General features: G+C 43.2%; 1 protein-coding gene and 1 non-coding gene across 11 annotated transcripts; both read left to right on the top strand.

Moving 5' to 3' along the window:
• Window positions 1-961: 961 nt before the first annotated feature.
• Window positions 962-104,073, top strand: CNOT1 (CCR4-NOT transcription complex subunit 1). Of its 10 annotated transcripts, none has more exons than XM_070760596.1 (49): window positions 962-1,032; window positions 8,443-8,714; window positions 13,227-13,334; window positions 15,555-15,653; window positions 22,904-22,972; window positions 23,661-23,715; window positions 26,887-27,090; window positions 28,190-28,358; window positions 30,289-30,415; window positions 31,646-31,756; window positions 33,911-34,081; window positions 34,639-34,766; window positions 35,720-35,960; window positions 36,919-37,038; window positions 39,847-39,969; window positions 40,190-40,341; window positions 43,542-43,692; window positions 45,126-45,330; window positions 46,122-46,265; window positions 47,629-47,753; window positions 48,200-48,486; window positions 56,823-56,901; window positions 57,720-57,950; window positions 59,681-59,821; window positions 61,140-61,319; window positions 63,440-63,556; window positions 63,686-63,796; window positions 64,395-64,472; window positions 65,189-65,366; window positions 66,406-66,536; window positions 66,633-66,929; window positions 69,298-69,438; window positions 69,519-69,623; window positions 70,760-70,879; window positions 74,597-74,788; window positions 76,869-77,011; window positions 81,895-82,003; window positions 82,094-82,263; window positions 84,318-84,549; window positions 87,605-87,853; window positions 88,239-88,402; window positions 90,936-91,053; window positions 94,193-94,294; window positions 95,496-95,669; window positions 99,974-100,123; window positions 100,492-100,672; window positions 102,422-102,554; window positions 102,836-102,970; window positions 103,049-104,073. In XM_070760596.1, the coding sequence occupies exons 2-49, from the start codon at window positions 8,613-8,615 to the stop codon at window positions 103,125-103,127; spliced, it is 7,131 nt and encodes a 2,376-aa protein (XP_070616697.1). In that variant the 5' UTR covers window positions 962-1,032; window positions 8,443-8,612; the 3' UTR covers window positions 103,128-104,073. The 10 variants fall into 10 exon arrangements, with proteins under 10 accessions (XP_070616697.1, XP_070616692.1, XP_070616696.1 ...); XM_070760591.1 differs by having other exon boundaries at window positions 84,318-84,570; XM_070760595.1 differs by lacking the exon at window positions 962-1,032 and adding an exon at window positions 1,435-1,587.
• Window positions 43,817-43,950, top strand: LOC139172702 (small nucleolar RNA SNORA50). The gene has a single exon (XR_011559921.1). It is a non-coding gene; the product is annotated as a small nucleolar RNA SNORA50 (small nucleolar RNA).
• Window positions 104,074-111,108: the final 7,035 nt, after the last annotated feature.

Below are 111,108 nucleotides of genomic sequence, written 5' to 3'. Positions count from 1 at the left end.
CCCCTCAAAGTGGTTTACAGTCTCAGCAAATTGCCTCCAAGAATCTGGGTCTTCATTTTACGGACCTCTAAAGAATGGAAGGTGCAATCCACCTCGAACCGGGTGAGATTTGAACTGCCAGCAGCAGGCAGAATTTGGCAATTCTAATGCAGCTTATTTGGTTTGGACTGATGTGTTGTAGGAATCAGTTACAATACAAATACTGTACACATAATCCCTAACTTACAATTCATTTAGTGGCGTTCAAAGTCACAATAAGTACTAAGCAGGTTTATGACCATCTTACAACTGTTGCATTATCCCGTAGTCACGTGATCAACCTTTGGCAACTGATTCATACTTATGACAGTTGCAGTGTCCGACCACCTTTGTGACCTTATGAGAAGCAAAATCATCAGGGAAGCCAGAGTCACTTAACGACTGTTAATAATATAAGAGCTGAAATAATTCTGCTTAATAACCATGGCCAGAATTGTCACAAAATGGAGCAAAGTTTTGGGCTCCATTGTAGTCGTAAATCGAGGACTCTCTGAGGTGAAGATTGGCACAGGGTGGGTTGTAAAGTGTGACATCACGTGACCGTGTTCTTTGGCGGCGGCCAGGGAGGCGGCGAGCTCGGCCCTTTTGGCTCTGAAAGCGGGAAAGGGGCATAAGCGCACTAAAGTACCTTCCGTCCACTGTCCTATAGTCTCTCCTATATCTCGTATTCTCTACTATATCCTCTATAACCTTCATTGTGTATTATTGTGTATTGGATAAATAAATAAATAAATAAAATAAAATACACCGCCCCGGGCCGCCTTCCCTCCGGTCTCGTCAGCTCGCCTCCTTCTCCGCATGATGGCGCTGGACAAGGCCGGCGCGGCCCCGGAAATGCTCCGCCGCCGCTTCCACGCCAGAGCCGCTCGCCGGAAATACCCTCCGCCCCGCCTCCCCGCCAGTCAATAAAAGGCCCCACCCGACCTCGCTGCCTCCTGTCGTCACTCCGCTCGCCCCGCCCACCTTGCCGAAACCAGGCACCAGGCAAACCAGGCAAGTGAGACCCCATCCTCCCGGCCCGCTTCCGCCAGTTGCGCACGCGCGTCTGCCTTCGCGACTGATGCGCTCGCCTCCTAGCGCCCCGCTGCGATTGGCCTCGCCAGGCTCCGTACTTAAACCATCCAATCGCAGCCGTACCCCAATTCCGCAAGGTCTTCTGAGTTTAATCGTCCCCGCCCACTTTCCGTCCCCGTCAACTTCATGGGGGCATCTTTGCGTCCCTCCGTCGACGGGAGTGCAAAGGCGAACTCGGGGTGTCCTTCTAGGGATTGGGTAGAAAAGGGGAGGCGGACTCCAGCACCCGCCGGGACGGATCTCTGATTGGTCGAAGTTGTTTCCGCGCAGGCGGATTGAGCCTCAGGTGGGGGTCCCTCCTCCTTTCTTTGCGTTCTGCGCAGAGGAAGACGGGAAGAGAAAGGCCGCGACGTGAGCGCGCGGCCCCGGTCGCCATTTTGTTTGGGGACCAGCTCGAGAGGCGAGCAGGGAGAACGCGAGCGACTAGTCCGGTGCCTGGTCTGGCCCGAGACCTCTCGCCCCGAACCCCCCGAGGTGAGCTCCGCGCCTGCGCCCCAGGCTGGAAAGCGGCGGAATTTCCAACACGCCAGGAGACGCGAGCGGTCTGCCGCCCCCCTCGGACGCCTGCCCGACGCAGCCGAGCGGGGAGGCCTCTGCGGCGGCTCTTCTTTCGGCTGCCGAGAGGTGGGTGGTTTCCCGCGGCGGCGGGCCAGTCGCAGTTCCCCTGGGCTGCGGCGGCTGCTCTTCTCCCGGGTAGCACGTGGCACGCGGTCTGGGGCTCCCGGGGGCGGCCGCCACCTCAGGCCTCGAGCGGTTGGGCGGAGGCGGCTGGCGGGGCCGCTCTTTCGGAGGGACAGGATTCCTCCTCCCGGGCGTTCCCTGCAAGTTCAGCCCTTGGCCGCGTCCGTCCGAGCGCCTCGACCCCCTCCCGTTCCGGGTGCTCGAGGCGCGTCTCTTCCGTGGAGGGGGGTAGTATTGAACTTGAGGGGAACTTCGGCAAGTGAACATAGGAGGCCTTTTGCTCCCGTGAACTTGCCAAGGCTGTAAGACGAACGGCAGGGTGAACAAGAACCGGTTCCAGGCTGGGCCCTGCAACTGCTGCTAGTTTTCTTGATTGAACGAGATGTTTGTTGTAGGATTCTAGCAATGATATTATTGTAGAGTTTATGGAAATGGATAAGAGCCAGTTTGGTCTACTAGTGCAGTGTTTCTCAACCTGGGCAACCTGAAGATATTTGGACCTCAACTCCCAGAATTGGAGTTGAAGTCCAGATATCTTCAAGTTGCCCAGATTGGGAAACATTGTACTAGTGGTTACCTTGCAAAGCAAGAGAGACAGACTCTGAGTTACAATCCCGCGTTAGCCACGATAGCTAAGTGGGTCATTTTGGGCAAGTCGCAGCCAAACTCAAAAATAGGAGGAAGGTTGTTGGATATGTTCTTCGCTTTATTTGTAAAATAAATAAATGCAGGGTACAAATAAGAAAAATAAGGTGTAAATTGGGAAGCTGCTGATTCATATCCGAGCCCTGGTATAATTTCTTTGGTAATAAGTCTTGGTAATAAATATGGTGGAAGCATTTTTACATTTGTTTTAATGTCTTTTGCCCCATCTATCCTGGTTTGTAACTTAAATCATGTTCTTTCATTAAAAGGATATGTGATTGTGGTCTGGATTGTCAGTAATAAGCATTCCTTCAATTATTATAATGCTCTCTAGGGCAGCTTAGTTAATTAGGCCCATAGAATTGGTTTGTTAGTTTGCCTATAAGGGTCATCCTGAAGGGACAGCTCTTCTGCTGTCTAACTTGTTTCTTAATGAAACTGTTGGGAGATGTGTGGAACTTAGTGATGAGGTGCCTCTTAACTATGATTATAACAACTAACAATTTTTCCTGTCCAATTGTAAGGACTTTATTGTAGGATAAATTCAGCATTAAGCTATAATTAGAAGTAAGCTATAATTAGAATAGAACAGAATAGAATTCTTTATTGTCCAAGTGTGATTGGACTTTGTCTTTGGTGTATATGGTCTCAGAGACAACTAAGCTAGAAGTTGTATCGGTTGTTGGGAAACCAAGTTTAGTAATTATGCTTTGGCTTATTCTGTATGGTGTCACATTTCTAGGTACTGGGAGGGAATGCATTTTCACTACAGTACTTTGTTTAATGTTTTAGCTTTCACTACCTCTGGCAACAGTTGCACATTTCTTTACTTACAATAGGGTTTAGACTGCTGAAATATACTCTGCACAGAAAGATGGTTCCAGAGGTTCCTTTGGTGCTATGCTTAAATGTTAGACTTCTAACTAATGTCCCATATTAAAATATCTGACATTATGAATGTGATAGGTTGCAAAATAGAATTAGAGTGAACATTTTTGCTGCAATGTTACCTTTCCTTGTAAATGCTTAATGCAACATCTTTACATCACCATTGCTATGTAATTGGTATTCCTATTGTAATTTTAAATGAATCCCTTTCTTTGTTAGGTATGATTTGGCATTAATAAGAATGTACTTCTCAAGAGCAGGTAACTCAACTCATCTCATAGGAAGGTTGCCTGGGATTCATAATCTTTCAGGTATTTTTTGTGATGTCATTTGCAGCAGACCAACCTAATTGTAAGTGATATGAAGATTCTATAGGGTACATGATGAAGATAATTTAAAAAATTGATAGGTCAGTCTAAGCCTCCTGCTTGAGCAGGGTGGTTGGACTAAAGTACCTCCAATGTCCCATCGAGCTCTGTTATTCTGTGAGGCTTCCAGTATATATACCATATTTTTTGGAAGGTAAGACCCCCCCCCCCAAAAAAAAAAAGAAGAAGAGAGAGTGGAAATGTCAGTGTGGCAAATGCAGCCATTTTTGTTCCGAAGCCCGGCCACCCCACCTGCAGAGAGCTCTTAGGTGCTGGGGATGGCAAAAATGTCTCAATTGTTGTGGAAAAAACTGGTGAAAAAAAAGCAATTTTTCACAAAAACTGGACTATTTTTGCCAGCACCCAGGAGTGGACTGCAGGCTTCCCAGGCCCTTTGCCTACCCAATTTTAATGAAAAAAATGAGCAAAAATGGGGCTATTTTTGCCTTCTAGCATGACTGGAGGAGGAATTCTGGGAAGTCCACTAGTCTTAAAACTGCCGAGTTTGAAGACCCCTGGGTTAGGGATTAGGGGTGCAAGGGCCTTCAAACTTGGCAAGTTTAAGACTTGTGGACTTCAACTCCCATTCCTGAGCTAGCATGACTGGAGAAGGAATTCTGGGGAGTTGAAATCCACTAGTCTTAAAGCTGTCAAGTTTGAAGTTTGTAAAAAGTGTTTGTAAAATGTATTCACTACACTGCTAGTTTATTGAATAATATAATAATTACACCATTTGGTTCAGAATACTTTTTTCTTTGTTTTCCACCTCTGAAATCTATACTTTGGAGTGTCTTGTACTCTGAATAATGTGGAAATTTTTCTCATGGATAGCAACTTCATGTCATTAGTGTTTTTTGTTCATCTGTTCAGTTTGAAAGTAGACTTGGAATTTTTATGTGGAATTTCAGTGTTCCAAATGTGCCATTTATCAATATTTATATGAAGCCCATTAGATCTAAAACATCAGTATCTTAGATTTTTTACTACAGAAAAGGACTAAGGATTAGTAGCATCTTTTTCAAAGTCCTGATATGCCTTTGAATATAAAATATCTCAATTTGAATCCCTAGCAGCTCTAGATAGGGTTGGAAAAATTATTTAATTAAAGCTGTGGAAACCAGCTACTAGTTAACATGACACCAATCTAGATACCCAGAGCCCAAATCAACATAAGGAATGTTCTGGGTGTTCCCTTGAGTTTTTAGAAGATGTGGTTCCCTTGTATCAAAGCTGCTCTTTTTAAAAATGTTGCTGAATCTGTTTCATCATGGTATTTCTAAGCATGTTGAATAATTCTAATTCTTTATGCTTTCTGCCAATTAAGACAAATATTAAACTGAAATCTTTGAAACATGAAAGCAACGACCATATTTTTGGAGTATAAGACACACCTTTTTTTACCCCCCCCCCAAAAAGAGGGTGAAAACCTGGATACATCTTACGCACCAAATGTAGCCCACCCCCACTCTTTGGTTTCTGCCTGCCCGCAATTTACCTCCTTGCAGCAAACAGTAGCAGATCTTAATTAGCATAAGCCATGATTATAATCTGCCTCCCAGCACTCAGCTGATTGATTGAAGATGCTGGTGCTAAAATGAAAGTGAAACTAAAGCTGCAGGGAGGCAAATTGCTGTAGGGAGAGGCAAAGACAGAATTTTATTTTCTTATCCTAATCAGACTGCTGATTGTTGGGTTTTTTTGCTGCAAGGAGTTAAGTCATTAACTATAAATGCCTTTAGAATGTTCAAATTATTAAACTTATTTTTTAAAGCCTGCTTTATTATTGTACTAGACAACTTAATAAAATGAAGAAACTTTTAAAAATAAATACTTGATCTGAAGAGACCTAGTGCCAGCGTTCCCCGTAAGCTGCGCGCGTGCGCACGCGCGTGCCCCAAAATAACCCCCCCCGCGCATCCTTTTCCACGGGCGCGCGCTCCCCATCCCCCTGCCAGCCCGCGGGGGGTTGCGGGGGCATGGAGGCGCCGGCAGTAGAAGGGAAGGGAGCCGCGGCCGCCCCTGCCTCCCCACGGTGCTTCCGGCCCCCTCGTGCCCCTGGCCTCTCGACGCTGCCCCCCACCCGGCTGATCCACCCCTCTCCTCCTCCGCCGCCTCCTGCCTTGGGATGCGACTTCTTCCGTGGCAGTGGCTGCGGCTTCTTCTGCGCTGCCAGCTAGGGGGCTGCAAGAGAGGGCTTTCTCCGCGCGCTTGGGGAATGCCCGCCCCGCCCCTCTCGCAGCCCCTTCGCTGGGAGCGCTTTCGTCCCGGACCTTTCAGCAAGGGGGCTGCAGTAGAGGCAGGGCAGGCGTTCCCGAAGCGCTCAGAGAAAGCGCTCTCGCAGCCCCCTTGCTGACAGAGATAGAGAGAGGGGGAGAGAGAAAGTAATTGAGAAAGAGAGAGAGAGAGAAAGGGGGGAGAGATAGCAAGAGAGAGAAGAGAAAGAAAGCAAGAGATAGAGAGAAAGAAAGAAAGAGGGGGAGAGAGATAGAAAAAGAGGGAGAGAGAAAGTGAGAAAAAGAGAGAGAGAGCAAGAGGGGGAGAGAGAAAGAGAGAGAAATGACTCTTGATTAAAAGCATATGGTAAAAAGCACCCAAATAATAACAGAGAAAAAAAACCCCAGCCTTTTGTGTGTGTGTGTGAACTCTTGAACCATTTCCAATAGCTCACCTGTTATTGGAAATGGTTCAAGAGTTCACACACACACCCAAGGGGGGAGGAGACAGGGATGGAAAAAGAGAAGATAGTAATAATAGTAATAGATTTTGGTTGTGTTTTATTATTAATTTCTTTTAATAAAAAAGAAGGGAATTTTTTATTTATTTATTTATACTTCTGTGCCGCCCAGTCCAAAGGGACTGCCGCTCAGACACTATACTTTTCCGGCCACACCGAAAAAAAATTAAAGGGAACATTGCGCTAGTGCTATTGTATTTTCTTTTAAATAGCAGAGTATTTCCAGAAAGCCACATCAAATTTAAAGATCTGTAAAAGTATAATCTGAAACGTAACAATGTCCTGTTTTAATATTAAGGTAATGCAGCTGAGTTAGACCCTGACTCAGTCATGTTTGGAGTAGTTCTATTTAAATAATTGGGAGGCCTTATTTATTTATTAGTTAAACTTTTCTGACATTTATATACTGTCATAATATACATTTCTCCAATTCTTTGCTATTTCTATGGATCAGGCACACATGCACAGAAATACACCGCAAACAATGTACATCATCTGTACTGTTTACTGCAAGGAGGCAAATTGCTGGGGAGCAGAGGCATATTTTTTTCCTTCTTGTTTTCCTCCCCAAAAGCTAGGTGCATCTTATACGTCAGAGCATCTTATACTCTGAAAAATACGATACTTTGGGTAATATGTGCAAGAAAACAAGCGCAGAATACTAGAGAATACCCCTCAAAAGTAGAAGTCCAGGAAAATCAGAAATCTGTGTTTTTGGTACTGTTGCCCTTCAAGGAAAACCACTGGAACAGAGAGAGAATTTTGAGAGACAAACCGACTTGCTAGGAATTCATTTTAAATCTGTTATTTCACATCCAGACCTTTGCAGGTTGTGGGATGATGCCCCAATCTTTCTGGATCCCATTGGGGAATCTGGGTGACATTCAGTGAAACGTGCTCTGTAGAGGTTGTGGGTGTTGGTTGTTTCCAAACAAAACAGGGACTTCACTATCCAAAACATCCCATGGAATAGTAATTTGTTGCAATAGAAATGCAAAAAAGAGAAGAAATAATGCTGTTCATTATTACAGAAATTATAGAATTCATTGTAGAAATAATGAAGTGAGAGAAGTGATGTATAAAGCACAAAAAAATGTTATTGAATACAAATCTATGCCCACATTCAGGCACATTTTATGGTGATAGTAAATCAAAAAACTATCAGGATCTGCCAGTGAAAAAATGGTCACTTGAAAACAGCCAGGAATCAAGTTCCAGATTGTCGGGAAACTCATCAGGCACCCTCTGAAAATTGTCCATTAGGCGCTTCTTGGACCTGGAAGTGATCTGACCATGGCAATGGGATACTTATAGTAGCTCCCACATCAACTGTTCCAAAGTAATGGCAAGGTTCAAGTATTTGAAGTATTAAGTATTATTTATTAGACTTGTATGCCGCTCCGGGTCCTCGGAGAAGGGCAGCATACAAGTCTAATAGATAATAATAATTTCCATGTAGATACGTTGGGTCTGAGATCACTTGAAAAAAGCTTGTGCAGGTCACGAACCTCTTGGGCCAACTAACCAGCATGATGGTTGAAGTCCCCAATCCCCAAAAGCGGGGGTAGGTGTCTCTACCACCAGGTCCCTCTATTAGGTGCAGAAGCCCAGACTCATTCATTTAACAAAGAATGGTGAGTAAGTCCACCCCATTCTGAAAAAACCCTTGGGGACTAGTTTGCAGGCTGTGTATTAACCGTATCTGAAATCATCTTTGCTGTGAGTTGACTCAGAATTCATGTATTTAGCATGACAATACATCATTTTATTGCTTGATTAATAGAATGTTCAGTGAATGAACAACGAAATACTGTATAAAAATTGCCCTCATATTTTAGGAAGCTTCTGTGCATAGAAAATTACATTATGGATTGAGTGTTCAAATATGCTTTCTCTCAGGTTTGGTCTTCGTCTTTGTATGTTAAGCTTAAACTTTGCAGCTCATACCATTTTTCAGAATGTAGTAGTATTATTTATTAATGCTAATGTACAAATGTCTGCTTTATTTTTCAGGTGCCATGTTTCAAGACATAGTGGGAGAATTGGGAAAGAAGAAGTAAAGATACAACATAACTTGAGATACAGGCTAAGTGGAAAAAAATTAACCTGTCTCTGAGGTGACTAAAGGGGAATAATGGTGATTTTGCGCCGGGCTCGGCCGCCTGCTTCCGCCCCAACCAGCAATGAATCTTGACTCGCTCTCGCTGGCCTTGTCTCAAATCAGCTACCTGGTGGACAATTTAACTAAGAAAAACTACCGAGCCAGCCAGCAGGAAATACAACATGTAAGTGGGGAGTGTTGTACTACTTTGAAATTGTGATAAGAAGATTAGCTTATTCTTAGCTTATTTTGTATCACTGCTTTTCAAACAACTTGAATTTATTTTTATAACAAACATGGGTCTTGTAATCTATTTGGTGAAAGCTGTGTTTTATCTGGTGACATCAACAGTTTGCTGTTTCCAGATTAGTATCCATGCTAGATGGCTTGGACTAAGTTCATTTACCACTTATTAAAATTCCTGTGCTTAATTTTGTTTTCTGTCAGAAGTGTCAAGAGTGCTGAGTCAGAGTTCAGTCAGTGCCAATAAATGTTTTGCTCCAGTTTTTTCTCAGAGTAAGAGTAGTGGTTTAGATCCACCCTGTGCTTTTTGGCCAGTCTGTCTTTTCGGATGTTTTCCATGTTTGATTGAATTGCTATCACAAATACCTTTGATATTTCTGAATTAGGATGATGACAAAAATGTTCCCTGGAATATATTGCTCCTCTAAAAATCCATGTCTCCCCTAGTTGGCTAAGGCCTCTTAGGATATAACGTGGATGCATCGTAGTGGTGGTTAAATCCTCTTTGAGAGATGGTTCCATTGTCTCTTAAGGAGCCTCCTCCCCTAACAGTACAGGTCAGTTTATACTGAATTTCCAAGATTTACCTTTGGGGTAAGGTGGAGAGGTTGATGGTATAGTAGCTTCAAAGAACTGTGGAAGAAGTGGATTATCTGGACACTTTTCAGTCAGGATTCAGGCCCAGGTATAAGATGACAGTGATGACTTTCTCAAATGCTCTCTGGCAAGAGCAGGACAGGGCAAGTCTTGACCTTGACCTCTCAGCAGCTTTCAATACCATCAGTTATAGTGTCCTTCTGGACTGGCTTGGGGGGGTTGATGACAGTGTTATGCTGTTTTCCTTCCTTTTCGGCCAGTTCCTGTTGCTAATAATAGGGGAAGGGAGGTCCAATTTTTGTGGCTTGTCATTTGTGGCCTATATGAAGGTGAGATTATCCATGGGATTAAAGGAAGGTACAAACCAGGGGTCCTCAAACTTTTTAAGTGGGGCCAATTCACAGTCCCTTAGACTGTTGGGGGGGCAGACCAGCTGGGTGGGCATGGGTAAGTCATCATGTGACTGGGTGGACGTGGCCAATTTAGCAGTCCATTAAACAGTACACAGTAGCCCCTCCCTTTTCTATTTTTAATACTGCATGAAGTTATTGTTCTAGGTTTTTTGTAATCTGGGGTGATGGAGAAAGGTTGGCAATGCCTGGGGAGGAAAAGACATGCTTTCCACAGGTCTCCTGGCAATATTTAAAGGGCCAGCTAATGTCATTGGTGTTGGGAGATTCATTGATGAGGTGATAGTGACTGGATGTGCGATGTTCACTGGTAAATTGACAGGTGTGTTAATGGAGAACTCATTGGGCTGGAGATGTTAACCGTGCTCAGAACATTGGCTGGGCTTCTCCTATTCATTGCAGCAGCCACAATATGAGGATCTGGTCCTTCGGTACTCTCCCCCTCCCCCAATTCTCAGCAGCTGCACTGCTTTGTCTGGGAAAGCAGCCTCAGACCCAGGGCATCCTTTTGCAGCCCCTTTGCAGGTCCCCTACTTGTTCTGCCTCCCAGGCTGACGGCCTCTTCCCTGCCTCACCCGTCTCCAGGACTTGTGCCAGGGTGGCCAGACCCAGCATGCTGGTGGCGCCAATGATTTTCTTGCAGGCTGCGGCAGCCAGGCCTCTGGCTGTGTGGCTTCCCTTCATGCCACTCCAGGCCAGGGCCAAAGCAAGCCCTTCCGCTTGGAGCTCTCCCAGGGACGCAGAGCCAGCAGAAGGTGGCGTTTCACCGCTTCGGTTCTCCTGGCAGACAGAGCAACTGTGAGCTGCAGCCAAAGCCAGTCATTTGGGATTGAAGCCCATCTCCTCAGCTGGCATGCCTGCCTCCCTTCCCCCAGGTCTTGGAAGAGCCTCTCGACGGTCCTGGCTGCCCGAGGGAAGTGCCGGGTGGCCTTTTCGAAAGGGGTGGAAGCGGTTTATGCAAGCTGCAGGATACAGCTTGAGCCTCCTCGGTTGGGATGCCACCCTGGGAATTGCTGCCTGGCCTGGCCCGGATGTTTGGAAAAACAAGGCACTGCGGAAAAGGGAGAGGAGGAGGAGGGTCCTTACCCGGAGGCCAGCGGACAGATAAAAGCTGCAAGGCTCTGTCGTAGTTCTTTCGGGCGTGCTGTTCTTGCGCAGCTCTCTGGTCCCTCCCCAAGCTGGCCCAGAAGCTCAACACATTGCTCCCGTCCTTGGCCTCCTCCCGCCCGGCTTCTTTACATGAGCACAGGCTGCTGGTTGGAGTGAGGGGAACTGCAGTGCTGGGTTCCGCTGGTCACGAGTGCCAAGGCATAGCTTGAATTGAAAGAAGAAGCTGTGCAGCTGTGGCAGAAAGAGCTGGAGCAACGCATGGCAGCTTGGATGAGAAGGTGTGAGTGAGGCGACGGCTGCTCTCACCGGTAACTGAGCCCACCACGCCAGTTTGCACCGTACTCCAATTGGCATGGTGGGCTCAATTACCAGCAAGAGCAGCCGGGGGTTGCTCCGGTTCTTTCCATCATGCAGCCTTTTCTTCCAAGTCTAGCTATGCTTTGGCACTCAGCCGTGGGAACCCAGCACTACGGTTCCCCTCGCTCCAGCCAGTAGCCTCTGCTCGCATCAAGAAGCTGGTGGCTGGGTAGAAGGAGACCAAGGATGGGCGGAAGGTGATGCGCCATTTCTGGGCCAGTCTGGCTGGTGGATGGGAAAGCAGGTGGCCCTCAGGAAGCGTGCTACACTGGGCAACACATCCTCCGGTTGTGGGGCCTGAGGCGGAGGGGAGGGCAAGCATGCAACAGGTGCCTCGAGCCCCCCCCCCCCCCCCCGAAGCCAAGAGGCAGGTCCGAAAGGGGGCTCACGCTTTCCAACCACAGCCCCACCCCCTGAGGCAGCGGGTTTGGGGTGGACTTCCTTCCTCTGCTGTTGTCCTAAACAGTCCCAGCCTGCGCTTGGCTGAAGGTTGCAGGCCAGCAGGGGAAGCCAGCTGGCAGAGGGGCAATGCAGTCGGCGCATCCTTGTGCTCTCTGGCTGCTGGTAGCCGTAGCAAGCGATGCCCAGCAGCTGCGGTGAGGTGTGAGATGTGTGCTGGGGGTGGTGAGCGGCAGCAGCTCGCTTTCCTTTCTGCCACCAGCCTCGGGAGAAAGGGAAGAACAGGCAGGGATCGGGGATTGTGGCCAGCCTGGAAAGCAGAGCCTGAAAGGCAGCTGAGTCTCACCGTGTCCAGCCCCTTCCTGCAAGAGGGCCTTTGACCTAGCGTAGCAATCCTGAAGCAGACTTCCCTCCTCCACTGTTGGCCTTGTCCTACAGTTGCAGCGCATAGGGTTCTCCCCACTGCTCGCCGCGGCTGCCCACAAAAGTAAGGCCAATGCTCAGCCGAAGGGCAGGGGCCAGTGGGTGGGCAAGACAGCCCTGAAGTGCCCTGGTATAAACAGTGCTAACGATACCCAGATAGACATCTCTGTCCTGGGCGGAATGGGACTTTTCGCCGCCTCTGCTGTGCCACGCCTGGTTGGTCCCAGTGTTCCGCCCCCAGAAATTGGGCGCTGCCTTCTAAGGTTTCCATTAATAGCATGTGAGTAAACATCATACTTTTAGGCTGATTTTTGAAGCCTTATTTGAAAAGAAACCATCACAAAACCAACATATATGATAGAAAAAAACTTGCTCTTTCTAATGAAATAACAATGAAGATGATTAAAGGTGAGAAAACAGAGCTACAAGGCATTAAAGATGCCCAAAATTTGGAGCAAAAATTTTTGCTGTCATTTTTAAACTAAAATAACTCCAACAGTACTTACAAGTGGCTGCTAAAACTTGGAATAATGGACAAGTAACTTTTAAGCAAGTGTGCCAAAGGGCCTTTTGAAAGCTTTACTACTTTGCAAGTTATTGGATCTACAAAATGGCTAAAAATTTGTCACACCACGTTTTTCCTCAACTTTGACCTCAGGTCACACAGCAACCAGTAGTCTAAGAGGCTTGAAACTTTTTCAGTAGGTTTGGCCTTAAATATTGTGCTGATCCACAAGTTTCCCCCTTATATTACTTTGTCTTTTGGTTGTTGTTTTTTCTTCCTATTTTAAAAGTTTTTGAGTGGCAAAGTCATGTCAGTGGGACAGGTGGTATATAAATGTAGGAAATAAATTCCAAATGCCTCTGACAGAACTCCTGGAAAGATCCTTCTTGAGGACACTAATTAAGAGACTGTTGCAGACTTCAGGAGCCTCTATTGCCTTAGCAATTTTTCCCCTCTTGGAAAAGACACACCACCTTGAGCAGTTTCCCCCCAGATGTATTGGGGGAGCCCTTTCCTGGTGGGCTAAATGGTCCTGCAGATATGTAGCTGCCTAACGAAAGCTTCGATCTTGGCTTCTATTTTATCTGGAGGCCATGTCTATATGTTTCAGCCTGGCTCTTGAGGTAATTGGGGTTTATTTTCTGCATCTTAGATTGTGAACCGGCACGGACCTGAAGCAGACAGGCATTTGCTACGCTGTCTCTTTTCTCATGTGGATTTCAGTGGCGATGGTAAAAGTAGCGGGAAAGATTTCCACCAGGTAAGTAAGGTGAAGTGAAGAATTTTCTGTTATTGTTCTTTTTATGTTTGCCTTGAAGTTTGCCTGCTACACTATTCGCCGCATGGCGTTTCCCTTGAATACCACTGAGACACTTCAGCCAGAACATTGTGACGCAGGCCACAAAGGGCATGCTTTAGTGTGCCCATATAACACTGTTACAAGCTGCATTGGTTGCCATTTGCTTTTTCAATGTGCTGATCTTTACCTGTAAAGTCCTACATTGCATAGTGCCCAGCTACATGAGGAATCGCCTCTCTCCCATAACATCGGTCTGGCCAACTTCTTCTAGCAGGATAGGTGCACTGTTGATTCCTTCAGTGAAGCCATGTCTCCTCTCAGGACTATGATCACACCTCCCCTCTGGAATGAGATTGTTTTTCTCCTCCCGCTGCTCTATGATGTTTTTCACCCAGGAGATTGGCAGGGGGCTGGGAAATCCCTCTGTCAAGATTATGAGATGCTATTTATTGTCTTGATTGTATTATAATTTTGTTGATTGCTGTGTGTTCCCCAATGTTACTGAGGATTGGGCAGTAAGCAAGCTCAATAATTCAGGCAGTCCTTGCTTAATGATTATTTATTCAGCAAGTTTTGAAAATGAAAATTGCAACAATGCTAAACAAATGGAAGTTAGGACTGGCCCTGGAAGTTACAGCTGCCTCCATAGTCACATTCAGGCTCTTGGCAGTCCACCCACATTTATAATTGTAGTATGCACTTCAACTGCACATGCACACGCCCTCTATCATTTTGGCTGCTTTATACTCTGCCACTAAAAGCTTGTTAATGGCCAGCAGCTATCTTGGCCAGGTGAGCCATTGCTAAGCTGTGCAGCATTCCTGTGATGTTTTGCTTAACAACCGCTTACTTTGCAAGGGAAGTTCCAATGTTAGTTAGGTCCCTTCCCAAGACTTCCTGTATACATTCACATACCTAGCCATTTGGAGGAAAATCAAGTGACCCTTCCTGAGAAGTTTTCAAAGTGGAATTCCTACCAAAAAGGTCTATGACCTCACTTCTTTATTCTCTGCTTTAGCAAATCATAAAGACTCCGGAAAACTAAAAACAGAGAAGGAACGTTTTAGGCTTTGCTACATCTGTCAAAGTTGTCTCAAACAAGTCACTTAAACTTTTTCTCTTGGGGTTGCATCTCACTTTTTAAAATGTATAGAGGATTCCAGAAGTGCCTTATGTTTATTGATTGAGCACATTAAAGTTAAAAATGATGCATTGTAGAATATTTATTGAATTATGTAAATATAAGTTAATTACATTAGAAATTAGCATAAATAAAATATTATTCATGATAAAACTCTTATTTTCTTAGCAAAAATAATGTGACCGTGTTTTAATTTTTTGCAAATATTTCTAACTACCTGGTAAATAATTTTGAGTTTAGAGACACTTGAGAGGTTTTTGGGGAGACACCCCCCCCCCCCCAATCTTCAGACTATATTGTAAGAAAATCTGGTTTAAAGTAACAAGATACAGCTTTAGCTTTTTTCACTAATAGCTTTGAATCAAATTCTTGTTCTAAAGGCATATTTTAATATAATAGTTCTTTAAGTTTTAGGACAACTTTTTACCTGTTTTTTTTAAATAAAAATAGTTATTCATATATTTGGGGAACCATTCTCTTTAAGTACATATCATGAAAATATATTACAGTGTACATATCCAGTAATAACTATGAATTACATCTATGTTTTCATCTTTGAGAAAGATAACCAAACAAACTATTAGCTATCAAGTCTCTTCCACAATCTTCCTTTCACAAGAGCCTAAAGACTTAGCTCTGCCAATTGGCCTGGGGACCCTAGGGAGGAGGACCACACTGGAGTTGGCTACTAGATTGATGGCAAACCTCACCTTCCCCCTTGCTCCCCCATCTTTCATTTTCATATCTCTATTCTCAATGTTCTTTTCCATTGTTTATTGTATCATTTGCTTCTTTGCTACTGTCATCTTTTACACTTCTTTTCATTTCTGTTTTTATTGTAACCTGCCTGAAATAGCCGTACTCTAAGCAAGCTTACAGCAGGTTGGTAGTAAATCAGTTTAACAAATAAATAAATATAAAATTATTTCTTATGCATTCAATAGCAAAATGGGTAAAAGTGGTAGCCATATGATGTTTTATAATTATATTGTCAGGTTCAGGGAAAACACCTTTTATATGACCATCTCCTTTCTTTCCAGACTCAGTTTCTGATCCAGGAGTGTGCATCTTTGATTACAAAGCCAAACTTCATTTCAACACTGTCCTATGCGATTGAAAATCCATTGCATTATCAAAAGGTTTGTATAAACAAGTCATAATTCGTTACACTGTTCAGCCAGTGGTGCATAGTTTATGAATGAAAACATGAATTTTTAGCCCTTTAAGAATGTTTGAAGATTGTGGGATATTGAATCCTTAATTTGTGTACAGTGATCCCTCGAGTTTCGCGAGGGTTCCGTTCCAAGACCCCTCGCGAAACTCGATTTTTCGCGATATAGCGGTGCGGAAGTAAAAACACCATCTGCGCATGTGCGGCCATTTTTTCATGGCCGCACATGCGCAGATGGTGAAGTTTGCGTGTGGGCGGTGGGGAAGACCAAGGGAAGGTTACTTCAGCCGCCCAACAGCTGATCTGCTCGGTAGCGCGGCAGCAGCGAGGAGCCGAAGATGGGGTTTCCCCTTTGCCTGGGCAACGGGGAAACCTCATCTTCGGCTCCTCGCTGCTGCCGCGCTACCGAGCAGATCAGCTGTTGGGCGGCCGAAGGAACGTTCCCTGGGTCTTCCCCGCCGCCTCGGATCCTCGCTGATGCCCGCCCGCCGTTTGCCGCTCGCCCCGTTCGGCGGCCGCACATCCCGTTCGCCCGCCGCTCGCCCCGTTCGCCCGCCGCTCGCCCCGTTCGCCCGCCGCTCGCCCCGTTCGCCCGCCGCTCCCCTCGTTCTCCCCCCATTCCCCTCGTTCGCCCGCCGCTCCCCTCGTTCGCCCCCCACTCGCCTCGTTCGCCCGCCGCTCGCCTCGTTCGCCCGCCGCTATCGAACTTGCTATCGAGCCTGCTAATGAAATCCAACCCGCAGCGGCCCTTTCCCTCTCCAGGCTGCGGGAGGGGTCCGGAGAACAATGCCTGGCGCCGCGCTCCCGGCTGGGCTTTTTTCCCCCATTTCCCCTCGGGTGGAATTTCAGACCCTCCGCCGGTTGGATTTCATTAGCAGGCTCGATAGCAAGTTCTTCCTCCCTTTAGAAAGCCCCGCAGCCTCCTCCGCCCGGCGAGGCCGCCAGCGAGGACCCGCAAAGCCGCCGCCGCCGCAGCGAGGCCAAGCCGCCCGCTCCCACGGCACGGGCTCCCAACACAGCGCCGCTCAGCCCGCCCTCGGCGATGCCTCCGCGGATCTGCAAACCCAGCCGAGCGATGCCTCTGGTCTGGGCGAAGGCAGTGGGCAGTCCCCGCCGCAGCAGTCCCCGCGGGCACCGCGCGCCAAGGGCCGGCCAGGCCGCCGGCCAACAAAGGGGCTCCCTCGCCTCCCTCGGGCAGGTTTACAAAGGCAGCGCGGCAACTTGGAGCCCGGCATGCCCCGCAGCCCTCGCCTCGCCCGCCCCCGCCTGGCCGGCGCTCCGGCTACCCCCGGCTGAGGAAGAACCGAGTAGCCCCCGCCCTCCCCCGCCTGGCTCCCTTCAGCCCCCCGGGGCCAAGCGGGCGGGGGGCGGGCGGGACTTCGCCTGTCTCCGCCGCCAGCATCGCCCCTCCGGCGGGCCGGCCTCCCCCGCCCGCCTCTGCTGCAGCCGCCGCCGCCTCCCCGACTGGCACAAAAGGGCCCCGCCCGCCCCGCCCCGAACCTTACCTTGCGAGTTTTTGGCTGCGGGGGGAGAAGTAGGATTTTCCTAACTCCCTCCCCCTGCAGCCAAAAACTCAAAGCCTGTATCCTGCCGCCCGGTTTACCCAGGACACGAGCGGCGAAGTGACTTGGAGGAATGGAAAGTCCAAACCGCCCGGTTTCAGTGGGGTTTCCCCGTTGCCCAGGGATTCCTTCGCCCGAACGGAGGTGGCTGTGGTGTGTTCAGGAATCCCTGGGCAACGGGGAAACCCCACTGAAACCGGGCGGGTTAAGCCTCCTTCGGCGACTGCGGAACTGCTTGCTGTCAACTTTGCACTGGGCAAAGAACTCTTCACCTCCCGCCAGGCACGGACGAAAGGCGTGGAAGTCTATTGTAGCAGCTGCTACAGCGGAGACATTTGGGGGGGGGGGGAGGCAGGAGGCAGGAGATCCGGCCCTTCACTTGCCCTCCCAGCAAAAGGCAAAGCCGCGCAGCTCCCCAGCCGCCAAAGGAGGCTTAACCCCACCCCTCTGTCCCACCCATCGCCCGTGGCCGGCAGAAAAGCGGGGATAGGCAGGAGGAGGTTATGCCGACCACGGGCGATGAGTGGGACAGAGGGGTGGGGTTAAGCCTCCTTTGGCGGCTGGGGAGCTGCGCGGCTTTGCCTTTTGCTGGGAGGGCAAGTGAAGGGCCGGATCTCCATTCCTCCAAGTCACTTCGCCGCTCGTGTCCTGGGTAAACCGGGCGGCAGGATACAGGCTTTGAGTTTTTGGCTGCAGGGGGAGGGAGTTAGGAAAATCCTACTTCTCCCCCCGCAGCCAAAAACTCGCAAGGTAAGGTTCGGGGCGGGGCGGGCGGGGCCCTTTTGTGCCAGTCGGGGAGGCGGCGGCGGCTGCAGCAGAGGCGGGCGGGGGAGGCCGGCCCGCCGGAGGGGCGATGCTGGCGGCGGAGACAGGCGAAGTCCCGCCCGCCCCCCGCCCGCTTGGCCCCGGGGGGCTGAAGGGAGCCGGGCGGGGGAGGGCGGGGGCTACTCGGTTCTTCCTCAGCCGGGGGTAGCCGGAGCGCCGGCCAGGCGGGGGCGGGCGAGGCGAGGGCTGCGGGGCGTGCCGGGCTCCAAGTTGCCGCGCTGGAGGCGAGGGAGCCCCTTTGTTGGCCGGCGGCCTGGCCGGCCCTTGGCGCGCGGTGCCCGCGGGGACTGCTGCGGCGGGGCCTGCCCACTGCCTTCGCCCAGACCAGAGGCGTCGCTCGGCTGGGTTTGCAGATCCGCGGAGGCATCGCCGAGGGCGGGCTGAGCGGCGCTGTGTTGGGAGCCCGTGCCGTGGGAGCGGGCGGCTTGGCCTCGCTGCGGCGGCGGCGGCTTTGCGGGTCCTCGCTGGCGGCCTCGCCGGGCGGAGGAGGCTGCGGGGCTTTCTAAAGGGAGGAAGAACTTGCTATCGAGCCTGCTAATGAAATCCAACCGGCGGAGGGTCTGAAATTCCACCCGAGGGGAAATGGGGGGAAAAAGCCCAGCCGGGAGCGCGGCGCCAGGCATTGTTCTCCGGACCCCTCCCGCAGCCTGGAGAGGGAAAGGGCCGCTGCGGGTTGGATTTCATTAGCAGGCTCGATAGCAAGTTCGATAGCGGCGGGCGAACGAAGCGAGCGGCGGGCGAACGAGGGGAGTGGGGGGCGAACGAGGGGAGCGGCGGGCGAACGAGGGGAGTGGGGGGCGAACGAGGGGAGCGGCGGGCGAATGAGGGGAGTGGGGGGCGAACGGGACGTGCGGCCGCCGAACGGGGCGAGCGGCAAACGGCGGGCGGGCATCAGCGAGGATCCGAGGCGGCGGGGAAGACCCAGGGAACGTTCCTTCGGCCGCCTAGCAGTTGATCTGCTCGGCAGCGCAGCACCAGCGAGGAGCCGAAGATCTTCGGCTCCTCGCTGCTGCTGCGCTGCCGAGCAGATCAGCTGCTAGGCGGGCCGCTCGAGAGCAAGAGGGGGAGAGAAAGAGAGAGAAGGAAAGAAAGAGATGAGAGAGGGAGGAAGAGAGTGTGAGAGAGGAAGAAGCAACATAGAGAGAGAGAAAGAAAGATGAGAAAGGAAGGAAGAGAGTGACCTGATCGGGTGGGGAAAATCGCGATATAGTGTTCGCGAAGATCGAGATGGTAACAATTGCTGAAAAATCGCGATATAGCGTTTTCGCGAAGATCGAGATCGCGAAACTCGAGGGATCACTGTATATCAGACTCAAGAAGCAAAGAATTAAAGTATAAAAATTAAACAAACATAAAAATGTAGCTAGGAGAAGCAACTTTAAAACAGATTACAGGAGATGCTCCCATCTTAAGAGTGGTATGTCACAGTGGTCTGTCTGTGCAATATCAACTTAATAGATAGACTCTAAGCTAAAACTATTTTAGTTAATCAGCATCCTAGGAAAGTCATGTTAATCTATAGTAACCAAAGGTCAAGAGGAAAGTAGCAGTAATTTTTCTGACCAACACATTTTATTAAAAGACATGAGGTTTTTGTATGGTGCAACTCACTTCATCAGAGGTAAAAGGTAGTTGGTTTGACATGGGATTTATATTGGGAGTTGGGGAGAAGAAAGGAGGGGAAAATTCAGCCAACCTCAGAAAGTTGTAACAGACACAGTGAGTTTTTAGCATATTTCAGGTGTTGATTAATAAGTTACTTCTCATCCAACTTGCACATAATATGTATCTGCATAACCGGCTTGCTTTTACCTCACATTCCCTCCACCTCATCCAATCTAAATTTTAGCTCAGTCCATTTATTATGCATATCGAAGACTTTTAATTAAAGGTGTTGGTTGGAAATATTAATCAACAATGAGGTTACAGAGACTTAATTGGATGAAATAGGAAGGAGAATCATTTACCGCCTTCTACCACACAAATCCCAGCGGCCGATAACGTCCTACAGAGTTGGCCTTCTCCGGGTCCCGTCGACTAAACAATGTCGTTTGGCGGGCCCCAGGGGAAGAGCCTTCTCTGTGGCGGCCCCGGACCTCTGGAATCAACTCCCCCCAGAGATTAGAACTGCCCCCACTCTCCTTGTCTTTCGCAAATTACTTAAGACCCACCTGTATCGCCAGGCATGGGGGAACTGAGACACCTCCCCCAGGCTTTTATATTTCATGTTTGGTATGTGTGTGCTGCATGGTTTTAAATGATGGGGTTTTATATGTTTTTAATATTAGATTTGTTTCATTGTAATATTGTTTTATTATTGTTGTGAGCCGCCCTGAGTCTTCGGAGAGGGGCGGCATACAAATCTAATAAATAATAATAATAATAATAATAATAATAATAATAATTATTATTATTATTAAGATATTCTTGATAAATATGAGCTTTATTTCTCGTTAGGGGTTGCTCAGTGTCTTTATATAAATTTTGAATAACTGGGAGGGGGAGCAAACTGAAAACCTTCAGTATCCCACAATTAAACTATGAGTATAATAGTGTTTGTTCCCTGTGAAGAGGGAATAAGTCAGCAAAATGCTGGATGATAGTTTCTGATTTGGTCTTGATTTTCCATGGGTTAATGCAGTCCTAAGAGCCAGTTGGTATAGTGGTTAAAGAACTAGTCTAGAAACAGATGGTAAGTTCTAGGATCAAGAATATTAGGCATTTATAAAAGTTGGTTGTATGGTAAAACAATGCAAAAATAAAATTTAATAAATATTGAGCAGTAGTTTTGATAAAATTTCAAACTCCTATCATGTTCGTCAGAGCTATGCTATAAGCATGCTTACTCTGCATGCAGAGTTAAGGTGCATCGCAAGAAAAGAAATCAAAGTTCTTGTATTCAGTAGTTCTATTTCTTCTAAAAACTGATAATGAACTTCAACTTTTAAAATAACAGATACTGTACTCCTCACTAGTTTAGTGACCATTCACAGTTGCTTTGGCACTGAAAAAAGTGACTTAAGATTGGTTTTCACACTTACAACTGTTGCAGCATTTGCAAGATCATATTATCAACATTCATAATATGACTTCCAACAAACAAAATCAGTGGAGGAAGTCATATTTGCTTATTCACTTCACAACTTTGCTTAGCAACTAAAATTTTGGGCTCCATTATGGTTGTAATTTGGGGACAATTTGTGAAGCATTGATCAAATATTATCCAGTAGAAATGAGCATCCGATTTTTGAAATGCAGGTGTGCTGTTTGATAAAAGGAGACTTGATACCACATAATGAGTTTTTCAAATCAAGATGCTTATAGTAGTAAAACCAAGAAGATTATGTTGGCTTGGGGAAATGCTGTAACTTATGGGAAAAATGTGGCTTCTTGAATTTGAATTATATTGAGAATCCTGCTTTTGTCTTCAGTGTTGTTTAGAGCAGCGTTTCCCAACCGGTGTGCCGCGGCACACTAGTGTGCCGTGAGACATGGCCAGGTGTGCCGCCAAGCTCCAGCTGGGCGGGGCGCTGCCGGTACTTCCGTCCTGGGACTCCCGCTCGCAGCTGTCCCCCGGCTCCTGCTCGATGCCGCGGTTTTCGGCGCTCTCCTGCTGGGCCCCAAAGAAGGAAGGCAGGAAGAAGGAGAGCTCCATTCTTCGCGCCTTTTTCCCGCCTTCCTTCTTTGAGGCCCAGCAGGAGAGCGCCGAAAACCGCGGCATCGAGCAGGAGCCGGTTGACAGCTGCGAGCGGGAGCCCCAGGACGGAAGTACCGGCAGCGCCCCGCCCAGCTGGAGCTCCTCTGGCGTCGACGGCAAGTGTCCTTTGTGGCCCGGCGGGAGGGCACTGGCGATGGGAGTGGGGGGGGGGTGGCCGCAGCGGCCGCAGGCAGTCGCGGGGAGATGGCGGCGGCGAGAGGGAGCGCTCTCTCTCTCAGCTGACTGCAAGCGGGAGCCCTGACGGTGGCGGTTGGACGTGCTGCTAGACGTCATACATGCTGGCGCTGCGGGCCTGGCATATACGGTGTCCAGCAGCACGTCCAGCTGCCGCCGTCAGGGCTCCCGCTTGCAGTCAGCTGAGAGAGAGAGAGAGAAAGAAAGAGAGACATATAAGAGAGGCAGAGAGAGAGAGAAAGAGAGACAGCAAGAGAGGCAGAGAAAGAAAGAGAGGCAGAGAAAGAGAGATAGAGAAAGAGAGAGAAAGAGAGGCAGAGAGAGAGAAAAAGAAAGAGAGACATAGCAAGAGAAAAAGAGAGACTTAGCAAGAGAGGCACAGAGAGAGAGAGAGAAAGAGAAAGAAAGAGAGACATAGCAAGAGAGACAGAGAGAGAGAAAGAGAGAGAAAGAAAGAGAGATAGCAAGAGAGGCAAAGAGAAAGAAAGAGACATATAGCAAGACAGTGAAAGAGAGAGAAAGAGCAAGAGAGAGAAAAAAGCAAGAAAGAGATAGCAAGAGAGACAGAGAGAGAGAGAGAGCAAGGGAGAGAGAAAGACATAGAGGAAGGGAAGGAGGGAGAGAGAAAGAGAGCAAAAAAGAGAGGAAGAAAGAAAGAGGGATGGAGAGAGAAAGAAGGGAAGGAAGGAAAAGAGAGAAAGAGGGAGAAATAGAGCGAAAGGGAGGAAGAGAGAGGGTTTTTTTGTCCAAACTTTTCTTTAGCCCGCCCCGCCCCTTTCAGTGTTCCCCAGGATTTTGAAAATATGAATAATGTGCCGCGGCTCAAAAAAGGTTGGGAAACACTGGTTTAGAAGTTCGATATCGGGCTGCTTTTTTGCTTCATAATTTTTGTCTCTTTCCTTCTATTAAAATTGTGCACAACATTCTTGTTTCTTTCAGAGTCTTAAGCCATCACCCCATCTATTCACCCAGCTGAGCAAAGTGATCAAATTAAGCAAAGTTCAAGAGGTGGGCTTACCTTTCTGTTCTTATGCGCTCAGCATCTTGGGGTTGTGTGTATGTGTGTGGCAGCATCCATATTTGATGGAATCATAGAAATGCCCACATCTAGTATGCTTCTCTTAACCTTGAGAAATAAGTAGGAGACAATCACCAGTAGATCCTCCAATTTTACCCTTTACTCCTGACTGACTGTAATATTTGTTATTACTGTACTTCAGAATGCCAGGAGCATCACCTTCATAATCTTGATCCGCTGGAGGGATGGTGGGATCTATTGGGCATATTGGGGAGGGCTGCAAAAATGGGGCAATAAAGTATTCAGTCTTGGGGTTTCCCTTTGATCTGTCTGGCTGCCAACCCCAGTTTGTCTTCAGAAGCATGAAGTGGGAAGGAAGCATTCAAGTCTCCCAATCCAGGCTCTTGCTCAATGCAGGAATTCAAATTAAAGTGTCCTAAGCAGAACACATGCAGTAATGGGAGTTCATCCCCTTTCTGCTCCACTGTCAGATTGTGTTTAGGATTCAGGATTTTTCCAATGCTTAATTAGAATCTTTCTTTGCAACATTATACCCCTTACTCTCTGCATTCTGATTTGATACAGAATTGCCCATGTTTCTCTTCTTTGTCATCATCTTTCAGGAATTGATGGTACTGAATTATAATACATTAACCTTTAACTTCTCTTTATTAATAGGTTATATTTGGTCTTGCTTTGTTGAATTCTTTCAATCCTGATCTACAAGTTTTCGGTAAGATAAATAATTGGGTAGGAAGTTTCTTCCTAAATTTTTTAACATAATGGTTTTATTTGCACAATATCCCAGTACTTAGCCATTATTGTAGTTCACCATTTTCATATTCACATAATTGAGAGAACATAGTAAACTACAAAGATACTGTAATTTTGGAGTATAAGTTGCACTGGAGTACAAGACGAACTTTAATTTTGGGGGAGGAAAACAAGGAAAAGGCTTCTGCCTCCCAGCAATTTGCCAAACAGCACAGATGATATACATTGTTTACTATGTATTTCTTGTGCTTGTGTGCCTGACCCATAGAAATAGCAAAGAATTGGAGAAATGTACCGTATTTTTCGCTCCATAAGACGCAGTTTTTTTCCTCCCAAAGTAGGAAGAAAAATCAGCCCCGTCTTATGGAGCGAAGATGCAGGCAGGGAGGGGGGGGGAGGCTGCGAACTCGGAAGCGCCATCCCGCCGGCTGGCTGGGTAGCTGCTGCCTGGCCCCCTCCCTCCCGGAGGAGGGTCTCCCTCCGCACCACCAGCGGCGCTCCCCCCGCCAGCCAGCCAGCCAGCCAAGCCCCGCGCCCGCCAGAACCGGCTCCTCGCTCTCCCCCCGCCGCCCGCCGCATTTGCAGGAGGTGGGGAGGGTCGGGCGGCCCGCGAAGGCCAGGAGGGACGCCGCTGCCCCCCCTCACCGTTCTTCTCAGCGGTGACGCGCGCACGCCCTGCCCGCCTCACCTTTGCCGAGAGCCCTTTCGTCCCGGGCTCCCAGCAAGGGGGTTGCAGGAGAGGAAATGCCGGCAAAGGTTTTTCTCAGCGGAGGTCTTCAATGTCGGGGGCGCTCGGGCGGTTGCGCGCGCTCCCTATCTCCCTGCTAGCCCACTCGGAATATTCAAAATAAGAAAAGCCTTTGCCGACTTTTCTTATTTCCGAGTGGGCTAGCAGGGAGATAGGGAGCGCGCGCAACCGCCCGAGCGCCCCCGACATTGAATATCACCTTCGCCGGCCCCGCCTCTCCTGCAACCCCCTTGCTGGGAGCCCGGGACGAAAGGGCTCTCGGCAAAGGTGAGGCGGGCAGGGCGTGCGCGCGTCACCGCTGAGAAGAACGGAGAGAGAACGAGAGTGAGTGAGAGCAACAGACAGCAAGATAGAGAGAAAGTGAGAAAGAGAGAGTGAGAGAAAGGGGGGGGAGAGAAAGAGATAGCAAGAGAGAGAGAACAAGAGAAAGAAAGAGCGTGAGAAAGAAAAAAAGAGAGAAAGAGTGAGAGAGAGAAAGCAAAAGAGACAGAAAGAAAACAAGAGAGAGAAAGTGAGAAGAAGAGAGAGAAAGAGGGGGAGAGAGAGAGAAAGAGAGGGGGAGAGAAAGAGAGGGAGAGGGAGAAAGAGAGAGGGAAAGGGGGGAGAGGGGAGAGAAAGAGAGGGAGAGGGGGGAGAGATAGCAAGAGAGGGAGAGAGAGAAAGAGAGAGGGAAAGGGGGAGAGAGGGGGGAGAGAAAGAGAGAGGGAGGGAGAGAGGAGATAAAGGAAGAGGAGAGAGAAAGGAAGAGAAAGAAAGAAAGAGGGATAGAAAGAGAGAGAGAGTGAGAGATGCTCAGTGAGCCTTTCTTTGAAGTTGCCTTTCTTTCTTTCTTTCTTTCTTTCTTTCTCTCTTTCTTTCTTTTGCTCTCTTGCTCTCTTGCTCTTTCATTCTTTTTTCTTTCTCTTGCTTTCTTTCTTTCTCTTTCTTTCTCTCCTTCCTTCCCTCCTTCCATTTCTTTCATTCCCCCTCTCTATTTTTATTTCTCTTTCATTTTCTTTCTCTCTTTCTTGCTTTCTTTCTTGCTCTTTTTCTTTCTCTCTTTTACCTTCCCTTCCTCTGTTTCTTCTTTTCTTTCTCCTTCCTACCTTCTTCCCTCCCTCCCTCCCTTCAGTCCTTCCTCTCTTACTCTCCCCTTTCATAAGTTTCCTTGCTTCCTTCCTCTGTTCCTGTCCCTTCCCCCTTTCTTTCTTTCCTTCCTTTCCTCCCTCCATTTCTTGCTTTCCTTTTCCTTCCTCCCTTTTTTCCTCCCTCACTCCCTTCTTTCACTCCTTCCTCTCTTCCTCTCCCCTTTTTGGCTCAAAATATTTTTTGTCTATTTTCCTCTTCTAAAATCTAGGTGCGTCTTATCAGCAGGTGCGTCTTATAGAGCGAAAAATACGGTACATTATGGCATTATATTAATCCCAGAAAGTTTTCTTAAATGTAGTCACATTAACTCCTTCCAATTATTTAAATAGTTCTACTCCAACCGTGACTAAGTCAGGGTTTAACTCAGCTGCTTTATATTAATACTAAATAGGACACTGTTACATTTCAGACTATATTTGTACAGACACTTAAAATTGATGTGGCTTTCTGGAGATATTGTTATTCTTTGTTATTTAAAAGAAGATATAAAAGCACTGAGCCTCTTCAGATCAAGCATTTATTTTAAAAAGCCACTTCATTTTGTTAAGTTGTCTAGAACAATAATAAAGCGGTCTTTAAAAAATAAGTCTAATCATTTGAACATTCTACAGATATTTATAGTTTTCCCCTGGACACCCTGAGTACGTATCTCTATAATATAATAATGTCTGTACTGGTAGTTCTCAGCTAACAAGGGCAATTGGAACTGGACATAAAGCATGAGGTTATGTGATGATGCTTAGTAATGCTAATTGCCTGTTGCCATCATTAAGCAAATTATTGTGGGCCATTGGATGAAGAGTTCACATGATTGCCAATTGTGGCCTCTTGTTATCATACCCATTGATTTTACTGGCCAGAAACCAGCGAAGAAGATTGCAAATGGCAACAGGTGACTGGCATGGGATGCTGCAATGGTCAGATCTCTGAGGACCAGTGTGGTTGTTAACCAAGGACTCCCTGTATCATTTACTAGAAGGCAGTTTTGGGGATAGTCTCAAAGCCATTGACTAACACACTAAGAATCTCCCCCCCCCCTTTATAGGATACCCCTTTGAATTTAATGTCTAAACAAAATTCCGAACCTCAGACGTTGTGTTTTAGGCAGAGTCATGCTGAGTGATTCTGTGATATGGAGCTCTTTTGTAAGATAACCTAAATAATGCACATGTGTTCCTTTTAAATCACAAGAATAAAAATTTGTGCTTATTCCTAAGGCAATTTTAATTGCTTTCTATTTATCTTTCTTTTTAGCTGCTCAGTTTATTAAACAGAAGCTTCCTGATCTTCTGCGCTCATATATTGACGCAGACGTCAGTGGCAATCAAGAAGGTGGCTTCCAGGATATTGCAATAGAAGTTTTGCACCTCCTTCTTTCCCATCTTCTTTTTGGGCAGAAGGGAGCCTTTGGGGTTGGACAGGAACAAATTGAGGCTTTCCTCAAAACGTTGCGCAGAGGTAAGTTATACCCATCATGTGTCTCTTTGAAGCTTACTTTTAAACGACCTTGCAGGAAGTAAATTAGGTGGAGTTGAGATGGCATGATTGCACTTGTTGATGCCCTCAACTGGGGATAGAGGAAGCAGTGGGTCCATGTTGGTCTGTCTTGATATCTCAGTGGCTTCTGATTCAGTCACATTATTGTCAGCCCTACAAGATACACAAGATCAAGACAAAAATGGCATGTGGGCTTAAGACTTTTTAAAATAAAATGGTAATAGAACATTGCACATCTCAATATGCTTCCCTGTTTTAATCTTCTTATGAATTGGGAGGTTATGGCGGCCCCTCCAAGTTGTTTGCATACATCACTGTGTCTTGTGATGGAGCCTTTTTTATTTGATCACTTCTTTGGGAGTGGATCACTCTCAGTCCTTCAAGGTCCTACTTTATCTCATCTCAGAATTCTTCTGGACTGGATCCGGGGATTAGGAGTGGGAGACACAAGGCTGGTAGTTTTCCTTTTTCCAGTGTTAGCTTAGTGGAGGCACTGAAGCTCTGCCCCTTTGCCCACAGGCTATGAGGTGGGGGAGAACAGGCCAGTCTGACCCTGACAAAACTGACTGGTTGTGGGCTTTGAGCCCCCCTCCCCCCAAAGTTTCATCTTTAGCTCTGAATGGGGTTGCCCTCCCCCAATCAGCAGGTGCACAAGATGTGAGTCTTCTGGGACTTATTGCTCCTAATCTAAAAGCAGCGGTCCAAGAAAACCTTTGCATAAGTTGTATCCATTGTTGTCTGAGGGGGCTACTCAACGTAAATACAGTCACATTTCAGTTGGATTACTATAATGTGTTCTATATGGCAGGGGTCTCCAACCTTGGCAACTTTACCGCTTGTGGACTTCAACTCCCAGAATTCTTCAGCCACCATGGTTGGGAGTTCTGGAAGTCTGCAAATCTTGAAATTCCAAGTCGGAGACCCTTGCTGTAGGGAACTGCTCTTGCATTTGAAACTTGCAATTGGTTCAGGATGAGCAGTATGAGCACTTTTAAGCATTTTGTGATACAACCAGGTAACCCTCAAACTATTTGACTCAAACTATTTTTTTCATCCCTAGATTTCCCTCAGGAGCGTTGCCCTGTGGTGCTTGCACCACTCCTATACCCTGAAAAACGGGACATTCTAATGGACAGGATCCTGCCTGACTCTGGAGGGATAGCAAAAACCATGATGGAGAGTTCTCTTGCAGACTTCATGCAGGAAGTTGGCTATGGCTTTTGTACAAGGTATGTAGGTGTTTTTCAGAATGAAAGAAATGTAATTTAAATCTTGGAAGTTACATCATAGAGCATTGTAGTAGAATGCCAAATTTGCACAATATTGATATGCATTGAGTCGGGGCGGTGCAGCAGGTAGAGTGCTGTACTGCAGGTCTCTGAAGTTGACTGTAGATCTGCAGGTCAGTGGTTCAAATCTCATCACCGGCTCAAGATTGGCTCAGCCTTCCATCCTTCCGAGGTGGGTAAAATGAGGACCCGGATTATGGGGGCCACATGCTGGTTCTGTTAAAAAGTGCTATTGCTACCATGTAAGCCACCTTGAGTCTAAGGAGAAGGGCAGCATAAAAACCAAATGAATGGATGAATGAATAAATAAATAAACATAGAATTTAATGTTCCATGTAGAATATCCATGTGATCGTTCTTTTGTTTAGTAATCTCAGCCTTTGAGATTTGAGGAGCATACCTGGATCTTTCCCACCCAAGCCGAGAAGCAACTGATTGCTCTCTTTTCAAGTAGTTATTTAACCACTGCTCTGTGCTATATAAATCTTAGAAGGTTGCTCCAGTTGTCTGTCATTCCCCCAATCTGATTGCGGGTTTCATACTGGAGCACAGTGTTTACCAAAAAAGACAGTTCTTAAAATGTTGCATCAGAAGTCCCCAGGAGATTGCAGAGTGAGGTGTCTGAAGCTCTAACTGTATGTAAACAGACCGTGCCTTATCCCAACACTCACATTAAGGCGGGACTATCTCTGGACACACAAAGTCTTGAGTAACTGATAAATTTTTGGGAAGGACCTCTCTTTGGGAAGATATTCAAGTTACTTAGTTACTCATTCATCTCAGGTTTGGACCTAAAGTCATTTTAAGTCCACCCAGAATTATAAACTATTCAAAAGGCCTGGTGAGAGCATTTCAGACCTTTTGAGGCTTACAGGAGAGAAAGCCTGCTTTGGGTATCTGTCACTCGTATATCAGCATATAAGGACAACTTATTAAACAACCCATAGGCTCAGGCGAGAATCTTGAAGGAGAGCTTTTCTTTCAGGTGTCGTAGCATAGTTTTGGAGAAGAATTAACAGAGCCAGAGGTAAAAAGAGAGATCAGGCTAGAATCGCTACCTAGCCACAAATGAACTGCAGAGGTACTTAGGTACTCATTACTATTTTGTTCTGGACCAAGTGATGAATACTGAGGAAACCACATGACTTACAATACCACATGACCCTTTATTTCTGCCGGAAGGAATAGTGAGTCATGAGGCAACTGATGCTAGCAAATCATCTTCTACAATATCCTTTCTGTCAACGACTACTTCAGCTTCAACCACAACAACACACGAGCACACAACAGATACAAATCTAAAGTAAACCACTCTAAACTTGACTGCAGAAAATACGACTTTAGTAACCGAGTAGTTGATGCATGGAATTCACTACCAGACTCTAGTATCATCACCTAACCCCCAAAACTTTACCCTTTGACTATCCACTGTTGACTTCTCCTGATTCCTTAGAGGTCAGTAAGGGTCGCGCATAATTGCACCAGCGTGCCTTCCGTCCCCTGTCCTAATGTTTCTCTTTTACTAGTATCATGTATATAATTATTATTATATCTTTATATACCACCAATACATACTTGACAAAACAAACAAACAAACAAACAAATAAAATAAATGTAAGATTAGGTTCTTGGACACTTTTACATAGCTTGTCTACATTATAATCTTCTGGCATTAAGTGAAAACCACCTATTTATTTTCAAATAATTTTAGAATGATTTTTATTTCTGAGATCTTCACATTACTATGCATTTGTCGCTTTTATAGGCCCTCATTGTTGTCTTAAGAGTTATTTAATATGTATGAAGAGAGCTTCATTAATTGGGCAATGTAATATTTTTTAATAAAACAAACATTATGTTTCATACTTAGCGTGGAAGAATGTCGCAGTATCATCACACAGTTTGGTGTTGGGGAGGTTACAGCTTCTCAGGTTGCCAGGGTTTTGGGAATGATGGCTCGGACACACTCTGGATTGACAGATGGCATTCCATTACAGGTAAAAAATTCTAAAAGGGGCTTTAGCACTGTCAAAAACAGGTTTTTTGCTGGAAAACACACTGCTTCTTTGATAGCACAATCTGTAATGGTCACTGTTGAAAGTCCACACTGGACATTTATCAGAAGTCCAACTAGTGAGGTTGCTCCTTGTATTGTCTAATCATTGCCTTTTTTCTGGGTAGGTGAGCATACCATTGAACAAATTCTAAACTCTGGTCATCTGCCTTTTATTTTCTATCTATTGAATCCAGGAGTGTCCTTGAAAATAAGAATGATTCGGGTGTCTTTCTGGTTCTGTTTTTCATTGTTAAAAATGAAAAGGGATACAATAGTCTTCACTTAGTGGCAATTTGCAGTTACAACAGTGAGGAAAAAGAAACTTTATAACCCAATCCTTGCATATAGAAACTTTACAGGTCTGTAAAGCAAAGGAAAGTTTAAGCAGGATCAAAAACAAAACCACGATTTAACTTAGTGATGGCTTTGTTTAATAACCAAGTTGCCGCTAAATAAGGACTGCCTATATTTAAGAAATAGGGCTAGGGGTCTTGGTAGGCACGAAGTAAAGTGTCCCTGGGTATGAGTCTTACATTATTAGCAGTAATATTCCTCTATTACTAGGTGAAATAAATGGTTAGAATTTTAATTGACTTGAAAGTGAGCGAGTAGGGAGCTGACATTTTCTTTTTGAACACAGCCCATTAAAATTATCTGCAGTTTGTGCTTTCAACACTTGATTATTTAAATCTGTCTTGTAGACATACAGCTTGTTGAATCAGTGATTGGAGATCATGCCAGCCCCTTTTTCTGGTTCAGCAGTAGCTGCTGGTGTTTTTAATGCTGCCATTAATGCAGGATAGTTTAGCAATATGAAATAAAAGGCAACTATCCAGGCAGAAGGTGGCGTATTGGGACAGAATAACAATCACGGACAGGGTTAGGTCTACACTGAAATATTCAAGGGTACTTTTGCGTAAAAAGCTTATCAGTAGGCTGAGGAAGACTTAATAAAATGTGTGGCATGATTTGTCAGGATAATAAATGCAAAATTTCAAACAAGAATTAAAAGCGGGTTGCTTTGCTACAAGTTTTTGGCATTCTTTCAAGGCTACCACATGGGACCTGGGAGACTGCATCCATCTGCATGAGTTAAATATTTTATTCATCTCCAGAATACATTTACTCCCTAAAAGTAATATAAACATACATCTACATGTTTAATTTGCAGTCTATTTCTGCTCCTGGAAGTGGAATTTGGAGTGATGGAAGAGATAAAAATGATGGAACACAGACTCATACATGGAATGTTGAAGTTTTGATTGATGTCCTTAAAGAACTGGTATGTTCATAAAATGAAACCCAAAAATGTATTTCTGGAATTAAGAAACTATTACTCATTTAATGACTGGGGTATTACTATTACGGCACAATCTGCAGGGTTTTTTGTCACAATAAATCGCCCCCATGATTCCAGGGAGACCCCACAGGCCAGATCTAAGCATTTCACAAGCCGGATCTGACCCATGGGCCTTGCGTTTGACATGTCCGATATAGGTGAAAGTTAGATCAAAACATGGATCATGGTACTTTTATAAGCAGTCTCTTGATTATTAAAAGCAAGCAAAACACTTCAATTGAAAACAGATTTTTTAAAAATTCTGCATTTCCAATTTATTGAGGGCAATTTAACTGTCTTATAGGAGTTAGTGGAAAGTGTAATTTAAATTCAAAATTCATGATACTTTTGTCAGTACAATGCCTTGAATCTATTACATGTCTCATTATGAAGAAAAGTAATTAGCATAACTAAAGTTAAAAATGCTTTTATTAGTATAATTTAATGTAGCCTATATTTTGCTACTTCTCTTGTTAGCGATTTCCCCCCCATATCTTGTCACCATTCCCATCCTCCATGATTTCTCGTGTATTAGAGAGGAGTTCCAAAGGTACTTTTTCAAGAGGCAACCGTAAACCACTTAGAAAGGGCTGGAAAGCACTGTGAAGCGATATATAAGTGCTATTTCCAACAGCTTATATTTTCAAAGGTTCCTAGCATATGTGTGCACCGTTTGAGCTGAGGAGGTTTTCCCTGGGAAAACATAGTCCTTCTGCAAGCTGGTTAAATGGACTCTCCCGAATGCATAGATCTTGTGCCCATAGATATCTGCTTTCATTGCAGCCTCTCTGAAAACGTTGTCATATTGTCCAGAAGCATCTTATCCAGGTCTTCTGCCTGCGTGACCATTAATGTCTGAGATGTTATTACCCAGATACTCTGAACTGAATCTTGTGCTGCCTTTCAGTGATGAATGTTCTTCATTCATCCCTCCCTTCTGTCTGTTCCCTTCCTTTTGAATAGATTCTGCCCTTCAGTTCTTACATCCCATTCAGGAGTTGCTCCCACAGTAATGGCCTGCTAAGCCAGCCTTTCCTGGTTAAGAACTTGCTGCTGCTTCTCCATGCTGTGTGTATTTGTGTAACAACATGGAGGTTCTGGGCGCCTCTGTATTCTGCAGACTCCTTCCATCCCCATCCCATTTTCAGTGCTTGGGTCTCTGGGCTATTTTCTCTTTCCTCCATAGCTTTCAGATTTGCATGTTGTCTTTCAAACCCATTCTTCCCAATTTTGTGAGATGCAATGCATCTTTTGCCAGGAGTCTGCTACCTTGAAAATGTATCCCATTGTTAAAAACAACAACAACACAGAAACAACCCCCCCCCTCCCAAAGTTTGCAGTGTATGCTTGCTTGTTGCCTTCAAGTATATTTTTTACTCTCCCTGGATCCAGTTCCTTCCTTTTCCTTCTTCCTAGTTCCTTAAGCTTGTGTCTGGCTGAGTCATTTGAATTCTCTAATGGATGAAGAGAATGTGCTAATTCTCAGTGGACATAAAGAATCTTAAAATCTTTTTGTTCATACCGTATGTGTCTCTGAGGGAGGAGGAGCTGCTTTGTTCTGTTGGTAAATTATGCAGCTGGAGAATGCTGCTTCAGTCCCTCTCAATAGGGTGTCTGCAGTCACTGCCTCCCTTTGGTCCAAGGCGGAGGCAGGCATCCTCCTTCCCTGGCAGAGGGGGTGGAGTCTGATTTCTTAATTCCTGAAGCTGCAGTTAGCTGCTTTTCATCTAGGAAACCTAAAATATCATCAGTGGCAAGAGAGAGGAATCTATTCTCAAATCATAGTGAATAATTTTGTGCGGGTCAGATTCCTTCCTTTCACCCAGCATCCTCTTAATTTTTTGTTTTTATCTTCTGGGAGGCTTTTTTGCTATCTGTATCCTTAAATAAATGCTTCCTATGTCCAATCCAAATACGTGTATCCCCTTTATCCCTGATAAATTGGAAGGTAAATTAGTCACTTAATCTGTTGTGTTTGTATGGTGGTAAATCTCACATTTTCTCTACTTTCTAAAATTTATTCTTCGCACTGTGCTATGTTAATCCATGGAAAACTAGGAAATATTGCATATTAAACTATTAATTCTTCCACTACAGAACCCAACCTTAAACTTCAAGGAAGTAACCTATGAGCTGGACCACCCTGGATTTCAAATTCGTGATAGCAAGGGTTTGCAAATTGTAGTCTTTGGAGTTCAACGAGGATTAGGACTGGAGGTCTTTCCAGTTGACCTAATATACAGACCCTGGAAACATGTGGATGGCCAGGTAAATATGCAGCTCTCACGTTTTTTCCCTCCATTTTCATTTTTTTTTCTAATGACCATACCACTGTTTATGAGATTTATTTATTTTTAATTCATGAGTCTTCACTTGGATGTTGTATGATACTGATTTTTTTAAAAATAGCTAATCTTTCAAATGATAAATTTTTAAATGAATTCTTGGGATTATCAGTACATATTAGGATTTTAAAGAATTGGGATTTATAGCAAGCAGCAATCATATCTTTGCTGATCATAGATGTTAACTAAAATTAAACTTAACTTTGAGAGCTGCAAGGAATAAAATATTTGCTTTAGAAACTGAGCTTTAGGCCTATGATACCCCCCCTTTTTAGTAACGCAGTAATGCAGTGTTAAATCAGTTGTGGCAAGAGAATGAATCAATTTTTAAAATTTTGTTCTGAAAGTGAGCAGGAAAAAATAAAAATATTCTAAATGCATAAGAGTGGGGACAAAATGTGAAGGAAAAGATGATTAAGATCCACACATAATGTGGTTAAAGGCCTGAAATGATGATTCTAATGATGTCATTTTTTGCAGCTCTCATTCATTCAGTATTCCCTCATTAACCCAGAGATCTTCTGTTTTGCCGACTATCCCTGTCATAATGTTTCCACGGAGATCTTGAAAGCACCACCTGAGGATGATAATCGAGAAATTGCCACATGGTAAGCAGCGCTGCTTTTCTTAAAATGCACTTGCTTGGCAGGATCATAGTGAGGACACTATCATGAGACCTGTCTGTATGGAAATAATTTTTTGAAGCTCCAAGGACACAGGCAGCTATATGATTGAAGAGGGGCAGTTTGATTAATGCACCAGATAAAAAACCAGGGGATGTTGAATTCTAGTACAATGTTCCCTCGATTTTCGCGGGTTCAAACTTCGTGAATAGCCTATACTACGGTTTTTCAAAAAATATTAAAAAATACTTTGTGGTTTTTTTCCTATACCACGGTTTTTCCCACCCGATGACGTCATATGTCATCGCCAAACTAATAATTTTTGCAAATAAATAACAAAAAAATAATTATTGTTAATAAATAATTATGTTTATAAATATCAGGATCACTAAGTGTACCGCCTTAGGCAAAAAAGCCAGATCAGTGACTTTGGGCCAATCACTCACACTCTACCCAAACCATCATACAGGGTTGCTGTGAGGGAAAAAGGAAGAAATGTTAGGTATGTTTGCTGCCGTGTGTTATTTATAAAAATAATAAAGGTGATATATTAAATAAATTAAATAGTAACATTAGGAGGGGAATAGTTCCAAGCACTGAATGTATTGGCTAGAGTTTATAATCAGTTGCATAATAGTTAAATGGTGAAATATGGGTATGCTTTGGAAGGCCCATAACCGCTCACACAGCTGCATTTTAGACTATTTGAAGTTTCCAAACACTCTTCAAAAGTAGCCCCATGTAGAGAGCATTGCAGTAGTCGAACCTCGGGGTGATGAGGGCATGAGTGACCGTGAGCAAAGACTCCCTGTCCAAATAGGGCTGCAACTGGTGCATTCTCATTGGAAGTATAAATGTAGAAGTATTTAATAGTCACAAGTAAAGCTAAAATCATGTGAATGTGTTCATATATTTCAATTTTGTTTCTTCTTTCTTAGGAAGAGCCTAGATTTGATTGAGTCCCTGTTGCGGTTGGCAGAGGCGGGCCAGTATGAACAAGTCAAACAACTCTTCAGTTTCCCTATCAAGCACTGTCCAGATATGTTGGTCTTGGCTTTGCTACAGATCAACGCTTCTTGGCATACTTTGCGGCATGAACTCATCTCCACACTTATGCCCATTTTCCTTGGCAACCACCCAAATTCTGCTATCATCTTGCATTATGCATGGCACGGACAGGTAAGGGCTTGAAAGGGGAGATTAGGTCCCTTTCTGTCCGAAATATGCTTTTCCACAATGCAAACTGGACTTTCTTGGGGGGGTTTCTGGAAATGTTTTGCTTCTCATTAAAGAAACTTCTTGGGTGAGAAGAAAAACATCTTCAAGGGGGTGGAGGAGTCTCAAGAAAGTCCAGTTGCCTTTTGGAAAAGCACCTTTGGGAGAACGATGACTTGAAGGATTGAGAACCTCCATAGACAGTTCCTTCCTTTCTTTAAGATTGTGGGGTGGAATAAAAGACGGTCATGAGAGTTAGTGCTCTCAAACTTGTCCCTTTACATGAACGTGGCCCTGGGCTGAAATCTGGTTGAAACATCCAAGTCCAGTGGATTATCATAGAAACATAGAAGATTGATGGCAGAAAAAGACCTCATGGTCCATCTAGTCTGCCCTTATACTATTTCCTGTATTTTATCTTAGGATGGATATATGTTTATCCCAGGCATGATTAAATTCAATTACTGTGGATTTACAAACCACTTCTGCTGGAAGTTTGTTCCAAGGATCTACTACTCTTAGTAAAACAATGTTTTCTCACGTTGCTTTTGATCTTTACCCCAACTAACCTCAGATTGTGTCCCCTTGTTCTTGTGGTCACTTTTCTATTAAAAACACTTCTCTCCTGAATCTTATTTAACCCTTTAACATATTTAAATGTTTTGATCATTTCTCCCCTTTCCCTTCTGTCTTCCAGACTAGACAGATTTAGTTCATGAAGTCTTTCCTGATAAGTTTTATGCTTAAGACCTTCAACTATTTTTGTAGCCAGTTTTTGGACCTGTTCAATTTTATCAATATCTTTTTGTAATATTGTATCAATATCTTTTGTTGCCACATATTATAGACCAGCAGGTTTCTTGTCACCAAGGCAACAATTAAATAATATGGGGAATAGACTAACATTTAACTATGTTCTTAGGGTCAGTCCCCCTCAATTCGTCAGCTCATCATGCATGCCATGGCAGAATGGTACATGAGAGGAGAACAATATGACCAAGCAAAATTATCACGTATTCTAGATGTGGCCCAAGACTTGAAGGTGAGTCTAACGTTTGTATTGCTACTGTTTTGGATTATTACTAGATTTGGTGCCAAACATACATTCTGGCCCAGAGGAGAATTTATTGTTTTTTTGTTTTTTTGTGCACCTTCTTTCAAGTTAGTGTTGACTTGAAGTGATTGCCTGGACTAATTAAAGCAAGATTTCAGAATTGGCTCACCATTGCCTGTTTCCTAAGGCAGGGCTAGAACTCATGATCCTCCTGGTTTCTAATTAGGGCCTTAGTCACAATACAACATAAGCAAGCTGGTTTTTATATACCATTTTACAAAAGTTATGTAATGCATAACAGTATAAGATTTTTTTTTAGTCTTGATTACAGTTGTGTGTTAATAATTTTTTGGGAGAGGTCAAGGGGAATCATGCCTTGCCTTTTAAGTTAGCATGTTGCCATATTGCTAAATTGGTGAAGCAATACATATAATCCTTGATTTTCAAATAAAGTTGGGACTGGAACTTGTATCGCTTAAGGTATGCAGTTACTAAGTAAGTTGTACCCAATTTTATGACCCTTTTTGCTGCAGTCATTAAGCAGATCACATAACAATTAAGCAAATCTGACTTCCTTATTTGAAAGTTTGTGAATTGCAATTATGGGACCCTGTGACACTACAACCATCATAAACATAGGTTGATTGGCAAGCACTTGAAGTTTGATCATGTATCCCCAGACCCTGCGACAGTTATCATTTTTAATATTATTTTAACAATACTTAAAAGCAATATAAAAACCATATATCAAAATGACACATGTAGCAGCAGAGAAAAGGAAAAACCACGATTCAAAAAATTTGGGGCATTGAAAGTAAAAAACCTTTGTTAACCTCAAATTTTCTACTTTAGGACCTCTCAAGGGGAAAAATGTGATTCTACACGAGTCCAGAGATAAAATGAAAAACTTGAGAGAAAGGAAAGTTCTTTCTTGGGGGAAAAAAGTTGTTCAGATTTTTTTTTTTTTAAAGGAATTTATATAAACCTCAGATACGGTGAGGCAGGGAATACCCAGTTTTATAATATATTATCATACAGCATAGCTAAGGCATATGGTTCTATTCATTATGCAAAACTTTTAAACAATCCACATTTAAACTATACTAGAACCAAATAATTTTATAAATTTATGAATAGCTCTTATATTCCAAACATCTTTCTAGAATAAATTGGAAATACTTTCAGTAAAACAGTGCTTCAGATTTGGAAAGTAAATACTTAGGTTTAATAAAAGATGATTCTCCTTCGATTTATAGTTGGATAGTATTTTCCTAGAGGCAAATACCAGACAGGAACTGAAATTGATTTTTAAAAAAAAAAAAAAATCCTGGAAGCAGTTAGTGGCAAGCCTTTAAAGTACCAGGAGTTGAGTTTGACTCAAGGGAAACTTCATCTTTCCCTCCATTTGTTCTTGTGTTGCCATTTTATTTTGAAGTGTGTAAAGAGAAAACAAGAAGCACCTTAGACTTCGAACTTGAAACATCTTTAATACCTTTGTAGCACATTTTTGTGTTATATTTTTGAAATTGTACTACAATTGTAAAGGTGATGGGGGGAAATTGGCTGGGATTACCAAACAGCCATATCTCTGCAAAAATCTCAACATTCATTTTGGAGGCAAGTTATTCCACTAATGATTAATTAGCAATTTGTGAGATGGTATTTACAAACACATTACTTTTGTTCTTCCAGTATATTAGCTTTCCAATACAGTGGTACCTCAAGATACGAACCCCTCGTCTTACGAACAACTCGTGATACGAACCCGGGGTTCAGAAAAATTTTGCCTCTTCTTACGAACTTTTTTCGAGTTACGAACCGGCGTTCGGAGACTGCTGGGAAGCCACGCGGCTGTTTTAAAAGGTGACAGCCGGGCGGCGGGGCTTCCCAGAAGCCTCCCAAACGCCGGTTCGTAACTCGAACAAAGTTCGTAAGAAGAGGCAAAATTTTTCTGAACCCCGGGTTCGGTTCGGGAGGTTGCTGGGAAGCCCCCCAGGCCGGCTGCGACCTTTTAAAACAGCCGCGCCGCTTCCCAGCTGTCTCCCGAAGCCGAACGCCAAAGCCGAACTTCTGCGTTCGGCGTTTGGAGACAGCTGGGAAGCCGCGCGGCTGTTTTAAAAGGTCGTAGCCGGCCTGGGGGGCTTCCCAGCACCCCCCCGAAGGGTGCTGGGAAGCCCCCCAGGCCGGCTGTCACCTTTTAAAACAGCCGTGCGGCTTCCCAGCAGTCGCCGAAAGCCGTTTTTTTGCGGGGGGGGTTTTGGTTGCACGGATTAATTGACTTTACATTGTTTCCTATGGGAAACAATGTTTCGTCTTACGAACCTTTCGTCTTACGAACCTCCTCCTTGCACCAATTAAGTTCGTATCATGAGGTATTACTGTATTCAGTATATCCCAATGTTATTGGGCGATCCATCCAGTCATCAAAATACCTACAGTTTCTGGTCCAGTGTGAAGCAGTGGTAAATCTGAACTAGAAGGGATATAGCTATCAGTTGTGATGCTGAAGAGGATGATTGTTTCATGTGAAGACAAAATTAGGGGGACTAGTTTTCTGCTTCTGAGCACCTTTCTGTCTTGAGCAGGCATACCCTTCCTGTAGCCATTTATTTCTTTTCCACACATCCCATGTTCACCCTGCTAATTTTTAGGATTCCCAAGGAACTACCACCTGGGAAGACATGTTGCTTTCTTCCGCCACAAATGCTGTGCGGTGGAAATATATTTGCACTACAGGAAGGCTAGTGGAGAGGTCAGGCTTGCCCTATGGACTACCAGCTTTTTTTCCCCCTTCAGGCATTGTCTATGCTGCTGAATGGTACTCCATTTGCCTTTGTTATTGATCTTGCTGCCCTTGCCTCTCGGCGGGAATACCTCAAACTAGACAAATGGCTCACAGATAAAATTCGGGAACACGGGGTAAGTAGATATTCTTAATTCATTCTGCAAGTTGTTTTCTGATGAAAATCATTGCTTATTTTAAACTGTCCTTCGTGCAAAGTATGCCCTTAAATGTGTTGAACTTTAACTCACCCAATGCTTACCTACTTTATTTATTTATATCTTGATTTTATTATTTTTTATAAATATGAAGTTACTTTTGTGCTTATACAGTTTTTGCACCTCTTCTCTTCCCTAGGAGCCTTTCATCCAAGCTTGTATGACTTTCTTGAAGAGAAGATGTCCCTCTATCTTGGGTGGTCTTGCTCCAGAGAAAGACCAGCCCAAAAGTGCTCAACTGCCACCAGAGACCCTAGCAACAATGCTAGCTTGCCTTCAGGCTTGTGCTGGGTAAGCAAATCATGGTCTCTTTTAAAAGGATGTCTGTTTAGGGGCTAAAGCAAAGAAGGGGAGTTCAGAGTGTGATATTCTGTAGCTCAGCTACAGATCCACTTGGTCAATAAGGTTGAGATAAGAACTTTATGGACAAATAGCAAGTTGAAAAGAGATATGAATTTTAAATATAGAACACATTTATAATTTTCAACATTGTTATATGCAAAATAATATTTGTCTTAAACCAATAAATTATTTTTTTACTTCTATTTATATATCCCATATTGGATCTGTGTTTAAAATTTACACATTACAGGGTCAAAATGGATTCATCATTGTTTCTTGGGTAATTTTCTTGGCAGCAGGATAGAAGTGCATCAAGAGACTTCAGGCTACACAAAGAAGAAAGCAGCAGTAAACTGCTTTCTTCTTTGTGTAGCCTGAAGTCTCCTGATGCACTTCCGTCAAGTACTAATTAGGTGTAACCATGTTTAGTATAAGATTATTTCCCTCCATGTAAAACGGTGACGTGATTGACAAGAAGGGTCTGTGGGCCTTCTCAAGAGGCCACCCTTAGACCCAATAGTGTCAGACAACTTTCATCCGATCTCCAAACTTTGACATTGAAGTTTGTTCCAAATAAGGTTCAGGAGGAAAGTGTTTTAATAGGAAAGTGAACACAAGAACATGGGGGCACAATCTGAGGTTAGTTGGGGGACAGATCAGAGCAACGTGGGAAAATATTATTTTACTGAAAGAGTAGTAGATGCTTGGAACAAACTTCCAGCAGATGTGGTTGGTAAATCCACAGTAACTGAATTTAAACATGCCTGAGATAAACATATATCCATCTGAAGACAAAATACAGGAAATAGTATAAGGGCAGACCATATGGACTATGAGGTCTTTTTCTGCTGTCATTCTTCTATGTCTCTATGTTTATAAGAGGCTATTAATTCAGTGTTAATTAAGATTTAATTATAAAACTATAAGTGCTATGAGTTGTAAATATTATAATATATTATAAATATTACTAAGTTAACTAACTAACTTTTAAGTTTTATATAGTTATTTTCTTTAAGTGTTGAACACCTGGCTGACAATTGAATCCCCAGATATCTTAATTTTTTGTTGTTTGAATATCTAGAACCCCAGTTAGTTCCATTTTTTGCTTTTCTGTCATATTTTTTAGTATCATTTTCATTTTATCTTTATTTATTTTCAATCCAGCCATTTTTCCATATTTTTCAATTTGGTGTAATAGTTTTGGTCCAGAATTAAATGGATCTTCAAGTATAAACGCTAAGTCATCTGCAAATGCTTATAATTTATATTCTTTTCTAATCCTGTAATCTCATTATCCTCCCATATACTCCTATTTAACACTTCTAATGTCAAAATTAATAACAATTGTGATAATGGGAATCTTTATCTCATTCCTTTGGCCCTCCTGCTTGAAGAGCAGATGCTATCTAGGGCCTTTACACAGATTCATATTTCACTCTAATTGTGTCCTCTCTGGGGATCATTTATGCCTTGGTCACCTCCCACTTGGATTACTGCATGGTACTCTATGAGAAGGTGCCCTTGAAGACCATCGAGAAACTTTAATTGGTCCAGAATATAAAGGCACATTATTCTGCTCCCGGGCTTTTGGAGTGAAACCACTGACTAGAACCCACTATTTTCAGCTTTAAATCACACTCTTTATTGAGAAACACAGCATTAGGTAGAAGGCAGTTTGTTAAAAGGTTCAGGGAGTATTTTTTTTCCTCTGTGGCAAAATGATCAGATTCCAGGAAAGGCACCAACTTCGGCCTAATGTCATTCCAGCATAGAAGAGAAAAGTCAGCTCAGCAGTTTTCTAACAGTCATGCAGCATCTGGCAAAGAGTTTTTAGCAAGGCAGAAATCAGGTTTGGGAGGGGGGGGCATTTTCAAACACCCCAACTCTGACACAGCTTCCATGAAGCAACGTTGAAACCCCACCCTGAATTTCCCAAAATCTTTTGCTTTTATACTTGCTGGGAGTGGCATCAAACCTCCAAGAGATAAAGCTGCAAGCTTATTTCCTTTTATCATACAAGTTCTGTTGTCTTCTCGGTAACCTCCTGTGTCTAGCATCTAAGAGTGGGCCATCCACTCTAATGTCTTCTTCATCCTCCGACTGGGACCACTCCTCCATTGGTATATCAGCTCCCTCTGGTGGTTCCTCGGGTTCATCCAGGTCACTTTCTCCCTCACTCTCACTCTGCATGAGCTGGCAACCCCACTGGCCCAGGGCATCCAGAGGGGCCTGGTTCATCCTCCTCAGAATCTGACATGACCAGGGGTGGACAAGGAGCACTCACAATACACATGCTCCTATGTGCCTCATTTTGTGCAAACTGTATTGACTCCCAGTTTCCTTCCAGATTCAGTTCAAAGGTGCTGGTTATCACCATTAAAGCCCTACATAGCACAGACTAAGCTATTTATTGGACTTCCTATCCCCGAAAGGATCTGCCCATCCCGCTACATCAGAGAAGGTAGCAGCTCCAAGTGCCTTCCCTGACATACTGCCATCTGTGGAGACCTAGTAACCCTACCTTTTCCATGGCTGCCACATCTTGTGAAGCACCTTTCCGCTGACCATCCAACAAGTCCGACCCTAGAAGGCCATCAAGGCCCGTCTCTTCTCCCAGGAACTGAGACAGCGTTGAATGCCTAGGCATACTTGTTTGAGGATCCTGGGAGGGTGACTGAGGCATCAGGTTTTTAGTTTTGGTTTTATGATTTTGTAGTTTTGTCATTGTGGCAGCCCAGAATATTGCTCTAAGTTAGGAGGCCATGCAATACTTTTTTTAAAGAAAAAAGGAACCATCAATGCCACCATTCTCTTCCTAGGTACAGGCGTAATCAACATCTCAGTCCCTGGCAACCAAGTCTTTCATCAGCTGTCTTTGAGATTCTTTCGTGTCCATCAGCTTTTGCTTGCTGGGAAGAACTATTAATATATATTGAACTTCTTATCCCTCAGTTATCCAAGATGATATTAGAATACATTGGGAGAAAGAAATCTGAGCTCAAACAAGCCAGTTGTAAGGTAGAGGATTGGCTAGCCTTTCGATCTAACCATGTTTATAGCCAGGACGAAATGTAGCTCTTGGAACAATGCTAAAACAAAACTGACTTTTCTGGTAATTCTCAGTAAAAATAACTTGGTTTCTCCATTAGAAGTATATCGCAAGAGTTGTCAGAAACTATTCTCACCATGGTAGCCAACTGCAGCAATGTAGTGAATAAAACCAGACAGCCACCGCCTGGCGTGATGCCCAAAGGACGCCCCCCCAGTGCTAGCAGCCTGGATGCCATCTCCCCTGTGCAGGTACGTAGCAAGCGTGAGAGAAGCAAGTTTTTTGGCCTTTTGGTTTTTCGGTGTGCAGAATTCAGCCTCATTCAAAAGGAGTTCATCCTGTTTTCTTTGCATGGTGAATGTTACCTTACAGGTTAAGCACAGCCTTTGAACCTGATTGGCCCTTTACAGCTTCTCAGGCCAAGCATCAGTGCTAGATTGTAAGGGCTTGTGATAATGGGGCTCTTTGGCTCTCAGCTGAACTGCTCTTTGAAAAAGCAAGGAACAACTCTAGGACTGCACTCACAGGTAGATTTCTGTGCCCTTTCATTATTTATTTTCTAAATACTGTATTTGGCTCTGTTCTACTGATTAAAAGAAAGAAAGGGAAGGAAGGAATCTGGACATACATTTTGAGATAACTGTTTGATGTAGGGCCATGCTGAAGTACTGAACATTATTGGCAGTTGGAAGATAGTTGCCCTGCATGTTAATGTCATGGTTCCAATTAATGGGCCAAATCAATTCAGGACTCTGAGGCTGTGGATTTTCTTAAAGACCCATCTTATTGGATGCATCATATTGGCATGTTCAAATGTGAAACCAACTGCAGCAATGTAGTGAATAAAACCACTCTAAATATTTCCCACGTATTGCTATCATTACCTAACCCCTAGTCTTACTGGTTCATGTTAACCAACCAGGTGGATGGCAAGCTGCTCTCCAGATGTTTTGAGGTCTTGTTGAGACAACCTTGATTCCCACAGGTCTTATTGCTGTGATTTTGTATTTTTGTGTTGTAAGCCGCCCTGAGTCTATGAAGAAGGGCGACCTAGAAATCCAAATAATAAATAAATCTTATTATTTATTTAAATTTTCCCACATCCCGTAGTTCTCTCACCCCCATACCTACGGTGACTAAGAAACAAAGTAAAAGGAATATGGCTTCAGAGAGTTGACAGTTAATTTATAATCTTAAGAGAGCCATCATCACCTTTATTCATGCTTTAATATATGTGTGCTGTCAAATCCAAGTTCACTTTGGCTTATGGCATTCTCCCTCTCCAGATAACTTTGCTGTGTGTGTTTCTCAACCTTTCTGACTACATCTTCTTACTGTGTTTTTATGTCTTGTCTCTTTCTAGTCTCAGAGGATAAGACCTACCGTCAGTCTTGAGGGCCATTCTGTATATCATCTAATTTCCAGTTTTGTAGGCAAAACTCCAGTTGGTTTTTTAGCTTTTCAGAGCTGATTATTGATATTTGGGGAACAAAAAGCCACTCCAGAGGGGCTTTCAGATCTGATCTTCATGATTCTTTTTATGTTGGGAGGAACAGATCCATTCCATGTCAGGATTTGATGCAAAATGTTACTGATTTGGCAGGTGATAAATAAAAATGATAACCAATTTGATACAAATACATAAATAACTGTTTTCTTTTCCTTGATGTTTTATTCTTGTCAGATTGATCCACTTGCTGCTGGGATGGCATCTCTCAGTTTAGGTGGCCCAACGGTTCCTCATACCCAGAGTGTGCCTGGATTTCCTCCAAACTTGAGTTCTGCTTTTAGTACTCCTCAGTCACCAGCAAAAGCATTTCCACCGCTTTCTACACAAAACCAGAACACACCTTTTAGTGGGATTGGTGGGCTTTCTTCGCAGCTACCAGGTATTCTGCTTGAGCCTCCTTTTCAGCCAGATATTAAATACTATGCCTTGCTCCTTTCTCAGTTAAGGGGAAATTATTTTTGTTACATTTTGTTGTCTGTAGCCCAGAAACTCTAAACGTGGCCTTCTGTTCCCAAGAATCAGTTCTTTCTCAGAGGATACTGCTTCCCATTCCCAAAGCCCAAATTTTCTGAGATGGAAGGGAAAAAAGTGGGATTTGCAATAATGCATTTCTGAATAAATGCAAAATAGAAGTAGCTATTTCAGTATGACTAGTGCTATTTCACATGTACACAACGATCACTATCATTGCCTCTGCAATGCCTTTTATATTTTCAGGGTAGTGGAATCCTTGAGCCCTATAATTTGAACACTCCTTTGTACATTGTACATTATATCAAAGAAAATAACAATAACAATAGTACTTAAATTTATATAGTGATCCATGGTACTTTACAGCACTCAGAGCAGTTTACAAATGTTAGCATATTGCCCTCAACAATCTGGGTCCTTGTTTTATTGACCTCGGAAGGATAGAAGGCTGAATTAATCTTGAGCCGGTCAGAATTGAACTGCTGGCTGTGGGCAGAATTTGCCTGCAATACTGCATTCTAACCACTGCACCGCCAGGCCTCTTTGGAATGGACAGTTAAGAAATATGAAATGTAAATTAATAAGTATGAAATATATAAAATATCGATCAATCGACAATTGACCCTTTCAAAGATAGCTTTTCAAGGATAACTATACTGTTTTAAAGTCAGAGGTAATTATTTCGTGTGTTTTTTCCAGTAGGGAGTCTCACAACAGGTAGTCTGGGTATTGGAACTGGGAACCTGGGCCTTCCTGCAGTGAATAATGATCCATTTGTGCCAAGAAAACTGAACACATCAGGACTGAACCAGCCCGCATTCCAGCAGAGTAAGGTGAAACCTTGTAAGTGTAATGTTGTTTGGTTGTTGACCAGCCCACAGCTTTGTTGGCTTAGATCGGGTAGGCAAAGTTGGCTCTTCAAATTGACTTGTGGACTTCAATTCCCAGAATTCCTGAGCCAGTTATGCTAACTCAGGAATTATGGGAGTTGAAGTCCACATGACATAGTTAGGGCCATCTTTGCCTACCCCTGGTTTAGGCTGAAGGGTGGATGGCGCTATGCATGTAATTAAAAAGGAGTGACTGGCAGATGCAGAGCTGCAGACATCCTTTCAGTCAGTACTTTGCAACACTCCCTTTAAAAGAAATTTAGCTTCCAAAATTTCCTTTAGCCAGCTAAAGAAGTCTCTCTGTACTTCTTTTTTTTAAAAAAAACCAACTCAATTTCCTCTAGGAACTGTTCCAGCTCAATTCTCAAATGTGAATGTACATCATATTTGAGATCTTCCCACTGATGTTTACTCATATTGTGTGTGAGTCCAAAGACCATTCCAAAATGTGTATCTTTTGTGTCGTTTAAAGCTACACATTATGTTAGATTGTTGTCTTACTGAAATTTCCAGTATTTTTTCAGCTTCATTTTCCTATATAGGATACATTGATGTTGAATCAACCTTTCTCACCTCTGCACAAGTATTCCTGTGAATTGGTTGAATAAGCCTTGTGCTTTTATTGGCAGCATTTTCAAAAATCTGTTTGTCGTTGCTTGTTTTTTTAGGGCCAAGAGAGAATGACTAGCCCAAGGTCACCCAGCTGGGTTCATGCCTAAGACAGAAGTAGAGCTTCACAGATTCCCAGTTTCTAGCCTGGTACCTTAACTACTACCCCAAACTGACTCTCCTCTGCAAATACTTCACTTATTTTTCTCTCAATGTATTCTTTGTTGCTGTGACTGAATAGTTTGTTTTTTGTTCTGTTAAATCAAGAGGAGTTTGTTCCAAACACCCCTAGCTTTCGTGCTTCCTGAGCGTGGTTGTTTTCTTGGAGTTACCCAAACTAGGTCATATCAGAGTTAGTCTAGCAATGATGATGACCTATCACTGATGATGAGACCTAGGTACTTAACTCCCCCACAGCTATTAAGTTGTATCCTATTTTATATTTCCTGCCAAGGTTGTACTCTCAACCTCTGCCCAAATCTCTTCTCTGACTTAGAGCATCCCAGTATCTGAGAGATGTTTGCTTTTTTTGAGTCACATAACCACCTTTTAGCCTCTGCCAATCAGTGTGCTGGGTACCAATTACTTTCCTGACTGATAGAGGCAGCTGAAACACTGTAGGGTGGCTCCTGTTAACTTGGTGCTGTAAAATAAATGCATTTTCCAGCATTTCACGTTCTTAATTTGTATGTGCTTTTTTCCAACAGCTGACTTATCTCAGGTATGGCCAGAGGCTAATCAGCACTTTAGCAAAGAGATTGATGATGAAGCCAACAGCTATTTTCAGCGTATTTATAATCACCCACCCCATCCCACCATGTCTGTAGATGAGGTGAGTTTGGAGAGCAAATTTATTTATTTATTCATTCATTCATTTGATTTCTATGCTGCCGTTCTTGAGACGACTCAGGGTGGCGTACAACATTATAAATGTAACAATATATAAGAAATCTAAATTACTAGCCACTGGCACCTGGCCACTGAACCGAGTTGACTTGAAAAAGAACAAACAAAAAACATGCCCAGATAATTGTAACTGAGTGTTCCATGAACTCATCAGGAGTCGAGGTCAATTTGTGGCAGGCTTAACCTTTTCTTCCTTTTAAAAAATGTAATTATTTTTAAAATCTTGCGATAACTTGCTTAACAAATGGAAGTTATATTTGTTTACAGAGGGCTCTAGCCAAACTTTGGCTGAATTAAGTAAAAAAAACTTTGCATTTTATGTAGGACTCTACACAAGTGAATTTTCTTTATAACATTCTGATTTCCTTACAGGTGTTAGAAATGCTACAGAGATTTAAGGACTCTAACATTAAACGGGAGCGAGAAGTATTTAACTGTATGCTGAGGAATTTATTTGAAGAATATCGGTTTTTTCCGCAATATCCTGATAAAGAGCTCCATATAACAGCCTGTCTCTTTGGTGGGATAATCGAGAAGGGATTGGTGACCTACATGGCCCTGGGCCTGGCCCTGCGCTATGTGCTTGAAGCCTTACGAAAGCCTTTTACATCCAAAATGTACTATTTTGGAATTGCTGCACTAGATAGATTTAAAAATAGGTGAGTGTCTCTCTGTTAATTCTTTGTTAATCTCTTTCAGAAATGTTTGAGGAAATCTTTATATAGATCTCCTTTAGCAGTACAGTGATCCCCCGATTATCGCGAGGGTTCCGTTCCAAGACCCCTTGCGATAATCGTAAACTCGCGATGTAGCGGCACGGAAGTAAAAACACCATCTGCGCATGCGCGTCCTGTTTTCCATGGCCGCACATGCGCAGATGGTGGAGTTTGCGTGTGGGCGGCGGGGAAGACCCCTTCGGCCGCCCAACAGCTGATCTGCTCCTCAGCGCCGCAGCAGCGAGGAGCCAAAGATGGGGTTTCCCCGTTGCCCAGGCAACGGGGAAACCCCAAGATCGCTTGCCCGTTCGCCCGCCCGCCCGGCTCTTCGCTGCTGCGGCGCTGCAAGCGAGCAGCCGGGCGGGCGGGCAAGCGGCAAGCGATCTTGGGGTTTCCCCTTTGCCTGGGCAACGGGGAAACCCCAAGATCGCTTGCCGCTTGCCCGTTCGCCCACCCGCCCGGCTGCTCGCTTGCAGCAGCTGAGTCCTGAAGCCAGACGGCAAAGGCGAACTTCCGCGTTTGGCTTCGGGACTCAGCTGGGAAGCGGCGCTGGGGTCTTACTGGCCGCCCACGCAAAGGGGAAACCCCGGCTCCTCGCTGATGCCCGCCGCTCGCCCTCCCGCCAGCAAGAGGGGGAAGACCCAGGGAAGCCGCCCAGCAGCTGATCTGCCCGGGGAACGCAAACTCCACCATCTACGCATGCGTGGCCATAGAAAAAAGGGGCACGCATGCGCAGATGGTGTTTTTACTTCCGGGTGGAAAAATCGCGATATAGCGATTAGCAATGATCGAGAGCGCGAAACTGGGGGGATCACTGTATACTTAGATTTACAAAATTGGTATTTAAAATAAACTATACAGTATTGCAATTCTTAGATGAATTCTATAACAAATACAGTGATACCTTGTCTTACGAAGCCTGCGTCATATGAACTTTTCGAGATACGAACCCGGGGGTTAAGATTTCTTTGCCTCTTCTTAAAAACTCTTTCCGTCTTACAAACACAAACCCCGGGTCCCTGGGCTTTCTTACTGCGCTTGCGCTCACTTACTGATGCAGGGATTCCCCTGCCTTGTGACTACACCCGATGGGATTTCCAATTCATTTTCCGCCCCTGCCGAGATTCCCTGCCTCCCGCCTGCCAGCTGAAGCGCCTGGGATTTTCCCCTGGCTTTCCAGCGGCTGGCCAAGATGTCCCCTTTCCTCCTCCTTCTGGTCGGCAGAAAATGAAGCGCGGGGGGCGGGGTGTCAGGTCGGCCCTCCTGTCCCCCCCCACCGAAAATACAAAGGCAGGCCGCCGGCGCTGGCTTGAGCCTCCCATTCCTCCACGCCACTTCGTACTGCCTGTCATCCTGGGCGAAGCGCTGGGAGGACGGAGTCAGGAAGGTCCTCCTGCCCCTCCCAGCTGAAAACACAAAGGCGGTCTGCCACCATCCGCTTGAGCCAGGATGATAGGCAGGGCGAAGCGGCGTGGAGCAAAGGGAGGCTCAAACCGCCGGCGGCTTGAGCTTCCCATTGCTCCATGCCGCTTCGCCCTGCCTGGCATCCTGGCTCAAGCGGGCGGCGGCAGAGACCGCCTTTGTGTTTTCGGCTGGAAGGGGGGAGCAGGAGAACCTTCCTAACTCCCTCCTCCCAGCGCTTCGCCCAGGACAACGGGCAGGGCGAAACGGCGTGGAGCAAAGGGAGGGTCAAACATAGTTTGTTGGCTATGAATAAATTAACTGCCTTGAAATGGCCCTGGGTTGGGGCTAGAGGCAAAAAAGGAGCTGTGACGTTCCTTCAATATACCAGGGTGATCCAACAGAAAGAACATATATACTGTGTGTGTATGTATGTATGTATGTGTATTATAAGGTTGGTGTGGGTTGGACACTACAGCAAAACTGGGATTATTTTAGTGTTGGTTATATTGAAGTGAATAGAAGCATTCTCTCCATAAGAGTTCTTGGGGAATTGAGGTGGTCTTTGCTGAGGACTCCAGTCACATATGACAATCTGTTACTGTGGCTGTATTTCTCCGTACTGAAGGAGCGGGTCCAGCAGTCACATGGGTTGCTCACGTCCAATCCGATGGAACTGAGCCTAGTATTAAAAAAGCTTGCCGGATCCGCCCCTTCCCCAGAATTCGCTCAGTTCGCATATCCTGCGGTTGTATTGTGATAGCTCGTTCAACATTCTAACACCTTCCCTTCGATCTTTCCTTCAAAAAATAGTAAGATTTATTGTCTTTATTTATTACTTGCACCATTGCGCCAGCCGTTTAAAGAAAAAAAGAAAAAAAGCGGCTCGGCTTTGTCCCTTAGGAGAAGTTGCGGTTTCGTTTTCCCCCGGCGGTTTTGCCGGTTACGATTCCTGCGGCCGCTAGTGGATTCTTCTAATCCCTTGGCCCGGAGGTCCTGGTGCAAGTATTTATCGATTACATTATTGATTATTTATCGTATAAATATATTTAAGGGCTTAAAAAAACCTCCTGCGGAGTGAGACGCCTTCCAGTCTCCTGGACTTAGTCGATCGCTTTTCCCTTAAGAAATTCTACGGAGCGATCTTTTCGGCGCGAAGGCCTTCGCGCCCTTTTTTAAATCTAGGCCTCTCGTGTTGGCCTCCTGCCAGCCGCGTAGGCCTCAGTCCACCGCGTGGATCCCGGAGCGGGCCTTGGGGGTCCCAGGCTAAATTCTCCACCGGCTAAGCCTCCAACCAGAGTGCCTTGGTTTACTTAATTATAAAGTTTAGGGAGGCTGGCCCCGCTGGATTTGGGGGCACGAACTCTGGGTTTGCCCAGATTGTCCTCACTCTTCAGCAGCTTCGAGGCCTCGAAGCAGGATCCATTCCTCTTGGGAAGTCCTTGAAATTCTTCTCCTTATTATTTAATTATTGGCTCAGCCTTGTCTTCTGTTAATTGTCAGACTATGGCTTCTTTTCCCAAGAGAGGCACAACTAAAGGTCCCAGAGAGGCCAGGCCTACTGGCGATGAGATTACTAGCATCCCCCAGGCCTCTTCCTCCTCTTCTCCAGGGGCCCGCCCCCCGACCAAGGTCACCAGGGCCGAGAAGAGAAGGGACCTAGCCCTACAAAAAATTCATGACAAATCAGCAAAACGTTTGAAAGTGCAGGCCCAAGTAATCAGTAGTCAAGACCCCCCAGAGGCCTCTAGCCTGCCTCCTTCTGGGGTCCCTGTGTTATCTCTGGATGAGCCAAACCTAGACAGACCCCAACCTAACCTATGGGGCATAGGTCCAGAGGAACCAGATATTATTGAAGATTCCCCCCAGCCAGGATCCTCCCAGGCCTTTAGGGATTCTTCTGCCATTTCTGCTGATATTTCCAATTTACCTCCTGAGTTCCAGTCTATTTTTGCTGTGTTGTCCAAAGCCATTGATGCCAAACTCTCCACCATCAATGCGCTTCCTCTACCTATTCCTCCTTCTCGTCCCTCCCGCCCCTTGGGTTCTTCCCCAGCGGTCAGAGCTCCTATTCAGGATGATTCAGATTCCTCCCAGGATGAATACGAGGAGATGGAGGATGATGAGGACCCTTTCCAGGGATTATCTGATGATGAAGAATCCCAAATAAAGGTTCCCCCTCCAATTACTATTTTCCCCTCTCAATTATTCAAATCTCTTCTCCTCAAAGCTAGAATTTCTACGGGATTAGCGGCCCAGGAGAAACAAGCCTCCACTTCCACTGATCCCCCGGAGGAGAATTTACCTTACTTCACAGAGGAACAGGAGGATAACGAGGTAATTCCTATGCCTAAATTGTTTAAAGATGCCTTACTCAAACAGTGGGAATTTCCAGCCTCTGGCCTTAATCCCTCCACCAAGGACAGAAAGTTGTACAAACTTTCCTCTTCCTATGAGGAACTTCTATCCTTTCCTAAACCGGATGAACCTGTCAAGATTCTTCACTCGGCAGCGGCTGTGCCAGGAGAGGCGGAGGAAGTCCTCCGCCCAGAGGACAAGCGCATTGAGCAAATGCTCAAAAGGGGATTCACCTCTGATTCCTGGGCCATTAAAAGTTCTGCAGCGGCTTCCTTTTTTTCCAGAGCCATGCTGCTGTGGCTTCGCCAACTGCAACAGCATATTCCTCCCGATGACTTGAGAGGTCAACAAGACTTCAACAAGGTCTTTGCAGCTGCCCAGTACGTGGCTGATGCCACATTGCAATCTACTAGATTTTCTGCTAAGTCTATTGCAGCTTCTACAACGGCAAGAAGACTCCTTTGGATTCGCCCTTGGCAAGCGGGAGTTCGCCAAAAGTGGCAGTTATCCCAGGGCCCCTTGAAGCGCGACCTGCTCTTCGGTGATCTTCTGGATCCACTCCTCACGGAAACCACGGACAAGAAGAAAGTTTTGGGTCCAACCACTAAAAAGGCTACCAAAACGCAGTCCTTTCGTCGCCCAGGGCGCCAGCAAGACCAAGCGGCGTCCTATCAGAGGTCTCCAGGTCAGTATTCCCCCCGCTTTCGTTCCCAAGGTAGGAACTCCAGGGGTAGAGGGTTTCGCTTCCAAAGGGGAGCTTCATCTAACAGGGCTTCAAAGAAACCTAGATGGTAACCTTTCCTCTATTCCCATAGGGGGTCGCCTAGCTCATTTCGCCTCTAATTGGCGTTTCACCTCCAAAGACCCTTGGGTCATTGACACTGTTCAAACAGGTCTTCTTTTAGAATTTGTTTCTCCTCCCCCAAGACGTTTTATTTCCTGCCCTTCTCCCAGGTCATCCTCTGATTGTAACCGTATGGAGGAGGCCATTTCTCATCTATTGTCCATCAGAGCCATTCAACCGGTCCCTTCCGGTCAGAAGGGCCTAGGTTTTTACTCCATTTTATTTATGGTTCCAAAGTCCTCCGGAGGTTGGAGAGCTATTTTGGATTTAAAGAAACTAAACCTATTCATCAAATATAGGAAGTTTAAGATGCACTCCTTGCCTTCTATTTTGGCCGCCATCCACTCGGGAGATTTCATGACTTCCTTGGACCTCACTGAGGCCTACCTTCACATTCCTATAGCCAAATGCCACAGAAAATTTTTACGTTTTTCTTTTCAAGGCAGGCACTTCCAGTATAGGGCGATGCCTTTTGGCCTCTCCTCGGCCCCTCGGGTCTTTACAAAACTCTTGGGGTCCCTGGCGGCCTATATCCGGGCGTTTCCCATTCACATTTTATGTTATCTTGATGATATTTTGATTCATGGGAACTCCCTAGAGAAAGTGAAAACAGACCTTTCTGTTACCATGTCAGTCCTTCAGGACCATGGATTTTCCATCAATTTTGATAAAAGTCATCTCCAACCTTCCACATCCATTGCTCACCTGGGATCCATTATTGATTCAGAATCCTCCCAGGTATTTCTCTCTCCCGAGAGAAAACTCAGTATAGTGGAGTTAATTTCTAACATTTTATCTAATTCTTCAGTATCCATAGTCACTCTATCTTCCCTTTTGGGGAAGATGGTGTCATGCATAGGCATCATTCCCTGGGCTCGCCTTCATGCTAGGGAACTCCAGTGGCTCCTGTTACCTTTTCAGAGATCGGGGCACAGCAACTCAAATCGACGCATTGTCATCCCACTGAGTGTTCGCAGATCCTTCAAGTGGTGGAAGTCTCCGGCCATGGACAAAGGATCCCCGTTCAGGTGCCCGGATCAATTTGTCATCACCACAGATGCCAGTCTATCGGGATGGGGCGCCCACGCCCAGGGGATGATAGCCCAGGGCACGTGGTCCCCGGAGGAAGCTTCCAGGCCAATCAATTGGCTAGAGTTAAGAGCCGTTTCCCTGGCGCTGAAGCATTTCTCTCCTCGCATTCCCAACCGGCACGTTCTCATTCTCACCGACAACATTGCCACAAAAAGCCATATCTGCAGACAGGGGGGCACGAGATCCAAGGCTCTCATGAGGGAGGCCCTCAAGTTGGGCCTTTGGGCGGAAAAACATCTCCAGTCGCTCCTAGCCGATCACATCTCCGGGAGTCTCAACGTCCAGGCGGATTGGCTATCCCGAGCAACGATAGACCCAGGAGAGTGGAACCTCCATCAAGACCTGTTCCATCAAATCACCCTCAGATTCGGCCTACCAGTCCTGGATCTCTTCGCGACCAATGCGAACGCCCAACTCCCTCGCTTCTATGCCAGATTTCCATCCCCGGGAGCGGAAGCAATCAATGCCCTCCGGAGTCCATGGCCTCCAGGCCTACTCTACGCATTTCCTCCAATTCCAATCCTCCCGGACGTGATTCACAAGGTCCTCACCGAGAGGGCCCGAGTAATCTTAATCGCCCCTCATTGGCCCCGCCGGCCCTGGTTCGCGGATCTCCAACAGCTGTCCGTCCAGGACCCTTGGCGACTCCCCGTTTCGGGGGATATGCTGCGGCAGGGGGCCTCTTTCCATCCAGACCCGGAGTGGTTCCACCTCACCGCCTGGCTGTTATCAGGAGAGATTTAGAACTGCGTGGCCATGACCCCGATTCAGTGGAGGTCATCTTAAAGGCCAGAAGGGGCTCGACCAATCGAATCTATGACCACACGTGGTCCAAGTTTCACCAGTGGTGTCTACAGGAAGGTTTCTCCCCTCTGTGCATCCCCATACACAGAATTATTTCCTTCCTTATACAAGGCTTCCATAAAGGGCTTTCCACCAGCACCCTCCGGCGTCATCTGGCAGCCATCTCATCTGTCCTGGGGGGCCCCCGCAGACAGCCTCTCCGATCCTTCCCTGAAGTTCAGGAATTCCTCAAGGGCATAGCCAACCTCAGACCTTCCAAGGTCCACAGGTATCCATCCTGGGATTTGCCACGGGTTCTCCATTCCCTCACGCAGGCTCCATACGAACCCCTAAAATCGGCATCCCTCAGGTACCTATCCTTTAAGGTAGCTTTCCTGGTGGCTATTACCTCTGCCCGACGCATTTCGGAGCTGGCTGCCCTCTCAATCAGGCAGGACCTTTGTCAATTCCATCAGGACAAGGTAGTTTTGCGACTGGACCCCACCTTCTTACCCAAGGTCAGTTCCATGTTCCACAGATCTCAGGATATTGTCCTACCTTCCTTCTGCCTCCAACGAGACCATCCCTTGGCAATTAGATGGCACACCCTGGATCTCATCAGAGCGCTGAGAATATATATCCAACGCACAGGACCCTTTCGAAGGTCAGAAGCACTTTTTGTAGCCTATCATCCCAGAGTCATGGGGGCCAAAGTGTCTTCAACAGTACTGGGCCGTTGGATCAGAGGGACTATATCTAAGGCCTATGAGTCGGCCTCCCTCTCCGTTCCAAGGAACATCACAGCGCATTCCACCAGGAGCGCAGCCACCTCGGCCGCTTGGGCGACTCAAGCCCCGTTGGAGGAGGTCTGCAAAGCAGCCACTTGGGCCTCGCCAAATTCCTTCATCAGGCACTACAAGATTGATTCTTACGCTTCAGCGGACGCTGCCTTCGGCAGAAGGGTACTCCAATCCGTTATCTCACACGATAGCAATCTAATCCCACCCTAGGGACCATCTATTGGGTATGTCCCATGTGACTGCTGGACCCGCTCCTTCAGTACGGAGAATAGGCGTTGATTGCTTACCTGAACGCCTCTTCTCGTACGGTGAGCGGGTACAGCAGTCACTTCCCGCCCTTGTATGTGTCTTCTTTACCTTTCTATACTTTTCTTCCTCTAACAATGAGAGTTGAACACTACAGAGCTTCACAACTGAGCCTAGTCTATGGATTCGCGAATTCTGGGGAAGGGGCGGATCCGGCAAGCTTTTTTAATACTAGGCTCAGTTCCATCGGATTGGACGTGAGCAACCCATGTGACTGCTGTACCCGCTCACCGTACGAGAAGAGGCGTTCAGGTAAGCAATCAACGCCTATTTCCTTGCTATAGCAGTGGATCTTTGCCTGATAAATTGGCTTGTTTGCAATAGGTTATTTCTTAGCAACATGTAGTCACAACTATTAACTCAGTCCTTTTAAAGTAATTGTTGGCAAAGGTGTCTGCAGGATCTGATGCTTTCATCAAAATGATCAAAGCAGCATTGAACCAGTGCACCATCATGTCACTTTATGTATCAGGATGCATATACCAAAGTCATAGACCTTGTGTTGCAATGCCACAATAATGCTTTTGTCACTTCCCTCTTGACCTTCCCGCTCTGGGGTTATTTTTAGTTGCTTATCAGAAGCAAAACATTCATGAGGCAATGGCATGGCTGTTTTTGCAAAGATTTACTGTTTATATTGTGCTAATAGTTGTGAGTCAGACTGTTTATTTATTAATAGCTAATTTTATTGACAGATTGAAGGACTACCCTCAGTATTGTCAACACCTGGCTTCGATTACTCACTTTATTCAGTTCCCTCATCACCTGCAAGAGGTATGTATTAAAAATTTATGGAAAGTAAGTCAGCAAAAATAATAAAGCAGTATGAAAAAATTAGGCTTGTGTTCAGTAACACTTACAAAAGGGCATGTACTAATTTGTAAAAATACTTTGCAACAAGCTTTCATCATTTTGAGAAGAGGAAAACAAGTTCCTTCATGGAAAATTTAACTCTCAATGTATTATAGTTACAGAACACCTAACTTGAATTCTTTCTAATTTTTGCCAGATGTTCTATAAAGAGTTATGAAAAGGATGGAGCAAATGCCTGTTGCCCATATTTGGGTCCTGAAAGCAGTTAAAAGAACAACGGGAATTAAGCTTTTGAAAGTCTTGTGATAATTACAAGCCCAGGAGGTTTAGGACTTTTGAAAGGCTTTCTGTATGAAGTAGCCATATTGCACTTTTACCTGGGATTAAAAAACATATAATCAACTATAAAGATTATGCTATTACTTCAAAATTCCTATACTTGTCCAAAATGGACAAAATCTTTGGAAACCTGTTTCCCCCCCAAGACTATTTGATTTAGAATGCTTTCCCCCTGAATTCTTTGTTTGCTTTCTTGAAATTTGCAAAAACTTCCTGCTAGTATTTGCCAACTTCAGTATTCTTGCTAGTAGTTCGAGAAAAATATATGTATTTGCCGACACTTTATTTAAATCAAATTTGTATATCAGTGATTGCATGATCTCTGTAGATGCCATGTGTGAAATAAAATAAATGTATCTAGATTAGACATTTCTACAAGGGCTTCTAGGATTAAGGTTTATTTTATGTGAATTTTAACGATCTTTCCTTATCTGTAAAAGTACATTGAATATGGACAACAATCAAGAGATCCTCCCGTGAAGATGCAGGGGTCCATCACCACCCCTGGAAGTATTGCCCTGGCCCAGGCCCAGGCCCAGGCTCAGGCCCCAGCAAAGACACCTCTCGTTGGCCAAGTTAGCACTGTAGTCACCACCAGCACCAGCAGCAGCACTGTGGCAAAGACAGCCATTGCACCTGTGGGTCGAGTCAGCTTCAAGAAAGATGTGCCAGTAAGTCTTTGCTTCCATGTACCTGGCAAGCAGCATATGAAGGAGGTTTGGGATGAATGAATGCAATTGTTTAGTTTGTCATTTGAGACAAAAAACCACTCTGGTCCTTGAACAAAGATGTAGTCAGATAGCCACCTTGCTTTGTTGCAATTATGTCTTTCAGATGGCCCTCCCCCTCATCTATCAACCATTTATTTATTTATTTATTTATTTATTTATTTATTTATTTATTTATTTATTTATTTATTTATTTATTGCATTTATTGCATTTATTGCATTTATTTATTTATTTATTTATTGCATTTATTGCATTTATACGCCACCCCTCTCTGAGGACCCGGGCGGTCTTCACCTTTACAGCATGCCCATATCACAGGATCCAAATTTGGGTGGTTGGCAACTGGTAGTTACAACTGTTGCAGTATTCCAGGATTTGTGTGACTTCCTTTTGCAACTTTCCCAGCCGGCTTCTGAAAGAAAGTCAATGGGGGGAAGCTGGATTTGCTTAATGATCTTAGTGATTCACTTAACAACTGCAATATTTTGCTTAACAATCAAGGCAAAATAGGCCATGAAATCAGATGTGGTTCACTTAACAGCTGCCTCTCAGTGCAGCAGAAAGTGGTCCCAATTGTGGCCATAAGTTGAGAACTCCCTGTATAATTTACTCTGAATTGTATTACTCCATTTTTTGGAGTATAAGATACACTTTTGTTTTGGGGGAGGAAAATAGGGTGTGTGTGTGTGGAATCTGGCTGCCAGGTATTCATCTGGCTAACATCCTTAGTCTGGTCAGCTTCCTCACATTATTTTATCCCCTGGTTAGGGCTTAAATAAAACCTTATTCTGAAAGAGTAAAAATGAAAGAGTCAATGAGAAGTAAGAGCTGGGAATATCATTAGCACCTAGTTAGGGCTGGGGAAAAAACTTATTTGGAGCAAGTAGAGCAATGAAAAAAAGCAAGCAAAGACTTAGGGATGGAAAAATATTCTTCAGAGAGAGGAACAATTGACACAACTTGCAAGGTAACAGCTGGGAGGATTGTTAACACCTAGTTAGGGCTGGGGAAAAACTTTGAAAAAAAGCTACATTCAGAGTATAAAAGGTGCCCAAATTTTCAGCCTCTTTTGGGGAAGAAAAATGTACGTCTTATACTCCAGAAAATATGATACTTATACCAATTATTGCCTACATTCTGTACTCTGCCTGTCTTTTTGCTTTGCAATTCTTCAAACATTTATGGGTCATCTTGCTTTAAAACAAGGGTGGAAATTCTTCGGGTGAAAGGGTCCCTCTGTCATCGTTGTCTCCCCTCCCCCTCGCAGGGAACTTGGCCACGAGAAGAATTTATTCCCATGATTGGCTGATTCCATGTCTTTGTGCACAACCACCGATAACAGCAGATAAGCCAAAGAGGATCTGACTGGGCTTCTTGATGCATGCTTTCATTGGGATGTGGAAAGGCTTCCCTTGAATATCTTAAATTGCTTGAAGCTAGCAAACTTCATTTGTTGTTGGCTCTCCAAGGGAAGGTTTTAGTTTCTGTTCTGTAGAGCGTGGCATCAAGGTTTCTCTGGATCTTATTTATTTATTTATTAGATTTGTATGCCGCCCCTCTCCGCAGACTCGGGGCGGCATGATTTTATCCTTTTAGGGATTTCCTGTTATCTAAGAATGCCTGTGATCTATTGCATTCCTAATTAAATTAACTTGTGGTTTTTCTTTTGCAGCCTTCTATTAATACAACCAACATTGATACTCTGCTAGTGGCCACTGATCAAACAGAGAGGATTGTAGAACCTCCTGAAAATGTTCAGGAAAAGATTGCTTTTATCTTTAATAATTTGTCTCAATCCAACATGACTCAGAAGGTAAATATTGCACAAATTTAGCTTTAATTTGGACAGGAGAGGAAAGGGACTTCCTGTACTGATTTAAGATTTAATTGGATTTGTATGCTGCCCCTCTCCGGGGACTTGGGGCGGCTCACAGCATATACAAAAAACAGAAAAGAATAATAAACAATCCAATTAATACATTTAAAAACAATTCTTTAAAAAAATTTCAATTTAAAAAGCTGTCATCATTCATTCAACAATCATACTAAAAACATTCATTGGTCAGGGGGGAAGATCTAAAAACCCCAAGCCTGGTGGCAAAGATGAGTTTTTAAACTGTTTTGGAAAGCAAGGAGGGTGGGGGCAGTGCGAATCTCTGGGGGGGAGCTGATTCCAGAGGGCTGGGGACCCCCACAGAGAAGGCTCTTCCCCTAGGTCCCGTCAGCTGTTATTGTTTGGTCAACGGGACCCTAAGGAGACCAACTCTGTGGGACCTCACCAGACATTGGGACTTGTGAGGCAGAAGGCAGTCTCAGAGACAGTCTGGTCCTATGCCATGTAGGGCTTTATAGGTCATAACCAACACTTTGAACTGTGTCCGGAAACAGATCGGCAGCCAGTGCAATCCGCAGAGAGATGACGAGATATGGGCATGTCTTGACAGGTCCAAAGCTGCTCACGCAGCTGCATTTTGGACAATCTGAAGTTTCTGAACACTCTTCAAAGGTAGCCCCATGTAGAGAGCATTGCAATAGTCAAGCCTCGAGTCACATACAAAGACAGGAGTGCTTAACTAACTTGACTTTTTGTATAAGTAAAAGCTTCCTTTTCCCATCACTATTCTGTTTCTTTCCAGGAATGTTTAAATATGATTATATTGATGTAGCAGTCTTTGAAATGTAAATCTGGAACTTCTTTAGCATATGACTTGTTATTTTCCCACATATCTATATATTTCCAGACTTTAAAGGTTATCTTAGGCCAAAATAAAAACATTTAATTGCAATTGATGAGTTTTTAAAATTTCTGTTCTACAAGCCTTCATTCTGCCAGTGTGCATAAGCAAATATGTGTTTAATAACACAATTGTTCTGAGGTACTTTTTTGGAAAGACCGAGGTGCCACAAATGTTAATCTCAAAAGAAAAGTTTTAGCGTTCAAAAACCTTGGTATAATTTGTACTTGAGCAATTTATTCAAAACAGAATACATATTTGGGCAACTAAACATTTTTAGAAGTTATTGTTTTATTTCAGATCTTTATAATTTCTCATCTATATGAATTAGGAAATCATTTCCAGTCCTATTACTTCATTAATCCTTTTCTGCTTCTTGTGTGTTTATGGAGCCAGGTTGAGGAACTGAAGGAAACTGTGAAAGAAGAATTCATGCCTTGGGTTTCACAATATCTTGTGATGAAGAGAGTTAGCATTGAGCCAAACTTCCATAGTCTTTATTCAAATTTCCTTGACACTCTTAAAAATCCAGAATTTAATAAAATGGTTTTGAATGAAACATACAGAAATATCAAGGTTGGTGCCATAAACAGTCGTATTTTCATCCTTATGCTTTGCAAGAATAGATCAATTGTGTAACAGATATGGAATGCATTAATTATAGTTAACAAACCACTTCCCATGATGGGGGGGGGGGTGTCAAACTTGTGTCGTCACAGCATCACATGACATTGGGACTTTCCCCCCCTTTGCTAAATCGGGAGGGGATAGTGTCAGCATATGATGCATCCAGGCCATGAGTTTGATACCCCTAATTTAGATAACATAACTCATCCCTCCCCAATTATTTTGCTGTTTATAGTGGGGTGCTAAGATATCAGCTCAATCCTATCCAAATTAGTGATCTACACAAAAAAAAAAATAGATCTCAAATGTTCAAGATGGCTTTAGAAAATGACAAGAGACAAGGCATTATTTATAGTGTATACTAGAAAATGGAGAAAACCAAAGAATACCCCAAAAAAGTCAGTTTAGCTCCATTAATTAACAAAGGCCTTCCATTGTTTCAATCACATCAAGTGCGGAATGTAAATAGAATAGAATAGAATTTTTATTGACCAAGTATGATTAGACACACAAGGAATTTACTTGATGCATATGCTCTCAGTGTGCATAAAAGAAAAGATCAGTTTGTCAAGAATTCTAAGGTACAACACTTAATGATAATCCAGGTACAAATAAGCAATCCAGTCATATTAGGAACCAGTCAATATAAAATTGTAAGGATACAAGCAACAAAGTTATAGTCATACAGTCATTTGTGGGAGGAGATGGGTGACAGGAACAATGAGAAGATTAATAGTAATGCAGACTTAGTAAATAGTTTCACAGTAGTGATGTCATTCAGAAAAAAAGCTGTTTTCGTGTCTAGTTGGTCTGGTGTGCAGTGCTCTGTACTGTAATTTTGAGGGTAGGAGTTGAAACAGTTTGTGTCCAAGATGTGAGGTGTTTTAAATATTTCCACTACCCTCCTTTTGACTTGTGCAGAATATAGGTCCTCAGTGGAAGGCAGGCTGGTAGCAATTATTTTTTATCCAATTCTGATTTTCTTCTGAAGTCTGTGTCTGTCTTGATGGATTGCAGAACCAAACTAGACAGTTATAGAGGTGCAGATGACAGGTGCCTGTAGAACTGTATGAGCAGCCCCTTGGCATTTTGAGGTTTCTAAGTTGGTGCAGGGAGAACATTCTTTATTGTGCTTTTGTGCCTCCATAATCTGATCAGCTAGAGTTCTTAATGCCTTGTTTACGCAGGCTTGTGAAGGAATATACAGCACAATTAGTAGAAATGAAGAACCTCTTAAGTATAAAAGGGTTCGATAAGTAAGGACTCCAAGTTTTCATCACAAAACTTTTGTATTATAGTTATGTCTGAGACCAGCTGTTGTTGATATATATACATAAGCCTCCTCTCCTTCCCCCCCAATAATTCTACATTCCTGTCTGCTCTAAGTATCTGAAACCCTGATATATGCATGCTATTGTCATCAATTTCTTTGTTTAGCCAGGCTTCTATAAAACATAGGGCAGATGTGTTGTGAAAATCAGTATTGCATCTGTTTAAAAGGAGTATTTCATCCATCTTGTTAGCAAGTGAATGTAAATTGGTAAGAAAGATTGAAGGGAGAGAGGTTTATAAATTTCCCTTATTCCTTAGACTATTTAAAATTCCTGCCCTTTTACCTCCCGGCTGCATTTGCTTTTGGTGATCCATATTTCTGGGAAATTAACTTCCTCCTGTGTTATGGAGAGCTGCTCCTTAAAGATAATGTTCCTTCATTCTTAGCGGATGGTCTTGTATGAAATCTGTAGAGAATCACACAGAATAGTAGAAAATAAAGAAACCATTTGAGAGCATTTCACTGAGGCAGCCATCATCGGCACCATCTTGGAGAGAGAAGTAAAATGGAAATCCCAGATATTGTCCTCATGAGCAATGTATTCACAGGTCAAAAAGCCACAGAATGGCAGCACATAGTAGAGTGAACCCCATATGACAAAGGAGTGAGATGTGGATGTATTCTTTATTCAGCCAGTATGCTGAATAGCTTGAGCATCCCCAGAAGAGTTTTGCTGTCATGTCAGATTTGCACTTCTTGTTGACAAAATCTCTCTCTTCTCTTGGAAAAAACATAGGTGTTGCTTACATCAGATAAAGCTGCTGCCAACTTCTCAGACCGCTCGTTGCTGAAGAACCTGGGTCACTGGTTGGGGATGATAACGCTGGCAAAGAATAAGCCCATCTTGCACACGGTGAGGATCCAGTTTTTCGCGTCCCCTTGTTTCTGCACTGACCTACAAATAGAGCATGTGTAAAGAATGAATAAAATATGCAGAAGAAATCAATTTAGCGTCTGATATTGTCTTCATCATTTATTTTAGGACTTGGATGTCAAATCTTTGCTGCTAGAAGCTTATGTAAAAGGACAGCAGGAATTGCTGTATGTTGTGCCATTTGTTGCTAAAGTATTGGAATCCAGTGTAAGGAGTGTGGTAAGTCTAAAGGACAAAGTACTTAGAATGCAAATTACATATAGAACACAGGTCGGTTTGGACCGGTTTCTGTTTTATTTATTTTTTAAATCAAATTTTATAATGTCAATAAAACATTCACACAACACATAACAATGTACTCAATGTTTAAAGTGCCCACCACCAAACAACATTCATATCCCTCCACCAAAATGGGGGCATATTTTCTATATATCATTTTAACTCAAGAGCAACATATCTATTTACATATTATAAAGTAATTCTAACTTATTCTTTATACCTTGGTCTCAAATTCTACTAACCATATACAGTATCCTCTTACCAGATCCATACCCATTCAAGGAATAGGATATCATTTTATAGTAGTAAATAAATACATTTCGGCATGTTGTTTATAGGAAATAGGGCAGGAGTGGAAAAACCTCTTGTTCTGCTAGGCTACAGCCCCCATCACTCCATTCCTTTAGCATTTCAGACTCCAATCCTATGGGAAACCACTACTACTTTTAAATATGTAGTACTGTCAATTCTATTTTACGTTTCACAATGCCATTTTTAACATCACAATGCTGATTTTATCTTCCTTCTCATCTTGTAGGTTTTCAGGCCCCCAAATCCATGGACCATGGCAATCATGAATGTTCTTGCAGAGCTTCATCAAGAGCACGACTTAAAGGTAAATTATGTTTAACTTAACTTATACTTTTCAGCTGCTTCTTCTTTAAAATATGAATTTGCTGAATGTGATTAAATCAGATCAAAATGTTAGACCAAGAGTAATCTGCTAAAGTAGTTGCTAGCAGTTATAATTCAGCTATTTTTATTTTATGTTCCTAGCAAAATTTACTGTATTTTTCAGAGTATAAGATGTAAACACACACACACCCTTAAAAGAGAATGGAAATTTTGGTGCATCTTATACACCGAATACAGCCATTTTTGGCCTCCCAAAGCTCCACCACACATGAAAATGGCGTGCGCAGAGGGTTTGCAGAGTACTCCTTGGGGCTAAGGGAGGGCTAAAACACCCCTGTTTTTGTGAAAAACGGGTGATAAACAGCCCTTTTTTTTTTTTTTTTTACAAAAACTGGAAGCACAGGGGGTTTGGAAGGTCTGCAGTGTGCTCCTGGGGGCTGGGGAGGACAAAAACTCCCCCCCCCTACTTACAGTACCTCTTCAAAGTTTTGGTGCATCTTATACAGCAGTGTGCCTTGTACTCTCAAAAAATATGGTAGATTTACTTTTCTGTGTAATCTTACCTTGAAAGAAATAATTATTTTGCAAAGCATGCCATGATTTGGAATGGTGGCTGGACACAATTGTGAACATTCACTGTTGGTATAGCTTAAAATAATTACATGATTAAATCTGAAATTATTAAATATTGTACAGCTGAATCTGAAGTTTGAAATTGAAGTGCTCTGCAAAAACCTGGCCATTGACATCAATGACCTAAAACCTGGTAGTCTCCTAAAAGATAAGGATCGGTTGAAAAACCTGGATGAACAGTTATCTGCTCCAAAGAAGGACATAAAACAAGTAGAAGAACTACCACCAATTACTACTACCAGTAAGTATCAGAATAATTCTTGTCTGCACTATGCTAATATAATTTGTATTTCCCAGTGATGGGTAAAACAGGGTTGTTCTCAATTTTATTCTTTGTCACCAATCTTGTGCATCAGCTTCATATGAAACTCAAAATACTTCAAAATAAAATTAAAGGCATGATGCTATGTCTTATTTTCTCTACTGCTTGGTGAGCACAACACATCCAACTGCTGACTCTCCTTTTCCCTTTTCTAGCTTTCCTGTGTGTTGTCTTTGTTAGGTTTTTTGGTAAGGATTTTTCGCTAGGCTTAGACTTAATTGCCGGGGTCAGCTGCCCGGGCTGGTTAGAGCTAACCTTTGCATTTGGCTCTTACAAAGCGGCAGAGCAGACGCTGGAAGCAGCAGCAGTCCTTAGTGAGGCTGTTGCAGCTGATTTTTAGCAAAGAGACAGAGCAAGAGAGAGGGAGAGAGAAAGAGTGAAAAAGAGAGAGAAAGAGTGAGAAAGAGGGGGGGAGAGAGAGAGAGAAAGAAAGAGTGAGAGAGAGAGAAAGAAAATGAGAGAGAGAGAGGAAGGGAGAGAGAGACAGAGACAGAGAAAGAAATGAAAGCAAAAGGGGAGGGAAAAAAGAGAAATTAGAAATATTTATTTATTTATTTATTTATTTATTTATTACTTCTGTGCTGCCCAGTCCTGAAGGGACTGCCGCTCAGACACTATACTTTTCCGCCAACACCGAAAAAAAATGAGAGGGAACGTTGAATGCAACCCTGTGCAATTATTTAGGTATTCAGCGACACCTGCTTCTCTTTCAAGAAACATCTCTGGTGGTGGTTATGAAGCACAGATGCTTTATTGATAACCCATCCATTGTCATTGCCAGTGCTAATTGTCCCAATATAGCTTTTATTTGGACTTCTACTCAATGTAGTGGGTATTCCAAATGATTGTAATTTTATAGCATTTATAACCTGTAGGCTCTAATGAAGCATTTTATTTCCAGTAATAGCAATAGCAACAGCACTTAAACAAAAAAAACTTATGCTCTTGAATTTTTTAGCTACTTCCACAACTTCAGCTACCAGCACCACATGCACAGCTACAGTTCCTCCACAGCCACAGTACAGTTACCATGATATCAACGTATACTCCCTGGGAGGGCTAGCTCCACACATTACTCTAAACCCGACTGTAAGTATCAGCTCTCCTATGGGCTGGGTGGGTGTTACTTGTTTGTATTGGTGTTAAAGCTAGACAGCATGATTGTAATGGCTGTTCTCTTTTCAGATTCCCTTGTTCCAAGCCCATCCACAGTTAAAGCAATGTGTGCGCCAAGCCATAGAGCGTGCAGTTCAAGAACTGGTTCATCCGGTAGTGGATCGCTCAATTAAAATTGCCATGACTACTTGTGAACAGATAGTAAGGAAGGATTTTGCGCTGGACTCAGAAGAGTCACGCATGCGTGTGGCAGCACATCACATGATGCGGAACCTGACGGCTGGCATGGCCATGATTACCTGCAGGGAACCTTTGATGATGAGCATTGCAACCAACCTGAAGAACAACTTTGCCTCTGCGTTGCGGGTAGGTGTTTTGTTCACAAAGAAGGTTGTCTGGAACAAAGGGAGTTGAAAGCATTTTAGGATGTAGTTTTGGCATTATGTCAATATTTTTAGGATGCATTTGAATGTTCAGATCTATACTTCTTACATGCAGATAGATACTTTCAAAGGTATTCCAAAGAATGAGATTGGCCACTAAGGAACACCATATGATTTGTTTCATCCTATCATAAGACTCATGAGATGTAAATAACCAGATATGTAAGCTACAGAATAACATCTGTCTACCTATGTCTGACAGATCCCAATTAGATAAAGCAGAATATAAAACTTGCATAAAAATAAAAGAAAAACTCACTGTCACAAGAGATGGGGTGGAGGTTGGGTAAAACCCTATATATGAGGAAGACCTTACTATGTCAGATTGCATGTCTGGTGAATGCATATTTAAGTGGAATTCTTTAAAAGTGCAATGATTCCAGAAAGCTGTTAAAATTAACTACAATTTAAAATTCAAATAGCATGCAGAATTTAGATTAACTGTGGTTTATTGAAACACCTCTTTTAGAGTAGATTGAATTACTTAGAAACAAATCATAAGATTAATCCTGCATTTGAGCAAGAGTTAATCCCAAATGGAAGAAAAAGCTTGAATCTTCTTTATAACTACATCAGAAGTGAAGGGGAAATACTGTATTGTTTGGATCCAAGCCAGTATTAAAATAATCTCTAAAGAAAACCAATCTCAAGAATTAATACTTATATCTGATTAAATTTATTGAGAGTCAGAAAATCCTGAAATAATTTTATACTGGGAATCCTAGAATTAAATCATAGTTCAATATATTGTTGGCCTACAATTCAATTTTCCCATGAGGTCTGTAATGCAACCTTTCTTCAAGTGTGTGACAGCTCAGATTAAGAAATGCAGAACGTGTGTTGCATATAAATTCATATGTATATCAGAGAACATGATATGTCTGTTTAAATAAATGAAATTTGACATGCAGGAAATATATATTAAAGGAAATATCGTAGCAGTATGCACATCCTACTATTTCAGGAAAGGATCAGTCTGTTCGTCCTTTGCAGTCCATTGCTCTGGCAGCTCTGCTGGTTTCTGAAAGTAAATCATTCAGTTTGGGAGCAGTTTATGATAGTGCAGACATGATCTTTGAAATGTGGAGTGGAGGTTGGGTAAAATAGCATGGTTTTGTGGCTATATAGAAAACAGGCACAACTTTGAAGTTACAACTAATGAGGTTTGCATGAAGACCATAGTATGGGAGATTGTGTTTTGATTCTGGGCCTATGTAAAATTTGATAGATTTGAGCAAAATTAGAAGTGATAACTGAGAAAAAAATGTCCATTTGCAAATAGGATTTCCTGATTGGCCGAGAAAATAGGTGGAATATGTCCTTGAAAACTTGTTAGAGATCAAAATCAGTTAGAAACATAGAAACATAGAAGACTGACGGCAGAAAAAGACCTCATGATCCATCTAGTCTGCCCTTATACTATTTCCTGTATTTTTATCTTAGGATGGGTATATGTTTATCCCAGGCATGTTTAAATTCAGTTACTGTGGATTTACCAACCACATCTCCTGGAACTTTGTTCCAAGGATCTACTACTCTTTCAGTAAAATAATATTTTCTCATATTGCTTTTATTATTTCCCCCAACTAACTTCAGATTGTGTGGCCTTGTTCTTGTGTTCACTTTCTTATTAAAAACACTTCCCTCCTTAACCTTATTTAACCCTTTAACATATTTACACTGCACCAAGCCAGACATCTTAACAATTTATTGAAATACAAGTACTTAGCAAGAAAATCAACAACCCCTATTGCTACCAAACTTTGCTGATTTTGGTTTATAGCTACCTTTCTCTCCTCCTTCTCTGTGATCTGAAAGTGCGATTTAAAATGGCTTTTCCCTCCTTTTTATCCTTCCCAGTCTAGTCCCGCCCCAGCCTAATCTGTGAGTGGTCTGTGCTTGAACTCAAACTGCCAATAAAATTGTCCTTTTCTTGCCTTTCTCCTTCTGACCAGCCAGTAATATCTGCCCAAGCCCCTTGAATTCAAAAAATAGAAAATGTCTTGAAAAGCACTACCTTTCTCTCCTTCTCTGTGATCTAAAAATGCCTTATTTTTACCTCTAAAGTTATCTTACAGATTTAATTTTTGTTTGTCTATAACCAACGAGGGAAGAGATCTCTATCATAGAAAACACTCTGTGCTCTTAAGAGTAAGCTCCGATGAATTCAATCACATTGAACCCTTACCTAAAAATATAATTGGTTAAACAGATTTGTTCATGTTAAGTCATATAAAGTGAAGTCTGTAAGATGGGCACCATCCCCTTCTAATGTCTTGAGTTTTTAACAGGCAGCATCACCACAGCAGAGAGATATGATGGAGCAGGCTGCAGGCCAGTTGGCTCAAGATAACTGTGAGTTGGCCTGCTGCTTCATTCAGAAAACAGCGGTGGAAAAAGCAGGTCCTGAAATGGACAAGAGGCTGGCAACTGTAAGTACCTAATTGGTTTATGGCTCTGGCAATCCTTTGTAGTCTTCCTGTCATTCACCTCTGTCTTTCTTCCTTAATAGGAATTTGAGCTCCGAAAACATGCCCGGCAAGAGGGCCGCAGGTACTGTGATCCTGTAGTTTTGACTTACCAGGCTGAACGGATGCCAGAACAGATCAGACTGAAGGTGAGAAATGAGAGTCCTGCAAAGCCTGTTGAAGTCTTCGACCTGTAAGCAAGAAATTACTGGGTGCCCAGTAGAGGTGCCAGGTGAAATTGTTCACATGCATATATTTTGGACATGTATTGTACATTACTTTTTTACATTTTCAGTATCGTGTGTATTTTTGGCTGCATGTACAGTGGTGCCTCTACTTAAGAATGCCTCTATTTAAGAACTTTTCTAGATAAGAACCGGGTATTCAAGATTTTTTTGCCTCTTAATCCTGCTGTTCTCTTTGCATTTACTATACACTTGTTACCCTCCGGGTCCTTTTAGACCCGGAGTATAAAAGGTTGGTTCTAGCTACTGGAACGGTCTTTTTGAATACTTTTTTTTTGCTAGTATACTAATTTGAACATTTCTGAACACAATGAAATGAAAATTGAAATGAAAAAAATTGATGCTTATTTATTTATTTTGCTCAGAAATGCACGCCCCACCGTTTTTGTGCAATTTTGTTCATTTTTATCTAGATTAGGCTGCAAAATCAGACTTTTTTAAAACCATCTTTGGCATTGACATACTAATTTGAACATTTCTGAACACAATGAAATGAAAATTGAAATGAAAAAATTGATGCTTATTTGTTTATTTTGCTCAGAAAAGGGCCTCCCCCCCCCCCCGGCTGTGTGCACAATTATTTCAATTTATATATATACAAAAGCTTCCAATTTTCATTTTTTTGAAAACCTTTGCCCTTTGCCTACTAATTTGAACATTTCTGAACACAATGAAATGAAAAATGAAATGAAAAAAAATGATGCATATTTTTTTTTGGCTCTGAAAAGGGCCTGCCCCCGGCTTTGTGCAATTATTTCACTTTACATATATATTAGCATGTTGGCAACAGCATTTTTTAACGGAGCCAGCATATTGCCCCCACAATCCGGGTCCTCATTTGACCCACCTCGGAAGGATGGAAGGCTGAGTCAAGCTTGAGGTGGTGATGAAATTTGAACCACTGACTTACAGATCTACAGTCAGCTTCAGTGGCCTGCAGTACAGCACTCTACCTGCTGTGCCACCCCGGTTTGACTGAATATTGATGTGGATACATCTGTGGAAATATTTTACTGACATACATTCATTTGTTTTTTAAGGTTGGTGGTGTGGACCCAAAGCAGCTTGCTGTATATGAAGAATTTGCACGGAATGTTCCTGGTTTTCTGCCAACAAATGATTCAAGTCAACCAACAGGAATCCTGGCCCAGCCTATGAAGGTAGTTGTCCACTCGAGTCAGAAAAGGCCACTTAAGGTCTTATCCAGTCGCTCCCAAATAGCACTATTATTCAAAAGTCACATACTACAGTAGAAGAAAATTTAAAAATCATCTATGTCCTCCTGTGCGCTGCTTGGAGTGTCCTAGCATGGGTTAACTTCTTGCCTGTTAGCCAGGGACTGAGTAAGAAATGTCCAGCCATGCTTCCTCCGCCCCCGCCCCCAGCCAGTTGTTTTACTCAGTTGAGCCAAAAAGGACACAAAAAATATTTCTCTACTCACTTTGAACAACAGACAAGAATTTTTACTTGCAATTTCAAGATTTACAGATTTTTATTGAAGTTTATATTTATCTGGAACTGAGTGCATGGGTGGGTTGCCTGCCATCTGGGGCTTTTAATGGAGCAAGCAGAGAAGTGAGTTTTACAAAGGGATTTCATTCGCCTTCCTTTTGTGAACTTTGACTAAAGTCTGTATTGTGTGCGGGTGTGCCTGTCTGGGGCTCTGGTGGGGCCCTGTTACTGTTTGGAGTGTTGGTCAATGTTGTGTTGGGATTCCCGCTCACATGGCTTTATTGACAAAGCGTGACATTTGAATTTCTGGGAGTGCTTGTCCAGGAGGCCGGCGAAAATCCAGTGGCTTGACACGGGATTGAGACTGGTCAGCTGTGGGTTGTCTTACGATCAATGGCTTGAAATTAGATTTAATGGTGGCTGCCTTATTGGGAGTGCTTGTCCGGAGCTCTGGCAAGCCTCTGAGTTTGCTTGCAGAGCCGCTCAGCTGTGAGTCAATATCTCCTGCTCACGTGGTCTTGGCTTCCTTATGTTTTTTCACTACTAGTGAGGAGGCTGCAGGAGTTCCTGGGGGGCTCCGGAACATAATAACAGGCTGTTTATTTGTGGGTGAAACCTATTAGTGGAGGGAGAGCTGCAGGGGTTCCCCACCTTTTTGGAGCTGAACAGCTTCTGCCCTGGCTGCACTCAGCATGGGATCAGTCACATGATTGTTTGAGAGTCGGCAGCCACAGTCTTGGCACCAGAGAGCTCCCTCCCTGGGAAGACGTGATTGGGCCAGGTGTTACTAGGCACAAGTGGGTTGGCAGAGTGGGGATTACTCCCCAGTCACCAATCTCTGGAATGGGCCACACATTTTTCTGGTCCCTTTCCCTGGCGGTTGGATAGCAATAGCAGGGTATTTTTACCTTGCTCCTTTCCATTCATTTCTGGCTTCTGTGATAGGGAAGCTTCTTTGCCACCCTCCTCTGTGTAGTGCCACGCTGTTCCTGCTCCAGAACTCTCATTGCAACCTGAACAATTACTACCAATTTGCTGTGCTTTGCAAAGGAATCTGATGATATTTTTATTTCTTACTTATCAAAGATTGTCTTGCTTGCAGTGACTAAAGTTAGCACAATGGCAGGTAAAGCAAAAAAGGTGGGCAGATCTGCCGAGAAAAGCACTTTTAGAGACTTGGAGTCCTCCAAATCTGTCCATAAGTCTCATAGATCTGATAAGGGGGCCCTGGGCAGAGTAAGGCTCAAAAGGACTCTTCTAAAAAGCATTCTTCTTGTGCTGAGGATAGGGAAGTTCAGAGGCTTCTGAGAGGCATAATTCAAAGGCCAGTCAGCAGTCTGCAAGTGAAAGATCCTGGTTTCCTGTGCAGGAGGAAGGAACTGCCCTTAGGGAGGAGTCTCCTGGAAATGCTGATTCTCCCAAGTTTCCTTCCCATTCTAGGGAGAGGTTGTGGCATACCTTAGATGTCAGGAGGGCTCTCCGCAGATACATCAAACGGACTGCAGCTTTTTGCAGATCTGAATCCTTATTTGTGTCGTTTTAACATACATAGATGGGTCAGAAAGTCTCACCTTCTACTATAGGCCGTTGGCTGAAGGCCTGCATTTTTCTTGAGACTTACGTTTGGGTGCATCCCACGCTTGGACACTACAAGCAACGCACAAGAGTATGAACGTTGGCTTACCTGAATGTTCCTTCTATTTGCGGGAGTGTCCAACCCACTCCTGCAAATAGAAGGAACATTCAGATAAGCCAACGTTCATACTCTTGTGCGTTGCTTGCAGTGTCCAAGCATGGGATGCACCCAAACATAAGTCTTGGCCGTTTTGGTCCAAGGTAAGGACCTTAGATTAACATTTGGCTACCTACAAGTCTCTATATCCTCGTACAACAAAACTGGCTCAGTGGGGGCCAAGGTGGAGGCATGGCCGGATATTTCTTACTCAGCTCCAGGCGAACAGACAAGAAGTTAATCCATGCTTGGACACTTGCCCAGCATAACATAAAAGGAACGTTCAGGTAAGCCAATATTCAATCTATTAAAGGCTTAATATTTATCCATTTCAGAGAATCATTGAATGCAAGAGTTGGAAGGGGCTTTGAAGATCAGCAGTGTCCATTTGAAAAACAATATTTTTGAAGATGCTAATAGAAATGCTCCTGATGAAAACTGTTTTTTAAAAGCAAGTGTCAGGCCTGTGGGAAACTGGGAGTGGGGGAATGTATGGAGTAGGGAAGATATGTAGTCATAATATTCCTTTCTTTGTGAGTCAAGGCCACTCTGAAATGGAAACAGAACAAGTAAAAGACAATATGGTTAAATGGGTCCAGGTTTTTGGTTATACTGTTAATCTAAACAAATGGCAACAAATTTGGGATAGAAATAGGAAATGGACATTAGCGACCTCTTATCAAGAGAACTGGTATAACATGTTCTTCAGATGGCACATAACTCCTAACCAACTTGCAAAAATTGACAAAAAGTATGAACCAAAATACTGAAAATGCTAAAAGGAACAAGGCTCTTATCATTTATGGTGGGGCTGCGAAAAAGTTAAAATTTATTGGGAAAGAATTAAGGTGTGGTTGGAAGAGATATTAGACAAGGAAATGGGGAATAAAAACAGAACTTTTCTTACTGGGAATAGCAAGGGAGAAATTTTTTAAAAACCTAATTATATTTGATCCTGCAAAACTTCCACGCATTCATGGAAGAAGAAGAATTTGCCAAAAGAAAAAGAGGTTATCGAAGCAATAACGTCATGTGCTGAAATTGATAAATTAACACAATAATTAAAAAACAAGGATGACTCAGACTACTGTAAATGCTGGGATAGGTTTTATTATTGGATGGGAAAAGCGGGGGGGGGGGAGAGATATATAGTCAGAATTAAAGAATAAACGATTGTTAAAAAGGAAAGTTAAATTGAGAGAATAATGAACAGAAAATGCAAATAACTTGTAGATACTAATTTTTTATTTATGAATAAGCATAAAATAAGTATCATGAGAAATGTAAAACAGATCTGCCATGTAATGTCCATTGTTTTTAAATGTTTTTTGTTTGTAATATGTGTTTGTAAATAACATTTATTAAAAAGAGAGAGAGAGTCAAGGCCACTCTGCCTGCACCTGGAGGGATGTGACTAGGAGGCATCTCCAGTTGGGACGGTGCATTGATTGGACCATGTGATGGACATGTGGGGGCTGGGACACGGGCTTGGATTTTCTTTTGGGTGGGGAAAACCTGGAAGCTTTCAGATTCGATTTTTTCCAGATGGGCCAATATGACATCTCTAATAAAATGAAACTTCAAGCCTTGGAGTTTTCTTTGGCCGGGGGTATTACTTGGAACCCTAACAGCAAGTATTTAAAATGATCATTCCTCAGTGATCTGACTGCATCTTTGCTTCGTCCCAATACAGCAAGCCTGGGCAACTGATGACGTGGCACAGATCTATGATAAATGCATGGCAGAGCTGGAGCAGCACCTGCAATCTGTCCCTCACACTTTGGCCATGAATCCCCAGACACAAGCTCTGCGGAGCCTTTTGGAGGCTGTCGTCGTGGCTCGTAATTCTCGAGATGCTATTGCAGCCCTTGGATTGCTACAGAAGGTATGTGCATAAACGCCAGATTAAACGTGGACACTTTTTTTGTGGAGCGAATAGTTGCTGGGTCTCCATAAACATAGTGGGAATTGGAGTATAAGCACCTCTAAAAATATGATAAGGATATGTCCCTATAAAGTCCCTGTCTGAAGGATCAGGAAAGACTGGGCTTTCTACCTGTTCTGCAGTTTTAAGAAGAATTCCCATTAGAATATTTCCTAGCAAGAAAGCTGGAACACTAGCTGTTTTCTGCTACCTTAGCTGTGCTTGGTCAATTATTATTGATGGCTCCCCTATTATTAAAATTTTGTCACTTTTTCCTTAGCTGCGTCTTTTATAGCTTTTTTGTAATAGTAATTTTATTATATTACTGTTTTAGTATTTATTAATTGAAATATTTTTAGCCTTGTTATATGACTCCCAGAGTTTGTGAAATGAGTGACTATATAAGATGATAGGTAAATAGGTAGAGACTTCATCGGTGGACTTTGCTTCCAAGGTTTCCAGTAGCTTCTTACCAATCAGATTCAACATCCTGATAAAACAAGTGTCTCCAGGTCTTAACCCTTTGATCAAAGGTATCGCCTTTCACACCAGCCCTAGAAAACGAGGCAAAATTTAAAGCCCAGCAATATAAAATGTAATAAACCTTGTGCTAAAACTTAACTTCATTCAGAATTTCTAAAACTGACTATGTAATTATATAATTTTGCACACAATAAATGTTTAATGTGAAAAATCCCTTTTTGAAATAATGAACTCCATTCTTTAAATGTAAGAAAATTTACTGATGGAAGAATAATATAGGACTGTGATGAGAAGCCTATAGCTCACGTGCTGGAAGTGGCACGTAGAGCCGTCAGCTGTTGCTCTTCTAGGTTCCAGCATGCCAGCCAGCTGATTTTCACATGCCCAGGAAACCAGAAGAGCAGCTGTCCAGTGCACATGCGCAAGCCAGGAAGATGATCTTCCTGTTTCCAGCACACACATGTGCATCGGCCATTGGTCTTCTGGTTTTTGGCATGCACGAAGACCAGCAACGGAAAGAGCAGCAGGAATACCTGCCAAAAGGGGATCCCGCTGGTCGCTTCCTGGAGGAGCGTAGCTGTCTGCCAGGACGGGCGGGCCAGGGCTATTATTATTATTATTATTATTATTATTATTATTATTATTATTATTATTAATTAGATTTGTATGCCGCCCCTCTCCGAAGACTCGGAGCGGCTCACAACAACAAAACAGTACAAATCCAATAGTTAAAAACAATTTAAAACCCCTTAATATAAAAAACAGTGATACATCTCAGACAAACCATACATAAAATGGAAACGGCCCAGGGGAATCAATTTTCCCATGCCTGACGGCAGAGGTGGGTTTTAAGGAGTTTGCGAAAGGCAAGGCGGGTGGGGGCAATCCTAATCTTCAGGAGGAGTTGATTCCAGAGGGTCAGGGCCGCCACACAGAAGGCTCTTTCCCTGGGTCCCGCCAGACGACATTATTTCGTCGACAGGACCCCGAGAAGGCCAACTCTGTGGAACATAACTGGTTGCTGGGATTCGTGCGGCTTTCTGTTCCGATGCCATGAAGGGCTTTATAGGTCATAACCAACACTTTGAATTATGTCCCTCTCTCCCTGACTGAGGGGCTTCTTGCGCGGCCCCAGAGCCCTCCAGCCTGCAGCACACCTGCGGTCCAGAGAACCTGGCTGGCTTGGGTGCCCCTAAAGAGCAGGCCAGAGCCCGTGCGGCCCCGCCACCACTTCTGCCAAGGAAGTGTAACTGCTTACCAGCTGGCACGCTGTCTCCGGTGTTCGTCCTTTGCAGCCTTGCCACTTCAGACAGAAGAGCAGCTGCAGAGGGAAGGCTCTCTAATATACAATTATATATTGTATCATTGTATCAAAATGTTGTAAGCCGCCCCGAGTCCACGGAGAGGGTCGGCATATAGGTCCAATTAATTAAATAAATAAAATAAAAAGAAGTGAATTGTTAACTATTTCATTATATTCTTAAAAGATATAAAATCCAGTCTGAAGAGAGAACGAGGCCAGAAAATCCTTTAAGAAATACTTTCTTCTTCTTGACAGGCGGTTGAAGGATTATTAGATGCCACCAGCGGTGCAGATGCCGACCTCCTTCTCCGGTACCGCGAATGTCATTTGCTTGTATTAAAAGCCCTGCAAGATGGCCGTGCCTATGGATCTCCCTGGTGTAACAAGCAGATAACAAGGTCAGTCATCATCATGACATGGGGATGGGGGAGCTCTGAAAGACCATCACATGGTTTTTACATCATAACTTTCCCAGGAACAAAACAAATGTAGAAGAAAAATGTATCAGGATTAGGATTCATGCACCTTCAAAATACTTAATCTTGCTATAAAATAAATGCATAAAGCTGAAAAGTGTTGTTTGAATATGGCATAAAAGTCAGAAGGTCCTTCTGTGTTGAATTTACAAAACATGGAGCAAAGTTGTTATATGCTGTGTACTGTAGAATAAGTGTTCAAAATGTTTGAAGCTCCTATTCCATTATTGGCCCAAAGGAAGCTTAGTTGTTTTTTTGCTCCTACATGCAAAAGTAAGAATATATTAAGGCCCTTACAGGAGCAGCTCTGGCACAGCTGGTTAAGACACCGATTAAGAGGGGAGAATATTCTAGATTTAGTTTTTACAAATGGGAATTGGGTTTCAGAGGTTAAGGTGGGAGAAAATTTAGGTTTGATGTAAAAACTGATTGTGAGCAATGCTATACTACAACCAAAGTATTGGATTTCAGAAAAATAAATTTCAATAAAATGGGGAAATATTTAAATAATGAATTAAAGGAGAGGGATAAAACAGCAGGAACGAGCAGAGTGGACTGTACTAAAAAAGGCCATTTTAAAAACCACTGGACTGTATGTAAGGCAAATAACTAAAGGTAAAAGGAAGAAGAAACCACTATGGTTTAGCAATCATGTAGTGCTATAGTCAATGAAAAAAATCTGCCTATAGGAGGTATAAAGAGTCTGGAAGTATAGCTGACAGAGTGGTATATAAAATGAGTCAGAAGGAGGTGAAACAGATAATATATGCTGCTTAGTAGTAGTAGTAGTAGTAGTAGTAGTAGTAGTAGTAGTAGTAGTAGTAATAATAATAATAATAATAATAATGCCTCAAAAGAGGAAGAAATTGCCAAATCTGTAAAGAAGGGGGATAAAACTTCCTTCAGATATATTTGTGATAGGAAGAAGAAAAACTGCAGCATCACAAAGCTTTGTACTGGGGATAATGAGCCAGGGTGGCGCAGCAGGTAGAGTGCTGTACTGCAGGCCACTAAAGCTGACTATAGATCTGTAGGTCAGCGGTTCAAATCTCATCAATGGCTCAAGGTTGACTCAACCTTCCATCCTTCCGAGGTGGGTAAAACGAGGACCCGAATTGTGGGGGCATTATGTTGGCTCTGTCAAAAAGTGCTATTGCTAAGATGTTTTAAGCTGCCCTGAGTCTAAGGAGAAGGGTGGCATAAAAATCAAATAAATAAAACATAAATAATACATACATTGATGGGAATAAGGAGGTCGCTGACCATTTGAATAGCTACTTCTGTTCAGCTTTCTCAGAAGGCAGCTTACAATTTAATACTATGGGTGGATATAGCATTGTTTCCAGCTGTAGGGATTCAGCTCCAGTGATCTCAGAGGAACTTGAACGATTAAAGATAAATAAGGCAATGGGTCCAGATGGCATCCACCTTAAAGAACTCAGATCTGTGATTGCTATCCCCCTGACTGATTTGTTTAACCAATCCCTTTTAACAGGAAATGTTCCTGATGAGTGGAGAATGGCCAATGTTGTGCCTATCCATAAGAAGGGTACAGGCCAGTTAGCTTGGCATCAGTTGTAGTTAAAATGATGGAGACTCTACTCAAAAAGAGGATAACTCAGCACTTAAAAACCAATAACTTATTGGACCCAAACCAGCATGGCTTTACTGAGGGAAAATCATGCCAGATTAATCTCATTGATTTCTTTGACTGTCATAAAAGTGTTGAATGAAGGTGGTGCCGTGGATATTGCCTATCTGGGCTTAGCAAAGCATTTGATACAGTTCCACATAAAGAGCTGATAGATAAGTTAATGAAGATTGGACTTAATCCCTGGATAGTTCAGTAGATTTGCAGCTGGCTGAAGTGTAGATATCAGAGCGTTATTGTTAATGGCGAGTATTCTGAGCAGAGCCCGGTTACAAGCGGTGTGCCACAAGGGTCTGTTCTGGGTCCTATTCTTTTTAATATGTTTGTGAGTGACATGGGGGAAGGTTTGGTAGGGAAGGTTTCCAACAGTCTCAAAATAGGTAAACAGTGCAGTCAGGCGGTAGGGAAAGCAAGTAGAATGCTTGGCTGCATAGCTAGAGGTAAAACTAGCTAGAGGTATAACATAGCTAGAGAAAGCAAAATTAAAGCTACAGGCTTGCTTTGACTGCACAAACTGGAATATTTTTAAAGACACCTCTGCAGACCTAGATGAACTCACAGATACTGTAACATCATATGTCAGCTTCTGTGAAGACCTATGTGTACCAACCAGGAACTTGCAAATATACCGTAACAATAAACCTTGGTTCACAGCCAAACTCAAGCAGTTATGTCATTCCAAAGAGGAAGCCTACAGAAAAGGTGATAGAATGCTGTACAATCAGGCCAGAAATATATTAACAAGGGAGATCAGAGCAGCAAAAAGGAACTACTCTGAAAAACTAAAGAATCAATTCTCAACAAATGAACCAGCAAACATGTGGAAAACTCTCAAAAACATCACCAGCTACAGCAAACCACCTTCCCAAGCTGAAGGAGATCAGCAATTGGCAGATGACCTGAATGTGTTCTACTGCAGGTTTGAAAAGAAACCACAACCACTTATCTGCACAACTTCCACCCCAAACACACCAACAACAACCAAATCTTCTACAACTGAACCCATCCCATTGGGTTTACAACTCCTAGTGATCACAGAAAAGGAAGTGAAAGATCTATTTCACAGACAGAAGCCTGGAAAAGCACCAGGCCCAGACAAGATAACTCCTGCTTGCTTAAAAGTCTGTGCTGACCAATTGGATAATACATACATTGATCGGAATAAGGAGGTTGCTGACCATCTTCACCCAAATCTTCAACAAATCATTAGAATTGTGCTATGTTCCTTCCTGCTTCAAACGCTCTACTATCGTCCCAGTGCCGAAGAAGCCCTCCATCAAGGAACTGAATGACTACAGACCAGTTGCTCTTATGAAAAGCTTTGAAAGTCTAGTGATGTTCCACTTGAAAACCATCACGGATCCACTGTTAGACCCCCTGCAGGAAGCAGCAGGTGAAGCTAGGAAAAATCACATCAGATACATGTACAATTAGCACAGGTGCCTCCCAAGGCTGTGTACTCTCATCACTTCTCTCTATACACTAATGACTGCATCTCAAACGATCCATCTGTTAAACTACTGAAGTTTGCAGACGATACAACAGTGATCGGACTCATTAGAGACAATGATGAATCCACATACAGACGGGAGGTTGAACAACTATCCTTGTAGTATGACCAGAACAATCTAGAACTGAACACACCTAAAACCATAGAGATGGTGGTAGACTTTAGGAGAAACCCTTCCACCTCTCACAATACTAGACAACACAGTATCAACAGTAGAGACCTTCAAATTTCTAGGTTCTATCATATCTCAAGACCTAAAATGATCACCTAACATGAAAATCATCATAAAAAAAGAACAAAGAATGTTCTTTCTACGCCAGCCCAGGAAGCTCAAACTGCCCAAGGAGCTGCTGATCTAGTTCTACAGATCTGCACCTCTATAACTGTTTGGTTTGGTGCTGCAACCCAACAGGACCGACACAGATTCAGAGGATAATCTGAAGAAAAGAACTGCAGAAAGAACAATTGCTGCCAACCTGCCTTCCATTGAAGACCTGTACACTGCACGAGTCAAAAAGAGGGCGGGGAAAATATTTACTGACCCCTTGCATTCTGGACACAAACTGTTTCAACTCCTACCCTCAAAACGTCGCTACAGAGCACTGCACACCAAGACAACTAGACACAAGAAGAGTTTTTTCCCGAACACCATCACTCTACTAAACAAATAATTCCCTCAACAGTGTCAAACTTTTTACTAAATCTGCACTTCTATTTCTACTAGTTTTTCTCATCATTCCTATCATCCTTTTCCTCCCACTTAGGACTGTATGACTGTAACTTGTTGCTTGTATCCTAAGATTTTTATTAATATTGATTGTTTCTTCATTGTTTATTTGACCCCTGTGACAATCATTATGTGTTGTACCCTATGATTCTTGACAAATGTATCTTTTTCTTTTATGTACGCTGAGAGCATATGCACCAAGACAAATTCCTTGTGTGTCCAACCACACTTGGCCAATAAAATTCTATTCTATTCTATTCTAACAAGCAGGAAGAGGGAGACTGTGATCCCGCTGTAGAGAGTGCTGGTGAGACCACATTTGGAATACTGTGTTCAGTTCTGGAGACCTCACCTACAAAAAGATATTGATAAAATTGAATGGGTCCAAAGATGGACACCTGTCTGCAAGGAGTATAAATCCTTCCATTCCCCACCATCCAGTCAGAGCTGAAGAAGCTTCTTGGATGAGAAGTGAAACATCTTCAAAGAAAAACCAGAAAGTTCAGTTGCCTATTGAAAAAAGCACCTTTGGGACAACCATCACCTGGATGCCTGAGAATCTCCATAGACATTTAGTTGCTTAGAGTTGCTTCTGTTTTTAATTTCCTCTAAATCCTTCCTGTGAAATCACAACAAATGACATTACTTTGAAAGTTATTGCTGTGCAGCAGGTAAAGCTTGTGGTGGTTTTATTATTACCCTGAATGGTTTTGTTTTAGCTGTTTTCTGTCCTTTGTGGACGGCTCAGCTAGAACTGATTTGCTACAACTTCCTGCTGAGCTCCTTGCCACAAGCCAAGACATGACCTGTGTCTGTTTAAGCTAAAGAGATGTGAAGCAGAGATTAATCAATCTTTACTTGCTATGAGTTAGAAAAGAAAACTAAATTAACATGAGAAAGTGTCAATACTTTTCCAGATGTCTGATTGAGTGTCGAGATGAATATAAATACAACGTAGAAGCAGTGGAGCTCCTGATTCGTAACCATCTAGTTAACATGCAACAGTACGACCTTCACCTGGCTCAGGTGAGTTGTTGACATTGGCTTTTATGAAGGCAATATAGATGCTCTGCAGTGGAAATGGCTCATTCTTTTTGGCATCTATACTCTTTACAGTCCATGGAGAACGGCTTGAACTACATGGCAGTGGCGTTTGCAATGCAGCTGGTGAAGATCCTGCTAGTGGATGAGAGAAGTGTGGCTCACATGACAGAAGCAGATTTGTTCCACACCATCGAAACTCTGATGAGGATAAATGCTCACTCCAGAGGAAATGCTCCAGAAGGGTAATGCTCAGACGCCAGACGAGCCTGATGGTTGTTTGCAGAAAAAACAGCTTCTCTGTCATTCCCACCCAAGTCCTTCCTGAGACAGGAGTGACAGAGAATGTTATCCTATCCAATCTGGAATCTGTTTAGGTTCACTGTATTGTCCACAATACTTAATACAAGTAATCATCCCCTTACAATACTTCATTTAGTAACCATTCAATGTTAAAATGGCACTGAAAAAAGTGACTTATGACTATTTCCCGCACTTATAACCATTGCCATCTCCATAATTATGTGATCAAAATTCAGATGCCAGACAACTGGTCCATGTTTATGACAGTTGCATTGTCCTGTGATCACTTTTTGTGATCTTCTGACAAGCAAAATCGGTGGGGAAGCCAGATTTCCTAACAACTGTGTTACTACGTTAATAAATGTCTTTCTCAGCAACAGAATTTTGGGCTCATTTGTGGTCATAATTTGAGGATTCCCTGTTTATTATCATTCATGCATTTAAGTAGTTAATTTGTCAATTTATTTTGAAAGAAAAATCAAAGGATAATACAGATAGTCCTTGAGTTACAACAATTTGCTCAGCAATGGTTCCAGCAACGTCACTCCCCAAAGTATTTAAGACACAGTCCCGAAGTTGTGAATGTTGCAACACCACAGCAGTTGTTCATCCTTACAACTCACTACAGAGACACTGCAACGTTGCCCCTGGCTCTCCCCCCTCCCAAAAAACCAGGGGCCTAACAGGCACTGGCCCAGCGAGGCAGCTGGTCTCCATCTCCTCAGGGATCACTCCCTCTTTCACTTTTGAAGATCTGCAGGGTGAGGGCCATATGGTGGGAAATCTGCCGCCTTCTCTGATGCTGGTGAAGCTGTTGCAAAAGGCTTTTTGCACAGAGTGGTGTGAGATCACTTCTGCAAAGGCTTCCATCCCCTTTGCAAAAGCTTTTGGCGCCGAGGATGGAGTCCTGCAAGAGCTTGAGATCATGCCCCCGAAGGCTTCCATTCTCCACACCAAAAGCTTTTGCAAAGGGGGCAAAGGCCTGAAGTGGTCTTGCAAACTCACCAAGGCTTTCTGGCACTCTAAAAGCGGATGGAGCATTCTGCACAGGCAGCCTCGGTGAGTCAGCCAAGCTGAGTGGGGGGCACACATGCCCCACTCTGCCCCTGTTCTTACCACTCCGCTTTTGGAGCATTGGGAGCAAGCAAGGAAACCACACTGCCATGCAAACCCTGTGGCAGAAAGGCTGGAGAGCAGACAGCTCACCTGACGAGAAAGAGAGAGCAGCCTGTTCTGAAACTCCTTGAGAGGTTAGTGATTGATTGATAATGGGATGGGCAATTGTAAGCTAAACATGAGCTAATCCTTGGAGGTTGTTATTATTTTTTATTATTATTCATTCGACTTCTATGCCACCCAATCCCGTAGGACTCCGGGCGGCTTAAAACAATGCAAAAACAATACAATAGTACAATAATAAAAAGAAGTTGAACATCAATAGTAGATTTAAAATCCCATTATAACCCTAACAAACCCATTATAAAAACCCTAAAACCAACCTAACAGACATACATACCAGTCAAACATAATTCGGGCATGTCAGATGTTAAAGTTCAAGGCCCCCAGGCCTGTTGGCAAAGCAGTTTTTTGAAAGGCCGGTAGAGGGGGAGCAGTGCGAATATCGGGGTGAGGTGGGGGAATTGGTTCCATAGAGCCGGGGCAGCAACAGAAAAGGCCCTTTCGCCTGCTCTCCTGCCAGGCTTCATTGTTTAGTTGACAGGACCTGGACAAGACCGATTCTGTGCGATCTAATACGCTTTTGGGAGGTATGTGGCAGGAGATAGTCTCATAAATAGTCAGGCCCTAAGCCACGTAGGGCTTTATAGTGATAACCAACCCCTTGAATTGTGACCAGAGATTAATTGGTAGCCAGTGCAGCATATGGAGTGTTGGTGTTATATAGGCGTACCGAGTGAGATGCAAGTGTTAAAATAATGTATGCTATGAATGGGCTGTAGTTGTACAGAAGCTGACAATACCATTTTGATATTTGCAGGTTGCCACAGTTGATGGAAGTGGTACGATCCAACTATGAAGCCATGATTGACCGTGCTCATGGCGGACCCAACTTTATGATGCATTCTGGGATCTCTCAAGCTTCAGAATATGATGATCCTCCAGGCCTGAGAGAGAAGGCAGAGTATCTCTTGAGGGAGTGGGTGAATCTTTACCATTCTGCAGCTGCTGGCCGGGACAGCACCAAAGCCTTCTCTGCATTTGTTGGCCAGGTAGAACATGGGGAAAGAGAGGTGCTTTTTTTTTCAACAAAATTATGACATAATGATTATGGAATAGTTGTGTATTTGTTCTGTCGCATTGTACTGATGAGATCATAACAAAAACTATTAAATTAAAATTAAATCATTACATTAAATTAATCAGTACAGTTAACTTGTCTGTTGTCCACCATGTATTTAATCCTTTTCCCATTCTGGCACATTAGAGTTGTATATGCAGCTGGCCTTGTAGTGCACTTTGTAGTGGTTTCAGCAACCAAATGACAGCGAACCACACTATGGAAAAGTGTTAAATAAATATTGTCAATATGGATAGACGTAATCATGGTTTCAATTGGGAAACTGTGACCTAGCCAAGTCCAAAAACATTAAGGAATTTCTGGAAGCCTAGCACTCTGACAAATTAGCCGTCAATAGACATGTGGACATAAACAATATTTATAGACTATGCAAAAGATACAATCAACAAGCCAAAAAGGGAACAAAAAGACCAAAACATTTCCCATCATTAATCAGCATCCAGATGAGCATAGAGTAACTCCAAGGTTAAAATTAGACAACAATCAAATAAACAATAAATCAAGGAACTTCCAAACAGATCAACAGTAAACAGCCCCACCAAAGAACCTCTACACCCCCATCAATACTGACAAGGTCAACCACTAGAACATCAACTGAGATGCTTATTTACTTAGATACTTGCTATAGCAAATCCCACTCCTTACTAGCACTGGTGATGTGACTTAGTTTGGGCAACGAAATGTCTGAAAGAAAATAACCAAGCTCAGAGAATGATTAGGGGCCTGGAGGTTAAAACATGTGAAGAGCGGTTGCAGGAAGTTGGTATGTCTAGTTTAATAAAAAGAAGGAATAGGGGAGACATGATAATAGTATTCCAATATCTCAGAGGTTGCCACAAGGAAGAGAGAGTCAAACTATTCTCCAAAGCACCTGAGGGTGGAAGCAATGGGTGGAAACCAAACAAAGAGAGAAGCAACTTAGAAGAAATTTCTTGACAGTTAGAATGATTAATCCGTGGAACAGCTTGCCTCCAGAAGTCCTGAATGTTCCAACACTGGACGTTTTTAAGAAGATGTTGGATATAACCATTTGTCTGAAGGTAGTGTAGGATTTCCTGCCTAAGCAGGGGGTTGGACTAGAAGACCTTCAAGATCCCTTCCCACTCTGTTGTTGTTGTGATGGTTGTACTTGTTAGAATACCAAGAATCCTTGATAGTAATTGTGAAATTCACATTATTGTTGGATGAAACAAATCACTTAGACAATACATTTAATATCCACTGCTTCAGATTGCTCTTCAAATCCACCTTTGTCAGTTCATGCTCATCTGTTACCTGTTGGCTCAGAGTCCTTCCCCGCAGAGGGGGGCTTGTTTGCATTGTTCACAGTTGGACTAGAGATAACGGAATAAACTGAACATTTAAGTTAAAAATTGAGAAAGGAGCTAACAGTGTTTTTTTAAAAAAACTTCAGGGATACAAAGAAAGCAAAAACCCGTCTCAAATTTCTATACTGACTGACCCTGAATGTTTTGGGTTTTTTGAAAAAAATTGCTCCAGTACAGATTGTTTTTATAACATGTTTACATGAAATTCACCATGAACCCTCCAAATAATCAGATTGTATTTTGAAAGATTACATCTTCAAAGAATAACACTCTGAGATAAATATTAATAATTCAGCCAATAAAAGACTATTTCTTAGTGGAAATCATGGCTTCTTTTTGTAAAGCTTATGAACTCTGCAGGTTTCACCTGCTGGCATTGATAAGTATCACACATTGCTAGCATTTCCTGAAGTTAATATTTTGTGTGATATGGTGAAACAAAATTAAGTTCTATATTTAGCTGGTCTGAAAATGTATTTGAATATGAATGTTTTATTAGTGAGTCCACTCTTTCTACAATGCACATATCCCAGGTATGCTATGAGGAAGATGTCTTACAGTATGCATCAGTTTAAGAATGAAATTACATGTATTTCTGTTGTCTTAGCTTTATAACTGCAGGATATTTAGACTTCATAGCTAGCCACATAAATTGAATTCCCTTTGCTCATTTATGTTTAACTGCTACTGTTATATATAAATACAGTGGTATCTCTACTTAAGAACTTAATTTGTTCTGTGACCAGGTTCTTAAGTAGAAAAGTTTGTAAGTAGAAGCAAATTTTCCCAGAAGAATCAATGTAAAAGCAAATAATGTGTGCAAACCCATTAAGAAAGAAATAAAAGTTCAGAATTTGGGTGGGAGGAGGACGAGGAAGAAGAGGAGGATGACAGTCGCTGCCGAAGGAAGAAGGTGAGGTGAGGGGAATGCTCCTTTGACCGAAAGGCAGCTGCTGCTGCTACCTGCTTCCTCTTCCTTCCCATGCTGAAGGGCTCCCCTCTTCTCTTGCTCACTCGCTTTGTAGCCAGCGCCTTTCCTTCACTGTTTGGCTGAAGCCGAGTTGATCCGGCTGGGGCGAAGCGCTCCCTTTTGCCTTTCCGTGCCCAGATGCTCCAGGAGGCAACCTCGTGCCGGGTGTATGGGAGGCAGCACCAGGAAAGTCACCACAGCAAAGTGATTTATTCCCTCTCCATGCGCCCAGAGAAAGGAAAATGCTTCGTTTGCTCTGGACTGCCAAAGCCTCCTTAAGCGCCACCAAACGGCTCCTCTGGCAGCCCAGAAAAGCCTGTGATAGCTGGGATTAAAGGGGGAATGACAGGAAACTGACCGGGCTTTCGTGCTGCTCTCAAATTTCCTGGGAAATTCTTTCGGGCTCGGGTTCTTAAGTAGAAAATGGTTCTTGAGAAGAGGCAAAAAAAATCTTGAACACCCGGTTCTTATCTAGAAAATTTCTTAAGTAGAGGCATTCTTAGGTAGAGGTACCACTGTAATATTATATTTGCATTCAGTTTGCAATGTCTGTTAGATTTAATCCATCAGCCCATTACTCTCACTGCCTTCCAACAGTGTAGAACATCAATACTTGTTTGTATTAAATATGTTTTGTTAAATATGAATTCATTGCCACCCCCAAACAGATGCATCAACAAGGAATCCTGAAAACTGATGACTTGATAACAAGATTTTTCCGTCTTTGCACTGAAATGTGTGTTGAAATCAGCTACCGTGCTCAAGCTGAGCAGCAGCATAACCCTGCTGCCAACCCCACTATGATCCGTGCCAAGTGCTATCACAACCTGGATGCCTTTGTGCGCCTTATTGCACTGTTGGTGAAGCACTCTGGAGAGGCTACCAACACAGTCACAAAAATAAACCTGCTTAATAAGGTTAGTGGTGTCCTTATTTTTCCCAGATGATAGTGTGGAGCTGTAAATAATTGACATTACTTACCTATTGAGAAATTCAGTATTTCTGACCCTCAGTCTGTGGAATACTGGCATTTCTGTATGGATTGCTATTAGATACTTAGATATTTATTAATATGAGATGATTTTTTGCTCTCTTTTAAATAAAGGAAAAATAAAAGAAGAGATAAGTACTTAGTCACTTGGCCATAAACATCGATAACCAAAATACTTCCTCAAATAAAATATTTTTAACATTAAAAAATAAAATATTCCATAAACTGTCACTTATAAAGGGTTTTCTCTAATTCTACCTTTCAAAGTAATTTATCACATGCTGAGTCAATTCATTCCTTTGCGTTTACAGGTTCTTGGGATAGTGGTGGGAGTCCTTTTGCAGGATCATGATGTTCGTCAGAGTGAATTTCAGCAACTTCCCTACCACCGCATTTTCATCATGTTACTCTTAGAATTAAATGCTCCTGAACATGTCTTGGAAACTATCAACTTTCAGACTCTCACAGCTTTCTGGTATGTGTAGAAGAGCCCCGGAAAACAGTATGTCACAATAAGCCAGAGAAACAGAGCTGTCTCTTTTATAAGCAGGGGAGATGGTGGGCAGAGGTGACCAAATGCTCCTTTTGTGCTTATTGACTTACTGTCCTTCAGTAATAAGGATCCATTACTCAAACCAGTCTCTATTAACCAAATTGAAATCAGATGGAAAGGCATGAGCATTTGTGGAAATATTTCTTTAGAAAAAGGTCTCTGGACAGTCTGTTTGTAAGTAGAAGCAATTTTTCCCATAGGAATCAATATAAAAGCAAATAATGTGTGCAAAACCATTAGAAAAGAAATAAAAGCTCGGAATTTGGGTGGGAGGAGGAAGAAGAGGAGGAGGACAGTCGCTGCCCAGAGCGAAGGGAGTGTTTATTTTCTCTGGGCACTGGCAGCAGTTTATTCCCTCTCCAAGCGCCCAGAGAAAGGAAAACACTCCATTCGCTCTGGGCTGCCAAAGCCTCCTTAAGCGCCACCGAAAGGCTCCTCTAGCAGCCCAGAAACCCCAAAATGGCCGGAATTAAAGGGGGAATGGCAGGAAACTGGCTGGGCCTTCGTGCCGTTCTCATATTTCCTGGGAAATTTTTCTGGGCTCGGCTTCTTTAATAGAAAATGGTTCTTGAGAAGAGGCAAAAAAATCTTGAACACCCGGTTCTTATCTAGAAAAGTTCTTAAGTAAGAGACATTCTTAAGTTGAGGTACCTCTGTACAGTGGTACCTCATCTTACGAACGCCTCTTCTAATGAACTTTTCAAGATACGAACCCGGTGTTTAAGATTTTTTTGCCTCTTCTTCCGAACTATTTTCACCTTACGAACCCAAGCCGCTGCTGCTGGGATGAAGGGGTTTCTTTTTTTCACCTTTTTTGAAGAAAGAAAAGGGAGGTGCGGCTTGGAGGGGGAAAAGACTGCATTTAAATAACTAGGAGAACAGCGTGTTTGCAGGCACTGAAAGAGTGTCTCTTGAAGAAAGAAAAGGGAGGGGCGGCTTGGAGGGGGAAAAGACTCTATTTAAATAACTAGGAGAACAGCGTGTTTGCAGGCACTGAAAGGGTGTCTTTTGAAGAAAGAAAAGGGAGGGGCGGCTTGGAGGGGGAAAAGACTCCATTTAAATAACTAGGAGAACAGCGTGTTTGCAGGCACTGAAAGGGTGTCTTTTGAAGAAGGAAAAGGGAGGGGCGGCTTGGAGGGGGGAAAGACTCCATTTAAATAACTAGGAGAACAGCGTATTTGCAGGCACTGAAAGAGTGTCTTTTGAAGAAAGAAAAGGGAGGGGCGGCTTGGAGGGGGAAAAGACTGCATTTAAATAACTAGAACAGCGTGTTTGCAGGCACTGAAAGGGTGTCTTTTGAAGAAAGAAAAGGGAGGGGCGCCCCCTTGCCTTTCTTCCTTCCCACTCACCCTTTAGCCTAGCCTTTCTTCTTCCACCCGCCCCCTTTAGCTGCTCCTCCATGCCGTCTGTTCGCCTCCCTTCTAAAGTTTGGGATTTTCCTGAAGGATTTGCAGGCATTATTTGCTTTTACATTGATTCCTATGGGAAAAATTGTTTCATATTACGAACTTTTCACCTTACGAACCTCCTTCTGGAACCAATTAAGTTCGTATCATGAGGTACCACTGTATATGGAAAGCAAGTCTGGTTAGTATATTAGAGATCGTTTGATGGACCTAGCAATTGAATTGATGTTGCGATACAGGTAGTCCTCAATTTACAACCAAAGTTGGGACCAAATTTCTTGTTGCTAAGCAAGGCATTATTAAATGACTCATGTCTGATTTTATGATTTTTTTGCCACAGTTGTTGAGTGAATCTCATCATTAAGGGAAACCAAGTGGCCCTTTTGACTTTGTTGGAAAATAGCTGGGAAGGTCGCAAATGGCAATCCCGTGTGCCTGGGATGCTGCAACCATTGTAAAGATAGGCAGGTTGTCAAGTGCCTGAATTTTGATCATTTCACTCTGGAGATACTTCAGTGGTCATAAATACAAGAACCAGTCTTAAGTCCCTTTTTATCAGTGCCTTTGTCACTTTGAACAGTCACGAAACCATCAGGTTGTAAGTTGAGGATTACCTTTAAATGCACTTTTATTATGAGCTTGCCTCTTAAATAAGAGATAGTAGATTTAATTGCTTTTGAGTCAACTTCATTTCTTAGAGAATGACTTACTATGCTTTTAAAGAAAGTACTATCTATTTTAATAATCTATATGTTGTGATCTGATAATACTGAGATAATTTGGACCATAAGAATAACTTTTTAAAATACTTTTTTCCAGAGACTATGAAAATTGATTTCTGAAATTTCTGGTTTTCTCTTTTCAACTAATTATATTTACATTTATATTTTCATGGCTATAATATGATATAAAATTGGTTTTTTTAATTTTTTAGAAAAAGTTATTTATATCATAGTTACCATTTATTACTGTTATTGATGATGTTCTCTGATTATAATGCAGGTTTTTAATTGGTTAATATCCCACTTACCACTGTATTTTTATTTTAGCAATACCTTTCACATCCTGCGACCTACAAAAGCTCCAGGTTTTGTTTACGCTTGGTTAGAACTGATCTCCCATCGGATATTTATTGCAAGGATGCTGGCACATACACCACAGCAGAAGGTGTGGCTGTAGTTTATCTTCTCTTACTATGAAACTTCAACAGAGTATCAAAATGTATCTTGGTTGTAGATTGGGGTTATATGGCTGTATGATGTTTAATACAATGTACTTCCTATCTTTCCATAGGGCAGGGATCTCTAACTTTGGGAACTTTGTGGACCATTGGGTTTTTTTAAAAAAAAGACTGGGCAGTCACTTGTCTGAAAATGGTATAGATTATCTGCTTGAGCAGGAGGCTGGACTAGAATACCTCCAAGGCCCCTCCTACTTCTATTCTGGCTGTTTGATTGAAGGACTATAAGCCGTAGAGATAGATGCACGAGGGATGCCTGTAACCCTTTATATAATTAAATGTATACACTGCCCATCTCACCTAGAGGCAACTCTTTAAGTGGCTAACAACCAAGTAAAATAAAACATTAAAATATTTAAATAATAAACATTAACATTAAAATTGATTTAAAATTAATGAAGATGGCAAAGGGCCCCCAAGAACTGACCACACGGTTGAATTTTCTGCCAGCTGTAGCTTCTGAGTACTCTCCAAGGGTAGCCCCATGTAGAGTGGGTTGCGATCGTTAAACGTGCAATAACAAATCCCTATGCCTAGAGGAACTAGATTCCTAATCCAGGACAGGATATAAATTGCACAAAGGTTTCCTACTCACAACTGCTATCTGCTCTAAACCATTGCCAGGCTTTTGCTATGCAAGAGTGCCACAAGCACTTAACACGCAGGAAGAGGGAGATTATGATCCCGCTATATAGAGTGCTGGTGAGACCACATTTGGAATACTGTGTTCAGTTCTGGAGACCTCACCGACAAAAAGATATTGACAAAATTGAATGAGTCCAAAGACGGGCTACAAGAATGGTGGAAGGTCTTAAGCATAAAACGTATCAGGAAAGACTTAATGAACTCAATCTGTAGTCTGGAGGACAGAAGGAAAAGGGGGGACATGATCGAAACATTTAAATATATTAAAGGGTTAAATAAGGTCCAGGAGGGAACTGTTTTTTACAGGAAAGTGAACACAAGAACAAGGGGACACAATCTGAAGTTAGTTGGGGGAAAGATCAAAAGCAACATGAGAAAATATTATTTTACTGAAAGAGTAGTAGATCCTTGGAACAAACTTCCAGCAGACGTGGTAGATAAATCCACAGTAACTGAATTTAAACATGCCTGGGATAAACATATATCCATCCTAAGATAAAATACAGAAAATAGTATAAGGGCAGACTAGATGGACCAGGAGGTCTTTTTCTGCCGTCAGACTTCTATGTTTCTATGTAACACAGCTATGGGGGAAAAGGTTTGAAGACTACAGAATCCATTTTTATCTATTGACCTCAATATCATGCTGTCAGTTTCAAATTTTTAGAAAGGTTCTAGGAGTTCCCATGTTCTTTCCCAGCACAATTCAAGTGCAACATTGGAGAAATTAGTGGTCAAATGGTCACAACCTTTGCACTGAACAAGATAGAATGGATAAAGTCTGCATGTTAACCTCCCCCAACCAGATGCTGGGAATCGGCATCTTTTAAGATCAGGGCCATCAGCATTTTCTCCCAGTCCTCCTTAATTTGAGATTATTAGGGTTCCAGGTTGGTGTTCTTTAGTTAGATTACGGAATGCAGCCTCCTTTTGCACTCAGCGTAGGCTTCATAAGAAGCCATTTTGCTTTGAAATTAGAAAATTGTGCTTTGGAAGCTGCTTTGGTTCTATCCTTAGTTCGATTTGTACTGACACCTGATCCTGAAGTGGGAATTAGCAAAGGATCAGGAATTGTGAAAAGAGTTTGCAATATACTGTAGCAAGATTTTTTATCATCCAATAGAGGACGATCCTAATATTTCTGAGCTCATCCTTGGGAGCACTTATCCAGTTATCAGATATACATGACAAAGCAACACATCCTCCCTCATTGGAGAAAGTGTTTCAGGAGACGATTACCAAATTGTCCAGTTTTTCTAGATAGAGATGAAATGTTTCTCTAATACATGATACTGTTAGTCTCCATCAGAACATCATAGCCTCAGCCATGCTTTGCTAACCCCTAACTTGTGGGTCTTTTGACCATACTAAAGTACTACCGAACTTTGGTCTCTCGGCCATGCCATTTGCCTGGAGTTTTTCTGTGATAACAATAACAGCTTGCTGTGAAGACTAATGATGCCTTGGATAGGGTTAAAAAATTACAGGCTTTAGTCTATAAATGGATTCTTCAATACTTTTCCATTCCTACCTATGGCCTGGAAGTCATGCAGGCCATGCTGCTCCGAGTTCATTGGTGTCATCATCTAGCCCAGCACAACAAAAGCTGGGTGTGTGGTTCACCTTTTCCACAGCAACTCTACTTCTGCTGTTCAGTGATTGGTTGATCACCAAAAACCTGGTGAAGAACATCTCACTGGAATATAATGGAAAACTTTGAATGTCAGGCACCCCTTCATCTAGGCTTTCCTCCTATCCTGTTTTGGGTCACCATTTTCTGTTGTCATTAAAGCAGCTGGTTGTGTCAGCCTCAGGATTGCCGTGGCCCATGTTTTGCATGCAGGGTGGAATGGGGTCTGTGTAAGGGGGGGGGAGACATATATGGATAAATGCATAAATGATCCCCAAATAACCTAGCGGCAGGCAAGTTCTTGTTAGTGATTAAATCAATAGGAAATGTAATTGAGATCTAATCTTTAATATTCGGTCAGTTTACTCAAGTCTTGAATTTAGATACAGCCATTGAAGTAGACTGTCTGGTATCCTTTATTGTAGCTCTTTGGGCAAGTTTGACATAATTTTTTTTAATATCATATTATTGTACTTCTGTTGTTGATTGCTTTATTATTTTATCTTTACTTTTTTAAAAACATTTTTTTTCCATTTTATTGTTGTAAGCTGCCCAGAGTAGCACCATGACAAAATGGGCAGCAAATAAACTTTAACATTTATTAAAGCAATCAATCAATCCAGGAAAGCCAATTCATTGTTCCATGTCCCTCCAATGTATGCTTTTATATTGGTTTCTGGGACCTTGAAGATCTTTAGAATGGTCCTAACTCCAAATCGTTGGAGATGGGAAGTGTTGGAAACATACTAGCAAAAATGACATTGCTCTCATTCCTTTCTTTCTCTTTCTAGGGTTGGCCCATGTATGCACAACTCTTGATTGACCTGTTTAAATATTTGGCTCCTTTCCTGAGAAATGTGGAACTTGCCAAGCCTATGCAAATTTTGTACAAGGTAAATTAGGAGATAATTTGAGGAGGGGAAAAAGGGAAATTAGAACAAAGCAGAAGAAAGTAGAATGACTAGTTAATTCCTGTAACTGAAGCGATTAACAGAATGTTTTTCCTTACAGTTTCCCATGTAAGGATTGCTGTATTACTGCTTAATGTTGTTTAAAACACATTCTTAAACCTATCTGAAACCAAGGAGTTTTAATATGCATATAATCTGAGTGCTCATTAATGCCACTTCTAACAAAATTAGTTCATTACAGAAAATTCACCTCTAGGATTTTTCCATTATGTACAGTCCGTATCTTTTGACTTTCAGTTTGCAAAAATTATGAACAACTCACTCCTAGAGGTGCATGCCTCATTTATCAGCCAGAAGACTCTAATCCAGGAAGCCCCCACTGGCCCTTGCACAATGTCTGCCCAACAACTTTAACATCGATTCCCAGTAGAAAGCCAGTGGAGTGCCAAACACCCAAGCATAGGACGACATATAATGACCCAAAAAATAAGGTGCCAGGCTTTGAACTACATCAGCAATGGACCATCTTGAATAGGATTTGCATCTCTCAGGGTGTCTGCTGGGTCTCTCTGTATAAATGGGGCCTGACTGCAAGCTCCCACATCAAACTGTACATCACATAATGACTGGGTGAAAGCTGAAGGCAATTACCAGCCCAGTGTCTGATTTTTTAAACATAAATTATGCTGCGTTCTAGTGGTTAGATGGCCTAGACCCGTGATGGCAAACATGGCACGTGTGCCACCTGTGGCTCGCGGAGCCATATTGAGGGCATCTTAATAACTATTCATATATCATACCTTCCCCCCCCCCCCCATGCGCTCTAGGATGCCACACCCGCTCTCCTTAACGGCCCAGATCTTCCAGAGTTATGCTAGAACATGCACACACACACTGAGAGGTGCTAGGTGTATCTTACCCTGACAGTATTTGTTTCCAGAGGGTAAGTCATCTGTGTACCAAATTTGGCTGAAATTGCTCAAGCCGTTCCAGAGTTATTTTGGAGCATACAACCATCTATACATATATAAGTAAACATATATTGCTGGTCCATGTATGACATGCCACATGCTAAAGAAATAACTGCAATTCTGCTATCCTGAATGTCTGTATGTTCTCTGTGTCTCACAATTTCTCTCATGATAGATAGGTAATTTTGTCCTCTTAATGTTCCTATTCATAGGGAACACTGCGTGTGTTACTGGTATTATTACACGATTTCCCAGAATTCCTTTGTGATTACCACTATGGATTTTGTGATGTGATACCTCCAAACTGTATTCAGCTAAGGAATCTGATTTTGAGTGCCTTTCCACGTAATATGAGGCTTCCTGACCCTTTCACTCCCAACCTTAAGGTAAGATACTTGGTACTTTCATTTTCTCCAGTGCGCTGCTAGCATGGGTAATATTCCAGTCTGATTGGTAGGGACTGAGTTTTAATTTATTCAAGGTTGAAGAGCGCCCTCTAGCCGCCTAGGAGGTCTGTTTTTAAAACTCAGTCATAGTGTAGGGATGTAATTTTCTTCTCTGCTACCAAACTACCTTTGTTGGACTCTCCTTATCAAGATAGACTTCATTTCAAACTAATACCATTTAAGGTAATTGTAATATTTGGATGTCTTAGTGTTGGTTGCCTGCCTGCTGGTAAAAACATCAATTTCTTGCTTGACTTGATTATAATCGGAGACCTAGCTCTCCATAAGCTTCTTCAAATGATTAACACCTCCCTGACGATTTGGATTCCCTGTCCTCAGCAGGCATTACTTCTTTCCTTTTGTTTGCCTACGCTTTCAATGGAGTTACTGACCATTTGAGTCCCTGTCCTCAGCGGACATTACTCACAATAGGAGCATTTATTGATGGCAATGGGAGGATCAGCTCCTCAGCTGCTTCGGGCTTACAAATTGGCAGCAAATTAGCATTTCAGGCAAAATGCTACTGTTTCAGAATGACTGGTTTTATTGCCTTCGTTTTAAACAGATCGGCTTATTTTTAGTTTTGGAAGGGCGGCCGGTCGCCATTTTTGGGGCACACGTCATCAGTTGCCAGGCAGCTGGGCAGATTCTGGCGAGCTCAGCGCAGCTGCAGTCACTGTTTCCAGGGTGATTAAGCCCTCGTGTGAGCGGTTCCAGCCTTGTTTGCAGCTTCTTCAAGCGGCTCTGGCTGTTCAATTAATCAGTAAGCGATCAGTAAGCTCCTGTTTTGGCGGTTTCAGTTTCCAGCCTTTCATTTGAGGTGAAACAATAGATCAAGCTCAAATAAGGAGCTTAGGGGTGATTCATCCTTCTCCCACCGGAGCAGTTATTCCTTTGTAAGGCTTTCTCAGAGCTCCTCCTGGTGGTTCCTCTGGCTTATATCAGATCCTCCTTTAATTCTCCATGGCTGATAACGCAGACCAACATACTGGAGAGGAAGTGACTTCTGCACCTAACCCCACTAAATCTAAACAGAAAAGTCATGCCACTAAAAGCAAGGGCAAGACCTCAACTTCTTCATCTTCAACAGTCCTTACAGAGGCAGAAAGAAGAATTAGAACCTTAGAAAAACAAATGGAGCAGGCCCCAAAATAAGCCTTCCTCCCAATTCAGTTGCCTTTAGCCCTAGCTCATCCTGCAATCCCTGATCCTACAGGGACAGTTACTGATCCGGACTGGTCCCCTGAACACCCAGAGGGGGCCCAGGCACCAGGCCCACCTGAATCTTTAGGTTCTCAGAGGATGCAAGGGGCCCTTCTCCCCCAGCCTCAGCTCCCAGAGACTGCAAAAGCTGCCCCCCCCGCACTCCCTTCACACCAACTACAGCAGGCCTTCACACTGGAGCAACAACTTTCACTACCCATTCAGGACTTGATTGCCAATGCTTATTCTCAAGGAATAGCAACTGGTATCCGGCAGCGTTCCCCCTTTCCCACTGACAAGACTGTGACCCAGGAAATGTGGCCCACTGCAGCAGTGGCCTATTCAGGCAGGGAATCTGAGTTGGGAGATCCTGTAGGTAAAGGTCTGCCAGAGGATGATTTCTCTGAGGATGAGGAGGCAATTGCAGAACCACCAGCTTATACTGGGCTCTTTTAAGCCAGCCTTATTTAGGACATTTTTGCACAAGGCTAAAGTAACTGCCAATTTGGGAACTGGGTCAAGTCTTCTGCTCCATCTGTTGGAATTGATCCAACTGCTGTCCTCAGATGTTATTTCTCCATCAAAAATATTCATAGATAACATCAAGCGAGCTTGGAGTCAACCAGCAGCAACTCAAGGGCTGTCTATTACAGAGCGTAAGTTCTATGGGTTTGGCCCGGAGGTAGAGGATCTGCAATAGTTTCCTCCTGTGGACCGACCGGTTGCCTGCCTGGTTTCTACGGCAGTCTTTCCAGGTGAGGTTGCAGAGGGTCTTAAGCTCGAGGACCGGAAGACAGAGCTACTGTTACGTAAGATACATCAGATGGTAGCGTGGGCTCTTTGGGCTTCCACTGTGGCTTCATTCTTTAACCGTAATGTGCTTCAGGGATATGCAGGCTTGTCTCGGTTCTGAGTATCCTAGGATCCGCCAGGACTTTAATAAGCTGTTACTGGCAGCAGAGTTCTCAGCAGATACAACTCTTAATCACTGTTCCCTCTAAGGTGTGCGGCCACATAGCCACGCACCCAGAAATGACCTGCCGCGTAGCGTTTTCCAACACTGTGCAGGAGCCAGGTGCCATTTCCCCCTGCCCGCCAGCTGCTCTCTCTCCTTGGCGGGGCCGCCAGTCTGCCATACCTTCAGGAGCTTCAGCTTCCATGTGGTCCCGGAAGGAAGAGGCCTAGGGAGCCCCACCCACCATCCCCTTGGTCTCCTGGCTGGAAGGAAGCCAGACAGACAGAGAGAGGTAGACTCGGCCGTAAGAGGGGACAGGGAAGGCAGGGAGGAAGGCAGGCAGGCACAGGGCTGCGGGGACCTGCTGGCCATCCGATCCCGGCGCAGAACCTCGTTCGGCAGGATTCGAGAGAGGAAGGAAGGGGAGGAAGGTCAACAGCCTTCCACCACCACCTGCCAGCCACCCGCAGGAGACCCGCCCATTGTCAGCCGGGGCTTTAAGGGGGGGGGGGAATCTCCAAGCATGCTTTGGATGCAAGGGACCCTTTACCATTCTGGACAAATGGCTGTGCAATCTCCTCTTGCAAAGACACCACAGTGCCAAGATCCCTCCCGGAAAAGAGAAAAGGCTCACTAGAGGGAGCAGAGGATAGAGGAAAACGGCATAAGAATCCAACTACTCTTCAGAGCCTCAGATTAGATCACTGGGTCAGCACCCCAAGATGAAGCGCAGTTGCTACAAGCCTCGAGATATGAGGAGCTCAGGGAGTCTGCACAGGGAAGGCTTTTGCCCTGAAAAGCAGGAATCCACCAGCGGTGGGGATTTGAGATGCCTGAAGGACCGAAGCAGCCGTCTTGCCATTTGGATAACCTGGTCAAGAAGCCATTGCTTTTGTATCCCAATGGGGGCATTGGAGACGTGATGAAAATATTCCTCTGGCTCTTTAAGCTTTCTCACAAATATAGAAGTAAACTATGAATGAAATATTGCTAAAGGAAAAGTTAACATCTCTTGGAGCTTGCGTATATATCTTACAGGTATTTCTTGACTTATAACTAAAATTTCCATTGCTAAGTAACAGAGTTGTTACATCTGGCAGTCTGGTTTCCCCATTGACTTTGCCTGTCGGAAGGTTGGAAAAAGGCATAACATGACCCTGGGATATGGTGACCATCATACGTATCATTTGTCAAGTGTCTGATTTTTGTCCATGTAACTATGGAAATGTTTGAACATGCTTGAACAGTTGTAAGTGTGAAAAATGATCATAAGTCAATTTTTCAGTGCTGTTGCAAGTTCAAACAATAACTGAATGGTTTATTATTTATTTATTTATTGGATTTCTGTGCCACCCCTTTCCAGGGACCCAGGGCAGCTCACAACATATAAAATCTACAATACAAAATATCTTAATCCAATTAACTAATTAAAAATATTTCTAAAAAAACCAAAATTATAAAAAACAATCATTCCATTCACTGCACATTCTCTCAACACATCCATTGGGCAGGGGGCAAAGATCTAATGGCCCCAGGCCTGGCGGCATAAGTGAGTCTTTAGACTCTTACGGAAGGCAAGGAGGGTGGGGGCCGTACGAATCTCTGGGGGGAGCAGATTCCAGAGGACTGGGGCCCCCACAGAGAAGGCTGTCCCCCTGGGCCCCGCCAAACGACATTGTCTGGTTGACGGAACCTGGAGAAGGCAGGTCTGTGGGACCTGACCGATCGCTGGGATTCATGCGGTCGAAGGTGGTCTTGGAGGTATTCTGGTCCCATGCCATGTAGGGCTTTATAGGTCATAACCAACACTTTGATTTGGGTCTGGAAACCAATTGGCAACCAATGCAGACCACGAAGTGTTGGAGAGATATGCAAGTGTGGGCAAACTTGTGACTGCTTGCGCGGCTGCATTTTGCACAATTTGTAGTTTCTGAACGCTTTTCAAAGGCAGCCCCATGAGGACCATCATGTTGAGGACCATTCAGTGATTTATGGAGACTACTGTAAATTTGCTTTGTGCTATTTAGAAAATATACTAACTGCAATCTTTTAGAGAGTGCTAAGATTGTTGGTGCATTCTTGACAGGTTGACATGCTGAGCGAGATCAATATTGCTCCACGGATCCTCACCAATTTTACTGGTGTGATGCCACCTCAGTTCAAGAAAGATTTGGATTCCTATCTCAAAACTCGTTCTCCGGTTACGTTCCTCTCTGACTTGCGCAGCAACTTGCAGGTGAGACCTTTGTTCAAGATCAAATTTATAGTGAGAGCAACCCTAGACATTTGCTCCCAGGACACAGGTGGATGTTTTATTAAGCAGGTATAATCCCTAAATGAGTCTATCACGCTTTACACACGCCCCTGCTGCCGTAGACATTTTTAAAAGCTAGCAAGATTTAGGTGTTACAGCAGGACATGCTTAATATGTTGTAGATATTGTTGCTTTTAAAATCTTGTATATTTAAGTTGTAGAGCTCTTGATTGGTGAGTGGTAGGAGAAGCGAAGAAACTGCTCACTCCCAGAATTTCATCAAACTTCACTCTTCCTTAGAAGTCTATTCCAGATGAATGATTCTCCTCCCTTTGACTTTGTTCCACCAGGTATCAAATGAGCCTGGCAATCGTTACAATATTCAGCTGATCAATGCGTTGGTGCTTTATGTTGGTACACAAGCAATTGCACACATCCATAATAAAGGCAGCACACCATCCATGAGCACCATCACTCATTCAGCCCACATGGACATCTTCCAGAACCTCGCTGTCGACCTGGACACAGAAGGTAAGCCCAGAAGCAGGAGGGGTGATTTTATGGGTCATGGGACCATTCTTTATACTTTCCAAACTAAGCCTCCAGAAATGATTTTTATTTAACTACAACTATTTCACAAGTAGAGTAAATGACAACTATTTAAGTTACGCTGGCCACAAGGAGGGTGATTGGTCTCATTCTGTGTGGGACTCGTGTAAATCCTGATGCGTGAGGATGTGGCATTATGCAATCCCCGTCCCTCTCATTTGAGAGGTTAAGAATAGAAAGGTGGGGCCGTAATTAGCATTCTAAAGAAAGAGAACTTTCATTGACAAATTAGGCTGCATTTGGCTTCCTTTTCATAATAATAATAATAATAATAATAATAATAATAATAATAATAATAATAATAATAATAATAATAATAATACCAGAATATCTCCAGGACCATCTTCTGCCGCACGAATCCCAGCGACCAGTTAGGTCCCACAGAGTTGGCCTTCTCCGGATCCTGTCGACGAAACAATGTTGTCTGGCGAGACCCAGGGGAAGAGCCTTCTCTGTGGTGGCCCCGACCCTCTGGAATCAACTCCCCCCGGAGATTAGGATTGCCCCCACCCTCTTTGCCTTTCGCAAACTCCTTAAAACCCACCTCTGTCGTCAGGCAGGGCCGTTTCTGTTTTATGTATGGTTTATATGAGATGTATGATTGCTTTTTATATTAAGGGTTTTTAAATTATTTTAATCAATTGGATTTGTACTGTTTTATTGTTGTGAGCCGCTCCGAGTCTTCGGAGAGGGGCAGTATACAAATCTAATAAATAAATAAATAAATAATTTATTTATTTATTAGACTTGTATGCCGCCCATCTCCGGGAACTCGGAGCGGCTCACAACAAAATATTTTGAAGGTGACCACCAGGGGTAATTCCAGATAGTGGGATCACCACATATCCCTTCTTCTAGTAATATGGAGGGACATTAAGTCTTCTGGAACAACCACAGCCTCAGGTGTTGCTCCCCTAGATTACATGTGAACTGCTTAGGTAAAAGGGCAAAACCCATGAAGGAAGGCTGGCAGCTCCTGCAGTGACCCAGCAGGATGCCATGGCCATAGGTACTAAACGCTACAGAGAGGCACCGTGACTAGTTTGAATCCTGATTGACAAGAATTCATGTAGTCTGTTTCTCCCAGGTCCCAGTCAATACCTATTGCCCACAGCAGGTGTGGCGATTATAAGTGTTGCAAAGTAACAGGACCTGGGGAAAGTAGCTTGTTTTAGGGGTCCTGGCTGAGAGAAGTTGATCCCTTGGGTAATCTGGCCCCCAGCCATGAAGGGCTTTAAAGGAGACAACCTGCACTTTGGAAGGCCTCCAGAAACAAAATAGTGGTGTGCATGTATCAAAATCCCAACACTCTTACTATCCATGCAGCCAGTGACGTGCTTGAGGCTGAAGAAACTCCCTCTGGCGGCTGATCTCTTTCCTGGAGAATTTGTTGACTTACCTTGCTCCCTGATGAGACAAGGGCAAAAGCAGGGACCCTCTGGACTACCTGCGGCACAACTGGACACCAGCATCCTTTGTCTTATAATCCCACACAAAATGTTTGTTGAGGGTGAGAAGAATGGCTGACTCATTTGAGTTGTGCGAACCTGGCCAATGTCCAGAGCCTCTTCCCAGCTTGCACAAAATATAGAGCACCCCATTTTGTGCACTTGGTGTTAGATGAAAGCAAACGTGTCTTTTCTGTCGTTTTCTCTTGGTGCTCCATTCCAGGTCGGTACCTCTTCCTGAATGCGATTGCCAATCAGTTGCGGTATCCGAACAGCCATACGCACTACTTCAGCTGCACCATGCTTTACTTGTTTGCAGAAGCCAATACAGAAGCTATTCAAGAGCAGATCACCAGGTACTGTTGAAGATATAAGACTCGACAGACAATCAGGGTTTTATTCCTCTGCAGGCCAAAGATTGCAAAAAATAAAAATAAAATCTCCTTAATCAGAAAGCCAGGTATACCTGTTAAATTTCAAGGGGAGAGCAAGCTCCAGATCTAAAATTAAGATGTTGACAATATAACTAGCTACCTTAGTAAGCTATTGCTGTTTTCCCTAAAAGGCTTTGTAATTGTTAACAGCTTTTGCCTTTCCTTTTTCATAATTTCATCTTGTGTGTGTTTTTTTTTTACAGGGTTTTGTTAGAACGACTGATTGTAAATAGGCCTCATCCCTGGGGCCTCTTAATCACCTTCATTGAATTGATTAAAAATCCAGCATTTAAATTCTGGAACCATGAGTTTGTTCACTGTGCTCCAGAAATTGAAAAGTAAGTAAATCTGAAACCTCGTGACTTTGGGAGATTAATCTATTTGTCTTGAAATTAAGCCCTTCCTCCTTGTTCCAGGCTGTTCCAGTCAGTGGCACAGTGTTGTATGGGGCAGAAGCAGGCACAGCAAGTAATGGAAGGAACCGGAGCCAGCTAGAAAAAAATGAACTTTGTGGGGACGGTGCCAGGCTGGAGCTCTCTATCAAGCTGACAGAAGAAAATGGGTGGGTCTGCCTAGACCATGGGGCTGCCTTCCCTCCTCCCCTTCCTGGGCTTAAACCACAGGTCTTTTGGCCAGAAATCTCCTCCTACGTGGGCATGTTACAAAGTTGATAACAAAGTTTCTCACTCTTGGCCAAAATTCAGAAGATACTGTGAATATAATTTTGAACTATTGTAAATACACAGAACAGAAATATTTGTTGGAACTTCGGATTGTGCATATTGTGTTTCAAGAGAGGCACCTAATGTGTGCCTGGCCAGCTTATAATAAAGTGGTGGCTGCTGATGCCAAGCCCTTGTCTGGGGCAGATCTTCTCATCTGACATTCCCGGACTCCCAAAGAGTATGAAAAAGCCAGTTTTAATATTATGTGACTTATTTTTCTTGGGGGTGGGACTTCTAAATCACAAAATTATTCAAAAACAAAAGATGCTCAGGATCCTATAGAATATTAAGGGGAAGTTAGGAGAGTGTTGGGACCCAGGATGTTGCTTTTTCCATACCAGACGCTGTCACTTGAGGCCGGTCAGTAGAGTCCGGCCTCCTTCGGCAGAGAGAAACCTCTAGCCCTTTGGAAAAGGGCTAATTCTTTTAGCAAAAGGAACGACCAGGCCTATAGATTTTCTTTCTTTACGCTTGTAAATTTGGGAGGGGGAGGATGTGAATCTGTTAACTGCTCCCCTGTGGCCACAGAGTTTGAGTTTGTAAAAAGAACAAAAAGGACCAATACAGCCCATTTTGTAAGGATTTGAATGTTTTGTAAATGTATTGGTCCATGTGTTGTATTTTGTAGCCTTTCTAGTTCTCTTGGGCTTTAGTTCTCCCACTTCTTGTATGTATGCCTTCTGCAGTTAAACATTAAAGTCATGACAAGCAGCAAATGTCTCTCGTTCTTTCCACACCTTCCTCATTACAGCTCATCAGAAATGCAAAACATTTTCATTTCATTTTTAAACTAACAGAAAAATAAACACAATTTTAAAAGGACTTCTTTTACATGAAGTCAGAATTGAACACCAGTCAAGGTTAATTCCAAAAAGATCACGATTTGCAATACAATACTTATGAAACTATGGGGAATGTGGTAAGTTGAACACAGAACATAGACTCTTACTGGAAAGGACCTTAGAAGTCTTTGGGACCCCTCCTCAAGCAGGAGACCCTGTACTCGTGATGGCAAACCTTTTTTTGCTTGCGTGCCAAAAGGACACAGTCACATGCTTTGTCATGCATGCATGTGCCCACACCCATAATACAATGCCCTCCCCCCACTCGTGTGCACAACCCCCCCACACTGCCCCTCATGCTTGCGCACAGGCCTTACTAAAGCCTCTGGACATCCAATAGGCCCATTTTTACCATCCACAGGCTCCAAAGGCTTTTCTGAAGTCTGGGGAGGGTGAAAAACTGCCCAACGGGCCAACCAGAAGTTTGTTTTTGAACTTCCAGTAGGCCCATTGGGTCAGGGCTTTGCCATCCACAGGCTAGAAAGGCTTTCCTGAAGCCTGGAGAGGCAAAAACAGCCTCTTCCCCTCCAGAAAGTCATAAATAATCTGGGCACAGCGCACATGCGTGCTGGAGGTGAGATAGGGCAATGCCTCACATCCCCTCAGATATGGCTCCACATGCCACCTGTGGCACACGTGCTATAGGTTCCCTCTCATGGCCCTATCCCATCCCAGTCCAAGAAGTCTGAAGCCTATTTTTGAAAACCTCCAGTGATAAGAGCAGTGGGTCAGTGGTGCCTCAGCTGAGCATGTTGGCTGGAAAGCCATGTTCAAGACCTGTGTATCACGTGATCGCTCCCGCCAACCTAGCAGTCTGAACACATGCAAATGTGATTAGATAAATAGGTACCACTTCAGTGGTAAGGTAATAACACTGTGACATCATGCTGGACACAGGACTAGTCTTGGTTCAATGGCCTTGAAACAGATGAGCACTGCCCCTAGAGTTGGCAACGAGTCCGCAGGGATTCCTTTACCTTTTTACCAGTGATAGAGCCTTCTGCCCCCACCCCACCCACCCCAAACTGGGAGTCAAGCTATTCCTGAGGATGAACTCCACTATGAGTCTGAAAGCTCAGAAGGCTAAACCTCAGGTCCTGGTGACAGATTGGAATCTGCAGTATTTCCCTGGTTTCCAAGTGGTATCCAACTGAAGCATGAACCAAGTCTGAGTCTTCTGCAGTCATCATGCTCAGCTAATTGGGTGAGCTCAAGTCTGGCTGACTTTATGGTCCTGACCTTGTAGGTTTCTTGAGTATAATGCACAAATTGTATGCTGTTACCTTGTTCTGGGATATTTATTGATTTATTTGATTTGACTTGATTTTTTTATGCCGCTCTTCTCCTTAGACTCAGGGCGACTTACAACATGTTAGCAATAGCACTTTTTAACAGAGACAGCCTATTGCCCCACAATCCAGGTCCTCATTTTACCACCTCGGAAGGAGGGAAGGCTTGAGCTGGTGATGAGATTTGAACCGCAGACCTGCAGATCTAGCAGTCAGCTTTAGTGGCCTGCAGTACTGCACTCTGTTCATTGTGCCACCATGGTTTGACTTTCCATTTGGGAGAAGAAAGCTTTTGCTGTCTGGTGGGCCCTACTAACCCGGAGATACTTTCTCAAAGTGATTAAACATCCTTTCGAATTGTGTACAGATCATAAAAATCTGGAGGCATTGAAGACCCCAAGAAAATTGTCACCTATTTATTTTATTCATTCATTCATTCATTCATTCATTCATTCAATTTTTATGCCGCCCTTCTTAGACTCAGGGCAGTTTACAACATGTTAGCAATAGCCCTTTTTAACAGCCAGTGCCTATTGCCCCCACAATCCGGGTCCTCATGTTACCCACCTCGGAAGGATGGAAGGCTGAGTCAACCTTGAACCGGTGATGAGATTTGAACCGCTGACCTTCAGATCTACAGTCAGCTTCAGTGGCCTGCAGTACAGCACTCTACCTGCTGCGCCCCCCTGGCTCTATACAGTCCCACTGGGCACAGCATTTTTCCTGATTTAACTTCTGATTATGCTACCTCCCTGAGGGGGGGCCTTTATGACTGATGCTTTATCTAGGTTGCCCCAATATAACAGACAGGAGTTAGTCCGGCCTGTGATCCCTACTAAGCAAATAGCATGTGCTGTGGTTATCTAGGCACAGAGGGACAGAAGGTCTGATCTTTCGGCAGAGCTAAATTCTAATCTCTCGGAAGCCTTAAAAACAGACAAGTGGTTTCTGGCCCAGTCAAATGAGTGCAGTATCTGTGACGGCCTGGCTTGGGTGGGATCCAAACTTTATGTCCCTGCCCTTCCTAGGGAAAGGAGGCTTGGAGAAGGCCCATGATTCTAAGACTGCGGGACATTTCGGGTTCTTGAAAACATTTCACTTAATAAAAAGACAATTTTGGTGGCCGTCGTTGAAGAAAGACATTGAAGTTTACCGTATTTTTTACCACAAAAACATGCATCAAAAAGTAGGTGTGTCTTATATGCCAGATGTTGCATGGGGAAGTGTTGCTCAAAAAAATAAAGGGAACAATTAAAAAAAACAATATAACTTCAGGTAAATCAAACTTCTGTGAAATCAAACTGTCCACTTAGGAAGCAACTCTGATTGACAGTCAATTTCACATGCTGTTGTGCAAATGAATAGTTGTGCAAATGAAATATTCAGTGAGAATATTCCATTCATTCACATCTAGGATGTGTTATTTGAGTGTTCCCTTTATTTTTTTGAGCAATATAAAGTGAACCACGTGACAATCCAGTGCGGAAGTCAACTTTCTAACATTCCAGATGGCTGCTCGAATCATGCTATTGGACTACAGTATTTAGTTTATTATGATGAATTACAAATTGAGAAAGTTGAATTCTTATCTCCGGGCTTCCTGCCAACTCAAAGTGAGTCGGTGAAAAAGGGAGCTGTGCGATCAAAGGAAAACATATGTGAGCTTGATATCTGTTCTTGGACTATAATTAGCAGCTGACACCAAACACATCATTTTGTGTTATTAATTAATTGGATTTAAGTATTAAAATTACATGTTTAAATCTTGTAAAGTCTGTGGTGGGGCTATTTCTTGGGGGGCTCATCACTGGGACAGAACAAATTGACCTCCACTCCTGTACACACACACACACACACACACACACACAATTAGAGTCATGGATCAACACTGACAAGAATCAGCAGATTCAGCAACAGTTAATTGCAATGCCTGGCACACTGGCTCAGCTTCAAGGCCAGATGGGGCCGCCTGCCCTGTCTCCGTGCCAGATAAATTTAATGGCGATGAAAATTATGTTCCCAGCTTTTCTGTGACGATGTCAGTTATTTGTGGCTGGAGGATTTCCCAAACGATCAGGACAAAGTGGGGTTGATGATAAGCCTGCTGGCTGGCTCTGCCGCTCAGTGGACTTTATTAGTTCAGAAAATGGTGAGTATATTTGTTATATATACAGGACATCAAAAATAGTGACTTGGCCAAGAACCAGGAGATGGGGAGTATTTTTGAAATAAGAAACAGGGTAGTGAGATTAGTGAATTTTGGCCAATAAGACAAAGATGGTGAGTTCCAAGCATCTATTACTCTTTCAGTAAAATAATATTTTCTCACGTTACTTCTAATTTCCCCCCCCCCAACTAGTTGGGGGAAAGATTCGAAATAACGTGAGAAAATATTATTTTACTGAAAGAGTAGTAGATGCTTGGAACAAACTTCCAGCAGATTTGGTTGGTAAATCCACAGTAACTGAATTTAAACATGCCCGGGATAAACATATAATCATCCTAATATAATCATCCCCGAGTCTACGGAGAGGGGAGGCATACAAATCTAATAAATAATAATAATATAAAATACAGTAAATAGTATAAGGGCACGACTAGATGGACAAGGAGGTCTTTTTCTGCCGTCAATCTTCTATGTTTCTATGTGAGTATTTTTGTTATATTATACAGGACAGTGAGATTAGTGACTTTTGGCCAATGAGACAAAGATGGTGAATATTTTTGTTATACAGTATTACACAGGACAGTGAGATTAGTGACTTTTGGCCCCAAAGCAGGAAATGATAAGTATTTTTGTTATATTATCTAAGAGAGCCAGTTCTTGACTTTGGAACTATAACTTGGATATTGTGAGTTTTGTAAGAAGAAACAGGACAGTGAATTTTGACCAGTAAAGATGAGACAGTGGCAACTTGAAGATATTTGGACTTCAACTCCCAGAATTCCCCAGCCAGCGAATGCTGGCTGGGGACTTCTGGGAGTTGAAGTCCAGATATCTTCAAATTGCCAAGGTTGGGAAACACTGTTATACAGGATACCCAGATTAGTTACTCAGGCATGTGACTGGGTTAGCTTTGAGGTCATGTGACTGGCTCAGAGTGGCCATCTTGAAGCCACTCAAGTCAAGGCTGAGGGCCTCTCAAAGGCCTCAACAAGATACAGGACAGCTATGATTAATGACTTGGCCAATAATAATAACTTGACAATGAGTATTTCTGGAATAATAAATAAATAAGGCAGCCAGGTTCTTCACTTTGGAGCAATAAACAGGAGACAGTGAATATTTATAGAATTTTACAAAGGACAGCCAGGTTTGTGATGGCTGAGTATTTTGGAATATTATACAGGGCAGTCACATTTCTGATGTTGGACCATTAACTCAGAAATATTATTTTTGGACGATTATAGAGGACAGTTGGGTTCTTGACTCTGCAAAAAGAAGGGAGGAGGTAATGAATATTTTAAAAATATGATACAAAACAGTCAGGTTTGTGAATTTTGGCCATTCATCAGGGGACGGTGAGTGTTTTTGGAATAATAAACAGGACAGCCATTTTTGTCACAATGCATATTTTTGGAATATTATACAGGAAAGCAAGATTTCTGACGTTTATTTATTATTTATTGATTAACTGGATTTGTAAGCCGCCCCTCTCTGAGGACTCATAACAATACAACTGGAATCCAATTAATATAACTAAAAAAGTCTAAAAGTTCTAATATAATTTAAAAGAAACATTCGTTACCGTTGCGCCAATAACCAGTAAGCAGTGAGTTTTTTGGAATTCTATACAGAAAAGCCAGGTTCTTAACTTTGGAGATGGTGAGTATTGTGGAAAGCAAAATATTTTGGGAATATTTTGGTGTATTTTACAAGCCAGCCGTGACTAATTTTGGAATATTATACAGGACAGCCAAGTTCTTGAGTTTGGACCAATAGCCAGGAGACGGTGAATATTTTTGGAACGTGATATAGGACAGCCAGATTAGTGACTTTGGGCCGAAAATCAGGTGAAGGTGAGTTTTTGTGAAACTTTACATATAAAAAACCCCAGTTTCATAATTGTGAGTACCACCTGAAGCTCCCGGTGGGGAGGGAGCATTTGTCAATTGTCCCTGGAGGGAAGTTCTTTTTTTTTTAATAACTAAAAATTAACTTTTATTTAAATACATAAGAAAATACAATACACAAAACAACACAAAGACATTAAAAAAAATTGGACGAAAGTGTAGTACTGTATATCCTAAAAACGGTTCTAACTATATTGACATTCTGTTATAGCTCTGTTCAATTAGTCATATACACCAGTTTTGAAAAAATACAAATCTTAAGTCATATAAGTAATCTTATATCTTTATGTTTAACTATATATTCTATTATCAGGCAATAATTTTATCAATTAAGTATTAATCAAATGTACATTAATTACTTTATCCTTTTTCTTAACCACCGGTAGAACATATCCCAACATTTGTAAAAATCAGATTCTTCTTTGTTTTTAATTTCCAACATTAATTTATCCATCTCTGCACAAGTTGTAATTTTTTCTATAATCTCTTCCTCCTAAGGTATCATTTCTTGTTTCCAGTGTTGGGCATATATTAACCTAGCCGCTGTAGTTATATGGATAACCAAATATACCTGATGTTTTTCTAGGTTTTGGTGGAATATTCCCAGCAAAAAGCCTTCTGTTTTTTTTTCTATTTTAGTACCCAAGATTCCTTCCAGCCAACTTGCTATTATACCCCAGAAGAGTTTTGCTTTTTCGCATTCCACCAAACATGGTAGTAGGAGCCAGTTTCTCCTTTGCATTTCCAGTTCTAAAGGGTAAAACCACACAAGAAGCCTGGGAGGCCCTAAAAACTGCAATCATAGATGCCCAAAACAACACAATCCCTATGAAATAGAAAAACAGGAAAACTGAAAAGAAAGACCTCACAGACAACATAAAAGATTTTAAAAAGTCAGCTTTTCAGAAGACTGGTAGGATGGAGGTAGTGCAGATCTCCAGAGGCAGTTGGTTGCAGAGCATCGTCGCCACCACCACAGAGAAGGCCTTCCTCACGGCCCTGCCAACCGGCATTGTTTAGTGGACAGGACCTGGAGAAGGCCAACTCAGTGAGTCCTTATTGGCCACTGGGAGGTATGAGGTCATCTTGCCACCTCTGCCAAGTCGGTGATCAGCATCCCTCACCAAGTGGGAAGAAACCCATGAAAGATAAGAGGCAACTCCTTCTCCAAGTGCTAAACTTTCCTTCCTACCAGAGGGGTGGGGTGGGGGTGGAGAATAAGCCACTTCAATTAATACAAGGATTTCAATATCCCCTAATTTGAGTGGTGCAGTGGCCTAGAGGTGAAGCTCTCGCCTCACAATCAGAACGCTGACAGTTTGATCCTAGGTAGAGGCAGATATTTTTCTCTCTGGGCACGTTGAGAATATGTCCGCTGAAGAAAACTTCTCATTGGGGCATCCGGCCACTAAAACACTCTGCTAACTCCATTCAGTTGCCCAGACTCCACTGCCATGCAAGAGATTATGGGGTCGTTAAATGAGGATGATTTCAATCTCCTCTCATTGTTCTGATTGCTAGACACAGCCAAACCTGAAGATGACAT

This window comes from Erythrolamprus reginae, chromosome 9 (genome assembly GCF_031021105.1).
Source record: "Erythrolamprus reginae isolate rEryReg1 chromosome 9, rEryReg1.hap1, whole genome shotgun sequence".
NCBI classification, from domain to species: domain Eukaryota; kingdom Metazoa; phylum Chordata; class Lepidosauria; order Squamata; family Dipsadidae; genus Erythrolamprus; species Erythrolamprus reginae.
This window is presented reverse-complemented; position numbering and strand designations above follow the sequence as displayed.

Coding starts and splice junctions, on each gene's coding strand:
- CNOT1 (XM_070760591.1), top strand. CDS start 8,613: ATGAATCTTGACTCGCTCTCGCTGGCCTTGTCTCAAATCAGCTACCTG. Junction 66,930..69,297: donor ACTTTGCCTCTGCGTTGCGG/GTAGGTGTTTTG, acceptor AGTTTTTAACAG/GCAGCATCACCACAGCAGAG. Junction 88,403..90,935: donor CAGACTCTCACAGCTTTCTG/GTATGTGTAGAA, acceptor TTTTTATTTTAG/CAATACCTTTCACATCCTGC.